The sequence below is a fragment of the Tursiops truncatus genome, chromosome 2 (genome assembly GCF_011762595.2).
Source record: "Tursiops truncatus isolate mTurTru1 chromosome 2, mTurTru1.mat.Y, whole genome shotgun sequence".
Taxonomy (NCBI): Eukaryota; Metazoa; Chordata; class Mammalia; order Artiodactyla; family Delphinidae; genus Tursiops; species Tursiops truncatus.
This window is the reverse complement of record NC_047035.1, coordinates 101,226,106-101,342,141: the sequence shown is the minus strand read 5'-3', so window position 1 is coordinate 101,342,141 and position 116,036 is coordinate 101,226,106. Positions and strand designations below refer to the sequence as shown.

The 116,036-nt window shown below is 37.2% G+C and overlaps 1 protein-coding gene, 1 non-coding gene and 1 pseudogene across 2 annotated transcripts; 2 read left to right on the top strand and 1 right to left on the bottom strand.

Annotated features, from left to right (window-relative positions):
* Positions 1-17,904: 17,904 nt before the first annotated feature.
* MINDY2 (MINDY lysine 48 deubiquitinase 2) lies at positions 17,905-92,213 on the bottom strand. Its single transcript, XM_033851741.2, is given in 10 exon segments — positions 17,905-20,334; positions 21,606-21,800; positions 24,148-24,321; positions 43,372-43,514; positions 49,620-49,722; positions 56,915-57,073; positions 66,386-66,450; positions 77,664-77,721; positions 91,124-91,297; positions 91,299-92,213. Coding segments are annotated over 10 exon segments (1,872 nt in total). The 5' UTR covers positions 91,971-92,213; the 3' UTR covers positions 17,905-20,205.
* Positions 23,664-23,770, top strand: LOC117311260 (U6 spliceosomal RNA). Its single transcript, XR_004525485.1, has one exon. It is a non-coding gene; the product is annotated as a U6 spliceosomal RNA (small nuclear RNA).
* LOC117311099 (RING finger protein 11 pseudogene) lies at positions 29,756-31,484 on the top strand (annotated as a pseudogene).
* Positions 92,214-116,036: the final 23,823 nt, after the last annotated feature.

Here is a 116,036-nt window from a genome sequence, read left to right as displayed (position 1 = left end):
CGCACAGGCTCAGCGGCCATGGCTCACGGGCCTAGCCGCTCCGTGGCACGTGGGATCTTCCCGGACCGGGGCACGAATCCGTGTCCCCTGCATCGGCAGGCGGACTCCCAACCACTGCGCCACCAGGGAAGCCCTGGGGTTACTTTTTTTATATGGTATGAGGTAAGGGTCAAATTTCATTTTTTTGCATGTGTATCATCAGTTGTTTCCACACCATTTTTCAAAAAGATAATCCTTTCCCCGTTGAATAGTCTTGGCACCTTGTCAAATTCAGCTGACCATAGACATATGGTTCTATTTCTGAACTCTAAATTCTGTTTCATTGATCAATATGTCTATCCTTATGACAGTAACATATTTATTTTCGTTGCTTTGTAGCAAGGTTTGAAATCAGAAAGTTTGAGTCTTCATTCTTTGTTCATTTGTGGTGGTTATTGTTGCTGTTAAAGATTTTTGTATTGTTTCCATGAGGAATATTAGCCTGTAGTTCTCTTTTCTTATAATGCTTATGAAGGTATTACTGGCCTCATAAATGTAATAGAGAAATGTTCCCTCCTTTGCCTTTTTCTGAAGGAGTTTGTGTAAGATTGGTGTTATTTTGTTCTTAAATGTTTGATAGAATTTACCAGTGATGACATTTGGGCATGGACTTTTCTTTTGAGGAGGTATTAAACGTATAGACTCAATTTTCTAAATAGACATAAGGCTACTAAGATTTTCTATTTCATCTTGAAACTGATTTTGGTAACTTGTGTCTTTCAAGGAATTTATCCATTTTATGTAAGTGATCACACTTATTGGCAGAAAATTATTAATACATTCCCTATTGTCCTTTTAATGGCTGTAGGATTTCTAGTGATGTCTCCTCTTTCATTCTTGGCATTTGTGTCTTCTCTCTTTTTCTCTAGGTCAGCCTGGCTAAAGTAATTTACAATTTTTTCTACCCTCAAAGAACCAGCTTTTTGTTTCATTATTTTCTTTATCATTTGTCTATTTTCTATCCATTTTTTCCTTCTCTTATCATTCATTATTTCTGTCTGCTTACTTGGGTTCGATTTGCTCTTTCTCTCCTCTTAAGGTAGAAGCTTAGATCATTTTTTATAGCCCGTTTTCTAATTGTTTATAACATTTAAAGATTCTTTTGATGGTGGGATACAATGATACTTGGGATAGATGAAAGGCAAAACTCTGTTACTTACAGCGCTGAACAAGAAAAAGCTACCATGCAGTACCACGAGAGATTGCACCCAGGGACAGGGTAACAACAAATTAGAGCTGTAGGGGGCATCCTATGTATGGTAAATGAGGTGTGGTCAGTTAGGTTTCATGACTCTTCTGTGGATTGGCTAATTTGAATGATTTAACTAGGGGCATAGGGACTGTCTTACTTGTCTGGTACCTTGTCCCATGGCAGTTAGGTTGGGTGCATAGTGGCCTGGAGTGTGAGAGCCCAGTAAGGGAAGTGGTTGGGTGTGGATTTAGCCACTCAAGAAGGGAAACTGACTTGCCACTAGCCAGGGGCTTAAAATTGATCAAGATAGTGTTTTTAACTTCTCGATATATATTTTAAAGAAATGAAGTCTGAATCTTGAGGAGATATCTGCACTCCTATGTTTACTGTAGCCTGGAAACAACCTAAATGTTCACTGATGGGTGAATGGATAAAGAAGATGTGTGTGTGTGTGTGTGTGTGTGTGTGTGTGTATACACATATATACAATAAAATATTATTCAGCCTTGTAAAAGGATATCCTGCCATTTGGTACAACATGGATGAGCCTGAAAGACATTATGCTAAGTGAAATAAGTCAGACACTTAAAGACAAATACTGCATGATCTTACTTATATATGGAATCTAAAATAGTCAATTTCATAGAAGCAGAGAATATGACGGTTGCCAGGGACAGAAGGAAGGGGAAAATAGGGAAATGTTGGTCAAAGGGGACAAAGTTTCAGTTATACACGATGAATGAGTTCTGAACGTCTCATGTACAGCATGGTGACTATAGTTAACAATACTGTATTGTGTACTTGAAATTTCCTGAGAGAGATGTTAAGTGTTTTCACTACAAAGGAAGGAAAAGAAAAGAAAAATGGTAGCTATGTGAGGTGACGGATATGTTAATCAGTTGGTTGTGGTGATCATTTCACAATGTCAGAACGTCAAGCTGTACACCTTAAGTATGTACAGTTCCTATCTGTCAATTATACCTCAATAAAAAATATCTTAAGATAGCATTTTAAAAATATTACAGTTGACTCCTAATGTCTTATCATCAGTTTCGAGTTCAGTTATTTGGGGCATTTGAGTGGCCTGAATAGTAGAGGAGAATTTTAGAGAGTAGAGCATAAGTTGCCCTGAATGGCATAGAAAATATTTTATTATGAGAGTGAAAAGGAAGAAGACAGAAGTACAAGGAGTCCTAATGGGCTGGCCATAACTAAGTTCCCCATTTACATGGCATTAGCCATGAAAACAGATCTGAAATTTCTGAGGTCTCTAACAATATCTTGGAGTTGTCAGGTATGATAAAAGTCTAAGTTATATTTTTCATGACAATGTCTTAGTGTATTTCTTGGGTCATGGTGGTAGGTTCTGCAGTTATATTGTTGGAGAGAATGAACTGAGCGTTCAATAAGGTATATATAAATGTCAGTAGTATTTGTAACCAAGGGGCAAGGGTAGTGTGGTAGCCATGGTCAGACATGCAAGGTGAGAAGTGACAAGCCAGAGGGGGGAGTAGGAGAATGCAGTGGGTAGTGGGCTCATATGAGGTAGTTGCCTCCTGGGGAAAGCAATCATTTTCATTAATTTTTAGAATGACACAGATCGTAGTGCTATTTGGGAAACAGGGTTTCCCATTAGACATGAGAGTATAAAGGTATATATTTTGGCAGAGAGCAAGGAGTATACTAGGATCGTGGGCCACATAAACAGCAAGCATAATAGGACCCCTCATAGCAAAAGAGGAGAAGCAATAAGTGACCTGTGTCTAATTTGTCGGTGGCTTAGGAGAGGCCATCCATGGGCGTAGCTTGGGCAGTGGTCTCAGCGTTTGGTGCGCAGCTCTTGGACAGGAGAGATGGTGTCTGAGGCGATGTCATCTAGTGGTGAACTCCTGGACCACAGCAGTGGCATCTGGGATGTGGGACTGGTGCGTCCTTCGTAAGTGGATACCCGCTCAGGTTGATAGGGCTCACGTTTTTCTGACTTTATGGTATAAGAAGAATAAGCCGCTTGTGGAATTTGAAGGCAATGTTGGGCCTGGGAGCTTTACTTGCAAGCTTAAGTCAAGAAGCTTTGTGGGTACACAGCTAGCAAAAGGGATGCTGGCATCCATGATACTGCCATAATTGGGCCAAAGTACCAGAACCCAGTTGGCACATTTAAACTCCCATATAGGGCTGGCCAAATCTAAAAACTCCCAACAGTCCTAGGTTTTCCCCAGATGGGGGATGAAGGGAATGCTGCAACAAATAGGTTTTAAATCTTATGGCCTGATTTAGGTGCATGTTATTAACAGTCAAGTTGTTTATTTAAATATCCATGGCTGAGGTAGTTAGAGATCTAGAATTAAGCAGCAGGCAGGTCCTCCAACTAAGCCAATTATTATGGGCCTTTTGCTTTATGAGTTGGTTTGATTGTTGGCAGGCAAGCTGGCAGGACCTTTGGGCTGCAGAGCTTGTATTATTCACACTTGATGGTATGCAGGCCTCAACATTTGCTGTGTTTGGTTGAAACAGTGACTTACTTGGAGGGTTTGGGCCTCCAGACTGCAAACCAACAAAAGCACACAGACCAAAAGTAACAAAACAAATAGCCAATGGAATGGTGCACAGCTGCACTTGGCAGGCTTCTGTTGCCTGATATGATTTTGATTTCATCATTATGGGATATGGTGATTTTAGTATTCTCTCTGAATGTAATTTTCATTCACTAAGTGGGATTTTCTATTTCCCTTCTTGGTAGTCCACAGTGTCTATGGAAATGACCCTGGACAAATCATTTTTATTTCCTTGAGGGGATTGGAGTGAGAGCTCAGAAGAATTACCCACCCCTTTATTGAAGAAGATTTCAGGTAGTGGAAGTTCGAGCTCAAAAGGGTCCCCTATCCGATGGGCAGGTGCCTAGCCTGACAGATAATCCACAGTTAATGGGTCCAAAAGGACTATGCATCCTTGATCTAGCTTCCTACCCTTACGCGGTGGGGGGCAGGATTAAAAATCCATAAAGATACAGGGAGACATTATTAAAAGGGCCTCATATATAATGAGTCTTCATATACATAGAGGAAAGACATAGCCTCTAAAGATAGGAACAAGCATTGGAAAGTTGTTTTAAGTTGCTATAAGGTGTAAGTTACCCAAGGAGACTTAAGAGAGATTAAGGCCTGGGGCAAGATAGAGACCCATTTAGGCATCTATTTGCAGACTAGAGTAAAATTCCATTATTTGAAGAGACCATTATGTCTCTCATTAAACTGGCTGTCCCTCCCTTTTCCCCTCCCTTCTTCCCTCCTTCTCTCCTTTCCTTCCTTCCTTTGACACTGCATATACTGGGGGGAGGTCCTTTATTCTGCTCATATTGTTTTCCTCCAGAGAGCCTTAAATCAGTATTGTTAGGGTTAGGGACCTCTCTCGTGGCAATGGTTGTCTGGTTTAAGGACGCTTGGCTTAAGTTAGGTTTAAACTAATCCCTTTGCTGTGCTGCAGAAATACCATGGTATTTTTGAAAGATGGAAACTACTGTGCTACAGATCTGCCTTTTGCTTCATTGGGGAAGCCACAGCTTTCACTTTGTATCTCTGCCTGATGACTCATAGTGCCAACCTTTTAGGTGGTTATGGGAAAAGGAAGGGAAGGGGCATGGTCTACTCCTAGGTGGCTGTCTTTCCAAAGGATCTGGGTTGGGACTTAGCACCAAAGGAATCTCTCTCCTTGGTACAACGCAGTGAGCCCTTTGTCCAAAGTATCAGTCCCTTGGCATGTGTTATGTGGTGACAGCTACTAAGGCGCCAGCCAATGTCTAGGGGTCTTGTGTTATTGGATAACTTTAACAAGTATTCTGGGTGGGAAGGTGCAAAGATGAGATATTCCTCCCCCTCTCCTCTCCTGATTGCTTTAAGATTTTCTATTTATCACTGGTTTTTAGCAATTTGATTATGATGTGTGTTGGTGTGTGTATTTCCTATTTGTGATTTGTTGAGCTTTGTGGCTCTGTAACTTTTTTTAAAAATCAAATAAGAAAATTTTGGCCATCATTTTTGTTTTTTCTACACTCTGTACTGTTATTCTAAGACTTCATTTACATGTATTTTCTAAGATGATGTTGCTTCAAGGGTCACTGAACTTCTGTTTATTTTTTTATTCATTTAATCTTCTTGCTTTTGTTTACCAGTCTTTTCATCTGCAATGTCTAATCCACTGTAAATCTTATCCTGTGAAAATTTTATTTCACATATTTTTTTAAATCTCTAAATGCTTTATTTGGTTTTTTAAGAATATTTTTGATTTCTCTCTTCATTATGTTCATGTTTGCCTTTAAATACATAAATATACAATAGTATTTAAGGTCCTTGTCTGCTAATTTAACATCTCTTACAATCCCTTTCATTTGAGGTTTCTTCCTGGTTAGGGGTCACATTTTCTTGGTTTCTGGCAAGTCTAATAATTTTTGACTGGATGCTGAATATTATGAATGCTATATTGTTGAATGTATGGATTTTGTTGTCTTCCTTCAAGGAATATAAGGCATTTAAGTTATTTGTTGATCAGTTTGATAAATATGAGCTTTGTTTTCAGGATCTGTTCATTCAAGGGGTAGTTTAATCATAATACTGTGGGGTGCTCTCTTTGTGGTCAACAATGTATGCCCTAGTTGATCACTCAGAACTCTCTGCTTTGGCTGGTTGAAGCTTGAACTTATTGCCCTGCATACCTCTGGGAACTGTTCAGTTTAAAACTATCTTTTTTTTTTTTTTTAACCCAACCTAATGAGTTTCAGTTTTTTACTCAGCCTAATGTCTATTTAGGTCTTCTGCCCATTTTTTGATTGGGTTGTTTGTTTTTTTGATATTGAGCTGCATGAGCTGCTTGTATATTTTGGAGATTAATCCTTTGTCAGTTGCTTACTTTGCAAGTATTTCCTCCCATTCTGAGGGTTGTCTTTTCAATCTTGTTTGTGGTTTCTTTTGCTGTGAAAAAGCGTTTAAGTTTAAATAGGGCCCAATTGTTTATTTTTGTTAATATATCATTATTAGTGTATAGAAACACAACAGATTTCTGTATATTAATCTTGTATCCTGCTACCTTGCTGAAATTATTTATTCTAATAGTTTTTGTGTGGAGACTTCAGGGTTTTCTATGTAAAGTATCTTGTCATCTGCAAATAGTAATGGTTTTACTTCTTTCCTTCCAATTTGGATACTTTTTATTTCTTTTTATTGTCTTATTTTTGTAGCTAGGACTTCCAATACTATGTTGAATAGAAGTGGTGACAGTGGGCATCCTTGTCTTGTTCCTGAATTTAGTAGGAAGGCTTTCAGCTTTTCACTGTTGAGTATTATGTTGGCTGTGGGTTTGTTGTAAGTGGCCTTTATTATGTTGAGATATGTTCACTCTATACACACTTTGGTGAGAGTTTCTGATCATAAATGGATGTTGAATTTTGTCAAATGCTTTTTCTGCATCTATTGAGACGATCATGCAGATTTGTCTTTTTGTTAATGTGGTGTTAACATTAATGTCAATGAACATATGTTGATTGATTTACATATCTTGAACCATTCTTGCGACCCTGGAATGAATCCAACTTGATCATGGTGTATTATCCTTTTTATGTATTGTTGGGTTTGGTTTGCTAATATTTCATTGAGAATTTTTGCAACTATATTCATGACAGATATTGGCCTGTAATTTCTTTTGTGGTGTCTTTGGTTTTGTTATCAGAGTAATGGTGGCCTTGCAGAATGAATTTGGTAGTGTTTCCTCCTCTTCAGTTTTTTGGAATTGTCTGAGAACGACAGGTGTAAGTTCTTCTTTATATGTTTGGTAGAATTCCCCAGGAAAGCCATCTGGTCCTAGACTTTTGTTTGCAGGGAGTTTTAAAATTACAGATTCTATTTTTTTTTAATTATTATTATTTTTTTGGCTGCATGCGGGCTTTCTCTAGTTGCAGCGTGAGGGGGCTACTCTGTTGCAGTGCACAGGCTTCTCATCGTGGTGGCTTCTCTTGTTGCGGAGCACGGGCTCTAGGCATGCGGGCTTCAGTAGTTGTGGCATGCGGGCTCAGTAGTTGTGGTGCACGGGCTTAGTTGCTCTGCGGCATGTGGGATCTTCCCGGACCGGGGCTCAAACCTGTGTCCCCCTGCACTGGCAGGTCGATTCTTAACCACTGTGCCACCAGGGAAGTCCTCGTTTCAGCTTTATAGACACACATAGGGTCAAAGTGAAAGGATGGATGATGATATTTCAAGCAAATTGAAATGAAAAGACGCAGGTTTAGTCATAGTTATATCAGACAAAAGAAGACTGCAAGTCATAAAGGGTAAGAAAAGACAAAGAAAGTAATTAAATAATGATAAAGGGGTCAATACATTAAGGAGATACAACAACTGTAAATATATACACTCCCAACACCCTAGCACCGAACTCTATTAAACAATAATAGATTTAAGGGAGAAATAGACAACAATACAGTAATTGTTAGGAACTTCAAAACCCCACTATCAGCAAGGGATACATTTTCCAGACAGAAAACCCACAAGGAAACATTGGAATTGAACCACATGTTAGAACAAATGAGCTTAATAGACAGAACATTCCACCAACAGGAGCAGAATACATTCTTCTCAAGTGCACATGAAACATTCTCCTGGAGAGGTCACATGATTAGCCACAAATCTTAGTAAATTTAAGGAGCTTGAAATCATACCAACTATCTTCTCTGAACACAATGGTAAAAAAAAATAGAAATCAACAATAAGAGGAAAGTGAGAAGATGTACAAATATGTAGAAACTAAACAACACACTTCATTTGATCAAAGAAGAAAAAGGGAAGTTAAAATTTATCTCAAAACAAATGAAAATGAAAACACAACATATCAAATATTGTGGAATGCAGCAAAAGCAGTTCTGAGAGGAAAGTTTATAGCAATAAACACATTTGTTAAGAAATTAGATCTCAAATAATATAACTTTACACCTCAAGGAACTAGAAAAAGAACAAATTAAGCTCAAAGTCAGCAGAAGGAAGGAAATAGTAAGGGTCAGAGGAGACATAAATGAAATAGAGACCATAAAAACAATAGAAAAATCAACAAAACTAAGAGCTGGGTCTTTGAAAAGGTAAACAAGATTGATGAACATTTAGTTAGGCTAAGAAGAAAAGAGATGACTCAAATAAAACTAGAAATGAAATGGTGAGAAATTGAAAATGTTTCTCTTAAGGTCAGGAATAAGGCAAGGATGCCCAGTCTCACCACACCTATTAAATATAGCTCTGGAAGTCCTAGCTAGAGCAATTAGTCAAGATAAAGAAATAAAAGGCATCCAAATCAGAAAGAAAGAAGTGAAACTGTCATTATTTGCTGATGATATGATCCTATATATAGAAAGTCCCAAAGAATTGGTCAAAAAACTTGGAATTAGTCAACAATTTCAGTAAAGTGGCAGGATACAAAATCAACAGACAGTGTAGTGTTGGCGGTACAGTGGCGAGCATAGCTGCCTTCCAAAATCAACATACGAAATCACTGAAGTATCTGAAAAAGAAATGAAACCATCCCATTCACATAGCATCAAAAATAATAAAATACTGAGGAATAAATTTAAGTAAATGAAAGATCTGTATAATGAAAACTACAAAACTTTACTGAAAGAAATTGAATACACAAACAAATGGCATGATATCCCATACTTATGGATCGGAAGAATTAATATTGTTAAAATGGACATACTACCCAAAGCCATTCAGAGATTCAATGCATTACCCATCAATATGCTAAAGACATTCTTCACAGAAATAGACAAAACAATCCTAAATTTGTGTTGAACCATAAAAGACCCTGAATAGTCAAAGCAATCCAGAGACAAAAGAACAAAGCTGGACGTATTACACTTCCAGATTTCAAACTATATTGCAAAGCCAAAATAATCAAAACAGTATGATACTGGCACAAAAATAGACATGTCGACCAATGGAACAGAATAGAGAGTCCAGAATTAATCCCCAACATATACAATCAACTAATATTCAACAAGGGAGCCAAGAATACTCAAAGGGAAAGGACAGTCTCTTCCACAAATGGTGCTGGGAAAACTGGAAAAATGCATGCAGAAAAATGAAACTGGACCCCTATATTTCAGGCCACTCAGAAAAATTCACTCAACATGAATTTTTTGAATTTTTAAAACCTGATACCATAAAACTCCTAGAAGAAAACATGTGGAAGAATCTCATCGATATTGATCTTGGCAATAATTTTGGGGGTATGATGCCAAAGCACAAACAAAAAGAGAAAAAAAATCAACAAATGGGACTATATCAAACTCAAAAGCTGCACAGCAAAAGAAACAATTAACAAAATGAAAAGACAATGTAAAGAATGGGAGAAAATTTTTGCAAACCATGTATTGGATAAGGGGTTAATATCCAATATATACAAATAACTTGGTCACTCAGCAACAAAAAGCCCAAACAATCCAAATAAAAAATGGGCTGAACTAGACATTTATCAAAGAGGATATCAAAATGGCCAACAGACACATGAAGAGGTGTTCAACATCACTAATCGTCAGGGAAGTGCAAATCAAAACCACACTGAGATATCATTACACACCTGTTAGAATGGCTATCACCAACAAGATAAGAGACAACAGGTGCTTGTAAGGATGTGATGTAAAGGGTACCCTTATACATGGGAATGTAAACTGGTCCAACCAATATGGAAAACAATATGGAGGTTCCTAAAAAATTAAGAATAGATCTACCATAGGATCCAGCAATTCTATTTTTGGGTATATACCCCCCAAAAATCAAAACAGGATGCAGACGAAATATATGTACTCCCATGTTTATCGTGGCTTTATTCACAATAGCCAAGATATGGAAATGGCCCAAATACCCATCAACCGATAAATGGATAAAAAAGATATGTACACATTAACAACAGAATATAACTCAGCCATAAGAAAGGAAGATATTCTCTCATTTGCAACATCATGGATGGACCTTGAGCAAATTATGCTGAGATAAGTCAGACAGAGAAAGATAAGAACTGTACAATATCACTTACATGTGGAATCTAAAAAAGTTAAAACTGTAAAAGACAGTAAAATGGTGGTTACTAGGGGACGGTGATGGGTGGGGAATAAGAGTGATGGTGCTTAATGGTATAGACTTGTAACAAGTAGTAAATAAGCCATAGAGATCTAATGCACAGTGTAATAAATATAGACAATAATATTGCACTATAATTATGTAATATAAGCATATTATGAGCAATCAGCAATCATATTAAATATATAAATGTATCAAAGTAACATGCTGTGTACCTTAAACTTACACAGTGTTACACATCAAATTTATTCAATTAAAAAGAAAAAGAAAAATTAACTTGAAATGGATCATAGACCTAACTGTAAGGAGTAAAACAATGACACATCTAGAAGAGGAGCAAATCTTTAGTGATCCCAGGCTTAAAATTTTGATTGGATACCAGAAATGTAGATGAAAAATATCAGAAATATAAGAAGTGGTTTAAAAAGGAAGGAGGTCATTGGAACATATTAGGTATGCAAATTTGTGAATGCTTCCATAATTGTGAAGTAAAGAGAATGGACTATAGAGTATTAGGTTCAGTTTTAAATTTCAAGTTGCCACTAGCACTGACTTTTTGTAAGTTGCTTAATCTTCCAAGTTTCTGTTTCCTTAACTGTGATAGTATCAATCTCTTAAAATTTTTGTGAGGATTAAGTAAGGATAAGAATATAAACAGCTCAGTGTCTGATACATGATAATATTCCAATAAATAGGGAGTACTGCTGATATAATACTTATTAGTAACCAGTTAGTTCCATATTTTAAGGACTAGGACATTCAGTGGAATGCCAGGGTTCAGAGGCTACTATATTTAAAGTATCACCACTTCTTTATAGTGATTTATTTAGTAAAGTTGGCAGCCCAAAGAAAAGTCCTCAGAAGGATGAAGAATCCTTTAAATGCTATCACCTTTTGCCTGAGTTGATTGAAGGGTAGCAGAATATGCCACCCCAAAATATGCCTCTTTGCAATAAGAATTATTTGGAGAAATAGCAGATACAGAAGCTCTGAAAACAGAGTTGCTTCTTTGTAATGGAAATTTATACTTATAAAGGAAATCTTCCTTTACCAGAAAGAGGAGGACTAAATCACAAGAGAATCTAATCAATGGAGAAGGCACCAATTTAAAGACTTTAATCTGCATAACAAACCTTACTCTCCACACACTTTCTTTTGTCTTTAACTGAAATGGTATTTAAGCCAGAATTCTAAGCTACCTCTGTGAGTTACTACTTTTTCCCTGTCTCCCATGTAAACATAGTATAAATTTGTTTTTCTCTTATTAATCTGTCTTCTGTACAAGGCCCCAGCCAAGAACTTAGAAGGGTAGTAGAAGGAAAATTATTCTTTACTCCCCTACATGACCCTGACATCGTTGAAGGTGCTGACTTCAGCCTGGCTGACTTTCTTGGTCCTATGCTCTTGACTTCTACTGCACTTAATTTAAAAATTTAATGCCATAGCTTTAAAGATAGATCATTGACTGTCCAAATATGGTCCTTCCTATTAAGTCTAACTTCCTGAATCTTCCTTGATAAATGAGTAAACTAATGAATCTCCAGGGAGAACATGTCACGATTTCCAAAGTCTTATCTGGAATTTATGATTATATTATTTTATGTATTCTGAAGTTTTGTTTGTTCCATGTTTTTCACTCTCGGCCATTCTGAGTCCAGGTTGATCTCAGTTCTTATGGTAGGATCAGCATTATAATTGGGAGAGAATCAAAAAATGTTTACTTTTATAAGGATTAAGGGGCCTTCCTAATTTAAAGAGGTGTTTTTTCACGTTTAAAGTTCTTGGCTGGTAAGAAAAAAGTTATCCCTAGTCTGTTATCCACAATCTGCTATAATTTATTGGGTGTTTATTATGTATTTGACAATTTAAGTACATTAATCTTTATAACAATTTTAAGAGAGAGAAATTATTCTGTTTTACAGTTGAGAAAAGAGGCTGTGCAGAATTAACTGGCTTTAAGACTAGTGAGTACAAAGGAGGCTAATAGGCCTGATTTTGAAGATTTCTGCAGGGTTTGAAACAGATGTGTCTTAAAAAGTCAAGAGTCAGAATTTGAACACAGACCTGACCTAGATTTATCTGTCCCCTTCCAGATATATTTGTGAGCACAGTCTCTGGAGTCAGATTGCTTGGCTTCAAATCTCAGCTCCAACAAATTAATAGGTATGTACTTCATAGGATAATATAAAGTGAGGAAAGAGACCCTGTAAAAAGGGTATGAGATGGGGAAAGAACAAGGCTGCTTACTTTAGTTTTGTTGAGGCTGCTGTTTCCCAAGCAGCCTAGGAGGATACAGGATGATACCCACGGAAAATCAGGGGAGTCAGAAGGTAGGGGGAAACAGATTAAGGATTTTGGTTCCTTCTATCTATATAACTTTTATGCTAAAGGGGAAAACTGATTAAATAACTCAACTTATTTAAAGGACAGGCAAGCAATATAACTTACCACATAATATAGGTATTTAAAAAAATTCCTCTAAGTAGATATTAGGTTCATTTAAAGTGCCAATGATCATGTAATATTGCCAAGAAAATCAAGATGAATAAAACATGATCCCTGTTCTTAAAAGGCTCATAGTCTAGCTTAAGTGCTATAAATGAGGAGAAGTCGTCAAAACACTGTGTGGAATGATTAATTCTGCCTAGAAGGCTGGGGAGTCTAAGAAAGCTTTCACAGGGACTTCCCTGGTGGTCCAGTGGGTAGGACTCTGCACTCCCAGTGCAGGGGGTCCAGGTTCAATCCCTGGTCGTGGAACTAGATCCCACATGCACGCCGCAACTAAGAAGTCCGCATGCTGCAACTAAGACCTGGTGCAGCCTAAATAAATAAACAAATACTTTAAAAAGAAAGAAAGAAAGCTTTCACAGAGAAATGCCAGACATCGGCTGACAAAAACTTTGTTGGACAAAAAACTTTATATTAGGATTGGCATGGTGTAAAGAGAAAATATTCCCTCCTCAGTTCTTGCTAACTTAGTCCTCCAAGAGAATAGAAGTATCAGATATAACAAATCTACCACTGGGATCAGGTAGTTAACTATTATATAATTTAGAGTTAATTGTGTCTTTGTTCAGTGTCTCTTGAGGGAAAAGCACTGTCTTTATCAAGAGTTGGTCCAAGTATGATAAGAGTTAATCCTAAGTAAATGTGAATTAATGTCAATTCCCCATTTCCCCACTCTTAACATTTGTAAGAAGTAGTTTAATGAGATTAATATATATAGCAGAAAGACTTTTTGGTCTAAATATCAAAGTTTATTGAAATAAAATATAATCTATAATAAAAAATACTAAGGGTGTTACCACTGGTTACAGATTTAAGTATATTAACAAAAATCCAACATTTTAATCCAAGAATGACGCTATCCTTGTGGTACAATAACAAACATGAAATTAAACGTTGAATAATACTGAATAATTCTTTCAGAAATATTTTATATTTTCCCATCTGTGTTCAATATGCCTTTTTTAGGAGTATCCTCCAAAAGTGAAACTTCTGAAACTTAAGACTTACTTTTTAAAATCAAATGGTTTTAGCATAATTAGCATATCAAACAATAACTTTCTTTCATAGAAATTCAGTTCGACCCTAAGCTGGGTAGATGCTTTTAAGTGTCTTTATTCAAAAAATGTATTTAAATGCTCTTTTCTATCAATCTCTAGGGTTGCTATCATTCTACAACTAGAATTAAAGCTGGTCATAAAGCAAAACAGATGAATTATTTCAGAAGTAGAAAGGGCATTAAGATAGTAAAGAAAAGGAGGAAAAAAAAATAGGCACTCATACACAATCTATATATTTAAACTCTTTGAGAACTCTATTTCAATTGGCCATTCTTGGCCTGGCATAGAGATCTATCATAGCAACCTCCTGACCCAAATAGCTGGGCAATAAAGTGGAAGAAGAAAATTTGTTTCTTCTTGTTGTATTTCAAGATCACTTTCTCTGCAGTCATTATACCATTTCACTTGCTACTCCTCCAAATATGTGCCACAAGCCAATTATTCTGCACAATTCAAGGAAAAAAGACTCACATGCACTAACTTTAGGAAATGACTTTCAGGGTACCTCTGAAGTTTCACAAGTGAAGATTATCCCTTTTGCTGATTGTTGGGTAGCAATCATACATCAATCTCCGATCATATTGTCCTACTTGTGATATGTGGATGTGTGAAAACAATAGTTGTTATTTTACTGAGAAGATAGCATTTTAACAAAAACTACTGGAAGCTTTTCAAATCCTCATCTTTAAAAATCTGAAAAGCTTTAGGATATCCTCTATACCCTGGAAAAAAATGGTTATTTCATACAACCACGATGTAAAAAACAACAAAAACTGACAAAATTGAGAGACATACAGGACAGATTAAATGCCAGTCTTAGTCTTAAAACACATTTCATGAGTTAGAACTGCTCTTCAGGGTATTTCAGTTATAATGCTCATTTGGACAGTCACTGATTTGGGAACTTAAATGGGTATTTCAGTTTACTGAATTCCTATTAAAGTTGTGACTACTAGAGCCAAATAAGCCAGGACCACCTTCAGAAGAATTTTGCTTTGTCCACCCTCTAACCTAGGAGGCACCCCTGCCTCTCAAGATAGGATATTACAGTGAGGATAGATATAAGGTTTGTAAAGTTAATGGTGACAAATTATTAAGTGATTTGAAGGAATTCTTAGAATTAATATCAGATGAAGTAGAGACATTATAGAATAATACTACAACTTTTTGTTCTTTAAATCTACTGTGGTTTAAAGCTTAGATTTTATATGTTTCTGCCATGGTATTTCAACACCTTATCTGGGATAGTACCATGACCTAAAAAATATCTATTATAAGCAGACAAATCTAAATCTCATCCTTTCTCAGCTCAACAGGATAAAGCTAAACTTGAGGCAATAGCTGAAGACTTTTACCCTGTTTTTTGAGTTGAATTTTTTTGAGATCAGAAAAGTGAAATTAGAAACTAGAATTCTTCATGTAAAAATATATATGTGTATCGCAATTTATTAAACTCTAATTTCTAATGGCAGAAACAATGGGATTAAGTAAGACATGCATGAGTTAAAATTTAGACAGATCTTCAAAATCAGTTAAACTTATCAGGGTCCTGCAATTTCTTCCTTAGACTGCATTATCTCTATATTGCAGTATATTTTGTTCAAGAAGCCTTCAATTATAATTTTAGTTTTAAAGTGTCACTAGAGAAGAGTAACCACAATTTTTTTATGTTTTCCCAAGAGCTTTAGAAGTGTTGGACATCAGTCAAAAAGGACACTCAATTACTAGAGGACCTAAGAACTCTGTTTCTGGTTAGTTATTTTACTTTTTTTTTTTGCAGTATGCGGGCCTCTCACTGTTGTGGCCTCTCCCGTTGCGGAGCACAGGCTCCGGACACGCAGGCTCAGCGGCCATGGCTCACGGGCCCAGCCGCTCCGCGGCATGTGGGATCTTCCCAGACCGGGGCAAGAACCCATGTCCCCTGCATCGGCAGGCGGACTCTCAACCACTGTGCCACCAGGGAAGCCCGTTATTTTACTATTTTCGGTCACTTTCTAAAAGAAATTTAATTGTATATTATCAAATAACATTTTACACTTAAAAAACATAAATAATTTAAATAGCCCTAAAAAGGACAGTACTTAAGAGATCTAAATGAATTCCATCCATGCAAAAATGTTTACATATATGTATTAGTAACCTGATCCCATTGTACTTTGTTCCATGAAGAGGCAAAGAGAATCTAAATATTTAGAAATATGAAAGATATCAGAAAAAATAGATTTTTAATGCTTTTATACTCCCAAAATACTCTTGGTTTTGATCCTATAGCCCACAGAACACAAAAGCAACTGTAAAATACTACATGTGGGGAAGAGGGAATTCCCTGGCAGGGGGCACGGGTTTGATCCCTGGAGAGGGAACTAAGATCCCACATGCTGTGCAGCGTAGCAAAAAAAAAAAAAAAAAAAATAGGGGGAAGAGATGATGCCATGCTCAAAGACAAGATAATTCTACAAACTTTGACAGCATTAAAAAAAACAAAAAACTGGCTTTAGAAATATTGTCATTGGGGGAAAAATTCTACACATTCAAGAACAAAAGATGTGTGTAATATTTATGATTATTTCAATAATACCCTGTGCTTATACTATGCCCTTTATTCCAAGGTGCAAAGCACTAAAAATGAGCATCCTTTAGATACTTAGAGTAAATTGAGGCATGGTAAATTTGCCGAAGGCAAGATAAAAGCCAGGTTTTTAGACAAAATGATTCAGAATTTCACATTTCCCATACCTTAAAATACAAACTATATGCCATCTTTAATGCCTCCATCTTATTTTATCAAACATTAGTAAATTTATTATTATAGTTTAAGTTGTATGCCCAAATATTCTGTGATAGGTAAAAGCCATAAGCTTTCCATCATGTTTTACAATCAATTTGCTTTTTGCTTTTTTTAAAAAAAAAATTTAAATAAATGAGATTGTTTTAGGACAGTTCTAGAAATTCTTGCCTTGATTTTTCTCCAGCAGAATTTTACAAATATCTGCTTTATATGCCAACATTAATATGATAGTTCTTTCCTTAAATATATATTTTACTTCTAGTCCTCTTTCCTCTCAAGATCTTCTGTCTCTTTGTGAACTGAGTTGGTGATTCATTAAAAACAAAATGTTAAGGTTTTGTGAAAGTACAAAATGGTTAATGTTGGGTTCAGTCAACTAATCTCTGATAGTAACTTGCTTAATTAAGCTAAGATCAAGAAGTATGAGGAAGAATTCAAAACATAAGTAGTCAAATACTAGAAATTTTAGACAAAAAATACATACATATATTCCAAAGACTAATCTTAACCTTAAATCTATGTCTCATTCAACTACTAACTTGACATTTTGAAACATGAAATAAGTTACTTTAACTACGCACATTGAAACAGCATATTATAGGAAGCAGCCAATTCCAATTTTAGCTGCCTTAAACAGCTTGGTGATGATGATTCTTAAATCTGAGACTCCTTTGAGAATCTATTAGAAGTCATGGATCCTTGCTTCAGAAACACACACATACACACACACACGATGTATTTTTTAGTGTTGATAACATATTATAAATCACAGCGTTGTTGATTCAATGGGATTAACATGAAGAAAATTTTCATACTGTTAACAAAGACTGGTCACTAACCTTAAGGAAAAGTCTTTGAAGTATGAGACAGTTCAATGACCATATCCATTCATTCATCTGCTTCTTTTGCTAGCTCTGGTTGCAGAAGAGGTGACTGGTTGATGCAAATGTGTCTCTAATCTAGCCTATAAATCTTAAAAACAAAAATGTTTAAGTTCTAATTTCTACTAGCAGTGCACATGTAACAGTTTTCAAGCATTATAAAATACTGTGAAGGAAAGACTTTAATATACCACTATCAAATTCCAGTGCACCTAAACCAACAATGAAATGTCTGAATATGTAATTTGTTGACTTGAGCAAAATAAAGACATAATAGCTCTAAATTCTTTATAACTTTCAAGGATGGGAAACCAGTATCTCTCAGAAGTTTTTTTTTTTTTAATAGAATTGAACATTTAATTTTCCCCCACAGTATTCAAAGTAAACATTTTATCATTATTACTCTTGGTATATCAAACTGAATTCCAGGAATGTAAGAAAGCCTGACTGGGAAATATTACATAGAAAAAGGTTGAATTAACAAACACATTACATTTCTTAGTTATTTCTTATAAGTATACGTTGACATTTACTTATCTGATAGCAGCACTGCTGGTTTTGAGTGAATTTTTTTTTCTTCTAATGGGACTGCAGAATGGCAGTGTTATCTTTGGAACAAATTAAGACAGTAACAATTAACAGAAGAATACCTTCTACACATATATTTTGCAAGGGCAATAAATAGTTAAGTATATAATTATGGGAAAATATGCCTCAAATATGTTTTTTAAAATTTCTAAGGATTTATTGTTTTGCTTCTTAATAAAATATAATGCACTGTCACTACTATCTGTTCTGGGAAAAACAAACACTGAGGTTTGAGTTTCCTCCTTTAACCAACAGAGTGATATCAAGAATAAACTTGGCCTAAAAATCAACTTGTTTGAGCCAACAGAGAATTCTGTAGTACATTTGATTACTTTAGCAATATACACATATTCTGGGTTATTATTAAGAAACTAACCAAATATTTTGTATGAAAGTTTTATACCCCAAACAGGTTCTCTGATGACTTATGCTAGCATATGAAATTTGAAGGAATAACAAATGGTATAACATAAACAGACATGCAATATAGAAGGATGTAAAAGATACAGCTTGACCCTGGATATTTCCCTTAGAATAATTTCTTCCATAAATAAGACTTTACTTTTTACATATAGATTTATCTTATATCTGGTCCTGGATCACGGAGAATGTTAAGGACATAGCTTAAGAAATCAAGACCACATTTTTTGTGTAGTCTTTTGTCACCCCAGACCACAAAAAGCATTCTCCAAGTGGATGCTCAGGTTAGATTAAGATGCTCTTGAACAAACAAATTTACTGAGGCTTAGAATGTAAATCACGTAACTACTTGCAGCAGCAACAGTCTTTTCAAAAATGACTAAAACAAACTTTTAAATATAAAGCATATAAAAAGGACTATTAAGGATAGTTTTCCAAACTATAGAAATACAGGAAAATATGTGTTGCCTCATAATAAAGTTCAATAAATATTCTTTCTGAATCCTAGAAACACTATAAGATGTTATAGGTTTATTTGGTTCTCATAAGTTAGAATAATCTGATTGCTTCTACATAAATTCCTCCAGATTCTTATCCTCAGATTTTTACTAATGTTTTTCCACTACACTGAGAGAGTATCTAACATCATTTCAAAAATGTGCTTTTTTGTTGGTTTTAATAAGTATACTTAATTTTCTAGAAAATAAACATTTAAAATTTAAGGTTCAAGGTAATTTTAGAAAAAGGTAGACACTGAACTATCTCCTTTTCTATTTCTACATCTCCATATTTACAAGGCCTAGCATCCACATGGTTTCCTCTTTATACTCACTTATCACACTATCAATAAATAGTAACTGTGGTCCAAGTAACCTTTATTAAAGATTTCAAAATTCCTCAAATTTTATAACACTACAAAGTTATTAAGATTTGATTTTGATGAGTATTGGTGTTATGTAATTTTTTTTTATTGGAAAAGAAATACAAATCTTTTTTTTTTCTATCTAAATTAAATCCAAGCTCCATTATCAGTTCTCAAGATATATCTAAAATGTACATTCCTAAAGAAACATAAAGCTGTTCAAGGGCTGAACTAGTCCAATATATAATTGAGGGTTATTTATTCTTGTTATTTGTGTCTTTTCTTTTCTTTTTAAATCTATATTAAACCCCTGGTTTCTCATGGATTAGATCATAATTTAACATTGTAAAAATTAATTTCAGAAATTATTGTGCTAATATTTAGATTTGAGGAAGGAAACAATGAATACTATTCATTGTTAGAATAGAAGATGAAATAGCTTACTAACTGATATGAGTTATGAATGTCACTATGACACAAATTTGCTGTGATTTGCTTATTTGGCTACAAGTGCATTATTTTTCATGAATGACAACACACAGCATTTTCAACTTGTAACATGAAACTCCAGCTCATGAAGAGTGTACTGTGTGACTTGAAAAAGTCTGATTGTAACTAAGTAACAACCTTTCCCCTGAAAAACATGAACAAAATCCATTGGGAAATCAGGCACAGACGGTATTTATCGGTTTTTCTTCCTTTCCTCCTATGGTTTTGTTTCTGAAGACATACAGATGGTTCCAACATGACCCACACTTGTTACAAAATGACACAGCTATTTTTTTCCTTTTCTTTTTCTTTATCTTTTTCTCGAGGTTCCTTTCGTTTACGTTCACTATTCCCAGATTGTCTGCCACTCGATGGAGAGGCTTGTGCTGGCTGGCTTTGCTTTAAGAAAAATAAACAGGAAAAAATTACCACAATTTTTCCAAGATGCTTAAGCATAGTTATCTAGAAAGAAAAACTACAGGAGTGAAATGAATTATTAGTGGAAAAAGGCTATTGGTGTATAGACTTGTTATGTGATATGGTATCTGAATAACTGCCTCTATCATTCAGAATAGATATAATTAATGTATCCATTATTCTAAGTAAATGGAACTTCAAACAATAAATAACATATAGCATTATATTGCCTGAAGACTCAAATTCAAGATAACTTATGTTAAAGTTTAGGAAATGTTAAAGAAAGTGACACCTTTTGGCAAGCTACAATAGTTTTCCAAGATCTCATTAAATACTATAATAAACAGATTTTAAAAGGAGGGAAAAAAACCCCTGAGGACTCAGAGTGTGAAATGTGTATTCTGTGCAATGAGAGAACTTTTTTAGTGAAAAGCTAATCATAACATGGTAGGTTTTAAATTTTAAGCTTGGAGTAGTCAATATTTCTAGAAATAGAAATGTTATACCTATTTTATTAGAGACCTCTATATTTAAAGTTTCATCAGATCTTAAAGGGCATCAAGCTTTCTTGAATACCCAAATCAAAGGAATAGTTCTAGCATGGTACAAACATAAAAGAAGGGGAATATTTTTTTCATTTAATGAAATGAGATTTAAGAAATAGAAACCCCCTTAGTTACATTTTCAGTGCTTAAAACATTTAGCTGGGGAAAGTGGAAAGGTGCTAACCTTTGTTGAATACTTAGCACATGTCAAACATTGGATTAAATGCTAACATTATTTATTCTTAACCACAAACCTAAGGGTTAAGTATTATCTTCTTTTTTCCAGATAGGGAAAATGAAGCTAAGAGACGTAGAGGACTTTGTCCATGTTGCACCTAGTAAGGGGAGACAGAAGCAGAAAATGCAAATCCACATTTATCTGGCTCCAAAGTCTACATTCTTTCCAGCAGTACCTCATACTGCCTTCTAATTGATAGGAAAGATTTGTTCATATTGGTTTATATTGTTTGAAGCTATTAAGAACTTAATAAATTTGGAAAATCTTCCCATCAGAACCTCAGAAAAAGTAAAATTAACTAAATTAGAAATATATTAAGATAATCACAAACTTAGAACAATGTCATAAAATCCATGGATGCTAAAAATGCTAACAGAGTCAATACCTAACTTAAAAGTTTTTATCTCAGCACAAATTTCTTTATTGCTAAAGTGATCATTATATTTAAGGATCAGAACACTAGTTTTTACCTGGGCCTGTGTAGAAGCAGAAGCAGCAGCTGCTGCTGCTTGTTCCTGTTCCTGGTAATATTGAGAAGCTCGTCTATCCTCTTCTTCTTGGAGTTTCTTTGCTAGTTCCAAATCACTGATTCCTTCAGGTATTTGTTCCCAATTGATCTCTTGGCTCTGCTGTTCTTGTTGTAGAGATAATGCCATAAGATAGTCCTAAGAAATTAAATGATAACCATTTTTAGCTATGAGATTTTATCCAAGAACTAACGTGTGTGAAATATAGGGGTTATATCTACAAACCTATCAGAGTGGCTTTTAAAAAACATACCAGAGGGTAAATGTAAAAATAGAAGTTTTCTATATATTTGTTTGGGAGGTATGAAATTATTTCAGTGATGTTGCCATTGTTATAAATATTTTAAATATTCATTTGAAATTCCTTCTAGAAGCAGTATATAAGGCATTCAGAAAAGCTTAAAAAAAAACCACATGTCTGTAGAAAATTGTTACAAAGTAAAAAAGCATAAATAAGAAAGTTAAGATTACCATAATATCATTACACAGAGCCAACTACTGTTAACAATTAATATATAATTGTTATATATTAATCATTTTTTTCTATATTCACATACAAACACATCTCCCAACCCCTGAAACTATCATAATCTGCTTTCTTTTCCATTTAATGTTATAAAAGTCTTCTGTTTAAAAAAAGGTTATAAGAACTTCCCAAGATTATTTATTAAATATTCTCCCAAAAGATGATTTTTAAAGCCAACATAGCTGTCCATCATACAATCATATTCAGTTACTTAACTATGCCTTTCTCCTCCCACACACACCCCCAGATTATTTCCTATGAGAGAAAGTGATGCATCTTTGGTCAAAAGTTGTATTATCTAACAAAACATCCACTTTTATTAAGAATTAGTGCTGAATGAAACTTGACTACTCTTGTGCACCTCCCCCAATCTACCCTCAAAATAAGAGAATTTTAAATAACCACAGAGGATATGTAAAAGGTTGTTGCCTGTGAAGACCTTGTACTATCTAGCATGATTATCTTACTGACATCAAGAATTTGTCCTTCAAAGTTTTCTCCTCAATTCTTCAAACTCTGCTCTTTGCTAAGTCCCTTCATTGCTACTTCTAAAGACAGTATCATACATGTATTCTCAACACCTTACGGCTAGATTACTGTGGCAATCTATTGCTTTACTTCATTCCTGTGCCAATATTTTTTACACACAGTAGTTAGAAAAATCCTGTATATTTCTCTTAAGTAACACTTAAAAAACCATGCTCCTGTATATCTTCTGAAGGAAAATGAGTATGTTGATTATTATGGCTGTTTGTCAAAGGAAGGCCAAGAGTCCTAGAAAGATTAGTATTTGTTTGAATCAAGTATTCTTTCATCCATTCATAGCTTGCTATTCAAATTACCATTATAGAACTTAACATATGATATTAGTTGGTCAAATACCTGCCTCCCCAACTAGACTGAAGAATCTTTGAGGACAGGACTGAATGATTTATCTTTGTGTCCCCAGGATGCAGTTATAGTGCTCAGTACAACTGCTCAATGAATAATGGTTAAATGCACACAGTCTCTATGCACTTAAATTGTTATCAGCAAAACATGTGCCAACTGTTTAACATAAACATATTTCTGCCTCAGTTGAGGAAAATGTCACATCACTGTTATACTTCTAGTAATAAACACACTTGTGGCTCTAAGCCTACCAACCAATAGCAGGCAAAAATCTCATCTGTTTCAGTTCCAAATAAGAATTCTGCTCAGTAGTGCCGCTCCTGCTGTAAGTGTCTGTTCCTCCTTACCTTGGACTCTAAGGCTTAGAACACCCCCCTACTCTTTATCCAGTGTATGCTATCTTCAAGATTCCCTCTTTTCTACTTTTTCTGACTAACCAAAATAGATCTCAAATATGTACTTGTCTCTTCATCTCTACCACCAAGGCTAAGCCATCATCACCTCTTGCTTGGACTGCTAGTCTGCTTACAACCGTGTCCTTCCTATGCATTTGCCACATAGCAGGTTTTTAAAAAGGTAAAGTAGTGCTCGCTTCAGCAGCATAAATACTAAAATTGGAACGATACAGAGAAGATTAGCACAGCTCCTATGCAAGGATGACACTCAAATTTGTGAAGCATTCCATATTCTTTTACAGAAGTAGAAACATACTGTTATACACATGAAACATATAATGTTATAAACTAATGTTACCTCAATTTAAAAAAAAGGTAAAGTAGATCATGTCACTTCCATGTTTAATACTTCGCATACCTTCCCTACTACAATTAGAATAAAATTTAAACTCTTTACCATGACCTTCACAGTTCAATATAATCTGGTCTTCTGAACCAAAGTGTACAATTAATGTACATGTAGAATAATCACTTACCTATTTAGGAAGTGTCAGGAAAATTTCACAAGTATATTAATGAACAACTTTTAGTTCAAAAATTTGGATAACTAAATTCACATTTGAAAGGAATGAGCACTTTAAACAATATGAAGAAGATAAAACAACAAATTTACCTGATCTATCTGATCTTGTTGTCCTCTGTATACAGTTTCCGGATCAGAAGGAGGCCGCAGATGAAATTCTGAGTCACAGAAATTTCCATCACCATCGACATTGTGTAGGCTTTCCCAAACAACTTTTTCTTCAGTGAGAAACCCCTGGTCTGTTACCAACAAATACAGCAGACCCTTAATAAGAAATAAGAAAAAGGACTGTTAAGTTGATCAAAGCTAGTTAATATTTAAGAGAAACTGTATAATCTTTTTAAAACATATAATTATTCTTACTAGTTAGGTCTGCACAACCTACTAAATAGTTGACCAAGTAGATATCTTATTTGCTCACTGAATTATATCCACTTGGCTTTGAATATAGTTTATAAAAGGTACACTACAGTATGATGAGAAATAGGAGTTCTTGGCATGTTCAACTAATTCATAACTTATAAATAGCCCTTGGAGTTTTTTAATCTCCTTTCACAAAATAGAAAAATACTATACAAGTTCCTAAAAAATACATCAGATAACAAATAAGATATAGTCACAATAAAATTATATCATATTGCCTGTTTTTTAAAAAAATTAAGCACATATGACTAATCCATTTCATACCAATTTTTCCTTCTCTGCACCATTAGCTGCTCTTAATTTATACACCAACAGTACTTTGTACTTTTTCTATAGTAGCATTAAATCACACTGTACAATGATTATGTTTTCTTCCTCGTTCCCCAGACTGTATTTTTTAATCTATCTCTGGGCCTAGTGTAGGCTGTATCATAAAGTTGAAGCCTAATATTTATTGAATTAATCAATGAAGTCATAATGTATTTACAGTCATTACCATAGAATTTAGCATTGATCTCTAATTGCTCATATGCATTAGTTTTAACTCCAATCATATGTAAAGTGTCCCTAGTATACCATATAACATTTGTAAGCCATTTTTATTTCAGATTTGCCAAGGACAACTTTCATTTACTTGTTCAGAGTTCCCACTGGTTAATATAGTGTTTATTATTGCACAAGAATCATACTTTTCAAGTTCTCACTTATACACAATCTTAATAATTAATAATAAGAAATTCCTTTAAAGAATTTGGTGGTGAGGGTAGAGAATTACTGAATAAATTCTGAAGCTTTAAAAAAAACTAAGTAGTTGTTATTTTTGAACATTTACTATGTGTCCAGCACTATGGGACACAGCTCCTCCTGAAGTACAGTCTTTCCTGTTGTCTAGTAGCAGTTACATTCAAGAATCAGCTGTAGGTACTGATTAATTTACAAGGTCACTGAAATTACTATTGCAACATGAAAAGGATTCATAAAGAAACACATTTTGGTATAAAGTTTAAAGACATTGTTTTAAGAAAAAATTAAGTCCAGGCTCATGTTTTGTTTTGTTTTTTAAATCAGGTATGTTCCAATTTATCAAATATTGAATGCCTACCATATGCTTAGCACTATGCTAAGTGCTTGAGGATTCATATCATGGGTAGTAATGATCCCACCTTACCCTGATATTAGTGCCCCTTTTATGTGACTTCATAGAATCCTGGACTTAACAGTATTATAGCACTTTATACATTGAATTGCAGTTGTCTGTTTACTTAATCATCTCTCTTAATACATTTTAAGCTCCTTGAGGACCAGAGTCATGTTTTATTCACCCATGCAGTGAATAACCTAACATTTTATTTTTTATTTTTTTTTTTGTGGTACGCGGGCCTCTCACCATTGTGGCCTCTCCCTTTGTGGAGCACAGGCTCCGGACACTCAGGCTCAGCGGCCATGGCTCACGGGCCCAGCCGCTCCGTGGCATGTGGGATCCTCCCGGACCAGGGCACGAACCCATGTCCCCTGCATCGGCAGGTGGACTCTCAACCACTGCCCCACCAGGGAGGCCCCTTAACATATTTTTAATACCCAGTTAGGGTCTACCTTGTTCTGGGATAATTTAAGAGAAAAACTAATTTTCCACTGAATAGATTTGACCCTTCTCTTTATACTTATCACAATGCATTTCAACATATTATATAATACGTAAGTTTTACAGTTTATTTTGTATAGATCATATATTAGATTGGCTGTTTGTTGGGAAGGAACTATAATCTTATCAATAATTTTCCTCCAAATGACACTTTAGGATAGGTAAATTCTGGGAGCGTTTCTATTGAAAGCTACTATCATCCATAGCACATGAATATTTAAAAGTTTTAACTAAAAGTATCCATTTCTTGGTATAGGTGACCTGTCTTCTCATGGACCATCAGCCTCAATTTCTTCCTCTTTTAGATCTTGACATTTATCAAAAAAAGTCTGTAACTGGTCCACTGTCAACAATGCTGGTTATTACTTAAAATAACAAAGCATGTGTCAGTATAGTACTGAATACTTTAGGCCCATTTGTTCCTGAGAGTCTACAATTAAATCACCATCAAGAATATTTCTTGGGGGCTTCCCTGGTGGTGCAGTGGTTGAGAGTCAGCCTGCTGATGCAGGGGACATGGGTTCGTGCCCCAGTCTGGGAAGATCCCACATGCCGCGGAGTGGCTGGGCCCGTGAGCCATGGCCGCTGAGCCTGCGCGTCCAGAGCCTGTGTTCCGCAACGGGAGAGGCTACGACAGTGAGAGGCCCACGTACTGCAACAACAACAACAAAAAAAATATATATATATTCCTTGCTTTTGTATCCCAGCACTTTTGTTAATATTATCTAGCCAAAGCTTTCTTTTCTAAGCCTTAAATCTTCTGCCTAATCTGACTCACCAGTCTCTAAAATATTAATTTCACAAAAAAATACAGAATGCATATATTAAATTAAATTGTTTATTAATGTATAAAATGTATGTTTATTATTACATAAAAACAAATGACATTAGATAATTTTTAAAATTTTTTTTAAAATGGGCAATTAAATCACAAAAGAAGACTGAACGAAAACCTGTTCTACCTAAAATACTCTGATAATTCTATATAGAGTATATACGTTACTTTTATTAACAATATACATAATACTATCACATTTTGTAAATTGGTAAAATAGAAGAAAACCTGATAATGTAATACAAAAATAAAGTAATTCCAGGCTTTAAAATACAGAGCAAAGCACTGCCTGAATGTTTCTGGTTAACTAGCTTGGATTTGAATTATTTAAAGTCTTTGGACCTTAGTTTTCTTTTCTTATAAAGTGATATAGAATCAGTGAGATGAGAGGATTTCTAAGGAATTTTATAAATTGAAAGATGAACTTTACTCCTACTTAACAAACATCAATCTCACCTACAAGTAACTTTCTTACCCACCCAGAGAGGCAGAGCTGTTGAGAGTGTGAAGTTAAAAGTCAGACTGGAGCTGTTTACAAGCTGTGTGGTCTTGAGCAAGTTACTCAGGGCTTTAAGCCTGTTCTCTCAGATGTAAAGTGGGAAGTTGTGAAAATTAAATGAGATAATGAACGTAAAATGCTTAGTATAATGCAGGGCACGTGAACAGCCCCTAAATCTATCTGGGTTTCTTTATCTATCTCCTTTTCCTGCCTCTTATTTAAAAGGAAAAGCTGGATCTCTATGCCTGTACTGTTGGAATCACTTTTCTGTTACCACATTTCTTTCCCCTTCCTGCCTCTAAAAAATTTTTTAAAAGAAAGTGACAATTTGGAAATTCCCTGGTGGTCCATTGGTTAGTACTCCACGCTTCCATTGCAGGGGCCATGGGTTTGATCCCTGGTCGGGGAACTAAGATCCTACAAGGTGTGTGGCACGTACCAAAAAAAAAAAAAAAAAGTGACAATTTTTGATGTATTAACTACCTTTTAAAAATATCTAAATTAGGTGAATTTTTACTTAAGTGTAGCCTTCTGTGGAAAAAAAAATTCCCACCATAGTCTTAGTTGAAGAGAAAAGTGACTGGACAAACTTATTTTATTTCTTTAATATGGCTTTAGTACTTATCTTGAACTGTATCTCCTAAACTACTCTCACTTCTAATCCTTAAATGTAAAGTAAAAAAGCAAACTAATAAAAGCTAACCTTAAAAAACACCTTGGTTTCGAATATACTCCAGAGAGTTGTCAATAATTTAAAAACAAGAGGTAGAGGAAACAGTCAAGACATGCATATAAAAGTTGATATGGGAAAGGGATGATCAAGGGGGAGTCACGATGGGGAAAGAACTAGGCAGATGTCGTTATTTAACCAAAGATCTAGAAGCTAGGTGATCTAGACAGAGGCCAAGGAATCAGTAGTTTATTTTACTCAAGAGCAAGCAGGGGGGCTTCCCTGGTGGTGCGGTGGTTGGAAGTCTGCCTGCCAGTGCAGAGAACGCAGGTTCGATCCCTGGTCTGGGAGGATCCCACATGCCGCGAAGCGACTGGACTGGACCCGTGTGCCACAACTGCTGGGCCTGTGCTCTAGAGCCCTTAGGCCACAAATGCTGAGCCTGTGGGCCACGGCTACTGAGGCTCGCATGCCTGGAGCCTGTGCTCTGTGGTGGGAGAGGCCACCGTGGTGAGGGGCCCGCGTGCCGCGGCGAGGGCTGGCCCCCGCTTGCCGCGGCTGTTAAGTGCCCGCATGCAGCAGCGGGGACCCAACGCAGCCAAAAATAAATAAATTTTAAAATTTATTTTTTAAAAAAAGAGCAAGCAGGAAGTATTAGAGAAGCGGAGGAGGATCATTAAAATAAAAAGGAATAACTAGATCTTGGATATAGAGTTATATATATAAGAATCCCGAAGCAGAACAGACCAAAATAGGTCTGTTTCTAGGAAAGTGCGGATTTATTTACAGCCCATTTTTATACTTTCAAATTTCCTGTCTGGTTAAAAGTCATCTTACTATTTAGAACCACAAGAATGGCCCTGAAAGCATGTGCACTCTCACTAGCATCTCCTCCTGCTACTTTCAGATCCTAATCTTAGTTATGCTGATGAAAAGCACAGATCTTCGTAGGATCATGTACTCAATGTGGATTTGCCAAAATGATCTGCCCAGTTTAACTGTACAAGATTAAATGGAATTACATGGAGCAAGGTAACATACGAGATAGAAATTAGGGGTATATGTATTTTTGCCAATGGACAGGTGAGGGAAGAATAGTTTAATCAAGGGTTCATGGAGAGTGCTATTACAACTAATAACTAACAAGAGCTGGACTTGATTGCTTTGCTAGTAATGGAAGAGGTACTTGTCCAGAGTTTAGGAATGGTAATCCACAAAACTAGAAATAAGAGGAGTTTCCAAAAACAGGAAGTCAACTAGTATCTGCTGTCAGAGAAAATGTCAGGAGAGGCTGTGCAATCAAAACCATAGATCCGGGCTTCCCTGGTGGCGCAGTGGTTGGGAGTCCGCCTGCCGATGCAGGGGACACGGGTTCGTGCCCCGGTCTGGGAGGATCCCACGTGCCGCGGAGCGGCTGGGCCCGTGAGCCACGGCCGCTGAGCCTGCGCGTCCGGAGCCTGTGCTCCGCAGCGGGAGAGGCCGCAGCGGTGAGAGGCCCGCGTGTCGCAAAAAAAACCCACCATAGATCCATACACAGTTGAGAAGTGTGAAGTTGACTGGTAAATTATTATAAAAATCAAGAATAGGAAAAAAGTATAATAGGGCAAAAATCAACTTAATTCACACATCCTCTGTGACTCTGCGATGACAGAAGGCCTAATTAAAAAGTCTATGGAGGGGAGAAGACTGTCAAAACAGCGCACAGATCACACACCCCAGCCCCGGAAGATGGGGAACTGCCTCAAGTCCCCCACTTCGGATGACATCTCCCTGCTTCACGAGTCTCAGTCCGACCGGGCTAGCTTTGGCGAGGGGGCTGAGCAGGATCAGGAGCCGCCGCCGCCATATCAGGAACAAGTTCCAGTTCCGGTCTATCATCCAACACCTAGCCAGACTCGCCTAGCAACTCAGCTGACTGAAGAGGAACAAATTAGGATAGCTCAAAGAATAGGCCTTATACAGCATCTGCCTAAAGGAGTTTATGAACCTGGAAGAGATGGATCAGAAAAAAAGATCTGGGAGTGTGTGATCTGTATGATGGACTTTGTTCATGGGGACCCAATTCGATTTCTCCCGTGCATGCACATCTATCGTCTGGACTGTATGGACGACTGGCTGATGAGATCCTTCACATGCCCCTCCTGCATGAAGCCCGTTGATGCAGCACTGCTTTCGTCCTACGAGACTGACTGAGCCAGGGTCTCTCATCTGACTTCAAGTGAACCATCATTTTTGGTGGTTTTGATCTTTTGTCACTGAGCCCAAAAAGCCAGGGATTAGGGATTAAGATCATGCACAAAAGTTTCCTAAATATTCCTGAATGGCTGCAGCTGTTGGGGAAAAGTATGTGATATTTTAGAAACTTAGGGGGAAAAGTAGGAAGGTATTTTTATGTAAAGCCTTGACCCAGTGTTCAAGAATATAATTGTATTTAGATCTTGTTATTGCTCCAGTACATAGGAATTGTGTAAAGTGTTAAAGCAGCTGTATAAGTTTAAATTGTGTATGTCGAAGATTAGGAAAAAGATAGTGGTTGTTTTTCCTAAATGAAGTAATTTTCTTCTCCCCCCCACCCAAATTATTTTCTCAAGTTGCTGGCATTTGGGTCAAGGTTTTATTAAAAGCTCCATTTTACAACACTGGCACAAAAAAAGTAGTTTTAAGCTTGTTTGTACAGTTCTTTTATCCACTGGAAATGGAATTCATTGCCTTAGGTCTTTTTAAATAGTGTATTATTATCGTTGGGGCTGGCTCTATGCTTGAAAACCACTTTATTTATAACCTGTTATAAGTGCTATATCTGTTTGCAGTTAGGAAATGCAGAATTCAAAGTGATCTCCTAGTGTGTAAGCAAGCTGAGATGCACTATCCCTTTTCTATAAAAAAATGAGTTAATGTGTCAAGAAACCAACTCTAGTAAAGTGGGATTTAATATTACCCTTTCTTATGTGTTTCACCTAATTAGTTTGGTTGTTAATATGGTGATAACTAAAAGTCAAGGTAAATTTCAAACATTAAGAATTCTGATTTATTGAGCTTGAATTATGCCACCATGCTTATGTAAAAATGAAAGTGGCACCATGGTTAAACTGAGAAAAGTTTCTCAGTTGTAACAATTTTGATTTATTCTTTCCTGTGACCTCCTTCCCTGTATTGTAGTGCTGAGGTTATTGAAGTTATGTAAAACACATCTCTGTTTCTGTTTCTTGGAAGAACAGTCCTGCTAGTTGACGGACAATTCTAAGCAGGGAGAATTAAGATAAATGTGTTTCATGTTTTGCACACAAATGCAGAATTTGTATAACCACATGACTTCATAGTTGTGATCTCAAAAAAGAAGGAATTTCTCTTTTATCTTTTTCTTGCAGTTAATATAAGAACACTGAATCTCTAAGCTTCTGAAGTGTTAGAAGTAGAGATGGTCTAGTAAGGATGTAGTTGTAATGTTTTATCCATTTAGCATGTGTTTATTTTTCTTAATGTACTCAAAGGTGACATATTTGTTCAACTCAGTGATATTACAGCTAAAAAAATCATTCATTAGCAAAAGGAGAAGCAATCTCAACCAAACAATCAGAAATGTTTCTTATTATTTTATATTGAGTTGAATATTTGACTTTAACACTTTTCTACATATAAAACACAAGTCTCTTGAAGGGTTCTTCATAATTGCATTATAGAAGAATTTAGTATGTCATAAGCACTTAAAGATTTAACATTCAACTGTAGCAGTATCTATGTTGGTTAATTTTCTTATAAGCCCCACAATGAGTTTGAGAAAAATGGAAAGAAATTAGATTATCAGGTTCTGTTAAATTGTTACATGTATCTTGCTTAAGTTTTTGTTCATTAATTTATATCCAATTACATAAAGCAAATTTGGAGGAAACACCTGAAGTTGTGCAATATTTTCAGAGATATTACTTTTTTCTATCTTTGTGTTTTCTACTTAAACATGATGTCTGTCATCAAGTATTATAGTCACTTTCTTTTTTCTAGATTGTTAAATGAACTTTTTTTTTTAAATCATCTTCTATGTTGCTGTTAGTCTTTATTACAAGGCTTCTTTCACAGAAGTTTGGCAGTAATATTGAAAGAACCAGGATTGAGCTGAATGCTTTTTTTTTTTTTTTTTTTCGGTGCGCGGGCCTCTCACTGCTGTGGCCTCTCCCGTTGCAGAGCACAGGCTCCAGACGCGCACGCTCAGCGGCCATGGCTCACGGGACCAGCCGCTCAGCGGCATGTGGGATCTTCCTGGACCGGGGCACGAACCCGTGTCCCCTGCATTGGCAGGCGGACGCTCAACCACTGCGCCACCAGGGAAGCCCCTGAATGCTTTTTTTTTTAAGGTACTTTGTATTCTTTAATTTTGATCTCCACATACCATGTTAAGAACTATCAATTTTGGCTTTTACCAAGTGAAATAAAGTTATATTACAGTTGCAAAAAAAAAAAAAAAGTCTATGGAGGGCTTCCCTGGTGGCACAGTGGTTAAGAATCTGCCTGCCAATGCAGGGGACACGGGTTCAAGGTCTTGTCCGGGAAGATCCCACAGGCTGCGAAGCAACTAAGCCCATGCGCCACAACTACTGAGCCTGCGCTCTAGAGCCCACGAGCCACAATTACTGAGCCCACGTGCCACAACTACTGAAGCCCATGCGCCTAGAGTCCATGCTCCGCAACAAGAGAAGCCACCACAATGAGAAGCCCTCACACAGCAAGGAAGAGTAGCTCCTGCTCGCCACAACTAGAGAAAGCCTATGCACAGCAACGATGACTCAACACAACATCAAAAAGTTTAACTGAACAAGAGAATTTGCCCCTGCCTCTACCCAAAGTCTGGAGACAGGAGTTAGAACAGAGATATAGTACTAGAGAATATTAAAGGAGACACATACCTTCCCTTTGGTCAAACAAAAGTCCATGGCTCATACATCTCTAGAGTTCCAAAAGACTTTAGATGACAAAAATATTTTACACACAAGGTAGAATTTAGTAAATTGCTAAGGAAATTGGTACAACCTATAAAGAAACTAGAGATTCCCTTTCCTAGGTAATCCTTTTTGTCCCAACACAGACTTCTTCCTTGTTGGTCTTGGTCCTGAGATAATAATGGCATATGATACGATATGGGTACCAAAAAGTATAAAAACCCTTTCTGCAAATCACAGTAAAAATAAGCCCCACTAATAGAATAATACACTTATAGATACTTTTGACTGATTGCCAACTTACTATAGACTGGCAGTTTATTATTATAGGTCCCTAGTTATACACACCATTTATCTGTAGTAGAAAATATTCTATCCAGATATTAAATTTATTTTTGGTTGAAAGTATATCTAGAGGGACTTCCCTGGTAGTCCAGTCATAAAGAATCCGCCTTCCAATGCAGGGGACGCGGGTTCAATCCCTGGTCAGGGAACTAAGATCTCACGTGCCATGGGGCAACTAAAGCCCACGTGCCTCAACTAGACAGCCCATGTACTGAAACTGAAACTACAGAGCCCACGTGCTCTGGAGCCCGTGCACCACAACAAAGAGCCCATGTGCTCTAGAGCCTGTGCACCACTAGAGAAGAAAAAACATACATGCTACAACTAGAGAGAAGCCCATGCGCCGCAATGAACAGCCCACACGCCACAACTAAAGATCCCGCGGGACTTCGCTGGTGGCGCAGTGGTTAAGAATCCGCCTGCCAATGCAAGCCACATGGGTTCAGTCCCTGGTCCAGGAAGATCCCACATGCCTCAGAGCAACTAAGCCTGTGTGCCACAACTACTGAGCCTGCACTCTAGAGCCCGCAAGGCACAACTACTGAGCTCGCATGCCACACTGAAGCCTGTGCACCTAGAGTCCGTGCTCCGCAACTAGAGAAGCCACCACAATGAGGAGTCCACACACCACAATGAAGAGTAGCCCCCGCTCGCCACAGCTAGAGAAAAACCGAGCACAGCAATAAAGACCCAACACAGCCAAAAATAAATAAACAAATTTATTAAAAAAAAAAAAAAAGATCCTGCATGTCTCATCAAAGACTCCACGTGCCACAAGACCTGACACAGCCATAAAAATAAATAAAATATATTTTTTTAAAAAAAGAAAGTATATCTAGAATTCCATGGAATGAACTGTGTTTATACTCTAGTTGTTCCAAAGAGTTCACAGGGTCAGGAAGATGCAAAATAAAGTGATCATTAAATATGAATGCATAAAATGGCCCTAAAAGTCTCAGGGTCCTTCAAAAGTGAAATGTTAGAAGTCCTTATGAAGATCTAATGCAGCAGTAAAAGTAGGCATATCTTGTTGGAAAAAGCAGCTTTCTAGTTTTTCCTTACTTATATCCTTATAGATTCCTTAGGGCTCAAGTTTATAAAGAACTACAGAAACTCTAACAACCCAGGAATTAGTGGTACAGAATAATAGTTTTAATGCTGAACAGGTTTAATAGAACAAGGGCACAAGCTTCCATCTTATTTCCTTATCAAGCAAATGCAGGAACCCCTTCCTTAAATTTTAGTAAGTATTCCTTTAGGGCTTCTAGTTTTACACCAACAACTGAAGAAGTGCTAATAGATTTTGTGGTAAGTCAGTTATCAGTCACTGGGTCAATCAGGAGGGAAAGTGTCTCTGACTCTTATAAAGAATGTACTCATTGGGTACTTTGCCAGAGTAAAGCAGCGTCTAATTTAAAGACCCTCAGAACTGGAAAGAAAGTTCAACAGGAATATAGGAAATAGAACTGAGAGGATTATAATGAGGCAGATACAAATAGCCCAAAGACCCAAAAGATTCCTGGAAAACACAGGATTTCTGTCTAAAAAGGACTTCACCAAATGTAACACAAGGTCCTTGATTAGATCCTGGTTTGAACAAACCATCCATAAAACCATTTGGGGGACAAATGGGAAATTTGAATATGGACTGGGTATGAGATGATATTAAAAATTATAGATAACTTTGTTAGATGCAATAATGGTACTGTGATTTGAAAGGGAAATGTTCTTGTTTAGAGATACATATTTAAGTATAAACAAAAATATAAAAATAGATAAAAAATAATACGTCAAAACTGTTAAAAGTAGGTGATGAGTACAATAGGAACACATTAAATTAGTCTCATCATTTTTCTGTAAGTTTCCAATTTTTCATAATAAAAAGTATAAAACAGTGCTACTGTTTCAGTTTGGTGGTCACTATAGAAAATAATACCATTTCCCCCTAGTGACTGGCCACCAGGATAGTTGTTTCCATTTATCCCTTCTATAAAAATAGTACTACCAGGAATTCCCTGGTGGTCCAGTGGTTAGGACTCATTGATTTCACTGCCGAGGGCCCAGTTTCGATCCCTGATTGGGATACTAAGATCCTACAAGCCACGCAGCACAGACAAAAAAACAAAACAAAACAAAACAGGACTACCTTGTAAAGAATGGTGGTTTTTTTTTCTTCTAGGAAAATATTTATAAGTTTGGCCAATATCATCATGTACATAATAACATCATGCCCCTAAATTCCTTTGCTCTTTTATTCTTTGATGCACCCACCCACTTAACGAAGTCCCAAATCTAGGATAACTAACTACCTTCACCAGGCCTACACTCTGATGAATACTCCCACAGAAAAATGACACAAGTGGTATATTCATGTAATAATTACCATCCTTAACACTGCATAGTGATTCTTAATTTCTCTAGTTAGTCCTTTCTCCCACATGCTGTAAAGACTACTTCAAATTTTCTTTCTTCAAATCTGGAACCAAACCTTCTTACCCCTCCTCAGTCTCAGTAAATGATCTTGCCTTCCACATTACAGAAAATAGAAACATTGAAACAAAAACTTTCTCTATTTCCTGCCATCAAATCTATAAACTTACCTGTAGCTCTACTCATAGTCTATTCTTTCCCTCCTTTACAATGGAGAGGTCTCTTTTTAAACCAAAGGTCAATCCCTTTCACCTGTGAAAATGTTTATCCTTTCTCACCTTCTTGGAGGCTTCTAACATTATCTCCTCTCCTGAATTTTCAACATTTCTCTCTATTGAGTCCTTCAATATTTTAACATTGTCAAGTCTCTCATATTAAACAAAAACAACCTTCCCTGGATTCCACACTCTACTATAGCTATGAGCCATTATGTCTGTGCCTCCTCACAGACAAACTGTTGTTTGTCTGTCAAAAGTTGCCTATAATCTATTTCTAGTATCTGAGACCCCAAACATTTCCTAACCAATTCAATGAGGTTTTTTTTCTGCTTCCACCATTCTCTAAAAGATATCAATGAAATCCATATCCCTAATGAACACTTTCCCCCCAAGTGTTCTTATCTTATTCATCTTTTCAATAGCATTTAACAATTGAGATCTCCAATTCTTCTTGAAACACTCTCTCCTTGTTGGTTTACATGATACCATATTCTTTAGATTTTCCTTTTGTTCTTTTCTTTCTGTCTCCTTTGCCAGTTTATACTCCACTAGTTGATCCTTAAATGTTGGCACTCCTCAAATCTCTGTCCTAGGCCTTCTCTTTTCTTCCAATTCCACATTTTTCTTGTAAATCTCATACTCTCCCTCTCCCTATTTGTACACAAAACTTATTCCAGTCCTGAACCATTTAACCAACATTTCCACTTGGAGGGATGCCTGAGAAGCAGCTCTAACAGTTCTAAAAGTTCACATCTTTTTTCTGTTCCAGTGTTCTGCGTTTCGATAAAGAGCATCATCATTTATCCAGTTGTTCATGCTTAGAACCCAGAAATCATTCTTTCGTTTTTTAAATTAAAGAATAATAGATTTACAATACTGTATTATTTTCAGGTATACAGCAAAGTGACTCAGTTACACATGTTTTTTCAGATTCTTTTCCATTATAGGCTATGATCAGATATTGAATATAGTCCCCTGCTATACAGTAAATCTTTGTTGTTTTTCTATTTTACATAGAGTACTGTGTATCTGTTAATCCCATACTCCTAATTTTTCCCTCCTCCCCGCTTTCCCCTTTGGTGACCATAAGTTTGTTTTCTATGTCTGTGAGGCTGTTTCTGTTTTGTAAATAAACTCATTTGTGTTATTTTTTAGATTCCACATATAAGTGATATACAGTATTTGTCTTCCTCTGTCTGACTTATTTCACTCAGCATGATAATCTCTACGTCCATCCATGTTGCTTCAAATGGCAATATTTCATTCTTTTTTATGGTTAACATTCCATTGTATATATACACCACATCTTCTTTATCCATTCATCTGTTGATGGACACTTAAGCTGCTTCCATGTCTTGGCTATTGTAAACAGTGCTGCTATGAACATAGGGGTGCATGGACCTTTTCGAATTAGAGTTTTTGTTTTTTCTGGATATATGCCCAGGAGAGGAATTGCTGGATCATATGGTAGTTCTATTTTTAGTTTTTTAAGGAACCTCCATACTGTTTTCCATAGTGGCTAAACCAATTAACATTCCCATATATTAATATTTCTCCACACCCTCTCCAGCATTTATTATTTGTAGACGTTTTGATGATGGCCATTCTCACCAGTGTGAGGTGATATCTCATTGTGGTTTTGATTTGCATTTCTCTAATAATTAGCAGTGTTGAGCATCTTTTCATGTGCCTGTTGGCCAGCTGTATGTCTTTTTGGAGAAATGTTTATTTAGGTCTTCTGTCCATTTTTTGACTCGGTTGTTTGTTTTTTTGATATTAAGTTGTATGAGCTCTTTGTATATTTTGGAAATTAACCCTTTATTCATCACATCATTTGCAAATATTTTCTTCCATTCGTGGGTTGCCTTTTTGTTGATGATTTCCTACACTGTGCAAACGCTTTTAAATTTGTTTAGGTTCCATTTGGTTATTTTTACTTTTATTTATTTTGCCCTGGGAGACTGATCTAAGAAAATATTGCTGTGATTTATGTCAAAGAATGTTTCCCCCTTTGTTTTATTCTATGTAATGGTGGCCTCGTAGAATGAATTTGGTAGTGTTCCCTCCTCTTCAATCTTCTGGAATAGTTTGAGAAGGATGAGTTCTTCTTTGTATGTTTGGTAGAATTCCCCAGTAAAGCCATCTGGTCCTGGACTTTTGTTTGCAGGGAGTTTTTTTGTTTTTTGGGTGTTTTTTGTTTTGTTTTGTTTTTTACAGATTCTATTTCATTTCTAGTAATCAGTCTGTTCAAATTATCTGTTTCTTCTTGATTCAGTTTTGGCAAGCTGTATGTTTATAGAAACTATCCATTTTTTGTAGGTTGTCCCAATTTGCTGGCATAGGAGTTTTATGGTATCGTGTCTTATATTAAGTCTTTAAGGCATTTTGAGTTTATTTTTGTGCATGGTATGAGGGAATGTTCTAATTCCATTGATTTACATGCAGCTGTCCAGCTTTCCCAACATCACTTGCTAAAGAGACTGTCTTTTCTCCACTGTATATTCTTGCCTCCTTTGTCAAAGAGTAATTGACCATAGGTGTGTGGGTTTACTCCAGGGTTCTTTATTCTGGTCCCTTGATCCATATGTGTTTTTGCACCAATACCATGCTGTTTTGATAACTGTAGCTTTGCAGTATTGTCTGAAGTCTGGGAAGATTATGCCTACAGCTTTGTTCTTTTTCCTCAGAATTGCTTTGGCAATTCTGAGTCTCTTGTGGTTCCTTATAAATTTTAGGATTATTCTAATTCTGTGTAAAATGTCACAGGTAATTTGAAATGGACTGAATTAAATCTGTAGATTGCTTTGGGTAGTATGGCCATTTTAACAATATTAATTCTTCCAATCCAAGACCACAGGATATCTTTCCATTTCTTTGAATCTTCTTCAGTTTCCTTTATCAATGTTTTATAGTTCTCAGTGTATAGGTCTTTCACATTCTTGGTTAAGTTTATTTCTAGGTTGGTTTTTTTTTTGATGCAATTTTAAACACTTTTTCTTTTTACTTTCCTTTTCTGATATTTGTTAGTATAAAGAAATGTAACAGATTTCTGTATACTAATCCTGCTACCTTACTGAATTCATTTATTCTAACAGTTTTTGTGCGGAGGCTTTAGGGTTTTCTGTATAGAGTCTTGCATAGAAAGACAATTTTACCTCTTCCCTTCCAATCTGGACACATTTTATTTATTTTTCTTGTTTGACTGCTGTGGCTAGAAGTTTCAATACTATGTTGAATAGAAGTGGTGAGAGTGGGCATCGTTGTCTTGTTGCTGAATTTAGCAAGAAGGCTTTCAGCTTTTCACCATTGAGTATTATATTGGCTATGGGTTTGTCATAAATGGCTTTTATTATTTTTAAAATTTATTTACTTATTTGGCTGTGTTGGGTCTTGGTTGTGGCATGCGGGATCTTTCGTCGCAGTGCATGGGCTTCTCTCTAGTTGTGGCATGCGGGCTCTAGAGCACAGGGGCTCAGTAGTTGTGGTGCACAGGCTTAGTTGCCCTGCAGCATGTGGGATCGTAGTTCCCCAACCAGGGATTGAACCTGCCTCCCCTGCGTTGGAAGGCAGATTCTTAACCACTGGACCACCAGGGAAGTCCCATAAATGGCTTTTATTGTTGAGATGTGTTCCCTCTGTACCCATTTTGGTGTGAGTTTTTACCATGAATCGATGTTGAATTTTATCAAATGCTTTTTCTGCATCTATTGAGAAGATCATTTGGTTTTCGTCTTTTCTTTTGCTGATTTGGTACATCACATTAATTGATTTGCATGTGTTTGAAACATCCTTGAAACCCTGGAATGAATCCAACTTGATCATGGTGTATGATCTTTTTTATGTATTGTTGGATTCAGTTTGCTAATACTTTGTTGAGGATTTTTGCAACTATATTCATCAAAGATATTGGCCTGTAATTTCTTTTTGTGGTGTCTTTGTGTGATTTTGGGTATCAGGGTGATGGTGGCTTCATAGAATGACTTCGGTAGTGTTCCCTCCTCTTCAATCTTTTGGAATAGTTGGAGAACAATAAGTTCTTTGTATGTTTGGTAGAATTCCCCAGTAAAGCCATCTGGTTCTGGACTTTTGTTTGCAGGGGGTTTTTTGGGTTTTGTTTTTCGGTTTTTTTTTTTTTTAATTTACAGATTCTGTTTCACTTCTAGTGATCAGTCTGTTCAAATTATCTTTTTTAAAAAATTAATTAATTTATTTTTGGCTGCCTTGGGTCTTCATTGCTATATGCAGGCTTTCTTTAGTTGCATCAAGCAGGGGCTACTCTTCGTTGTGGTGCATGGGCCTCTCATCGCAGTGGCTTCTCTTGTTGTGGAGCACGGGCTCTAGGCGCACGGGCTTCAGTAGTTGTGGTACACAGGCTATAGAGTGCAGGCTCATCAGTTGTGGCGCATGGGCTTAGTTGCTCTGCGGCATGTGGGATCTTCCCAGACCAGGGCTCGAACCCATGTCCCCTACATTGGCAGGCAGATTCTTAACCACTGCGCCACAAGGGAAACCCCAAATTATTTTGACTCAGCTTTGGCAAGCTGTATGTTTATGGAAACTTGTCCATTTTTTTCTAGGTTGTCCCAATTTGTTGGCATATAACTATTCATAGTATTTCTTATGATTTTTTTGTATTTCTGCAGTATTGACTATTAATTCTCCTCTTTCATTTCTTATTTTGTTTACTTGGGTCTTCTCTCTTTTCTTCTTGGAGAGCCTGGCTAGAAGTTTGTCGATTTTGTTTATCCTTTCAAAAAACTGGCTCTTGGGGCTTGCCCCGAAGTCCAAAACACCTTAATGTTATACAAGGGGCAGGGAGACACACACTAGTGGTACACTGTTTAGCTACAGAATAAGGTTTACTGAGAAAAACTTAGAAGTGAGAAATAGCAGAATACACACATTCTCTCGGCTATCATTATCTCATGGAAATGCATATTCAGTCCAGAAACAGACCCAATGCAGAAAGTGCTCCAGGAGAGGCGCACCCTTCCCAACCACACAGGAAGATTGCGAATACCTAGGTGACTAGTAAAGGACTTCCAGGTCAGGGATATGGCCTTGATAAAAAAAAAAAGGGAACGTCTAAAGCTCAATTTTGGAAAGTTGTAAAACAACCACTCATGACAGCCAGAGACGTTGTTTTCTCAATTGAACTATCCTACCCCTGTGGAGAAAAAAAAAAAGAGAGAGAGAGAGAGAGAACAAAAAGAACGACTAGGCCATCAAGAGACCAAAGTCTATTTCTCTCATTCATTCATTCATTTATTTATTTATTTTTGGCCACACAGCATGGCTTGTGGGATCTCAGTTCCCTGACCAGGGACTGAACGCGGGCCCTGGCAGTGAAAGTGCCAAGTCCTAACCACTGGACTGCCAGAGAATTCCCTATTCCTCCTTTTAACTTAGGACTCTACAAGATCTGATATCTATCTCTTGAGCCTTACATCATGCCTCTTGAGCCTTACATCATGCCTCTTATTTTCTATGCTTCAGTCACATAGCCCTTCTTCGAATTCCTTAAAAAGTTAGGTTATTTCCCTCCTCAGGGCTTCTGCACACATGTTCCATTTGCTTAGTTAACCGCACCACCCCCCCTTTTTTCCTGACATCTTCGAATAGGTTATAAGTCCTAATAAAAGTACTCACAGCATGTTGTAGGTACACTTCACAGAGTGTATCTCAATAGAAATGATACCTACTTATGTAATTATTTAACATCTGTCCCTTGTCAAACTAGGAGGTCCTTAAATGGCAGGAACTATAGCTGCCTTGCTCAGGCTGCAGTCCTAATACTTAGCTAAGTAAGTACCCAGTCATAATCATGCTCAATAAATATTTGTTGAATGAATGAATAAAGTGTGGACTTAAAGAGATCAGGTAAAGTGAGATGACTTAGCAGTATTTATTATGTAGCAATAATTCTGATTTTGTGGTTCTTTGGCCTTAGATTTTTGAGGAATATGGATAAATCTGGGCCCATACCTAGCACACATCTAGCTTAAATATGGGAACAATACAAACAAACCCTTGCTATAACTAACAGGGGAGCAGGAGAGCTAGGGCTATACAGTATTCTTAAATAAGCAAACAAATCATTATTTTACACTACTTTGTGCAATTCACTGATTAAAGTGTTGAAGGAAATACAAAGTCAGATTCCTGACTTCAATAAGCTTACTTTCATTTAGAAAAATGAGACACATTTACATGGAAAGAAAATTGTTAACTAGGTACTCATCAATAAGGGCAAAGTAAGGACAATATGGCCCATAACAAGTAAAGGAGGAAGGGTAGAGTAGTGATCCAGAGCCTTAGCTGCATATTTAAATCACCTGGAAAACATTTTAAAAATACTGTTGCTCAGGTCTCACCTCTACACATTCTGATTTAATTGAGTTGGTGTTGGGCTCTGGGCATTGGTATTTTTTTAATAGCTCCGTAGGCAGCTCTAGCATACAATCTGGGTTGAGAACCACTGATTTAAGGAGAGAAGAAGTAGCTTTACTGAAGAGTTAGTATATAAAATGTTTCTTAAAAGATAGGTGAAATCTGGATAGGCAAAAAGGAGTGAGAATGTTCACATAGGGATTAGGAGTAAGAAACAAAATGGGAAAGCATAAAGTGTGTATGGGGATGGAGGACTATTAATGAGTAGACAGATCATTATGGCTGAAGCAAAGTGTTGACACAAGGGGATAGTAGAAAATACCTTGCATTTTTATCCTCTAGGTACTGGGTGCTACTAACATTTTTGCAATATTATTGACCTGATCAGAGGAGTATTCTGCCACAAAAGTCTAGAGATAAGTTGATAAACTCCTGTATTAGGTGGCAGCTGTAAAAATGGAAGCATTGAAGAGATAACAAGAGGGATGAATCAGTAAGATTTTTTTGGCAAAGCCGTAAGTGACATGATAAAAAGAATTTAAAGTCACACTGATAATAATAGAAACACTATCATAAAGACAAATCTTGATTCTTTCTCTAAACTCCTTTAGCCCTCAAATGTAAACATCCATCATTAGCAGTCATCCTAGTTCTAACATTAGGGCTTATCTTTTTTTTCCTTAGAAAGAAAATAATAAATACATTTTAATGCAGTAATCTCTGAAAATGGAGTTGAGACCTAAATAAAAAAAAAACTGATTTTAAGTAACAAATTGCTAATCCATTCCACCCTAAAGAATTAATTATTACCTTCATAATTTGATGGTTAAAGAATATTACGCTAAAATTTTTTATTTTGAAGCAGATCATAAGACATCTCTAAATCAAGCTCCTTTAGTTTAGAATAACAGTAGCTATTTCTATATCATACCTTGTATTTGGTCATGGTGCTAAAATGATTATTCCGAAAGAACACACAAAGTTCTCCTTCCTGAACCGTTGAAGTTAGTTCACATAATCCATGGTATGTCAGTTGAGTGGCTGTGTTATTTAGAAACTGCTCAGCTACAAAGCCTAGGAACCAATGCATAATATTAGATGGAAGAATAATTTCAAAATTTTAAAGTTTTTCTATTTACATTGTGTTCCAATTATGAAGAAAGGCCAATCAAAATAAGACTCCTCCTACTATAACATGATGGCCCTAAATTGCCTAAATTGGAGATTTTTTTTCTAATTCTGCGATGGAAGATGTGTCTATAGACATTTCCAGGCTAAAGAAACAGTTATCTGAAATTCTTTTTATCAATAAATGTATTTACTTATACCACACCTTCTTCCGCAAAGGATTTCATGCGCCTTGCAATAGAAGAAACACACACAATAAAACTAAAACCCAAAAAAACAATAAGAAGGTAAGGGTTAGCAAAAGTCAACAACTACTTCCCCAATGGATAGGTGTTTAGAAATTAAAAGTAGCCTCAAGAAATTGAGTTGCTTAAGATTTTGACAAAGATCCCAGATAATTTTCAGTTCACAAACTGCTCAATTCTTGCCTTAAAACTAAAAGTAGGCATAAGACTGAACAGAAAACAGTGGGGTAACTGATAACATTTTTATCCTAATCTCCTCCAACATATGCTACTCATTATGTAGATATACCAAGTTCAGAAATAGAAATCATCTCTTCTGTTTTCAAACATAATGAAATATAAAGAAACCTTCTGGGGTTTAATTTAAAAGCTATACATACAGTTGATCCTCATTATTCACACGGGTTCATATATGCTAATTTGCCTACTATCTAAAATTTATAACTCCAAAAATCAATACTTGTTGCACTTTCAGGGTCATTCCTGAATATGTGCAAAGCAGCAAAAAAATTGAGTCACCCAACACACACATTCCCCACTGAAGTCAAAATAGGCAACAGTGTGTCACCTTCTTGTTTCAGCTCTCATACTGTGAACAAATTCATTTTCACATTCTATATAATGCCACATTTATCACATTTTGTGAAATTTTTGTGCTTCTTTGGAGTGATTTTTACTGTGTAAAATGGCCCCCAAGCATAATGCTGAAGCTAGTAGTGTTCCTAAGCACACAAAGGTTGTGATGTGCCTTATAGAGACAATGCGTATTTTTGCAGCTTCAGCCGGGCATGAAGCTGTTGGATATGAGTTTAATGTTACTGAATCAATAATATATATTAAACAAGGTGTCTCTAAGTGGCATGGACTTATATATACTACCAAATGTAAAACAGATAGCTAGTGGGAAGCAGCCGCATAGCACAGGGAGATCAACTCCGTGCTTTGTGACCACCTAGGGGTGGGACAGGGAGGATAGCAGAAGATATGTGGATATATGTATATGTATATGTATAGCTGACTCACTTTGTTATAAAGCAGAAACTAACACACCATTGTAAAGCAATTATACTCCAATAAAGATGTTAAAAAAAAAATAAGGTGTCTCTCAACAGAAACACACGAAAAATAAGGTTATGTATTGGTAAGTTGATGAAAATCTTGTGACCAGAGGCTCACAGGAACCTAATGTTGTGTTTCCCCTATGAGCAGTGGTTTGGTATTCACTAATTCAGTGTTCACAGCAACTTTATGGAACATAACTATCAGTAATAATGAGAATCAGTTGTATAAATATTTTAAAAGCCTGTATTTCTTTCATTCTTCCTCTTCCTTCCTCCTTTTGCTCCCTTTCTTTAAAAAGGAATAGAGGGGAGGAGAATGCTCTAAAAAGTTTTGTAAGTGAGCAGGGAGGTGCAGATATAGGGAGTAAAGATGAATCTGTGTTAATAAACTGATGACTCAACAAAAATTTGAAAATAAACTTGGTAGAAACTTGGTAGGGCCAGAGGCAGCTGCCTGATATAGATTTATTCCACTCCCTCACTTTTAGTGTCAAGCCATAGCACTTCAAGCTGCAAAGTGGTTGTAAAAAGTTACCAATATATCACACTATTCCAAGGAATTGGTAATGTAGGATGGGAAGTACAAAAAGTTATACAGAAGGCCACAGCCAAAGGAAATTTATAGCTCATTTGCAACTTCCTGGCTTTATACATTTAGAAATAAGACCCCTCCTCAATTATTATCATTACTTTGCTAAATGCTAAGTTATTGAGTAGAATGTATTAGTTATATACTAAAGCATTTTCTCTTATATAGCATTTAAAAAGTAAGCGTTATGCCTGTGCTGAGAAGTACCTCTGCTGTCTATAATATCCATGTAACTAAACACTTCCTTCAGAAAGATGTTTCTAAATGTCCCTCCCATACCTCATTCATACAACATACTCTCTACAAAACCCTTTCAAAAAGATACAAAAATTCAGTGGAGATATAGCACAATGTTACTTTCATGTATGAAATTCAAAAATTTAATACTAGAAAAGTCTTTCTCAGCTGCTTGTTTCTAGAGAACAGGACATGGATTCAGAGAGAATAAGTGACTTGCTCAAGGACATAAAACTAGTTATGGCAAAGTGAAGACTGGAACTTAACCGGTATTAATTTATAAAATGTAGTGATTATCATAAATGCAAACTGAACTCTATTTCTCCCCAAACCATAGAGCATAGACTAATTTAGACTTAGAGAGAAAAATGTTTCCTAATTCTTCTACCAACTTGTAAACAGTGACACCTGTGTGATTTTAGTGGCATATTCAAAAGCCTAATCTAGTTTCAACTTTTCATAACTAAACAAATTATGGAGTTTCAAAACATAATATCAGAGATTACTTATTAATTACAAATGGCAAAGGGCATCTTTCCAACAACAAAAAATCTGGTAAATATCACCTTAATCCTATTTGAACATCACCAACAATGGGATAATCAGACATCACGTGCCACCTGATTTGATGCACTAGGAAAGACACAGTGTCGCCTATGTAGTATTCCCAAGGAAAATATATAACCCAAATCTACTAATGAGGAAACAATCAGATGAATCCAGATTGAGGACTATTCTATAAAACAACCAGCCTGGACTATAAAGAAAAGTAAATACCACAAAAGACCGAAAAGAAAAGAAAAGAAAAAAGGATAGGGATCTTCTGTTCTAGATTACAGGAGACTAAATTGATATGATAATTAAATGATACTTGATTGAAACTTACACTGAAAAAACTTAAAAGCTATAAGGGGCATTACTGGGACAACTGGGGAATTCTGAATATAAACAGTATATTAGATAATAGTATTGTATCAATGTTAAATTTCCTGAGATAACTGCATTGTGATTACATAGGAAAATTCTTTGTTCTTAAGAGACAAATATTGGAGAGTTAATGGATAAAGTGCTATAATATTTGCAATTAATTGTCACGATTTAGGAAAAAAATTGTGTGTGTGTGTGAATACAGAAAGTAAAAATTCAATATGCTAATAATTGGTGAATTTAGATGAAACATATATATGTACAAATATGTATATAGATACATATATTCATTGTGCTATTCCAATTTTATGGGTTTGAGTTTTTCCAAAATAAAGAGAAAAGGAAATCAATATTATTTAATCAAAAATAATATGAACTCAAACTATAATCTTCAGCGTTTATGGCACATAATAAAAGCTCAGTAAGTGAGCTCAAATAAGTGAATATGCTGGAATAATTTCCTTAAGCATATTTTTTTTTACCTAGAAACAATTGTTAAAGAAGAAATTATTCCTGAGAGATCTACTGGAATTAAATGACCAGTTAGCATGAAGTCTGGAAACTGGTACTGTGTTATTTTTTTCCTTGTTGATTTCTGCTGCCATGCCACAACCCATCGTTATAACTTGATTCAAAAAAGTATTAATATCCAAAAGAGGTAGCAAGTAATAAATATTCTATGTACATGTAAAACTTCTGTACTTTTACTTACAAGGTATTGCCACCAGAAAAAAATAAATGTTCTCTGAAAGAAGTTGAAAGAATATCTAATTCTATTTGACTATTAACTAAATAATATTTCTTTTTCATCAAAAAAGAATGATAGTAAACATATTTCTTGTATTCTGCACCTTATGGAGATGAAATATTTGAATTTTTAAAAAATCATCTCAGACCAAAGTTTAATAATTTTTAATAAAGAAAGATTAGAAATAAACCACTTTGGGATATTTTATGATTCAGGAGGAAAGTTACAGTTGTAGGCTAAACAGAAAAAGAAAGCAGACTACTTTGGTTGAACAATATACCCAAGAAAATATGATGAAGAAAATGGAAAAAAAGCTAATTGCTATATTATATAAGAAAAAATGTCCATCGTGGCCTTTTATTTCCTTAATGATTTCATAGTGCCTTATACAAGTAGCCATTGGGATTGAATACTTATTTCAAGCAGACTACATATTTGTAATTTCTTATAAACAAAAAACGAGTTTAGCTTTTTAATTGTACTGAATTTCATATATAATTTTTCCTTGACTATGTATGGAAATATGATAAGCAGAATTTCACCATTATGAAATTTATATATCAAGGAATTAATCAGCTCTGATATATATTACCTGAAAATTCTATACCACTAAAGAGGAAGATTCCTACTTGCTTTTACCAAGATATTCTTCTCAAGTTATCAATTCTATACAAATTAGCTACAGTTTTTTATTATCCCAGGGATTCAACACCAGAGAAATAATAATAATAGTTGTAAAATCACGTTGAGAAAAAGGAGAAGTGATGAAGGGACTGTTTTTTGGTTGTTGTTCATTCTGCTAGTGTAATAAGTCCTACCCCTGTTACATTGCAGCCTAGCTTGGTGAAAATGCTGTCAACATTAGTGTTTCCCATAGCTTCTTACCTTATAAATATATTCATCCAAATATCACTTATTGGCTATCATTCCATCTGTTAACACTTTCTGGACCCTACTGTTCTCTCAATTACTATTGAATAGCATACTGAAAGTTACTGAGAAAGTAGGAATCCACAGATGGATACTTTCTTTATAGCCTGCTTTCTAAGAATATTTACAGTAATGAGAGCTTGGATAAAGAATGGAAAGTTCTAGTGAGGGGAATTTTGTCAACTGAGGGAAAACATTTTTTGTAACAACTTTTGTTGCTCCTCTCTCCCCTAAAATTTAAACTTTGCTGCCTTAGGTTGTAGTGAAAGAGGCGTCACACAAATCAATGATTAATATTGCTGAATATCTGTGTGTTTACTGCAAGTAAAAGACTAGATGAGCCTCAACTAACACACTGTGTATTTTCCTGCTACTGGCCTCTTGCATAAACATGTTAAACTTCTGGATAATTGAGTAGTGTAATTAGTTGGGTTCTTATTAATCAATATAGTATGAGATTCACATACACATCTTCTTTTATATGTTCTTAGGTGCTCTTGTAGTCACTTGGTTTTAATTTTTTAAAATGTAGTGACGATAATAAATTTTTATTATACCTCATGTGAAAGAACTGTGTGTCTGCTTCTCACGATTTCTCTTTCTTTTGTTAACACTTCAAACTGAGGAGAACAGCAGTCTCAGTATTTGTGTATATTTATGAAAAAGTGAAGTGGGTGATGGTGAAGTTATACCCAAATGCTATGGTTCCTGATAGCACTCTGGTTTCAAATCTGCTCTTCCCTTCACTGACTGGAACACAGCTTAAAAAACAAACAAACACACACACAAAAAACACTTCTATGCTGATGAATTTAGCAATTTTTAATTTTAGCTAAGGATTAGGGAAACTGATGATCAAAGGTGTACTCTGATCCAGAACAGAGCTTTAATATACTATATTGTACTGAAATATAAGGTCGAGCTCTACTAAAATGAACACTTGAGTACCATAATATACATCTCAGTCAACAGAAGTGTTCAAGATGAATTATAAAGTTCCCTCAGTACTCCCAAGTAATAACCCTTTTTTAAAAGAGTAATTATCAGTAACCCCTGGGTAACTGATTATATCAAAGATAGCAAGTGATTCCAAAGACTTTTATTAGAATCCAGGAGTGATTTTACAAAACAAATAAAAAGGGTTCTAGGAAAAACCTTTCACTGGTACCTCTATGAATAATTACTTCTTTTAATTCTCATAGGTAGAATCACTTTTATTTTTTAGAAGTTGTATTTAAGACATTTAAAAGACATTAAATTTTAAGACAAGTTACTTTGCCAAGAATAAGTCAGATAATAGCAACACTCACCCACCTTCACTAACCAGCTCACTGTTGTCTGACTGCTTACAAGAGATGATCTTCTCCACTAGCTGGTTGTAGCTGCAGTTACCAACAGCTTTTACAATGTCATCAATCTACAAAACAAATGACTGTCTCACTAATCATGATAAAATTAAAAACAATAACAAAGAAACCCATATAACTCTTGAGGGTTTTATTCTAATATAATACTAAATATAAAAGTATTACTTATGAAAAAAGAAAATCAGCACTAAAATTAACACCCAACAGTTTCCAGTTTTGTTTATGGTTCACAATAACATATTATGAACAATATTGCTTAGCCATATTTCAATTATGCAATAACTAATAAAATGGAATTAGTATATGCAATTTTATTTCTTAAGATTGTAAAGCAAGGCGGGCTTCCCTGGTGGCGCAGTGGTTAAGAATCCACCTGCCAATGCAGGGGACACGGGTTCGAGCCCTGGTCCAGGAAGATCCCACATGCGGTGGAGCAACTAAGCCTGTGCGCCACAGCTACCGAGTCTGCGCTCTAGAGCCCTCGAGCCACAACTATTGAGCCCGCTGGCCTAGAGCCCATGCGTTGCAACAAGGGAAGCCACTGCAATGAGAAGCCCGTGCACCGCAACAAAGAGTAGCCCCCCGCTCACCCCAACTAGAGAAAGCTCAACACAGCCAAAAATAAATAAAATAAAAATTTTAAAAATTTATAAAAAAGATTGTAAAGCAAGGCAAATCTAAAAGATGTTAATTTATGGGATAAACAGGGTTTCCCATTTTATTTGTTACTTAGTTTCTAGCATAGTGGAGATATGAGCAGACATAACTAATGTTATTTCCCTAAACAAAAGTTAATATATATTAATAAGAGAAAATATTTGCCTCATGATTCTTATTTGATCTTTGTCTGTAAAGGTACAGTAGAAAAATAAATTCAAAGTTTTAAGGTATAAGAAAATAAAATTGGGCATCTCTACTCTCCTTCCATATACTTTGCTTTTACTATTGAAGCAAAATAGATATCTGCTGTCTAAACTTACTTTGATTGCCCTCCCATCCCTAAAATATATTTATTTGTAAATTATTTACATGTACTTTATTAATTAATATATTAATTAACACAAATTAATACAATGAAATAAAAAATAAGAGAGGCCATGTTTTTTTTCCACATCCAAATGATCTTCATGAATATCTACTCTGAATACCACAAGAATTGACAGATCTGCACAATAGTAAGGACAGTGGTTTTCAAACTGGGAGCTTTTTAAAAAGCTAAAAGAATTCAAAACTCAAGTTGTTTCTCAAGTGCCTAAGTTTTCATTCCACTGCTGCCTAGCAAAATTTAAGAACAACTTCTCTAGGTTATAATTTTTTGTTGTTCCTGCAAAATTCAAGGATGGTAAAAGCCTCTTAACCATCCAAGTGGGACTGACGGTTGGCTGAAGATCAGTTAATTGAATAAATTAAAGCAGGAAACTGTGGAAAATGTTACATACATATCTTAAACAGTTCATGTTAGCTTAAAACACACAAATGTATTCACTTGTCAACCTTCTGATACGAAGCCAAATAAGGCCGTTTCTTTGAAAGTGGATCTTTTGGCTATGATTCTAGGTAAATGACACAAAAGAATATGCCTTTCAGTTTTCATTTATTTAAAATGAAAACTTAGACCCTTAAGAAGCAGTTTGAGAGCACAATCGCTTTAAATTTTCATTATTTTTTGTAACACCTTTACTGATTACAGCAATTTTCTTTAGTGACTCAACTTCATTGTCTTTCCAAAGAACTGAATTTTCAATCCTAAGGAATCCACAAAAATACACCTAGAATAATAAATACATGATCAATATATAAAAATCAGTTGTACTACTATAGACTATCAATGAAAAATACAAAGATTTCAAATTTCATAGGCAGGATCTCTACATTAATATTTCATTCAATTAATTCATTTGGATGCCTTTTATGCACTACTATGCACCAGGTGCTGTTAGAGAAACTGAAGACTCAGCAGTGAATAAAATAGATGGTCTATGCTTTCATAAAGTTTATATTCTAGAGAAAGGACAAACAATAAACCAAATAAGCAAAAATATAACATACTAGGTAGTTGTATGCAGTGGTATGCAGCTGTTCTTTGTTTCCATTGTACTATAGCATTCCACAGTATGAATATACTATCATACATTTATTCATTCATCTTTTGATGGCTATTCAAGTTGTTTTCAGTTCGGGGCGATGACAAATAATACTGCTATGAACGTTCCTGTACATTTATCCTGTTTCACAAATCTAGTTTCTCTAGGGAATTTGCCTTGTCAAATTCTTGAGTCTTATCCTCAACTTTACTAGATAACTCCAAACTGCTTTCCAAAGGAGGTAGTCAATTTACATTATCATTAGCATGGAATGAAAATTCTCTATACTGCATATCTTCTCCAATATTTAGTATTGTCAGACTTCTAAATGTCAGCCATTCTGATGGGTGTGTAGTCGTGTCTCATTTAGGTTTTAATTTGCATTTCCCTGATGACTAGTTCATACGTTCACTGGTCATTTGGGTATCCATTTTTGTGAAGTGTCTCTTCAAGTCCTTTTTGAAGAATTTTAGCTTTGTTAATCTTCTTTATTATATATTTACTTTCTATTTTAATACTTTTGCTCTTAAGATAGATATAAAGCTCATTAATTTTCAGTCTCATTATTCCTTAATATTCGATTTTAGGGCTTTAAAAACCCCTTTAAAAACTGTTTTAGCTAAAAAAAAAAAACTGTTTCAGCTAAATCTCACAAGTTTTGATATTTAGTTGTTGTGTAGTTTAAAATATACTTTAAGTTTCATTATGAATTTTTGATCCAGACAGTCTCTACTGTTTTTTCTGCTGATTTCTAGTTTAATTGCATTGTGGTCAGAGACTATTCTGTACTTCATATATTTTAAATCCTTAAGAATTTGTTGAGGGGCTTCCCTGGTGGCGCAGTGGTTGAGAATCTGCCTGCCAATGCAGGGGACACGGGTTCGAGCCCTGGTCTAGGAAGATCCCACATGCCGCGGAGCAACTGGGCCCGTGAGCCACAATTACTGAGCCTGCGCATCTGGAGCCTGTGCTCCACAACAAGAGAGGCCACGATAGTGAGAGGCCCGCGCACCGCGATGAAGAGTGGCCCCCGCTTCCCACAACTAGAGAAAGCCCTTGCACAGACACGAAGACCCAACACAGCCATAAATTAATTAATTAAAAAAAAAAAGATCTTTAAAAAAATTATTAGTTTATTTTAGACTGAGTTGGGTCTTTGTTGCTGCACATGGGCTTTCTCTAGTTGTGGCAAGTGGGGGCTACTCTTTGTTGTGGTACCTGGGCTTCTCATTTCAGTGGCTTCTCTCGTTGCAGAGCACAGGCTCTAGGCATGCGGGCTTCAGTAGTTGTGGCTCCGCCGCATGTGGGGTCTTCCTGGACCGAGGCTTGAACCCATGTCCCCTGCATTGGCAGGCGGATTCTTAACCACTGAGCCACCAGGGAAGGCCCCAATGCTGCTCTTAAAGAGTTAATTATCAATTAATAATGGAGAAACACCTTCCCGTGGCTGAACTATGGTGCCGGCCCACCATCCAGAAAATGACTGACATTTATTTGCAAGATAATTATTTGCAGTACACATAATCATAATACAAAGAACTAGCCAGTTCTAAGAGATATTTCACAGATACCTATGGATTTCAAATTTTGCCTTGTTCTTTTTTCTTTCTCAGCATCAGAATCCTTCTGTCACAAAACAAGTAAGTAAAATAGACAAAAAGCACAGCTCTCAGGCCGAAGAGTTTGAAAACCACTGTGTAGACCAGAAAAGTCTGATGAAAATTTTCTGTCCTATATTAGAGTACCTTTTTTTCTTTAAGCATATGAATTCAACTGTTTGCCAGGCAATATGTAGCTACACATACAGTCAGAGGGATGATCTGAGTCCAGTTTTTAAAAACTCAGGCTTAAGTTCCTTAGGTCATAAGTTCATCCTCCTCAAGAATCTAGGCTACCTGGCATTGCCATCTGCCAGGATCCAACATGACGCACCTTGGAGGTTTCAGATGCTGGATATGTTTAGACTTTTCAGTGATGTTCTCAGAGACAGAGTGCCAAAAAAAATACAGATGCCCTGCTTACAGTAAGCCACCCTTTCACTGCCCAGAATACCAGTTACTTCTACCAAAGGACAGGGATGAAGAAACACTACCAAATCCTTGCTATTATGATCTCTCCTCCCCTATACATAATGCATGCATGCATGTTTCATTCCATCAGTTAATCTCTATTGAGAACCTAATATGTTCCAGGCACTGTTCTTAACAATGAGAAATAAGAGCCCAGCTCTTATAAAACATACACTCAGACTTCCCTGGTGGCGCAGTGGTTAAGAATCCGCCTGCCAGTGCAGGGGACACGGGTTCGATCCCTGGTCCGGGAAGATCCCACATGCTGCAGAGCAGCTAAGCCCGTGCACCACAACTACTAAGCCTGCGCTCTAGAGCCCATGAGCCACAACTACTGAGCCTGCATGCCACAACTACTGAAGCCCACATGCCTAGAGCCAATGCTCTGCAACAAGAGAAGCCACCACAATGAGAAGTCTGCACACCGCAACGAAGAGTAGCCCCTGCTCGCTGCAACTAGAGAAAGACCATGCACAGCAATGAAGACGCAACGCAGCCAAAAAAATAATAATAATAAATGAAATAATCAATTAAAAAAAAACAAAAACATACACTCTACTGGGAGATGAGAGTCAATCAAGTTAATAAATAAATAATAATTCTAGATAATGACTGGGGGAAAAGAGGGTAACTCATTTCAACAAGGGAAGGCCTCTCTAACAAGGTGATATCTGATCTAAGACCTGAATAATGAGGAAGTAGAAATGGGGAGATCTGGGAGAACAATGTGTTAGGGTAGTAAAACAGTGCTCCACAGTGGGCAATCAGCTAGTACAAAAACCCGAGCTAGAAATGAGCTTGGTATGTCTGAAAAATAGAAAGGCAGCTGGTGTTGTTGGAGGGTAGTAAAAAGGTGGGAGAATTATGAGGTGAAGTTTGTCAGGAGGCAGAGTCTAGATCACGCAGTATATCATAAAAACTCTAATAAAGGGGCTTCCCTGGTGGCACAATGGTTGAGAATCTGCCTGCTAATGCGGGGACACGGGTTCGAGCCCTGGTCTGGGAGGATCCCACATGCCACAGAGCAACTAGGCCCATGAGCCACAGCTACTGAGCCTGCGCGTCTGGAGCCTGTGCTCCGCAACAAGAGAGGCCGCGATAGTGAGAGGCCCGCGCACCGCGATGAAGAGTGGCCCCCGCTTGCCACAACTAGAGAAAGCCCTCGCACAGAAACGAAGACCCAACACAGCAAAAATAAATTAATTAATTAATAAACTCCTACCCCCAACACTTCTTTAAAAAAAAAAAAAACTCTAATAAATATTTTGTATCTTATTTTAAAGAACAGAATAATGCCATTTGCAGCAACATAGATGGACCCAGAGATTGTCATATTGACTGAAGTAAGTCAGATAAAGACATATATCATATGATGTCACTTATATGTAGTATCTAAAAAAATGTTACAAATGCACTTATTTACAAAATAGAAATAAAGGACTTCCCTGGTAGTGCGGTGGTTAAGAATTCGCCTGCCAATGCAGGAGACATGGGTTCGAGCCCTGATCTGGGAAGACCCCACATGCCGTGGAGCAACTAAGCCCATGCGCCACAACTACTGAGCCTGTGTTCTGGAGCCTGCAAGCCACAACTACGGAGCCCATGTGCCGCAACTACTGAAGCCTGCATGCTCTAGGGCCTGCGTGCTACTGAAGCCTGCACGCCTACAGCCTGTGCTCCGCAACAAGAGAAGCCACTGCAATGAGAAGCCCGCGTGTGGGAACAGAGAGTAGCCCCCACTTGCCACAACTAGAGAAAGCCCACTCACAGCAATGAAGACCCAACACAGCCAAAAATAAATAAATAATAAAATTTAAAATAAACAGAAATAGAGTCACAGATGGAGAAAACAGACTTATGGTTACCAGGGGACAAAGTGGGGGGAGGGTTAAATTGGGAGATTGGGATTGACATATACACACTACTATATATAAAATAGATAACTAATAAGAACCTACTGTATAGCACAGGGAACTCTACTCAGTACTCTCTAATGGCCTATATGGGAAAAGAATCTAAAAAAGAGTGGATATATGTACATGTATAACTGATTCACTTTGCTTTACACCTGAAACCAACACAACATTGTAAATCAACTATACACCAATAAAAAGTAAAAAAAAAAAAAAAAAGATTTTGTATCTTATTTTAGTTACACTGGAGGCTTTTAAGGAAAAGGGTAGGACATAATTTAGAGGGTATATTTGATGGAACAAATAAAAACCAATATATATTTATTTATTGAATCCATACTGATTCACGTTGCTTTACACCTGAAACCAACACAACATTGTAAATCAACTATACACCAATAAAAAGTAAAAAAAAAAAAAAAAAAGATTTTGTATCTTATTTTAGTTACACTGGAGGCTTTTAAGGAAAAGGGTAGGGCGCATGGATAAAGGGGAGGGTTTATTTCACAAAGATCACTGTGACTGCCAAGACAATTCACTGGGGGGAAGAATAACCTTTTCAACAAATGGGGCTGGTACAACTGAATATCCACATGCAGAAGAATAACGTTGGATCCCTTCCCCAAACCATATATACAAATCAACTCAAAATGGATCATACTCCTAAATTAAGCACTAAAACTATATACTCTATACTTACATACTTTATATAAGTATACAAAGAACTCTTAGAACCCAGTAACAAAAAGACAAATAGCCCAATTAAAAATGGGCAAGAGATCTGCAGATATTTCTCTAAAGAAGATATACAAATGGCTCATAAGCACATGAAAAGATGATCAACATCATTAGTCATTAGAGAAATGCAAACAATCCACAATGAGATACAACTTTACACCTACTAGGATGGCTGTAATCAAAAAGATAGACAATAACAAGTGTTGATGAGGATGTGGACTCAGCTTTGCAGTTGGCCTCTAACTCCATGAAATTATAGTCAGAAGTCTTGGGCAGATTTAGCAGTCTGGAGGACTGTGCTCTTAACCTCACAATGTGGCTAATTTCATGTAAAAGCACAAAAATATAAGTATCAGAAAATATAAATCTAGATTAATTTGCCAAATTAATAGATTTTTACTATATTTGTGTTCATATAATTTAAGATTTTCTACTTACCTGAGGGTCCACTAGCCATCCATGGTACAAAGGAATATCAAGAAGATCAAATACTATGCATTCTGGTGTATATTCAAACACTCGAACACCAGTGAATTTTACATTTACATCCAAGCCTGTCTGTAGTTTGTGCAGTACTGCCATAGCATCACTCATATTCTGAAAAATAGAAAGGGGAAGAGAAAAAATAAGGAAAATCAAACAACAACAAAAAAGATATTTAAATGCAGGCACATTTACTACAAATTTTCCATTTTATCCAATTTATTCATTCCTTCAATTTTTATTATTAAGTACCTACTATGTGCCAGGCACTAGTATGAGATCTAATGATAAAATAGTGGATAAAACAAAGTTCCTAATCTCATGGAACTAACATTCTACTATGAGAGACAAATACATAAATTATAAAGTCAAGTATTAGTAAGAAAAATTGAACAGGATAAGGATGTACAGAGTGAGAGGGGTGAGGGACCTATTTTTAGACCAGGAAGTCCAAAGACAAAATTTCTAGTCAAAGAGGAAGGCCTCTTCCACTTCTAGGTATATTCCTAAAAGAATTGAAGAATTTAAAGCATCGTCTTGAAGAGATATGTGTACACCCATATTCATTGCAGCATTATTCACAACAGCCAAGAGGTGGAAGCAGCTCAAATGTCCATTAACAGATAAATGGATAAAGGGAACATAGTATACATATACAATGGAATATTATTCAGCCTTAAAAAAATAAAGAAGGAAATACTATTACATGCTGCAACATGGATGAAACTTGAGGACATTATGCTGAGTGAAATAAGGTGCTGCAAAAGAACAAATACTGTATGACTCCACTTATGTGAGATATCTAGAGTAGTCAAAATCATGGAAATAGAAAGTAGAATGGTAGTTGTCAGGAGCTGGAGGGAGGGAGATCTGGAGAGTTGCTCAACGAGTATAGAATTTTAGTTTTACAAGATGAAAATGTCCTAGAGATGTTATACAAGAATATAAATACAGTTAACACGACAAAACTATACACTTAAAGATGGTTAAGAGAGTAAATTTTATATTATGTTTTTTAACCACAATTTAAAAAAAAGAAAGAAAAAGAAATGAGCTATCAAGCCATGAACAGACATGGAGAAAATTTACACGTACATTACTAAGTGAAAGAAGCCAATCTGAAATATTACTAAGTGATTACTTAGTGATTACTAATTACTAAGTGATTACTTAGTGATTACTAATATCACATTACTAAGTGAAAGAAGCCAATCTGAAATATATTGTATGATTCCAAATGACACAGTGGGAAAAGGCAAAACGATGGAGACAGTAAAAAGATCAGTGGTTGCCAGGGGTTAGGAGGAGGGAGGGATGTACTGGCAGAGCACTGAGGACTTTTACGGCAGTGAAAACTATTCTGTAGGATACTATAAAGGTGGATACATGTCATTATACATTTCTCAAAACCCAAAGAAAGTATAAACACCAAGAGTGAACCCTAATGTAAACTATGGACTTTGGGTAATAATTATGTATCAATGTAAATGGTGGGAGATGAAGTCTGAGATAAAGGCTGGATCACAAAGACTTGTTGGTCAAATTAAAGAGTCGTTCTGTCCACAACAGTTTTCTCAATAAACACGGTCATATAAGTGCGTAATGAAGACTATTTTAAAACATGTTTTTCTAAACGTTTTAATATATTAAATATGGACATAATTTAGAGGGTATATTTGATGGAACAAATAAAAACCAATATATAAAATTTGATAAAATTTTATTGAATCCCTACTGTTAATCAGACACTGTGCTACACACTAAAGATATAAAACAGGAGCAGACTATAGCCTACTGGAGGGCTTATAGTAGAAAGAGTGAACATGAAATAAATCCTTTTATATTAAAATTAGGGACTCTCACTGAAATCTCAGATGGACAAATTTAGGTCATAATAACAAAGTTCTGTTTTACCAATTAACTTATAAAATTCCATGCTAAGAGACTATACAGAGTGAAAACAAATTATTCAAATGTTTTAAATTTATGAATGAAGAATTTATAACAGGATAACACTGTTATATACTCTTTGGATTTTGTCAGTTTCACCTCTAATAACTATATTCCCCCAAAACAATATATTTTCTCAGTCTTCCTAAAAGTTGAACCCTTGAAAACAATCCGCTCACATTTTTTTCCTTTTAGTGTTTTAAAACTTTTCCTAAAGCCATAACAATGATGAATGTGAGAAAATAGTAACAATAATGAGCCACTGTAGGATTATAGTTCTACCACTGATGCTACTGATTTTTTTCTGCTATTTGTTAAATTCTTAGTTGCCAGTCATCCAGTTTCCTTCAGGGGGAAGTATAATTTCTAACAGCTCCTGGACTCAAGCTTATACCTTTATGTATCTTCTACATTTTTAATAGACTATAAAATGTTAAAATAACTAAGTTAATACAATTAATAATATCCATAAATAAAACTGATAAAAATAAACAAATTTATAAACAAAGAGTTAAAAAGAGTATTTTGCCATCTTGTTCTTGAATCCAAATGGGTGCTTACAAGAAAGGATTACTACTCCTTTAAGCCAGTAGTTCAACTGTTTCTTAGAATTTTTCTTAAAGGTACTGTTAACGTAGTGAAATTTTGAAGTTAAATATAAGATATATTTAAAATATATATTTGCAGTCATATAAAAACCTGTCATAAACACACACACACACACAGTATTTTCTTGTGTTGTCATCATTAAGCAAAACTGAAAGAAATACACTCTTTGTTTATATTATGATTTCTGGTAAAAGGGTTTTTAATTAGGAAGACTGCAGCTCTGCATTGGTCTTTCTAAAATTTAGGCTTAAGCATTTCTGCTCACACAAAACTATACAAAAAGAACATTGTTACATCACACCTGTGGAACATTAAGCACCAGCTTAGACTCAGTCTTATCAGCTTGGTACATACTATTCTCAAAACTAATGGTAATGCAATCACAATACCTTATAAATAGTTTTAGAGCTTATTTTAAATGCAGGGTACTTTCTGTCTAACATGTTTATAAGAAATGCAAGTGGTTGTTAGTGTCTGTTTCAACTTTGAAGCAAAACTTTACTTCCAATCATTTTTCAAGAGTCTAGATCACCTTAATGGAAACATACCCTGAGACTACAAAACAGACTTGAAACAAAGTGCTGATATCATTTGCAAATACTCATCGCTCAAGATTTTCTCAAAAAACAAATACCGTATGCTAACACATATATATGGAATAAAAAAAAAATGGTTCTGATGAACCTAGGAGCAGGACAGGAATAAAGAGGCAGACATAGAGAATGGACTTGAGGACATGGGGAGGGGGAAGGGTAAGCTGGGACGAAGTAAGAGAGTGGCATGGACATATATACACTACCAAATGTAAAATAGACAGCTAGTGGCAAGCAGCTGCATAGTACAGGGAGATCAGCTTGGTGCTTTGTGACCACCTAGAACGGTGGAATAGGGAGGGTGGGAGGGAGACGCAAGAGGGAGGGGATATGGGGATATATGTATACATATAGCTGATTCACTTTGTTATACAGCAGAGACTAACACAACATCGTAAAGCAATTATACTTCAAATAAAGATGTTAAAAAATGAATCAATAAATAAAAAGATTTTCTCAAGACTGTGCAACAGAAGTAAAATGAATTTTGAGGTTAATGTGAAACTGCAACTATGATCCATAATTTCTAATTTCAAGTTTTTGTATTAATCATAATAGCCTTGCTGATTTCAATAAGAAATGATACAAATTTGATAAATAAATGATATAAATTTAACCATAATACTTTATACTTATAAAATATTTACTGGTTTTATATATTGAAGGTTAGCCTAAGATTTCATTTGAAAAGAAGTTTCCATTGTGAGAAATGTTTAGAAATCCTTGCTTTAAGCTACAAATTCCAATAGAATTTAAATGATTTAGCATACCTATTTGGCTTTAGCTATGGATTTCCTACCTTACACAGTGATGCAATGCAACATACTGGCTTTTCCATTGTATTAGGACTAGATTATTTGAACATTCAAATTCAAGAAATTTTGCAATACCAAAATGAATTTTGTTTTCTTTTTGCCATTTGGATACTGGTGAAAGTATGTAGTAAGGGTTACTTTGAAAGTAAACATAAAGGTTCCAATGATATCTGTTTCTTCCCTGCCTGATACTTCTTCCACTGTAAGAACCTGATTTCTTCTTGCCTTCCATTGTCAAACAAAGGAAGAATACTGAAGAAAATGAAGCTATGCTTGCTTTCTTACAGCTCCAATAATTTTGAGCCCAGTGGTCCCCTCCTATATTACAGAATAGTATCTCTAAAGAACGTGCCAAGCAATGTAGACACATTGAAACTATGAAACAGCAGATTTAGTCCTAATGACATACCCCAGACATCATTTGCTGAACTGTTTCCTACATATAATTTAATTGTAAAATGTACACAAATGAGGAAAGATAAATCAATAACAAATTCACTTGAAAGTCAATTTTTTCAAGGAAAATACCAAGTTATCATTCTACATAGGTGTGTAGAATGATATCTATGTTTCATTCTACATTGCATATAGATTCACATAAAAGACAGATCAGCAAAGTACGGCCTATGGGTCAAATAAGGCTGTGAGCTGAGAATGGTTTTTACATTTTTAAAAGGGTGTAAAAAGAGAAAACAAAGAATATGCCCAAAAATCCACTGAGACTCCCTCTTGCGAGAGCACCGGAATCACAACCCACTGCTGAACAATCATGGACAGGAAGACACTGGAACTCACCAAAAAAGATACCCCACATCCAAAGACAAAGGAGAAGCCACAATGAGATGGTAGGAGGGGTACAATCACAATAAAATCAAATCCCATAACTGCTGGGTGGGTGACTCACAAACTGGAGAACACTTATATCACAGAAGTCCACCCACTGCAGTGAAGGTTCTGAGCCCCACGTCAGGCTTCCCAACCTGGGGGTCCAGCAACAGGAGGAGGAATTCCTAGAGAATCAGGCTTTGAAGGCTAGCGGGATTTGATTGCAGGACTTTGACAGCAGAGACTCCACTCTTGGAGGGCACACACAAAGTAGTGCGCACATCGGGACCCAAGGGAAGGAGCAGTGACCCCAGGGGAGACTGAACCAAACCTACCTGCTAGTGTTGGAGGGTCTTCTGCAGAGGCAGGGGGTGGATGTCGCTTACTGTGGGGACAGGGACACTGGAAGCAGAAGTTCTGGGAAGTACTCCTTAGTGTGAGCCCTCCCAGAGTCTGCCATTAGCCCCACCAAAGAGCCGGGTAGGCTCCAGTGCTGGGTCGCCTCAGGCCAAACAACCAACAGGGAGGGAACCCAGCCCAACCCATCAGCAGACAAGTGGATTAAAGTTTTACTGAGCTCTGCCCACCAGAGCAACACCCAGCTCTACCCACCACCAGTCCCTCCCATCAGGAAGCTTGCACAAGCCTCTTAGACAGCCTCATCCACCAGAGGGCAGACAGCAGAGCAAGAAGAACTACAATTCTGCAGCCTGTGGAAGGAAAACCACATTCACAGAAAGATAGACAAGATGAAAAGACAGAGGACTTTGTACCAGATGAAGGAACAAGATAAAACCCCAGAAAAACAACTAAATGAAGTGGAGAAAGGCAACCTTCCAGAAAAAGAATTCAGAATAATGATAGTGAAGATGATCCAGGACCTCGGGAAAAGAATGGAGGCAAAGATCAAGAAGATGCAAGAAATGTTTAACAAAAGCCTAGAAGAATTAAAGAACAAACAGAGATGAACAATACAATAACTGAAACGAAAAATACACTAGATGGAATCAATAGCAGAATAACTGAGGCAGAAGAACGGATAAGTGGGCTGGAAGACAGAATGGTGGAATTCACTGCCGTGGAACAGAGTAAACAAAAAAGAATGAAAAGAAATGAAGACAGCCTAAGGGACCTCTGGGACAACACTGAATGCAACAACATTTGCATTATAGGGGTCCCAGAAGGAGAAGAGAGAGAGAAAGGACCCAAGAAAATATGTGAAGAGATTATAGTCAAAAACTTCCCTAACATGGGAAAGGAAATAGCCATCCAAGTACAGGAAGTGCAGACAGTCCCAGGCAGGATAAACCCAAGGAGAAACCCGCCGACACACACAGTAATCAAATTGACAAAAATTAAAGACAAAGAAAAATTATTGAAAGCAACGAGGGAAAAAGGACAAATAACATACAAGGGAACTCCCATAAGGTTAACAGCTGATTTCTCAGCAGAAACTCCACAAGCCAGAAGGGAGTGGCACAATATATTTAAAGTGGTGAAAGGGAAGAACATACAACCAAGATTATTCTATTTGGCAAGGATCACATCCAGAATCAGTGGAGAAATCAAAAGCTTTACAGACAAGCAAAAGCTAGGAGAATTCAGCACCACCAAACCAGCTCTACAACAAATGCTAAAGGAACTTCTCTAAGTGGGAAATACAAGAGAAGAAAAGGACCTACAAAAACAAACCCAAAGCAATTAAGAAAATGGTAAAGGAGCATAGATATCAATAATTACCTTAAACATGAATGGATTAAATGCTCCAACCAAAAGACACAGGCTCGCTGAATATATACAAAAACAAGGCCCATATATATGCTGTCTACAAGAGACGCACTTCAGACCTAGGGACACATACAGACTGAAAGTGAGGGGATGGAAAAAGATATTCCATGCAAATGGAAATCAAAAGAAAGCTGGAGTAGCAATACTTATATCAGATAAAATAGACTTTAAAATAAAGAATGTTACAAGAGACAAGGAAGGATACTACATAATGATCAAGGGATCAATCCAAGAAGAAGATATAACAGTTGTAAATATATATGCACCCAACACAGGAGCACCTCAATATGTAAGGCAACTGCTAACAGCTATAAAAGAGGAAACTGACAGTAACACAATAATAGTGGGGGACTTTTAACACCTCACTTACACCAATGGACAGATCATCCCAACAGAAAATTAATAAGGAAACACAAGCTTTAAATGACACAATGGACCATATAGATTTAATTGATATTTATAGGACATTCCTTCCAAAAATAGCAGATTACACTCTCTTATCAAGTGCACATGGAACATTCTCCAGGATTGATCACATTGTGGGTCACAAATCAAGCCTTGGTAAATTTAAGAAAATTGAAATCATATCAAGCATCTTTTCCGACCACAACGCTATGAGATTAGAAATCAATTACAGCAAAAGAAACCATAAAAAACACAAAGACATGGAGGGTAAACAATACGTTACTAAATAACTAACAGATCACTGAAGAAATTAAAGAGGAAATCAAAAAATATCTACAGACAAATTACAATGAAAACATGATGATCCAAAACCTATGGGATGCAGCAAAAGCAGGTGGGATTAACATATATACACTAATATGTATAAAATGGATAACCAATAAGAACCTGATATATAAAAAAAAATTTTTTTTAAAAAGATGACACAAACAGAGAGATATACCATGTTCTTGGACTGGAAGAATCAATATTGTTAAAATAACTATACTACCCAAAGCAATCTACAGATTCAATGCAATCCCTATGAAATCACCAATGGCACTTTTTACAGAACTAGAACAAAAAGTCTTAAAATTTTATGCAGACACAAGACCCCGAATAGCCAAAGCAGTCTTGAGGGAAAAAAGTGGAGCTGGAGGAATCAGACTCCCTGAATTCAGACTATACTACAAAGCTACAATAATCAAGACAATATGGTACAGGCACGAAAACAGAAATATAGATCAATGGAACAGGATAGAAAGTCCAAAGATAAACCCACGTACCTATGGTCAACTAATCTATGACAAAGCAAGCCAGGATGTACAATGGAGAAAAGACAGTCTCTTCAATAAGTGGTGTTGGGAAAACTGGACAGCTACATGTAAAAGAATGAAATTAGAACACTCCCTAACACCATACACAAAAATAAACTCAAAATGGATTAAAGACCTAAATGTAAGGCCAGACACTATAAAAGTCTTAGAGGAAAACATAGGAAGAACACTCTTTGACATAAATCACAGCAAGGTCTTTTTTGATCCACCTCCTAGAGTAATGGAAATAAAAATAAACAAATGGGACCTAATAAGACTTAAGAGCTTTGTAAAGCAAAGCAAACTACAAACAAGACAAAAAGACAACCTTCAGCATGGGAGAAAATATTTGCAAACGAATCAACGGACAAAGGATTAATCTCCAAAATATATAAACAGCTCATGTAGCTCAATAGTAAAAAAACAAACAACCCAATCAAAAAATGGGCAGGGCTTCCCTGGTGGTGCAGTGGTTGAGAGTCCGCCTGCCGATGCAGGGGACGTGGGTTCGTGCCCCGGTCTGGGAAGATCCCACATGCCGCAGAGCGGCTGGGCTCGTGAGCCATGGCCACTGAGCCTGCGCGTCTGGAGCCTGTGCTCCGCAACGGGAGAGGCCACAATAGTGAGAGGCCCGCGTACATAAAAAAAAAAAAAAAAAAAAAAAAAAAAATGGGCAGAAGACCTAAATAGACATTTCTCCAAAGAAGACATACAGATGGCCAAGAAGCACATAAAAAGCTGCTCAACATCACTAATTATTAGAGAAATGCAAATTAAAACTACAATGAGGTATCACCTCACACCAATTAGAATGGGCATCAACAGAAAATCTACAAACAACAAATGCTGGAGAGGGTGTGGAGAAAAGGGAACCCTCTTGCAATGTTGGTGGGAATGTAAATTGATACAGCCCCTTTGGAGAACAGTATGGAGGTTCCTTAAAAAACTAAAAATAGAATTACCATATGACCCAGCAATCCCACTACTGGGCATATACCCAGAGAAAACCATAATTCAAAAGACACATGCACCCCAATGTTCACTGCAGCACTATTTACAATAGCCAGGTCATGGAAGCAACCTAAATGCCCATCGACAGACGAATGGATAAAGAAGATGTGGTGTATATATATACAATGGAATATTACTCAGCCATAAAAAGGAACAAAATTGGGTCATTTGTAGAGACGTGGATGGATCTAGAGATTGTCATACAGAGTCAAGTAAGTCGGAAAGAGAAAAACAAATATCGTATATTAATGCATATATGTGGAACCTATAAAAATGGTACAGATGAACTGGTTTACAAGGCAGAAATAGAGACACAGATGTAGAGAACAAACATATGGACACCAAGGGGGGAAAGTGGTGGGGGTGGTGGTGGGGGTGGTGTGATGAATTGGGAGATTGGGATTGACATATATACACTAATATGTATAAAATAGATAACTAATAAGAACCTGCTGTATAAAAAAATAAATAAAATTCAAAAATTAAAAAAAAAAGGAAAGCCACTGATAGAGACCAATGAATATATCCGTAAGTAAAAATTAACTATCTTAATATAACAAAAATTGTATCTATTACCTGCTCATAGTTTAAACGTTGAATTTCTGAAATTTCTTTTGGTTTTGTATCAAGCATGTAGTCTCCTGTAAAAAGAAACGGTAAAGTTGCCTTTTAAAAATATTACGTTTTATCTAATTACAAAGGTAATATATTTTAATTATAAATTGTAGCAATAGGTAACATAAAATATTTACCCCCCCATTCAGAGAAAATCAATGTTAACTGTTAGCTAAGGTCTCACATATTTTTTTCAGTGTACATCCTATGTTTTGAACTTTCTTTTTCCTCCTCTTTATATTTAAGCATCTTTCCATGTCACTACAATAAAGCTCTAAAAGGTTTTTACCAAGTTTCACTGCTATCAGCAAGATAACTATTACCCCAATACCTTTCCAAGAATGGGTGTCATCAGTCTTCTAAATGTTTGTCATTCTTAGAAGTAAGCAAACATTTTTTTTTGCATTTAAAAAATTTGTATCTTAGTGGTTACCGGTGAGGAGAGGGGAGAGAGAGAGGCAAGAAAGGGGTATGGAATTGAGATACAAACTACTACGTATAAAATAGATAAGCAACAAGAATATATTGTATAGCACAGGGAATTATAGCCATTATCTTGTAATAGCTTTTAATGGAGTATAATCTGTAAAAATACTGAATCACTATGCTGTACACCTGAAACTAATATAATATTGTAAAGCAACTATACTTCCCCCAAACTGATACATTTTTATACAGGTATTTTCACTTGGTATCACCATTTTAATATATAAATGACTTTAAAAAATAAATTTATTTACTTATTTATTTTTGGCTGCATTGGGTCTTTGTTGCTGCACACGGGCTTCCTCTAGTTGCAGCAAGCAGGGGCTACTCTTCGTAGCGGTGCGCGGTCTCCTTATTGCGGTGGCTTCTCTTGTTGCAGAGCACAGGCTCTAGGCGTGCAGGCTTCATTAGTTGTGGCACACGGGCTCAGTAGTTGTGACTCGCGGCCTCTAGAGTGCAGGCTCAGTAGTTGTGGCACGTGGGCTTAGTTACTCCGCGGCATGTGGGATCTTCCCAGCCCAGGGCTCGAACCCGTGTTCCCTGGAACCCGTGTTCCCTGCATTGGCAGGCGGATTCTTAACCGCTGTGCTACCAGGGAAGCCCCTATAAATGACTTTTAGTATACGTGATACCTTTTAAATATATGTAGCATCATTTTAATATATGCAGTAACTTTTTATCCATGTTTTGCCTTTTTAACTATGTATTAATTATATATACTTTTCTTTGAATTGCCTGCCTATACAACTATCATTTTTTTTTTTTTACTGAACCACATAAAAGCTCTTTTTCAGTTAGAGAAATTAGAACATTTCCTGTTATACATGGTAAATTTTTTTTTCCCATAATGGCTTCTGACTTTATGGTGATGTTTTTTGCCTACTTTTCACCATACAGAAATATTTAATTTCAGTATAGTCAAATTCTTCTATTATAGCTTCTGGGTTTGATGGGTTTGATGTCATGTTAGAAAGATTTTCACCTCTTCAGAGTATACAAACATTCACATATACTTTCTTCATGTAATTTTATGTTTGTCTTTTTTTACGTTTAAATTTTTAATTTATCTGGAATTAATTTGATATAAACAGTGATACATGGAACTAACTTCTCAGCCAGCCTCCCAAATCACTAAGTTGATAAATTGTTTTATTAACTTTTATTTTCAAATTCAAAATAAACTTCTAAAGACTGCATCAAGTATTCTTTTAGGGACTTCCCTGGTGGCACAGTGGTTAAGAATCCACCTGCCAGTGCAGGGGACATGGGTTCGAGCCCTGGTCCGGGAAGACCCCACATGCCAAGGAGCAACTAAGCCCATGCGCCACAATTACTGAGCCTGCGCTCTAGAGCCCGTGAGCCACAACTACTAAGCCGATGAGCCACAACTACTGAAGCCCATGCGCTTAGAGCCTGTGCTCTGCAACAAGAGAAGCCACCACAAATCAGAAGCCCATGCACCACAACAAAGATTAGCCCCTGCTTGCTACAACTAGCGAAAGCTGCATGCAGCAACGAAGACCCAACGCAGCCAAAGATAAATACATAAATAAGTTTTTAAAAAAGTATTCTTTTGGGCTTCCCTGGTGGCGCAGTGGTTGAGGGTCCGCCTGTTGATGCGGGGGACACGGGTTCGTGCCCCGGTCCGGGAGGATGCCACGTGCCGCGGAGCGGCTGGCTGGGCCTGTGAGCCGTGGCCGCTGGGCCTGCGCGTCCGGAGCCTGTGCTCCGCGGCGGGAGGGGCCACAGCAGTGAGAGGCCCGCGTACGGCAAAAACAAAACAAGACCAAAAAAAAAAAAAAGTATTCTTTTAATCTCTCCAACTCTGATAATAAAGGAATTCCTACGAACATCAATATATTATTATTTTTGCTTTTATTTAGAACTTTAAGATGGCAAAATCTAACTGATAACAATTTTATTCCACCATAGGTACAGGAATTCTAAATCACTAAATTAATTCATTCACAGAAATATATAAGCAAGTGTATTTAACAAATATTTTTGAATCCTTATTATACATGGCACATTGTATATTTACATGTTGAGGTTTTAATATAGCATTTAACTGAAAACTACGCTTTGAGTAAATTTTATACATTATTTATTCAAATAATAGAGAACATATTTGCTATACTGGTATCCTATATCTCATTTAAGCTCTGTATTTATCCTGATAAAAGACTGTAGTGTATGCTTTCCTACAACTTTAATAGGGTCAGGATGCAGAACATTACATAATTCAATACTAAATGACCCTAGATATGCTATCATGGATTAAAGCTTAGGTGCTAAGAATAGAATAATTATTGGGAAAGACTCAGATAAGCAACTCCTCTTTTCCTGAGGTCAGAAAAGATCTTCAGACAAGAGAAGAATGGCCTAACTAAGGGAGGCAGCCTCTGTGATGGACCTCAATGAGCCCTATAGCCTGGCATTCATACCTTTGTATAATCACCTTCCCTTGAGTGTGGACTAGATTCACTTCTAGTGAATCAAATACAACAGAATTAATGAAATGTCACTTACAAAATTATAAAAGAAAATATTGTGTCGTTTGTCATGGTGCTTTCTCATTTGCTCACTCTGAGGAATGCCACCTGCCATGTTCTGAGCTGCCTTTTGGAGATGCCCACGGCAAGGAATTGAAGGAAGCCTCTACAGAGAGAGCCACAGAGAGCCACAGTCAATGAGGAACTGAGAACCTCAGTCCAACAACCTGTGAGGAACTGAATCCTGCCAACAACCAAGTGAGTAAGCTTGGAAGCAGATCTTCCTCAGTTGGGCCTGGAGATAAGACTGCAGCCCCAACTGACACACTGACTGCAACCTCATGAGAGACCTTAAGCCGGAGTCACTTAGCCACACCCAGATTCCTGACCTACAGATACTGTGTGATAATAAACGTTCATTGTTCTGACTAAATTTTGGGGTGATATAAAGCAATAGACATCTGTATTTTTAGGAAAGTCTGTAATAGAGAATTAGATATTTTTAAAAGACTGATTTTGAGTTTTTAAGGGAGCATCTTTCAGTTTTAGATATCTAAATAAATCATCTCTTAAGAATTCTGTCTAGCTTATCTAACCTTTATAACAAAATTGGTCAACAATACTACTTCAATCAAAACTATTTATTGAGGGACTTCCCTGGTGGTCCAGTGGTTAAGAATCTGCCTTCCAATGAAGGGGATGCAGGTTCAATCCCTGGTCGGGGAACTAAGATCCCACATGCTGTGGGGCAACTAAAACCACACGCCGCGACTACTGAGCCTGCACACTCTAGAGTCCACGCACCACAACTAGAGAGCGCTCATGCTGCAACTACTGAGCCCATGGGCTCTGGAGCCCACGTGCCACAACTAGAGAGCTCACACGCTGCCAACTACTGAACCTGCGTGCCCTGGAGCCCGCACGCCGCAGTGAAGAGCCCGTGCGCTGCAAAAAAAAGATCCCACATGCCACAACGAAGATCCTGCGTGCTGCAACTAAGACCTGACGCAGCCAAATAAATAAAACATTTTTTAAAAAACAGTATTTATTGAAAGTCTATTCCGTGTTTAGCAACAGGTTAACGTGTTTGGAAATGAGCGTTTCCCTTAAAAAACGAATAATTTGGTTGGGCAAAGAACATACAGGAAACAGAATAAAATAACAATAAGGTATAATAGAGTGTAAAATGTAATAAAGGCCTTAAGTACCAAGTGATTTTGAAAAGAAATATTCATAAAGCCTTTAGCACTTAGAAATATCCTTTGTAGGGGGTAGTATCTAAAGCAGATTCAGAAAAATCGGCAGAACCTGCCAAGGCAGTGAGGGGAAAAAGCATTCTTTGAGGGAGAAAGAATGATGGGAAAAGCAAATATAAGAAACATCTTGCTATATGGGCAGTTTATAAGGAGGTTTATACATAAGATTTATGTTGCAGAGTGGTGGGAAATATGGCTGGATGGGTAAGCTTGATCAGATTATAGAAAATCATAAATAATACATCAGTAAGTTTGGCTGCTTGTGAAAGATCATAAGGGAATCTTTCTGTTTTTAAGTAGACAAGTGAAGGATGAAACTGGTGCTTTAAGAAGATAACACTGATATGTAGGCTAATTTGGAGAGTAGAGGAAACAAAAGAGCTTGCAATAAATCACATTCCGAAGTACCAGTATACAGAGAGAGGAAAGAATTTCAAAGAAAGAATCCATAAGACTTTGCTATTAATGGGATATTTCAGACAAACAGAAATTAAGAAACAAAAACCTGACAGCCACATTAGGCCAAAAAAGGAAGAGAGGGTTTGGCAGTAGGTAGTAGGTAACTTATCCCAGGTGAGCATTTGGAAAAGAGAAGACACAGTCAACTGTGGGCAAAATTAAAATGCTTCAACATTGACCTCCTTTTATAGTATTTATGTTCAAAAGATAAAATAAATTACCTTTTAAAAAGTCAGACAGCACCATCATCCTAACAACCATTTTCCTTACTATAATACGATGCTAGTCTCACCATCATACAAACTGTCTTGGATGGTTAAAATCATAGTGTGTATTCTAGTTTGTGTTGTGCTTTTTTAACCTTATCTTCCTAACCATTTTCTGCCTTCCACCTACACTTCTTCCCCACTTAGACCTCCTAGCACTCACTAGGAGCTTTCATGTTGCTTTCTTGAGGCCAAAGCCCTCCAACAAGCCATGTCCATGTTTGACCCTGTTCTAATACTCCAGTAACAGAAATTTCCAAATTAAAATTCCCTCCTCCTCTAACCTTTGAAAAACCTAGGAAAACCTTTAATGGTTTCTTTACAATCTTTCTACTAGTGTTTGCTTATTAATGAAAAAGTATCTCTGGTTCCCCCAGAGAACTGGAGTAATCTCAAGAGAACAAAATCCAAATAGCTTAGAAAATTAAACAATTTGTTTTGGCAGGATTGGCTTTAAATAAAGTTTACTTTTGGTGAGGCAGAGTTTTCAGAATCTCTCTTCTCACATTATTCTTGCTCACTTCTCTCCCACCTCCCATTAGGATCATATTACTTTCATGCTGTCCCTGTAGATGAGTCTCCTCGCCCAGGACTTCCAAACCTCTTTAGCTACCTAAATCTAAATATTACTTTGTCAATTTTTCCTTTTCCCTATAATTTAAAAAATTCTCTACTCTATGTCCTGCTCTCTCAGGGATTTTTAAAATCTAACAGTTAGATAAATTTAAGATACCAAGATGCACTAATTATTTTCTTTCCAAGAAAAATACCATGTTAACATTTTCTTAGTACATTTATGCAAGCCACATTGACTGTATTGTTGACACCTCCAAATAACTTGTCCACAGTACATAATCAGTAAATATTTGCTGGATAAGAAAAAGAAAAAAAAAAGGAAGAGACCAGTAGTAGGAATTTAAAATACTCTATCAAAAACACTTGAGTGGTGCAAAGGGAGAAGGGATATACTTTTGAGAATACTAGCCTTTCAGCACTTTAAAAATCATATTAGAAGGTGCCTAGATGGAGAGAACACATAATTTAATCTTTCTGAGCTTTGGTTACCTCATCTGTAAAATGAAGAGATATTATAATTTATGATGCTTTTATTTCCACTCCAATCTTACCCTTTTATACTATTAGTACCTCCATTCACAGGCCCTCTGCCTCTGCTCATGGGTCTCTGCCATTACAAATGCATTCTTTAGCTATGGGAACTGACAGCAAAAGAGCTCATTTTGTCTCAGAAGGTAGAACAGAAAAAGGCAAGTAGAGTGATGGTAATAACTAGCAGGCAAGAGGTTAGGTAAATGGCATCGGTCTATGATAGCACAGACAGCAGAGCCAGGATGACATAAGAAGCTGTGGAGTGGCAGCACAGTTTAAGGTTAGCACTGTCCAACAGAAATATAATGCAAGCCACAAATGCAAGCCCATATGTAACTTTAAATTTTTAGTAGCCACATTAAAAAAAGTAAAAAGAAGTAAAATTAATTTTAATAATATCTTTTATTTAGCCCAGTATATTAAACGTCGCCCCTGCTGAAACTTCCCCCCACCCTGTGGAAAAATTGTCTTCTACAAAAGCAGTCCCTGGTGCCAAAAAGTTTGGGGACCGCTGCTCTAACCCATGCATTTCAGCAGGGGCGATGTTACTGCCAAGGGGGCAAAAACTGATTCTTGGAGGGTAGGGACAAAAGTATCTTAGATATTATAATGGTTTGTGGCCTTCAAAGGGCCACAGAACATGAACAGACATACAGTATATCTGTGGTATTAAAATTTCCTGGAGTGAGTGATTAGGACAAAGATGTCCACAAAGGCTCCTTAGGGGGGCAATACTGAAAAAAAGGTGGAGAAACACTGCTCTACCCAATCTGTGCATGCTGGGAAACTTTAGGGGATGATCCTGGACCCACGTCTCTTCTCTCTTTATACTTTCTCTCTTAATGATCTCATCAATTTCCACAGATTTAAATACCATTTTTATTATACTAACGACTCCTAAATTCCTATCTTGAATTTCAGTGTCCTCTGGAACTCATGGTCTCTCAAATCTTCTAAGTATTTTCTTTTCTTAAGGTTTCCTTCATCTTCTGCCTAAATGAAATTTGGCTCTGCCTTGATGACACTGCAGCCCTCTCAAGTGATGTCTTTTCTCTCTCATGCTTCTTTACCGGTGAGGCTGAAGGTGGATCTACTTGCTCCTTAGGGTCATTCTTTCTCTCCCTCCTCCCTAAAACTCCTCAGTTTTAAAACTCATGCTATCATATAATACTACCCATTATCCACCCACCTGGTTATAGTTCTCTACCAACTTTCAGGTCAATCTGCCTCATTCCTAGCTCACTACCTCTCTATGACACAAATCCTGCCATAATTTTTGATAATTTCAGTACTCATAGAGATGACCCATCTAATACCCTGGACTTTCTGTTCCTTGCCTCTTTTCCAACAAGAATCTTATATTCCACCTTATCTCAGAAACTCATTCCCTATGATCATACAGCTTTGTTATCACCAGGCTCCAAAAATTCTTCAGCTGTATCAGGGCCTACAATCCACTAAATCCCGTCACATTTTTCTTCAACATATTTATATCCTCATTTCCTCTTTATGCAACTTAACTATTATAGCTCATCATTATAACCGCTCTCTACACATACCTTCAGTTTCCTAGACTCTTTCTTCAACATACTCACTTGGCAAAAACCCAGCTCTGGTTAAATCCTGCTCCTCCACTATTCAGGCCTATACTCATACAGCTGAGTGTGACTGAAGAAATCATACTGCCAATGTTGGCTGGTCTCACTAACCCCAGTGGTAATGCCCAGGAATCATACTTCATCTCCCCATTCACTTCCAACTTGTCTAGGCAACTATTTTATACCTTCCTTCTCATCTTCAACAACTCCTCCTTCATCTTCACTCTCAGCTGATAACCTGGTTTCCCGTTTCACTGAGAAAATAGAAGCACTCAAAAGACCTTCTATAAGTTACCACACCCACATCTGTCCACCTACCTGCATCTATTTTTAATACATTCTATCTTCCCTCCTATTGCTAAGGATAAAGTATCTGTACTGCCTAAGACTAATACTTCTATTTGTCTAAAATACTCTTTTCAATTCCTTTCCTTCAATTTTCTTTTTTTAAAAACAGCTTTATAGAAATGTAATTCACATACCATATAATTAACCCATTTAAAGTATACAATTCAATGTTTTTAAAGTATATTAATAGGATTGTGAAATTATCATCATGATCTAATTTTAGAACATTTTGGTCTCCCCTTAAAGAAACTCTATACCCATTAGCAGTCAATCTCTATTTCCCCCCTATATTCCCAAGTCCTAAGCAACCACTAATCTACTTTCTGTCTCTAAATTTGCCTATTCTGGACATTTGATATAAATGGAATCATATAATAAGTGGTATTTTGTGACTTGGCTTCTTTGACTTAGCAAAATGTCTTTAAGGTTTATCCATATTACAGCATGTATCAATACATTCCTTTTTATGGCTGAATAATGTTTCACTATATGGATATAACACAGTTTGTTTATCCACTCATCAGTTTATGGCTATCTGGGTTGTTTCCACTTTTAGGCTATTATTATAATGCTGCTATGAACATTCCTGTACAAGTTTTTGTGTGAACATGTATTTTTACTTCTCTTGGGTAAAGTTGTAGGATCATAGGTAATTCTATATTTAGCTTTCTAAGGAACTGACAAACTGTTTTCCACAGTAGCTTCATTATGTTACATTCCTACTGGCTATGTACAATATATAACGGCTTCTAATTTTCCCCTGTGCCCACTCCAGTCAGGTTTTTATCCTGTGGACGCGCTGAAGTTACCAATTACCTCCTTATGGCTCAATCAATGGTCAATTTTCAGTTTTCATCCTGCGTGGCCTATTAGCAGCATTTGATTCAACTAATCTCTAACTCTTCATTGAAACTCTTCATTTAGATTCTAGGAAATTAGTCTTTGGTTTTTCTTCTATATAGTTGAGCTTCTACCCATTCTTCCTCTTCCTCAGCTTCTAATCACTGGCACATCCAAGATTCAGTCTACTGATCTCTTCCCTTCTCTATCTACATTCATATTATTTGTGACTCAGTATAACTGTCATTTATATATGTTATCTGTTCCCAAATGTGTATTTACAGGCTAGATCTGTGCTGTCCAATACAATAACTAGTAGTGACATGTGGCTACATAAATTTAAATTTAATTAATTAATTAAAATTTAATTTAAAATTAATTTAATATTCAGTTCCTCAGTCACATCAGCTATATTTTAAGATATCAAGAGCCACATGTGCCTAGTGGCTATGAAACTAGACAGCACAGATATAGAACATTTCCATTGACACAGAAAGTTTTACTGTACAGCACTGATTGAGACCTCTCCTCTAGACTCTACATTTATATATCCCACTGCCTCCCTGATATCTCCACTTGAATGCCAATAAACATCCCAAAACCAAAATCCTGATATTCCTCCCTAAACATGTTCCTTCCATTTTTTCCTGTTTCAGTTGATGTTAACTCTGTCCTTCCAGTTGTTCAAACCAAAAATCATGGGGTAACCCCTGACTTCACTCTCACTCCACATTCAACTGATCGGCAAATTCAGTCAGCTCTATATTCAGAATCTGACCATATTTTATAATCTCCACTTCTACTACCCTGCTTGAAGCCACCACCATCTTTTGCCAGTTTTAACAGCTTGCTAACCAATCTCCCTGCTTCTGCCTTTACACTACTAAGTTCTATTTTCAACATAACAGCCAGAGAATTCTTGTTAAACTCAAAGTCAGATCATTAGTCCTCTGTTCAAAATCCTTTAATGGCTTCCCAATCACCCACAGCAAAAGTCAAAGTTGCTATAATAGCCTAGGATACTGTACGATATGATCCCATTACCTCTAATCTCATCTCCTAATACTTCCCCTTTGCACAGTCCTTGGCAGTCATACTGGTTGTTCATCAAAAGCACTAAGCATATTTCAGCCTTTTCCATGAAATATAATTTAGAAACCACAAAGTTTAAGAATCACCAAGCTAGAGTAAAAGACGTTTAAATAGAAATTCTATTTCCAGACATCTAGATATTGAAAGTAATCTACACTTAACTATGAGGTTCCCTAGCCAGTGAGTGGGATTAAATGACATTAATTACATAAAGAAAAAGGTCTTCGAGGGCTTCCCTGGTGGCGCAGTGGTTGAGAGTCCACCTGCCGATGCAGGGGACAAGGGTTCGCGCCCCAGCCCGGGAAGATCCCACATGCCGCGGAGCGGCTAGGCCCGTGAGCCATGGCCACTGAGCCTGCGCGTCCAGAGCCTGTGCTCCTCAACGGGAGAGGCCACAACAGTGAGAGGCCCGTGTACCGCAAAAAAAAAAAAAAAAGAAAGAAAAAGGTCTTCCAAAAGCTCTAATCTCAATTACTTCACTAAACCTACACCTCACAAAAAAAAAATCAGTTAGCTAGTTGTCTGGAATGGCATAAATAAACTAATCAGCTAATAAAATTTTTTAAAATAAAAATTTAATTACTAAACAACTGTAAGAATATGGATTAAGATTTCCGATTTGGTAATAGTATAAATATATAAATTCTTATTTGCTAAATTGTAAAAGACCGCAGGGTGATATACAACAACCTACTCTGTAAACAAGTTCTACTCAATGCAACTGGTCTGCAAACTGTGTAGTATGGTCTGTTTTGAAATAAGAATCTTGCATAAGAATGCAATTCAATACACTGCTTCCTTCATCAAGAAAAATTGGCCATCAAAAAATTTCAGATGGACTAAAATGTTTTACACTCTAGTATAAGCCTCTATTTCATTGCAGACCGGTAACTAACATTTTAAAGACTGACAGAGGTCCATGAATCATATTTTGGGTAGCACTGCTCCAAATCACCTCCTGGGTTTTAATTCAAGTCTACTCAATATTTTAAAACACTACCTACATTCAATGTTAGAGTTTTTGTGCCATTTCCCACTCTGTAGTTTATTGGAATTAATATGTACCTTGTTTTCTAGATGTCACTAGTCTCTTTATTTATATTAAAGAATTTTAATGCTGGTCAGAAAGAAGGCATCCAATAACAGAAACATACTGATAAAATTTTTTAATTAAGAGATTAAAAATTATAACTTAAAAATAGCCTCAAAAAGGTGAAATTTGGTAATATATTAGCTTTGAAAACTTTGGTTTATTTTGAAAGAAATATAAAAATCATTCACTTTTCAACACTAACCTAAATATTCCATCAGCTGTTCAGCAGTTATGATTTCCATCATCGGTGGAAGTTTCACCTGAAAAACAAAGTATTTTTCTATAAAATCAAATGTTTTAGATAATTAAAGTGTTTCTTCAGTCAGAAACACAAGTATGTATGTGTATTATATGTATCTACTATAGGTATACAACACTCACATTTAAAAATCTTTGTAACTAATCTTTAATACAACAAAGCCAATCCTATCACCATAAAATTTACAGGGTGATACAAGATCTCAGAGAGTCAATGAGAAATCTATTTTCAAAGCCAAGTGCTATGCCTTTCGTCACCCATCCTGATTGTCATTATGTACCTGCAGCAGTGTCCTGCATGATAGAAAATACAGTTTAAGGGCAGGAAGAGGCACCGAACATGTTTTGACAGGTCACCCATGCAGCAGTTTTACTGAAGACAGGCTTAACACAGGTCAGTATTCTATTACTTCAGTCTACCCGGGCCATTTTTTTTTGTTGAGTAGCTAAAATGAATACAGTATAAAGGATGGTCATAAACTGAAGGATTCATACTATATGAGTCAACCTGTAAAATTTAAAAACAGGCAAAATTAAACTTTACTGTTTAGAGCTGTATATGTATAAAGAAAAGAAAATGGGTACTATAAAAATTAGGACTGTGATTAACCCTAGGGATAAGAGAAGGAGTTATAGTCATAACAGGACACGTAAGAGGCCTCTGGGGTGCTGGCAATGCTCTATATCTTGACTTGCATGGTAGTTCCACTGTTTGCTTTATGATAACTTGTTAAACTGGACATCTCTGTTTTATGTACTTTTCTGTATGCGTTATATGTCACAATAAAAAGGTTAAAAGTAGATATATACGTTATAGTCATATTTAAGTTTCAAAAGTCATGTCAGCTGCAACACAGTCTAAATGAATTTTTCAAATGAATTATCAGATGATTTACACAGATATTACAGCCAATGATTGTAAATATTTTAGATGACTTATTGAAAAGCATACTCCTTGGTATATTCATGGAAGAAAAATAAGTACTGTAAGATGAAAACTCGAACAAAATAATTAACATAGCAATGACAGAACAGCAGCATAATTAAAAATTCCTCAGGAATTACTATTTCAGGATCTTTTAAATCAGCAATTTCTCCAACAACAAGTATTGAAGAAGGTGCTCTGGATCTTTATGTTACCAAATGTAGTAACAGTATGTCACAATTTTTTGTTTTAATCAATGAATAAAGTAAGTGCTAAAAAAGATCCCTGTAAAACAGAACAGTTTTAGACCCTCTGAAAGCATACATGACAGTTGGTACTTATGAGTTAGTCATCCAGTGGCTTTATCACTCAGTGAAAACCAAGAGTTGCCATGGAGGTTTTGATCATTACTTGTTTCTAAATTATTCTTATTTTCTAGGACACTTTTTAAAATTGTAATAGACTTTTTTTTTTTTTTTTTTTTTTGGCTGCGCCGCATGGCATGCGGGATCTCAGTTCCCCGACCAGGGATAGAATCCATGCCCCCTGCAGTGGAAGCACAGAGTCTTAACAACTGGACCACCAGGGAAGTCCCAGAAATTGTAATAGACATTTTTTTTGGAGCAGTTTTAGGTTTACAGAAAAATTCAGCAGGAAGTACAGAGAGTTCCCATAAAGAGCATATTTTTCAAATTGAAACTCATTGGCAAATTATAGTCCCCTGCTTGTTTTTCTAAATAAAGTTGTATTGGGTGTCACTCTCATTTGTTTATGTACTGTCTTTGGCTGCTTTTGCCCTATAATAACAGAGCTGAATCTGCAACAGAGACGATATGGCCCACAAAGCCTAAAATATTTACTATCTGGTCCTTTACAGGAAAAGTATGTTGATCCCTGCTTTAGATGATCTTAACTGCTTTTAGATAATATTTTATCAAGGTGTTTCAATACCACTTTGAAGGTCTGATATTTAAACCAGTAGTTTATATACACTGTGAATATTTACATTCTGAATAACTGTCAGACCACTCTGAAAGTCCAGTTTTCACCTAACAATGCTTCTTAAATGAGACCTATATATTCTTTTATTCCAGACAAATTCAGTGCAGAAATATATTCACCAGAAAATCCCATAAACAAATAGCTTATCCTCTTTTGGTCAATGTAGTAATCCCACTATAAAACTGTCAATAAGAAACCAAGGCACTAACAAGTGTATGTATTTGGGAAATACATTCTACAATCCTAGATTTCTACAAATAGATGATTTCAGGGTTTAGTCTTGAAATTTCCAAATAATAACAACTGCCTATCATGTCTTGCTTCAAACATTTGAAATAGGAAATGACAACCTTTACAGAGATTTTAGAAGTGGGACAACAAATACGCAAATATTTTAACTATTCCCAAGCATACTGAGCGGTATATTCATTTCCCGAATCTTAGCCAACAAAATATTATGGATGTTCACTAAAGCTAGGGACAAAAGAGTATAATAGTGAAGAAATGTCTGCCTCCCTCCCACTAATACTTTGGAGCCATCAACAGATCTTAATTTTTTTTAACCACAAAATGATCTTCCTGAATGCTTGCTTCTCTTTTTCCTTCCCTCTACCACCATCACCACAAAAGCAAATGCTGAAGATTTTGTTAATGATCGTAAGACTTTCTTTCCTTTGTCTCTTTAGAGTCTATTAAAGAAAAAACAGGTTATGGGAAAGTTAGCTAAGGATACAGAATTTTAAATTGTGGCATTCTGTCTGAATCTCTAAATTTTAAACCTTATGATGAAAAACAGACAAACAAATGAAGTATGACCTAGGTTCTCAGATGGTCCTCTTTTAGTAATAATCTATAACATATTGTTTACAAGTAAATTAATGTATTCAAGGACATCTGGAAGGTACTCTAAGTAGTTTAAATATTCTTCCTAAAATTTGACCAAAACTTCTCAGTACATATTCACACACAGTTTCAAATTAATAGAGTCCAAATAAAATGAAGCTTTTATTATCTAGGAAAATAAATTATGTCCTATCCTATAAATATTTTATTATTCTAACTAGATTTCTATTAAAATATTTAAATAAAATATTTAATACTAAACACTTAAATTAACAAAAGAATATTTAAATTAACAAAAGAAAATAGCTACTACAACTCTATATATTCAACTATAGGATAAAACATCATTAATCCAGCCCAATTATTCTGTAATTCTTAGTCATTCGAAGAGTGAAGTGTACTTGAGAATAGACTCAAGAGAGACCAAAAATAAAAATAACAAAACCTGCTTAAAGTGTTAATATCCTGAACAGAAATGTAAAACATCTCAAAAGTGATATGCCAAGATTTTGATACCTATAATTATGATATAGGGGAGAGGTGGGAAAAAAATGCAGGGGACCCAGTAATAACAAAGAAATAAGGAACAGTCTATATAGCTAATGGTAAGTATGAAAATGACCAGCCAAAGAACATTGTTAAATGTTTAATTAGAATACCAATTAATAAGTACTCAAGAAATACAGTTTGGGGCTTCCCTGGTGGCGCAGTGGTTAAGAATCCGCCTGCCAATGCAGGGAACACAGGTTCGAGCCCTGGTCCGGGAAGATCCCACATGCTGCGGAGCAACTAAGCCCGTGTGCCACAACTACTGAGCCTGTGCTCTGGAGCCCGCGTGTCACAACTACTGAAGACAGCACACCCTAGAGCCCGTGCTCTGCAACAATCAATCAATGTGATACACCACATTAACAAACTGACAAAAAATCATATGATCATCTCAATAGATGAAAAAAAAGCTTTTGATAAAATTCAACATCGATTTATGATAAAAACTCTCAACAAAGTGGGTATAGAGGAAACATACCTCACCATAATAGAGACCATTTATGACAGGGCCACAGCTAACATCATACTCAATGGTGAAAAGCATTTCACCATTTCCTCTCAGATCAGGAACAAGACAAGGATGCTCAACCATTTTTTTTTTTTTTTTTTTTTTGGCCATCCAGTGTGGCTTGTAGGATCTTAGTTTCCGGACCAGGGATTGAACCTGTGCCCCCTGCAGTGGAAGTGCGGATTCCTAACCCCTGGACCACCAGGAAATTCCCATTACCACTTTTAATCAACATAGTATTGGAAGTCCTAACCACAGCAACCAGAGAAGAAAAAGAAATAAAAGGAATCCAAACTGGAAAAGAAGTAAAACTGTCACTGTTTGCAGATGACATGCTATACATAGAAAATCCTAAAGACACCACCAAAAAGCTACCAGAACTCATCAATGAATTTGGTAAAACTGCAAGATACAAAATTAATATACAGACTTCTAAAAACAGCAACACCTTCTTTCAATGAAATCTTATATAAAACGTTATCTGAAATATATGTATATATATATGTGTGTGCGTGTGTATTTTTTTTTGGCTGTGCCGCACAGCATGTGGGATCTTAGTTCCCCAGCCAGGGATCAAACCTGTGCCCCCTGCACTGGAAGCACAGAGTCTTAACCACTGGACCTCCAAGGAAGTCCCGTGAAATATATTTTAAATGAAGAACTGACAGAACTTTGTGACCAGTGAAAAGTGAAGGATGATGGGAAAAGAAAAACTGAAGTTGACTCTAAGGCTCAGGGAACTCTAAAACTTAAGATCCATATATTTAATAAAAATAAGACATTTGGTAAGGGAAGGTAAGTTTGTAGAAGAAAATGATGTCTGCTTCATAACTGTGAAATTTAGTTTGACATTCAAACAGAAAGCTGAGCTGGAACTCAGGAGACAAAAATTTTTTTTTTTAATATTTAGTTAGTTGCACCAGGTGGGCTCCTTAGTTGCGGCTCGCATGCTCCTTAGTTGCAGCATGCAGGCTTCTTAGTTGTGGCATGCATGTGGGATCTAGTTCCCTGACCAGAGATCGAACCTGGGCCTCCTGCATTGGGAGCATGGAGTCTTAACCACTGTGCCATGCAGGGAAGTCCCAGGAGACAAATATTTTTAATTTGTCCGTGAATTATTTGATTCCTGTGCTGTAGTCTGTTTTTGCATTACTTATGGTAAAAAGGATCACTAAATCATACAATTTCTTGGGAATTCCCTGGTGGTCCAATGGTTAGGGCTCTGCACTTCCACTGCAGGGGGTGTGGGTTCAATCCCTGGTTGGGGAACTAAGATCCTGCAAGCAGCACAGCACGTCCAAAAAAAAAAAATTTCTTCTCAGTTCAAGTTTCACTGATTTTGAATATGTGGCAAATCATATAGTATTCGTAATTTTTTTAAGTTGAAATTGTGAAGAAATTATAATATAAGTATTATTAATGGGAATCAAAGAGACGAAATGCAGCCTTTTTCAAAATAAGGGCTAAAAAACTTAAGGATCCTTTCAACATGCCTTTAATTCTGGCTCCAGCAAATAAACATGTATTATAAGCTATTATACATCATACTTTATATTCTAATTTCTTAGAGGTAATATTCATTTATTATTAAGAATAATTACTGTACTTAAAAATACTAAAAATCTAACTGACTTTCTACATGCCATCAGTATTTCAAATCAGGAAAATTTAATAAGAGACAACTTTCAACTTCGGCCAATTTGAAACACCTTTACCCTCAATGTTTATCAGAACTTAGATCCCATTCTCAGAGTAATATCGAGGCCTATTTAAAACTATTTAAAACCATCAGAAACTGCAGATATATTCACATGTATTAGATTTTCAAGAATGTCCTATTTTATATGCAATTCAAAGGTTTTAGAACAATGAAGAATGTTTTTCCAGTGAAATTTTCCCAGTAAAAGATGTATAATAAAAGAAGACATCTTGGTGCTTCCCTGGTGGTGCAGTGGTTAAGAATCCGCCTGCCAATGCAGGGGACACGGGTTCCAGCCCTGGTCTGGGAAGATCCCACATGCTGTGGAGCAACTAAACCCATGCGCCACAACTAAGCTTGCGCTCTAGAGCCAGCGAGTCACAACTACTGAAGCCAGTGTGCCTAGAGCCCATGCTCTGCAACAAGAGAAGCCACCACAATAAGAAGCCCGCGCACCAGAACTAGAGAAAGCCCACGTGCAGCAACGAAGACCCAAGGCAGCCAAAAATAAATAAATAAATAAATAAGTTTATAAAAATAAATAAATATAAATAAATACAACTTTTTTTTAAAAAGGCATATTTAGTTCAAATTTCACTGGACTTATATTTAAGCAGCTCAGCAAGCTTACCATGCTGAAAATATACCCAAAGAAAAAGTGACAGTGAAACATTTATATTAATTGCTTGAAAGACAGATGAGAATAAGATAAGACAAGAGAACAGTTAAAAGGCTACTGAAGTAGTCCAGAAGAGAGATGAAAGTGGCCTGAACTAGGGTAGTGGCAGGAGAGAGAAAACTTAACTACTGAAAATATCAAAGAAAATACTTAATAAACTTTGATGGTAAAGGCAAGCTCATTCACCACAGAACTCAAGAAAGGCTCTGAAATTGGAAGTGTCAGATAATTGAGAGGACATGGGATAAAACACAGGGAGCTAAAAACAGAAGGAATCTGTACAAAGAACAGATCCCCAGGATTTGTTCTAAGGAATCGTGAAGTCTATTTCTGCTTCTCTGACTTTATCACTAGCTCTTCTTCCACCCTGGTTTGTCCCAGGCCTATTGTCCACCAGGCTTACTGTTACCTTGAATTTCAACTTTCCAACCAAATATCTGAAGTAAGAGCTCAGGTTCTGAAGTGGGTATAAACTTACCTTGGGTAAGTTATTTACATTTTATGCACCTCAATTTTCTATGTATGTAAAATAGGAACAATATCTACACAAGGATTTCCTGATGTGGTCGAGAAAATTAAAAGAGAAATTGCATAGGGGCTTCCCTGGTGGCGCAGTGGTTGAGAGTCCGCCTGCCGATGCAGGGGACATGGGTTCGTGCCCTGGTCCGGGAGGATCCCACATGCCGCAGAGCGGCTAAGCCCGTGAGCCATGGCTGCTGAACCTGCAAGTCCGGAGCCTGTGCTCCGCAATGGGAAAGGCCACAACGGTGAGAGGCCCGCGTACCACAAAAAAAAAAAAAAAGAGAAATTGCATATAATACATGTAGAATACTTAGCATAGTATCTGGACATAAAAATAATTGAGTACTTACTGTTATTATTCAAAGCCCTAGGATTACTGATACCACCTGTGCTCAAATGTCCTTCACCTGGGACTTAACAGCGACAACGATGGAAGGAGAATGGGAAGGTTTTCCACTGAAGGACTACTCATAGCAAAGGGAGAGGAGAAAATGAGGACATCACTAATAGGACAACTAACACAGGGAGTATTCATAATCTCATCTGCCCATATCCACTTTATCTCACAAACCCAGAGATATTACACCAATCCTAATTCTTAGGAGAGACTGGAAATGAAAGCCTCGGAAGTGTTGCTTGCACCTTTTGTGTAAACAAAACTCTACCACTGTGTGAAGTTTTTAATCTCTTCTTACAGGATCTATATTAAAAAACAAACAGGGTGGGCACAGGCTAAGATGGAATCTTCAGCTCACCATCTGTTTTTCCATTTTTATAAGTAATACACTTGGAAATCCTCAAAAGAGCTTTGTGCCTACTTTAGGAAAAGGGGAATATGAGAAAATTTGTGCAATTGCAATATTCCTATCAGTCAGGAAGTAATAAAAGAAGGTAAAACCTAGTCAAAAGTAAGAAGAGGTATCTGTGAAAAGGTATGAGAAAAGAAAGTCATCAAGGAGGGAGGGAGAATTAGAGCAAAAGCTTTCTGGTAAGAAGCTCACCCTCTGCAGGTGATAATGAGACAGAAGATATGTCCGCTGGAACTTCACTGAATTTTCTGCTAATGGCCTTTTGCTCATTTTGCTCTTGGGTCACTCATCTTTTTCTTTCTAATTTATAAGGGCTCTCTGTAAATTAAGAAATTAGCCCTTAGACACATACAGTAATCTAGCAGATAATTCCCTTAGTTTGTAGTGTGTGTTTTGACTTGACTTAGTTCCTGGTGAAGTTTTTTTGGGGAAGGGGTATCTTTTTGTCCTTTTTCTTTTTTTTAACCTTAAGTTTTTTGTTTTTTACTGAATCAAATGTATCAATTTTTATTTTATATTGATAGTTTCTAGGTTTAATGTCTGGAACAACAAGCCTAAGGTAAACAAACTTGCTTAAGAATCCTGCTGTTCCTCCCTTGATGTGGAGTAGGAGATCGTCTCAGCACCTGCTAAGCAAAGAAAGAAGAGGAAGAATTTCCCACCCAAAGGATTAGGGAGGAGAGGGGATGTGCTTCCAGCATCTTAAATCAGAATAGTGCATTCAGTCTTCCACTAAAATGCTACATAATAATTAGATACATAATGATTAGATATTACAATGCTATATGTCTTCTATTATAATGTACAGTATAAGTTATATATATATATGTGTATATATATATATATTTTTTTGAGTATGTGGGCCTTAGAACCTATATTCTTTCTATAAGAAAACAAAAGTGTGACAAAGCAGGGACTCCCTCTATTATTAAAGTAATACCTTCATAAACATAAAAATATTAAGGCAGAAGCTTTTAAAAATGTTTCATAATGCAAAATTTGAATCATATGGAAAAGCCAAAAAGTAACAGCATAATGAACTTCCAAGTACCCATCACTCTGCTTCAGTATTTATAACATAGGCCAATAACATCAGAAAGTAAATTTTATATTTTATATATCTTCTGACTTGATTTTTATAAACACAACTGATTAATTGGGCCACAGCCCTCAAATAAAAAATGGCATTATTTTATGAAAGATTAAAGAAAAACTATTAAAAAAACACCAAAAAAAAGTCTAAAATAAAGAAGCAAAATGAAAATGTATTCTAAGACTTCAATTTGGGTCAATTTACCTGGTGTCGGCTAAAGAGAATTAGAAATTTGAGCTTGAATTAAATTTAATGAACAGATTTCCTTCTTTCTTGATTTGTTGGATTATCACAGCTCAACTATTTTACAGATGAGTGATGATCACCTACTTTCCATCAGTCCTAAACCAACACTTTTCATTAAAACTCCAACATTTCCAACTCAGTACTTACCATGTTTGATCATTTTAACTGTCATCTCTCACCCAGAATCATCATGGCACTTACTTCCTTTGAATCACTCAAATCTTCCTAATGTATTCAGTTTATTGATTTTTTTGTTTTTTTAGTTCCTCAACCAGGGACCGAACCCGTGCCCCCTGCAGTGGAAGCGCAGAGCCTTAACCACTGGACTGCTAGGAAATTCCTTACTGATTTTTCTCATTACTTCATTCTCCCCCAAAAAAGATGAGCAGCTGTTTTACTTTCAATTCTTAATTCCATTGACTCTCCATGAATCAACCCTTGAAAAGCCCAATACATGATAATCCTAACCAGACATTCTTCCTGCTCCTATTTCCAGAGATGAGAGAACTATTTTGGGGGGGGTGGAAGCAAAATTGACATACTAGAAGTTTTAAAAGAATACCCCAATTTATCCATGGCCACTGAGTACTTTCTGCTTATGCCTCAAATTCCTAGGCATAATCTTCAATGAAATGAGAACTTCTTTAAAACACAACATAATTTTCTCACAAAATTCACCCTTCGATGCTTTACAACTTCTCTCCTTAATTACTGGCAAGTTCAATAGCTATTACTGATGAGATCATCTGTTATTCTGCCAAAATGGAGAATGAGTCCTCAATTTTCATGTCTCTCTATCTTAACATGACCTTGTCTTTGTATCTTCCTTCCATTACTTCAGAAAAAAAGATTGTTGTTGTTTTCCTCTGAAGAGAATTTTACCACCTATTCTGAGGACTCCATGTTATCCTGACTTTTTAGCGACCTTGTTCTCATATCTGTCCTTTTTGGCAAAATCTTTCCTACTCCACCAGTTCCTTGATGCTGCTGCATTTAACAATGATAACTGACCTTTTTTTTTTTTTTAAATTAGAGTCTCTCTCCCACACTACTATCATGACTTTGTCCTATCTCTAGTTCTCATTTACATCTCAAACTGTGCCTATACTGATTTCTTTTACACTCTCTCATCTTTACTGCTTAGCATTCCCTTCTCCCCACCAACTTTATTCCTCTGTTTTCCTCTTTATTCCTCTGTTTTCTCTATGTCTACTGGAGAACTGGATGGAAGAGGGAGCGAGAAAATAGAGGGAGGATGTTTATAATGGCAATTTGCAGTTCCTCACATATACTGGGATGACAAATAGTTGAGAACTATTCACCACTCTCTTTGGAGAATTCATGTATTCTCACTGATACCATACTTATATCTATGCAATAATTCTCCAGTTCAATTTTTCTCATAATTTTTACGTCTTTCCTGAGGCCCATTCTATGTTTCTGGAGGCATAATGAACATTTATATTTTTATGTCCCACTAACAGACAATTCCAACCTGACACAGCCAAACTCTGACATCAACTTTCCCATCTAAAACACATTCTCTACCTTTTGAATGATCCAACCAATCCTTATTACCCAATTAGAAAAAGTGTCACATCCTTCATTTCCTATATCCAGATAGCAATCAATTCATCATTTAGGCTGTGACATTATCCTCAACAGAGAGAAGGGGCAGAGAATTTCCCATCCAAAAGAGCTATCCTCATCAATTCTTCCTGCTACACTCACTACAATCTCACCTCCAGTCAAATCTCAAATGAAAAGACCCCTTTCTTTATGTCATTCCTCTATCCAGTAATTTATAGTAGCTTCCTATTATCAGCTGTATATAAAGTCTAAACATGTCTAATGATGGGTCCTCTGAAATCTGACAACTACCTTCATACCCTATTTACTATTTTTCTCTACTACGGCATTTCTCAAACTTTTTGGTCTCAAGACCCTCTTCAGTCCTAAAAATTATTTAGGATCACAAAGAGCTCTTGTTTAAGTGGATTATATCTATCAAGATTTACCATACTAGAAATAAAAATTGAGAAAAATTTTAAACACAAGAATGCACGAGCACAGATTCTGTTAACTGTCAGAGCAATTATGTCATCACACATCATACAGCCTGAAAAACTCTACTGACACTGAGAGAATGAGAGCGAAAAAGGCAAAAAAAAAACTGAGTACTATTATGAACAGTACTGACCTCAGAAGCCCTGGCTCACTTTGAGAACACTGCTCTATCCAAACTTGCTTCTCTTAATCGATCTCCCCATCAATCACTGATGATTACTGATGAGTAGTTTTTGTGTGCATCAATAGCCTTGAGGCAGAAAAAAGGCTAAGAGCCAAAGATTTATAAAACAATCTCGAAGTACCTTAGCATGCCTGCTCATTCAGAGTCTAACCCACCTATCAATTTTATTTCCTGCTACTGCCATTTCCTTCTCCTCCTCCACTGCACTCCAAGCAAGGTTGGAGTCTCCAAATAGAAAATACCTTTTTCTGCTTCAGCATCTTTGAACACACTATTCCCTCTGCCTCGAAGGAACTTCTCTTACTCATCCATCAGACCCAGTACACAGGTTACCTCTTCTGTGAAGCTTTCCCTTGACATGTTCCACTCCCAATTACACTTTTCTCTGTAATTCCATAGCATATTTAGAACTTCTACATTGCAATGTGGTTATTGTTTATATGTCTGTCTCCCCATTACCAATGAGCTACATGAGGGCACACGTGCATCTTACTTATCTCTGTATTTCTAGTACCTCACATATAGTGGGAACGCAAATGTATGCTGTCTTTCAAAGACCAATTCAATGCTCATCTATCCCCAAATATTTGAGACCATGGTACTTGCTCTTTCCTCTGAACTTCTGCAGTACTATGTAGAAACTAGGAAGTGAGAAAAGCCTAAAGGAAACTGTTACTCCTTCTGACAGAAAGGCTGGGGACTTTGGCTCATAGGATGAAATTTAACTCCCTAGTCTGACATTCAAGGGCTTTCATCAAGGGGCTCTTCACCTTTTCAATCTTATTTTCTATTATCCTGCAATATGAACTTACCGCTCCTGTCATCCAAAACATACACACACACACACACACACACACACACACACACACACACACATTATCCATTTTATTTTCATCCCTTTTATTTATACCCTTCCCTCTCCCAGGAATTCCATTTTCCTGTTATTTTAAATCCTACTTTTCCTTAAAAGCTTCCTTCAAGATCTAAAAATTCCATGAAGCTCTCTGGGACTATGCCAGACCAAAGGAAAACTTCCCCTTTGGGGATGTCTAATGCATTTCAATCTGCTTCCTATAACCTAGCATTTATAGTGTATTGTCTTGCATTGTTCTTTAGTAATTTCAAGTAAGTCGATGCTGCAACTCCAAATAGCTCAACAGCTCTTCAAGAGCAGGCAGTTTTCACTCAACACATTTGAGTGCCATTATGTACTAGATACTGGTAAGATATAATCTTATTTCTTTTGCATTAGCCCTTGCTAGAAAGGAAGATGAAGGGACTTAATAAACACTATTTCCTTTACTTGATTTTCTTCCTAACTAGTCACAATAATCCAGATTATTTTTTTCTAGGGAACATTTTATCTATAGATACAATTCTCAATTTAAAAGTAAAATATGTACTCTAAGATGCATGTTCTCAGCACTCTAAAACTGCAAGCTTAAATAAGACACTTCATTTACAGGTCCCCAATATATTGAGTCCTCAATATACTTCCTTTTGAAGGGCCCTTCCCTCTTTTGCTCCTTTAACTTGAATATATCTTTTCTTATTTTAGTTGTTATAATTTTAGCTCCCTTAACACATTCTGATGTGTGGTTACTGGTAATAATGCCAGACTCTTTAAGTAGAGTCAAAAAAATGAGGCAAGTAAAAATCATGCATAAAATAAAAACAATCTTTGAAAACCAATAAGTTATGGTAATTAGGTCTCAGGCCACTGCTTTTCCTTAAATGGAATTTGTCTAAGGGGCCACATCTTCCCCAGCACCATGTCCTTAAGTATCCACACCCAAATGGAGCAAGCAGGAGTTGGAAAATAGACTAAACGTAACCATCAAACTTGCTCCCTGATATCACGGATTGATGGTAACTTCTGAAGATGACCTTCCCCATTTCTCCACTCTTTTGCATATGTGATAAAGTCAGTAAGAAGGAATAACACAGAAAAATATAGATTAAAAAAAATAAATCAAAGGGTTTAGGATGCTCCTAGTCCCGGCTGTTTCCAAGTATATCAGCCATAGCTGAATGCTGAACGTTCATCACTAAACACTGCGAGAGAGACCTGAGGTTGCCGGCAATTCTTTCTGACATACATATGAGAACACTCTTCCAACAAGAGAGTCTCAGAACGAGTTTCATGTAAGAAGAAAAAGGGACGGATTGATGAATGAGGGAAAAAAAGGAAGAAGCCATCAGCTGACAGGCAGCAGCTCCCTCGCCCCGTGTTCCCCCTCCCCGAAAGCTGTAAGAAATAGAAAGCTGCGGAGTGTACCTTCCAGGCCAGAAGCAAAACATTGAGGATGGCCAGTAAAGGGCAGGGGCCATTCTCATTCTGCGTGATGATGGGTGTGTTCTCTTCCTTCCACTGGATCCACTTGATATGATAAACAGATTGTCCCGGGAAGCGTTCCTTGGAGGCCGCCAGCACCTGGGCTGCCTCCCCCCCCCTCCTCCTCCTCCTCTCGGCACAGAGGCACAGCCCGGGGCAACACCGCCGCTCCCTCCTCCTCCTCGGGGACCCTGTTCTCAGCTCCTTCCTCACTATTGAACTCGGAGCTACTCGGGAAAGAATGCAGGTTAGAGAACGACTCCAGGGAGTCCAGGCTCGGCGATTCCCCGGGAGGGCTCGGGTCGCTGCAACTGCTGCTGAGGCCGCCGCCGCTGCTGGGTTCCTCGGAGCCCGCGGCCGCCGACTCTGCCCGGCAGGTGCCGGCGGGATCCGCGAGGGCGCCCGCCTCTCCGGCCGGAACCAACTCATGGTCGGCTCCGGCCTCAGCTGCCTCCGGGGAGGCGGTCACCTTGTGCTGCCCTGTCAGAGGCGCCTTCTGGGCAGCAGGACTCTCCAAATCGCTCCCCTTCAAGTCCAAGTCCGGGAGGGAGCTGCAGGGTACGAGAACCCGAGGCGAGCCGGCGGGAGAAGCCGAGTCCGAGAGGCTCCTCCCGGCGGCTGCCGCCCCCTGCCCCTTCCCGCCGCTGCTCTCCGCCGCCCATACTCCAGGACCATCCCCAGCGGCGAGCCTGGTCTCCTGTCGCCCTTCCTGCGGAGAACCTGTCCCTGGCGCCGGCCCGGCGGCCACTCCGTGTTCTAGCGGCTGCAGGCTCTCAGGGCCGCTCTCCATACCCAGCCGCCCGCCCCTCGCTCTAAAGAGACCGCGGCGGGTTCTCCTCAGACAGCGCCTCAGACGCCATGACAGCGGCACTGGCAGCTACAGCGCCCTTGCGCGGCCTGGGCCAGGCACGTCACGGAGTAGGGCACCGGGAGCGAGCGCGCGCGCCGCCGCGCTGTCCGTGGGCCCGGGGCATTCCTGCGCGCCGCGGAGGGAGGGCGAAACTCGCTGCGGCCGCCTATGCGGCCCCGCCCCTCCCGCGCGCCCGCGCGCTCTTGCGCGGGGCGTGGAGGGCGAGGCTAGGAGGGTGTGGCCAGGAGGAAAACATCCTCTTATTTTGTGGCCGGAAGTTGGACTTCGGAGCTGCTCGACCGCGCGCGGCTTCTTTAAAGGCCAGCTGGGAGGCGGTCAGCTAGATGTGACCCTTCAGAACTGGGTCGTGTGTGGTTCAACCTTGGACTGAGGGATGGGGAGGTGGCAGTGGTTGTAGTATTTGGAAAAGAGCTCATCCCTGAAGAGCTCCGGAGATTTGTTTACCCAGCTTGTAATATGGAAAATGGAAGGAATTTCATACGAGATATAGATTTTAAAGACTGAGATCCACTCGAGGTGTTTGGATTACTGCACTGCACAATTTCCAGTCTCCCTCGGTTTTGGCTGAGAAACACCGTGCTCCTCACCAGCTACTGGTGAAAACGTTCGCCCTACATGAGGCATCAGTGCGGTTGTGGATATTGGCCTGCGCGGCAAAAAAAAGTGGGTAATTTGGGCCAATCATAATAAATTAGCTTGTGCTTGCATTAGCCAAGTCTTTGCTGTTTTGTTGACTTGGCCTCATTTTGCATGGAGTCGGAAGTGCCTGTTCCTGAAAAAGTGACTTTTCTATTGAGAATCTACTCCTCTTAAGGCCATTCAGTTTTAAGAGAGGGCAGACAGAGTAGGCTGGAAGTTTTGTTGGTGACAAAAGGGGATTTGGGTGCTAGTCTAACCCACTGCGATCTGTTCCCGACAAGGACTTTTTTTTTTTTTTTCTTTCCATATTTTCTAGGTTCTGGGGATCCAAAACTTGACAAGATGGGTCTTCCTTCGTAGTCAGATATATAAATTCCTGATACCTAATAGAATGTGGTCTTTTTGTATCTCTTTTGATTAGGGAAGATAGACGAAATTAGTAAGCAGTGTTGCATTCACTCATTTAACATATTTCAATACCCATTATATTGCTGGATACTATGTTTGGCACTGGGGATGCCATGGTGAGTAAGAGGAAGGGCTCATATCTTCTTGCGGTTTACTGTCTAGAGGTTTTTTCTTATTGCTACATTTTAAATATTTGCTTGGGCAGTACAATTTCCTGACAATGTAGGAAAAAGGTGCAACACTGTAAAAAGGTGGAATGCCTTTCCTTCCACCTTTTTACAGTGACACAATGTTATGATATTTAGCCAACTCTTGGCAAGGAGGAAAATTAGAAGAGATAATAGAAAGCTTGTTCAAAATATTGAGTTTAGGTCTCCATGTCAATCTGTAAACAATAAATACTATTGTTCCAATTAGAATTTTTCCCTGAAAAATAATTGCAAATGTTAACAGATTTAGATATATGTTGCTAGATTAAGCACTTTACAGTATTTAAGATGATTAAGTACAAGTGAGAATATTATAGATTTCAGGAAATTCAGAACTTAGCAAGGTGCCTTGACTATAAAAAAGAAATTTGTAAAGGTGTATTACATGAAAAAAAATTGAATGACTGAATCATTTATAGGCCAGAAACCATAGAAGAGCTAAAAATCATGAAACAAGCATCTCAAATAATGACCTTTCACCATTTTTCAAAGATGCTACTTAGATAAGCCTTCTTGCTCTGGTAGTTTTTATTAGTATATGTTTCAAATGTTCACATGCATAATTTAATAACTTATTTATAACAAAGAAACAGAACCAGTTTTTCTTTTCATATGTTGTCAGCAATTATGTAAGTCAAGATGACCAAATATATGTATTTAAGTTTGTGAAAATGAACATAGTATTTTTCTAAGGGAGGTGGGGAGTGGCATTTAGGGACAAATGTCAGAAGATAATAAACTAGAAAATGTTTCATTCTTTTTTGCTTATTTGCATCTTTAGTTAATTGTGAGGTAAAATATACCATTTTAAAATAAGCTGGTTACTATCCAAAATTCTTAAATTATTTGTCAGAGTTACAGATGTAATAGTGTTAAAAGTTAAAAGAGTTACAGATGTAATAGTGTTAAAAGTCAAATAGTTTATGTACAAACAAAGCAGTTCTCTGCTCTATGCCTCCAACAATGAAGCAGTCCCATTCAACTCCTAGATATTTTTAGCTCCTTATCTCCATATTTCTGAGTAACATGATTCCACTCTGATTTCTTTGTTTAAAAATTGTAGATATTGTTTATTGATTTATTCCCATGAAAGATGGGGATTTGGTTCTTTTCTCTCACACCATTCTTCCTTCTCTTGCTCCAACCTCCCAATTATTTCAAATTTTTGATCAAAGTACTCAAAATTTAAAGCACTAGAGTTATATATATGTTATTCACCACTAAATCAGGTATTTTACTGCGACTGTGATTACTTTTTTTGTTAAAGTTTTGTTTTCCCTGGAATTAACAATTGCCTCATTATTTTGTTTGTTTGCTTTACTCTTCACCTACCACTAACTCAGGCAGACTTACCAGTAAGGTCAACCATATCAAGTTACTTCTCACACCCATTTTAATCTTGGGTACATCTCTCCTGGAACACTCCTCTTGCTCTGATCTGGACTTGTTTTATAGGCCTGCTGCACAGCTGTCATCCTGGGATTTCTCTTTACTGTTGTTTTAGGAATTCCTTCTTCCTCTCTTACATGTTGATTACTTTCTGTCTTGGATCTCCTGTCTCCCTGTTTCCTTGATTTGGTGAAACATATTCTCAGCTTCCTGAGGAAGAGTGCATAGGAAGCCCATTTTTGTAGGTCATGTTTGTTTGAAAATAGCTAGACCTTTACTCTACCTTTACATTTTATAGTTTGGCTGGATATACATCTCAACATTGGATACTTTTTCTTCATTTTAGTCATTGATCAACTGTCTTCTAGCTTCTAGGTGATTGTAGAGTAGTCTGATACTATTGGACTCTGGATCCTTTGTATATAACCTATTTCTTTGACATTTATTTGATCTTCTCTTTCTTCTTGGTGTTCTGACATTTCAGTATTTGATATACCTTTGGGTGGGTCTTGCTTTATTCATTGGGCTGGGTATTTGGTGATCACATTCAATGTAGAAACATGTCCTTCGGTTCTGGGAAATCTCTTTTTTCATTTCTTTTATTAATCTTATCTTTTCTCTAATTTTATTTATCTTTTCTTTCTAAGAGATTTCCTCAAATTTGTCTTTCAGTTATTTTTTTTTTTTAACATCTTTATTGGGATATAATTACTTTACAATGGTGTGTTAGTTTCTGCTTTATAACAAAGTGAATCAGTTATACATATACATATGTTCCCATATCTCTTCCCTCTTGCGTCTCCCTCCCTCCCACCCTCCCTATCCCACCCCTCCAGGCTGTCACAGAGCACCGAGCCAATATCCCTGTGCCATGCGGCTGCTTCCCACTAGCTATCTACCTTATTTCAGTTATTTTAAATGCATTGTTTATTGACACTATTGTATATTAAATTTACAAGAGTTCTTTCTAGTTCCTTTATATTGTTTGATGGCATCCTGACCTTTCATCTCAGAATATTGAACATAATTTTTTATATATCCTTTATATTTTTCAAAGAATATCTGAACCATGTGCTATAAAATAGTATTACTTAGTCAGTATGGAGTTACAGTGCCAGAGTATGAGATGTGGGGGATACAAGTGTAAAACATTGGTTTTATTCTTTGGGAGAGCAAAATCTGCTTTGGGAAGTAAGACATTCACATGAATTGGTCATTGAGAATACAAGTTAATTAATAATTAATACTAAAGGAGTAGTACAAGCAGTAACTTAAAAAGATTCAGATGAGAAAAGATCTTTAGTGTGAGGTAATTAAAGAGGAATTAAGCTATACTCCCCTAATTAAAATCACAGATTGATTATTACCTCAGGCTTAAGAAATCCAAAAAAAATCTCTAACTCTCAAAATGATAATTCTTTTAAAATTCTATTTTTCATAGTTGGATCATAGCTTTTCTAGCTACCATGACAGAAAAATTGATGCTATATTTGACTTTTACCCTAATTTATTTACTATTATCTCATCTATCAAGTCTTGCTGATATTGTACACCTCTTTACTATTTCATTCATCTATAGCCACTTCATAGCTGAGTCCTTACCACCTTCCTAGTAGAGTGTAATAGCATTCTAGTTATTCCCCAGCCTATGGTTTTGTGTTCCTCATTTTATCCTGCATAAACCTATTAGAGCTATGGTTCAAATATCTTGCTTTTATTTTTTGATGGTTCTCCTAAAACTGTGATGGTTCTTTATTGTTAGCTGAATCAAAATTGGCTCTGAGCAGATTATTGCACAGGTACAGGGCATATATACCTTTACTCCTCTTCTCTTAGCTTTCTACCCAAGAGAGAGTGATAAAATTCTGAGTTAAAATCAAGGGTTTCACACATGAAAGGCTGCTCAACATCACTAATCATTAGAGAAATTCAGATCAAAACTACAGTGAGGTATCACCTCATACCAGTCAGAATGGCCATAAGCAAAAAATCTACAAACAATAAATGCTGGAGAGGGTGTAGAGAAAAGGGAACCCTCTTGCACTGTTGGTGGGAATGTAAATTGATACAGCCACTATGGAGAACAGTATGGAGGTTCCTTAAAAAACTAGAAATAGCACTACCATATGACGCAGCAATCCCACTACTGGGCATATACCCTGAGAAAACCATAATTCAAAAAGAGTCATGTACCACAATGGTCATGGCAGCTCTATTTACAATAGCCAGGACATGGCAGCAACCTAAGTGTCCATTGACAGATGAATGGGTAAAGAAGATGTGGCATATATATACAATGGAATATTACTCAGCTGTAAAAAGAAATGAAATTGAGTTATCTGTAGTGAGGTGGAAGGACCTAGAGTCTGTCATACAGAGTGAAGTAAGTCAGAAAGAGAAAAACAAATACGGTATGTTAACACATATATATGGAATCTAAAAAAAAAATGGATATGAAGAACCTAGGGGCAGGATAGGAATAAAGACGCAGACGTAGAAAATGGACTTGAGGGCACAGGGGGAGAAGGGGAAGCTGGGATGAAGTGAGAGAGTGGCATGGACATATATACACTACCAAATGTAAAATAGATAGCTAGTGGGAAGCAGCCACATAGCACAGGGAGATCAGCTTGGTGCTTTGTGACCACCTAGAATGGTGGGATAGGGAGGGTGGGAGGGAGATGCAAGAGGGAGGAGATATGGGGATATATGTATACATATAGCTGATTCACTTTGTTATAAAGCAGAAACTAACACACAATTGTAAAGCGATTATACTCAAAGATGTTAAAAAATAAATAAGATTAAAAAAAAAAAATCAAGGTTTCCATGTAACTCAAATTGCCCTGGCTCTGGCCCTCAACTGACTATGCAGAAACTCCAGCCTCCTGTAAAGTACATCCCCTATTTAATTATTTCTGAGAGCCCCCATGAGGAGTCTCACACCTGTTCAGAAACAAATTCAATCCTATGATATTCTACCAGGTGCTGCTTCTACTACATGCTGTTTCACCAGATGCTAGTCTGTTCTGGTGGTGTTAAAGATGTGTGATGGTGACTGGAGGGAAATGACCTTCTTTTCCCTTTTATTGTAGCTCTAAAATGCTACAGTATTAATAAAACAGTTTTCTCAATTTTACTTATGTAGTCTTTTTTAAAAGTAGGACCTAAATATGGGTCCAGATGGGTTTCACCAGGAATGAATTAAAGGAATATGGTCCATCACCTTCAACTCAGAATCCTTGCTCCCCTGGTATTCTACCAGCTATTAAGGTTTGTTTCTGTTTTTGTTTTTTTTAATTCCCCACACTCCAGCTCTTTCTCACTGTACCATCCCAACCCAGTTCCCTTCCCTAGAGCCTCCTTGCTCCTCCATGATCAGGGCTCTTCTGCCTTGTGAGAAAGAGGCTCTGGAAGTGGCTCTGCTCATCTGGTTCAGGTTTTCTCATTGAATCAAGTACATCTCATGCCTTAGGACTTCTCTCCTCAAACAAATTTCTCCCCTGTCAACCTACCAATTTACCAGATTTCTCTCAACTCTAGTATGAGTGCCTTCAAAATGTGGTTTTGGAATTAGCAGTATCAACATCACCTAGGTTCTTGTTAAAAATGTAAATTCTCTAGTCCCACCGAGATTACAGAATCAGGAACTGTGGGTGTAAAGCCCAGCAACAAGAGGTCTGTGTTTTAACAAGACCTCTAGGTGATTCAGATACACGATAAAGTTTGAGAATTACTATTCTAGCATTAAGCGAAGCCTGTCCTCCTCATTCCTACTGCCAATAAATAAACCTTAGCAAGAGAAAAAGGTTTCTAAGTTCATCTTCTATAGCCAGTGTTATTTTTCATTACTCTCCCAGAACGCCATACTGCTCCAAAGTTAGTCTTTTGGCCATTTTTCTATACACTCTCCCTTGAGATATGTATATAATCCTGATCTCAAAATGCTTTTCTGTTCTTGGCCTTCCCATATTTTTCCATATTAGTATCAGTCTCCATCACCCAGGCTTAAAATATTCAAGTAGTTTTGTTTTAGTTTCCTCATGGTCAACAAGTCCTATTTTTTAATATAAAATGCTTAATGTAAAGAGATAATTAATTTTGTTTTTTTAGTAGAAAACCAAAACATATTCATTTTAGAAAAATTAGAAAACAAGATAAGCAAAAAGAGGAAAATAAAAAACACCCTTCGTTGCACTATGTAGAATGAAGTATTAGAAATAACACTAGTGATACTTCATTGTATGTCTATCCTTCCCAAACTTTTCTAGGCATCTGAACACATACATATTTTTGTAAACAAGAATCAGACCATTCTAAACACATTTGTTTCAGTTATCAATATATCGTGAACATTTTTATGCATTAATATCCATTCATCTACAACATTCCTAGTGAATTAATAATATTCCACTATGTGGCTGAACCAATCCGTTTCTTAAATATTTAGATCATTTCCATTGTTTAACTATTATGAACTTCACCGCAATCAATGTCCTTGGAACTGAATCTTTTTTTTTTTTTAATATTTATTTATTTGGCTGTGCCAGGGCTTAGCTGCAGCACGCAGCATCTTCGTTGTGGCGTGCGGGATCTTTCTTTAGTTACGACCTGCGGGATTTTTAGTTGTGGCATATGCGATCTATTTCTCTGACCAGGGATCGAACCCGGGACCCCTGCATTGGGAACGTGGATTCTTAACTGCTGGACCACCAGGGAAGTCCCTGGAACTGAATCTTTATATCTGTACTTATAATTGTATTCCTCAGATATATTTCCAGAAGTGCAAGTCAAGTCAGGATTTGACTTTCTTCAATGGTTTATCCAAGCCTTGCTTTCCATTCTCTCTGGTGCTATTCTAGGTTAGTGAGCGTGTTAGTGTAAACCTGCTAACTGATTTCTCTACAATTTCTTTTCCTTTGAGTACCTTGTGGATGTTGCTAGATTAAACAGTGCTTTCTTTAGTTCCACCTACTGCTGAAAAACCTTTAAAGGCACTTCCTTAACTACTGAATATCATGAGTTGACCTGGCAGTAAAAGCTTTTCTTAATCTGTCCTTATTCTTTTTAACCACCCTTACCAGCTACTAAAATGTAATAGCAACCTTCTTTCTATAAGATTTGGTTTGGTCACTCCACTAATTATACCTATCCAAATCATTAGCTCATTTTGTTTCCCTAACTTAAAGTGTCCTCTCTCTTCTTAGCTTTCAAAGTCTACTCAGACCATGTCCAACTTCCCACCTCCAAACTCCTCTGTTTTTACTACACCATTTAAAATATAAGTACCGAATTTCCTCAGGTCTAAGTTTCACTTTCTTAATATTTAAAATCTTCTAGGTTTGGAATTAAACATTTTTTGAGGATTTAATGCTCTTTTCTTCAAAAACTCTTATTGAATCAATGGTGTATCTTACAATTGAGGTTATCTTAGAATCAAGGAAATGTATCCTCTTCTTTATTGTTTTTATATGTTGAAATATATATATTTTTGTAAATTGACATTGCTTTTCCTAGAGAACCTGGTATTTTATATTCACTCTATCCCTCATTATGTTTATTTGGAACAGTGATTGTCAAACTTCAGCATGATTAACTCTTAGGTGGAAAACCTGTTAATAGGCATATTTCTGGACTCCATCCCCAGGAAGTTTCATTCAACAAAACTGGAGAAAAACCCAGGAATCTGCCGTTTTGACAGGCATCCTAAGTGACTCTGATGCTGATATGCCACTGGCCATGTGTTGAGAAATACTCATCTAGAACAATATCAGATAATAACCATTTGCATTATTGAGACATACAGTTGATATGTTAAGATACAAATAATAAGAACCATGACTCACTGGCTTATAATTACAATAAAAAACCTCTGTGATTATTTATTCAATATTTACAATGTGGTGTTCTGGGGCTCAGAAGAGAATATTAAGCATGGTCATGCAGAAGCAGCCTAATGTATTGGGTTGGCCAAAAAGTTCATTTGGGTTTTTCCGTAAGATGTTACAGAACTTTTTGGCCAACGAACCAATAGTAGAACACGTGATGAACAGAGACTACAGGAACTGGGACTAGAACCTGGTCTTGCCATTGACTAATTTTATAAGCTTGGGTAGGTCAATTTACTTCTGCTAACTTCAGTTTTCACCTTTTGTAAAAGAAAAAAAAAGCAGGGGAAAAATATTAGCATGAATGATTTTGCTATGTGGTTTTGTGAATAAAATGGGAACAGATAGTAAAGCTCTTCAAATATATTATTGTTGTCACTGCCCTCAAATTGGTTACAATCCGGTTAGGAAGACAAAACATAAACATTTGCAAATGAAATAAAAATGGGAACCTGAAGCAGTGCGTAAGGGCTACTATAAGTTGCTTCCCAGAAAAGTGAGAATTAAAAAACCAAATCAGTCTAAAATGAATCAGTTTAGCTATTTGTCATAGTTCCCTTAGAAAACAGAATTCTTTCCAAGTCCAAAAGAAGCGAAAGTAAGGCCTGGAAATTAAGTCAAAGTCTGAATAGGCATAAGAAGTTGTGGCCTAATCAATTATATTATAACTGAAGAAAGCAAATAATAATAACAGAAAGGGAGATGGTAGTCTGTGTGGAGTCTAGAGAAGATCCCAAAACACAAGGGTTCGTCACAATATGCTTCAATCACCATCTAAGGTTGGGGGGCACCTGAACAGGTGGATGGCCTGGTACCTGTCTGGTACCTTGATAGATTCTTGTGTGGCATAGTCAGTTGGATATTTGGATGAACTAGTCAGTAAAATCATTCAATTACTTTATTCTGCACTGATGCCTTGCTTACCTAAGCCACTTTCAGTTGTGACTTCCCTTCTGAAGCATCGAAGATTTAAAAAAAAGAATGTATTGACTTGCTACCATGAATGTCTCACTTATAAAACAATAAGGTGACATTTTGATCAAGACGTAAGTCCCTTGAGAGTTTAGTTCCTATGAGTTAGTCTTTGTCAGCTGATCATCTCAGGTTGCAGTGAGAGAAATCAAGCTTCTTGACCTTTGAAGCCAAGAAGTAGATTCTGGACCATGGCAGTGATAATAAGGATGAATTTATCCAGTAATTCAAAAGACTAGACAAGATTCGGAGTCAAACATACTTGGTTTAGATGTCTGGTCTGCCCCTGCTTCCTCATATGTAAAATGGGAATCTACTTCATAGCATTGTTGCAAAGAGTTAAATGGGATCATGTATGGGAATTGCTTATCTTGGTGCCTGGCACTGCATCAGGAATATTGTCTTGGTGGTCTGGAAAACCCCAAACCAGGAGCAGAACAAATATTTGTTGAATGAATAACCAATAATTATCATTGTCACCCTGTAAAGTTTTTTGAGTGCCCGCTGCTTTGCCTCAAAGCCTCTTTATCTAAGCCCTCTGTAACATCAAAATAATAATGAGAGTTTCTATAAAGTAACATGTGATTAATTGCAGATGAAGGATATAAATAATAGGTGTTTTGAACTAAAATGTGATTGAGATTAGGGGGCCCCGGGGGTCTAGGAAAACAGGACTATTTGGAACTTGGTCTAATTCTTAAATCAAGCATCAGAAGGTCAAATACTGACAGTGGTAGTGCAGACTGGGGTGACATTAGACCAGCCCCATCCAAGGAGAGCAGCCTCTACTCAGTTTTAGCCAACTTCTGTTTTGCGACAACTTAAGTCTGCTTAACCTTTTAGCTTTCACAGAAAGTCTGGCATCTAGGTTTTAACATGAAAGCTCCTAACTGTTGAATAGTGACATATAATTAAGAAAAACTTTTTTAACTACAAATGAAACTGAACTTGTCTGTGAGTCTAATTTGGTTTATGAGCTACCAGGTTGTAACCAGCACTTAAAGACTATATATGAAATACATGTTAAAAGGTAAACTGAAGCATATTAAACATTTTAAGAGTTTATTTGAACAAAATTTGATTTGAATCAGAAAGCATCCAATCTAGCAGATAGAAAGGAGCTCTGAAGAGCTCTACAAAATGAAAGGCTTTTACAGGCAGAAGAGAGTGAAAACAAGGAAGTGATACTAGGCAAAAAAAGGTGTTGGTTATTGCAAAGTTACTTTCGTTTACAGGATAGCAGGAGACTAATGGGCACATTACCTAAGAAGTGCTGATCGGGTGCTTCCTGATTTACTGGTTAAAGGTTCCATTTCTGGGAGAACTGAAACAATTAAGAATCTTGGTTTGTTGACATGGGGCTTAGCATAAGTGACTCCATTTTTGGTCCATTGTCTTTTTTTTTTTTTTTTTTTAATATACTGTATGAGCAGAAAGGAAACCGAGGTGACAAAAAGCATAGAAGGGGGAAAGTTGAAGATAGTTTGGAGTTCCCAAGTGTAGTTTGATAGTGTGGAGTAGAAGTTTCATTGAAAGGAGAAGAGAGAAAAGTTTGGACAAATGAATTTTGTGGAGCATCTTGAATGTTAGAATAAGATATCAGGATTTTAGGAAGTGGGGAGGGGGTCACTCCTAGGTTTTGAATAAATTAGTAAAATGGATCCTATTCTGGCATTAAGATTCAATAAACATTTGTTGAATATATATTTGCTTAACTCTCTGAGGTTCTGTTTTCAAAACCCCTATAACATGTGATTCATTATTATCTTTAAGAATTAGGGAAGATTTAAAGTAAACAAATACAATACAGTTTGATATAGCTACTTTATAAGTATAGACATGGTATATATTAATTTTGTCTAGTGGTGAAGTTAGTGAAGATTTTACAAAGGAGAAACAACCGTATGTTTAACAATATCTATTCCTTTACATTTGAAAGGAAAGTGACACTTATTACATGCCTTCTAAATGCCTTAACTTTTAAATACTATTTTCCACTGTTCTCTTTTCCCCAAAAGTGGATTTTCTAAGTGCTTTTCCTCTCTGATTCCTCTTTTATACAGAAAGCAAAATCCTAACCCAAAAAAAGTGTCTTAAAATGAATTATTGAAATTCCACATGGAGAGAATAAAATATGCAAAGATATCGAATTTAGTGTGGCCATGTAAAGACAGGAAGGCATTGACTAGTATAAGTTAGATATGTAACAACACCTAAAATTTTACAGTGCTTGCTATATGCCTTTCAATATTCTCAGTGCCTTACCTCTATTAATTTATATAACTCTCAAACTTCTGAGGTAGGTATTACTACTCTCCCCATTGTAAACATTAGGAAACTGTGGTACAGGTGCTTTAACTCACTCAAGGTTGCACAGCTGGCACATGATGCAACTAGGATATAGGGCTGGTGCTTGGGGCACAGGGTGCAGGAAAAGTGTGGACTATGTGCTAGGCAGTGGGGTAGAATTCAGAACAAGACAGACCCAGGCTTTGTTTTCATGGATTTACAGCCTAGTGAGTCATAGACATTTGGAGGTAGTAAAAAATAATCATGCAAGTGAAGAATGAGAAGATAAAGCCAAAGATGAAGTCCTGAGGAACACCAATATCTAAAGGATAAAGAGAAGAAAAAGACCCAGGGAAGAGATGCAGAAGTACAGTTAAAAGTAAGGAGGAAGAGACCTTCAAGAGGCGGAGGAGTAAGTCGTGGAGATCACCTTCCTCCCCACAAATACATCAGAACTACATCTACATGTGGAACAACTCCTACAGAACACCTTCTGAACGCTGGCAGAAGACCTCAGGCCGCCCAAAAGGCAAGAAACTCCCCACGTACCTGGGTAGGGCAAAAGAAAAAAGAAAAAACAGAGACAAAAGAATAAGGACAGGACCAGCACCTCTGGGAGGGAGCTGTGAAGGAGGAAATGTTTCCACACACTAGGAAGGCCCTTCGCGGGCAGAGACAGCAGGTGGCGGAGGGGGGAAGCTTCGGAGCCACGGGGGAGAGCACAGCAACAGGGGTGCGGAGGGCAAAGCGGAGAGATTTCCGCACAGAGGATCGGCGCTGACCAGCATGAGAGGCTTGTCTGCTCACCTGCCGCGGCGGGCGGGGCTGGGAGCTGAGGCTCGACTTCGGTCAGAGCACAGGGAGAGGACTGGTGGCGTGAACACAGCCTGACGGGGCTAGTGTGCCACAGGTAGCCTGGAGGGAGTACGGGAAAAAGTCTGGACCTGACTAAGAGGCAAGAGACCGTTGCTTCAGGGTGCGTGAGGAGAGGGGATTCAGAGCACTGCCTAAACGAGCTCCAGAGACGGGTGCGAGCCACGGCTATCAGTGCAGACACCAGAGAGGGGCATGAGACGCTAAGGCTGCTGCTGCAGCCACCAAGAATCCTGTGTGCAAGCACAGGTCACTCTCCACACCTCCCCTCCCGGGAGCCTATGCAGCCCGCCACTGCCAGGGTCCCGTGATCCAGGGACAACTTCCCCGGGAGAACACATGGCACGCCTCAGACTGGTGCCACGTCACGCTGGCCTCTGCCGCCGCAGGCTCGCCACGCATTCTGTACCCCTCCCTTCCCCGCCACGGCCTGAGTGAGCCAGAGCCCCCTAATCAGCTGCTCCTTTAACCCCGTCCTGTCTGAGCGAAGAACAGACGCCCTCAGGTGACCTACGCCCTCAGACGCCCTCAGGTGACCGCAGAGGCGGGGCCAAATCCAAAGCTGAGCCCCAGGAGCTGTGCGAACAAAGAAGAGAGAGGGAAATTTCTCCCAGCAGCCTCAGGAGCAGTGGATTAAATCTCCACAATCAACTTGATGTACCCTGCATCTGTGGAATACATGAATAGACAACGAATCATCCCAAAATTGAGGCAGTGGACTTTGGGAGAAACAGGACACTTGGGGTTTGCTTTCTAAATCATATTTGTTTCTAGTTTATGTTTATCTTAGTTTAGTATTTAGAGTTTATTATCATTGGTAGATTCGTTTATTGATTTGGTTGCTCGCTTTTTTAAAAATATATTTATATATATTTTATATATTTTTCTCTTTTTGTGAGTATGTATGTGTATGCTTCTTCGTGTGATTTTGTCTGTATAGATTTACTTTTACCATTTGTCCTAGGGTTCTGTCTATTTTTCTTTCTTTTTTTTTTTTTTTAGTATAATTTTTAGCGTTTGTTTTCATTTGGTGGATTTGTTTTTTGGTTTGGTTGCTCTCTTCTGTCTTTTTTTATTGTACCACTTTTCAATTTTTTAATTTGTAATAATTTACTTTTATTTTTTATTTTAATAACTTTCTTTTCTTTCTTTCTTTCTTTCTTTCGCTTTCTTTCTTCCTTTCTTTCTTTCTTTTTTTCTCCCTTTTCTTCTGAGCCGTGTGGTTGACAGGGTCTTGGTGCTCCGGCTGGTTGTCAAGCCTGTGCCTCTGAGGTGGGAGAGCCGAGTTCAGGACACTGGTCCACCAGAGACCACGTAATATCCACCACTGGCTCCACATAATATCAAACGGTGAAAGCTCTCCCAGAGATCTCCATCTCAACACTAAGACCCAGCTCCACTCAACGACCAGCAAGCTACAGTGCTGGACACCCTAGAGAAACAACTAACAAGATAGGAACACAACCACACCCATTAGCAGAGAGGCTGCCTAAAATCATAATAAGGTCACAGACACCCCAAAACACACAACCGGATGCAGTCCTGCCCACCAGAAAGACAAGATCCAGCCTCATCCACCAGAACACAGGCACCAGTCCCCTCCACCAGGAAGCCTACATAACCCACTGAACCAACCGTAGCCACTGGGGGCAGACACCAAAAACAACGGGAACCACGAACTTGCAGCCTGTGAAAAGGAGACCCCAAACACAGTAAGTTAAACAAAATGAGAAGACAGAGACACACACAGCAGATGAAGGAGCAAGGCAAAAACCCACCAGATGAAACAAATAAAGAGGAAATAGGCAGTCTACCTGAAAAAGAATTCAGAGTAATGATAGTAAAGATGATCCAAAATCTTAGAAATAGAATGGAGAAAATACAAGAAACGTTTAACAAGGACATAGAAGATCTAAAGAGCAAACAAACAGTGATGAACAACACAATAAATGAAATTTAAAATTCTCTAGAAGGAATCAACAGAAGAATAACTGAGGCAGAAGAACAGATAAGTGACCTGGAAGATAAAATAGTGGAAATAACTACCACAGAGCAGAAAAAAGAATGAAAAGAATTGAGGACAGTCTCAGAGACTCCTGGGACAACATTAAACTCACCAACATTTGAATTATACGGGTCCCAAAAGAAGAAGAGAAAAAGAAAGGGATGGAAAAAATATTTCAAGAGATTATAGTTGAAAACTTCCCTAATATGGGAAAGGAAATAATCAATCAAGTCCAGGAAGCATAGAGAGTCCCATACAGGATAAATACAAGGAGAAACATGCCAAGACACATATTAATCAAACTATCAGAAATTAAATACAAAGAAAAATATTAAAAGTAGCAAGGGAAAAACAACAAATAACATACAAGGGAGTTCCCCATAAGGTTAACAGCTGATCTTTCAGCAGAAACTCTGCAAGCCAGAAGGGAGTAGCAGGACATATTTAAAGTGATGAAAGGGAAAAACCTACAACCAAGATTACTCTACCCAGCAAGGATCTCATTCAGATTCGATGGAGAAATTAAAACCTTTACAGACAAGCAAAAGCTAGGAGGATTCAGCACCACCAAACCAGCTTTACAACAAATGCTAAACGAACTTCTCTAGGTATGAAACACAAGAAAAGGAAAAGACCGACAAAAACAAAAGCAAAACAATTAAGAAAATGGTGATAGAAACATATATATTGATAACTACCATAAATATAAATGGATTAAATGCTCCAACCAAAAGACATAGACTGGCTGAATGGATACAAAAACAAGACCCATACATACGCTGCCTACAAGAGACCCACTTCAGACCTAGGGACACATACAGACTGAAAGTGAGGGAATGGAAAAAGATATTCCATGCAAATGGAAATCAAAAGAAAGCTGGAGTAGCAATTCTCATATCAGACAAAATAGACTTTAAAATAAAGACTATTACAAGAGACAAAGGAGGACACTACATAATGATCAAGGGATCAATCCAAGAAGAGAGAACAATTGTAAATATGTATGCACCCAACCGAGGAGCACCTCAATACATAAGGCAAATGCTAACAGCCATAAAAGGGGAAATCGACAGTAACACAGTCATAGTAGGGGACTTTAACAACCCACTTTCACCCATGGACAGATGATCCAAAATGAAAATAAATAAGGAAACACAAGCTTTAAATGATACATTAAACAAGATGGACTTAATTGAAATTTATAGGACGTTCCATCCAAAAACAACAGAATACACTTTCTTCTCAAGTGCTCATGGAACATTCTCCAGGATAGATCATATCTTGAGTCACAAGTCAAGCTTTGGTAAATTTAAGAAAATTGAAATCGTATCAAGTATCTTTTCTGACCACAATGCTATGAGAGTAGATATCAATTACAGGAAAAAGTCTAAAAAATACAAACACATGGAGGCTAAACAATATGCTACTAAATAACCAAGAGATCACTGAAGAAATCAAAGAGGAAATCAAAAAATACCTAGAAACAAATGACAATGAAAACATGATGACCCAAAACCTATGGGATGCAGCGAAAGCAGTTCTAAGAGGGAAGCTTATAGCAATACAATCCTACCTCAAGAAACAAGAAACATCTCAAATAAACAACCTAACATTACACCTAAAGGAACTAGAGAAAGAAGAACCAAAAAAACCCAAAGTTAGCAGAAGAAAAGAAATTATAAAGAACAGATCAGAAATAAATGAAAAAGAAATGAAGGAAACCATAGCAAAGATAACTAAAACTAAAAGTTGTTTCTTTGAGAAGATAAACAAAATTGATAAACCATTAGCCAGACTTATCAAGAAAAAAAGAGCGAAGACTCAAATCAATAGAATTAGAAATGAAAAAAGAGAAGTAACAACTGACACTGCAGAAATACAAAGGATCATGAGAGATTACTACAAGCAACTCTAGGCCAATAAAATGGACAACCTGGAAGAAATGGAAAAATTCTTAGAAAAGCACAACCTTCCAAGACTGAACCAGGAAGAAATAGAAAATATAAACATGCCAATCACAAGCACTGTAATTGAGACTGTGATTACACATCTTCCAACAAATAAAAGCCCGGGACCAGATGGCTTCACAGGTGAATTCTATCAAACATTTAGAGAAGAGCTAACACCTATCCTTCTCAAACTCTTCCAAAATATAGCAGAAGGAGGAACACTCCCAAACTCATTCTACAAGGCCACCATCACCCTGATACCAAAACCAGACAAAGATGTCACAAAAAAAGAAAAGTACAGGCTAATATCACTGATGAACATAGATGCAAAAATCCTCAACAGAATACTAGCAAACAGAATCCAGAAGCACATTAAAAGGATCATATACCATGATCAAGTGGGGTTTATCCCAGGAATGCAAGGATTCTTCAATATACACAAATCATTGTGATAAACCATATTAACAAATTGAAGGAGAAAAACCATATGATCATCTAAATAGATGCAGAAAAAGCTTTTGACAAAATGCAACACCCATTCATGATAAAAACCCTCCAGAAAGTAGGCATAGAGGGAACTTACCTCAACATAATAAAAGCCATATATGACAAACCCACAGCCAACATTGTTCTTAATGGTGAAAAACTGAAACCATTTCCTCTAAAATCAGGAACAAGACAAAGTTGTCCACTCTCATCACTATTATTCAACATAGTTTTGGAAGTTTTAGCCACAGCAATCAGAGCAGAAAAAGAAATAAAAGGAATCCAAATCGGAAAAAGGAAGTAAAGCTGTCACTGTTTGCAGATGACATAATACTATACATAGAGAATCCTGAAGATGCTACCAGAAAACTACTAGAGCTAATCAATGAATTTGGTAAAGTAGCAGGATACAAAATTAATGCACAGAAATCTCTTACATTCCTATACACTAATGATGAAAAATCTGAAAGTGAAATTAAGGAAACACTCCCATTTACCATTGCAACAAAAAGAATAAAATATCTAGGAATAAACCTACCTAAGGATACAAAAGACCTGTATGCAGAAAACTATAAGACACTGATGAAAGAAATTAAAGATGATACAAACAGACGGAGAGATATACCATGTTCTTGGATTGGAAGAATCAACATTGTGAAAATGACTATACTACCCAAAGCAATCTACAGATTCAATGCAATCCCTATCAAACTACCACTGGCATTTTTCACGGAGCTAGAACAAAAAGTTCACAATTTGTATGGAAACACAAAAGACCCTGAATAGCCAAAGCAATCCTAAGAACGAAAAACAGAGATGGAGGAAAGAGGCTCCTGGACTTCAGACTATACTACAAAGCTAAAGTAATCAAGACAGTATGGTACTGGCCCCAAAAGAGAAATATAGATCAATGGAACAGGATAGAAAGCTCAGAGATAAAGCCACGCACATGTTGTCACCTTTTTCTTGATAAAGGAGGCAAGAATATACAATGGATAAAAGACAGTCTCTTCAATAAGTGGTGCTGGGAAAACTGGACAGCTACCTGTAAAAGAATGAAATTAGCACTCCCTAACACCATACACAAAAATAAACACAAAATGGATTAAAGACCTAATTGTCTTTAAGGTCTTTAAGGCCAGACACTATCAAACTCTTAGAGGAAAACATAGGCAGAATACTCTATGACATAAATCACAGTAAGATCCTTTTTGACCCATCTGCTAGAGAAATGAAAATAAAAACAAAAATAAGCAAATGGGATCTCATGAAACTTAAAAGCTTTTGCACAGCAAAGGAAACCATAAACAAGCCAAAAGGGCAACCCTCAGAATGGGAGAAAATATTTGCAAATGAAGCAACTGACAAAGGATTAAGCTCCAAAAGTTACAAGCAGCTCATGCAGCTCAATATCAAAAAAACAAACAACCCACTCCAAAAATGGGCAGAAGGCCTAAATAGACATTTCTCCAAAGAAGATATACAGATTGCCAACAAACATATGAAAGGATGTTCAACATCACTAATCATTAGAGAAATGCAAATCAAAACTTCAGTGAGGTATCACCCCACACCAGTCAGAATGGCCGTCATCAAAAAATCTACAAACAATAAATGCTGGAGAGGGTGTGGAGAAAAGGGAACCCTCTTGCAGTAACGAAGACACAATGCAGCCAAAAATTAAATCTAAAAAAAAAAAAAAGATCTGTTAGTTATTGATGCCACTACACACTTTCACTCCTTATCTAACATGTAAATTGATACAGCCACTATGGAGAACAGTATGGAGGTTCCTTATAAAACTAAAAGTAGAACTACAGTATGACCTAGCAATTCCACTGCTGGGCATATACCCTGAGAAAACCATAATTCAAAAAGAGTCATGTACCACAATGTTAATTGCAGCTCTGTTTACAATAGCCAGGACATGGAAGCAACCTAAGTGTCCATTGACAGATGAATGGATAAAGAAGATGTGGCACATATATACGATGGAATATTACTCAGCTGTAAAAAGAAATGAAATTGAGTTATTTGTAGTTAAGTGGATGGACCTAGAGTCTGTTATATAGAGTGAAGTAAGTCAAAAAGAGAAAAACAAATACCAAATGCTAACACATATATATGGAGTCTGAAGAAAAAAAAAAAGGTTCTGCAGAACCTAGGGGCAGGACAGGAATAGAGACGCAGACATACAGAATGGACTTGAGGACACGGGGAGGGGGAAGTGTAAGCTGGGACGAGGTGAGAGAGTGCCATGGACATATATACACTACCAAATGTGAAATAGATAACTAGTGGGAAGCAGCTGCATAGCAGAGGGAGATCAGTTTGGTGCTTTTTGACCTCCTAGAGGGGTGGGATAGGGAGGGCTGGAGGGAGACGCAAGAGGGAGGAGATATGGGGACATATGTATATGTATAGCTGATTCACTTTGTTATACAGCAGAAAGTAATACACCATTGTAAAGCAATTATACTCTAATAAAGATGTTAAAAAATAATGTTAAAAAAAAAAGTAAGGCGGGGGCTTCCCTGGTGGCGCAGTGGTTGAGAGTTCGCCTGCAGATGCAGGGGACACGAGTTTGTGCCCCAGTCCAGGAATATCCCACATGCTGTGGAGCGGCTGGGCCCGTGAGCCATGGCCGCTGAGCCTCCGCGTCCAGAGCTTGTGTTCCGCAACGGGAGAGGCCACAACAAGATCAGGAGAGAGCAGTCTTGGGAAACACTGGAGGAGGGAATTTTGAGGAGAGAACGTTAATTGACCAAGAGGTCTAGTTAGATAAGGAGTGAGAGTGTGTAGTGGCATCGGTAACTAACAGATCTTTTTGTTTTTGTTTTTTTTAATTTTTGGCTGCGTTGTGTCTTCGTTACTGCATGCATGCTTTCTCTAGTTGCAGCGATCAGGGGCCTCTCTTTATTTCAATGCGTGGGTTTCTCATTGCGGTGGCTTCTCTTGTTGCGCAGCACGGGCTCTAGGCGCGCGGGCTTCAGTAGTTGTGGCTCGTGAGCTCAGTATTTGTGGCTCGTGACTGCAGAGCACAGGCTCAGTAGTTGTGGCGTGCAGGCTTAGTTGCTCTGCGGCATGTGGGATCTTCCCGGACCAGGGTTCAAACTCGTGTCCCCTGCATTGTCAGGCTGATTCTTAACCGCTGTGCCACCAGGGAAGCCCCTAACAGATCTTTGATGGCCCCAGGAAGAGTAGCTCCTTGAGAGTGATGGTGTTGGAAGAAAACTTCAGTGGACTGAGGTGAGGTTTGAAAGCAGCACCAGAAGTGAGAGAGACTGGAGTGAGATGGATTAGAAGTCCACCAAGCAAGAGAAAATAATTGTGCAAATTGGAGTGACAGTAATGGGTAGGGATGGATTAAAGGCAGAAGAAAAATATTTTTAGGGAAGAATCAATTCTTGGTGACTGTTTATGAGTAGACAAGGGAAGAAGAATATGAGATGATTCCACTCTCCATCCCAGGTTACTGAGAGGGTGGTGGTGCCATTATCAGAGATAAGTTACACATATTGAGTTTGGCATGACAGTGAGACATGCAGCAGGCAGTTTATTAGGAGCTGGAAAATTTAAAATGTTTACCAGGATTGGTTTTAAGTTGTGCAAGAAACATTTTCGTACAGTATTACTTGTATAATATACTGTATACGGCCATATACTTCCTAGCTGAATTTCTCACTATTAAAACTTGAGGGTAACTTTCTTTTATACTGGTAGTATCAAAGCTGTGTATTATAGCTAAGGAAATAATGCTATTAATCACTGCTTTCAAATGGACGAGTGTTCATGGAAGAACCATAATATTTATATATTTTTAATTAAACACTTATATAGCAATTATTTAAACACTTATGTAGCAACAGCCAGACACTGTTATAATCACTTTACAAATATTAAATAATTTAAATTTAATCATCAGAACAGTCTCATGAGGGACATATTTTATCATTCTCATTTAAGAAAAGAAACACTGAGGTTAGAAAGGTGAAATAACTTGGCCAAAGCCACACAGCTTATAAATGGTAAAGCTGGGAGTCCAACCCAGACTGTCTATGATGGTATAAATGCAGACCTTATATTTCCACATTTCATCAGTTTCCCATACATTTACAAAATACCAAAAATGTAGTAAGTTAAAATGTCAAAAAAAAAATAGTGTTTCAAACTTGTAACATTGGAATACCATTCATTATGATGCTGGTATGCAATGGATGTATGTTTTTAAATAAAAAGAGATACAATCTTAAATGTAATTTTTGGTGATCACCTTGGCAATGTAAAACACGATTTTGGTTTTTTTCCAGTTGAAATTAAAGAGAAGGTGCCATTTGCCTCTAACCACTGGAATTAACTATAAAAAATACTGTGGGGCTTCCCTGGTGGCACAGTGGTTGAGGGTCCGCCTGCCGATGCAGGGGACTCGGGTTCGTGCCCCGGTCCGGGAGGATCCCAAGTGCCGCGGAGCGGCTGGGCCCATGAGCCATGGCCGCTGAGCCTGCGCGGCCGTAACCTGTGCTCCGCGGCGGGAGGGGCCACAGCAGTGAGAGGTCCGCGTACCGCAATAAATAAATAAATAAATAAATAAATAAATAAATAAATAAATAAAATAAATTACAAAAAACTATAATAATTCATTTTTCAAAATGAGAATTAAAGAAGCATATGGTGATAAACTGTAAAAAATACACAGCAAAAAGAAGTAGGAATTCCAAATTATTATTAGTATTAATACTTATATTTTTAATTCAGCCTCCTGAAGCAGGATGCCAAATAGATGAAGACTAATTAGATGTCATTGAAACGTTCTAATTCATGAAATACAAGTTTTTTTTTTCTTATTTGTCATATGAATATGTCTTGGAAGTAGATGGTGGTAATAGTTGCACAGCACTGTGAATTTACTAAAATGCCACTGAATTGTTTACTTTTATTTATTTAGTTTTAAATATTTTCCAGCTTTATTGAACTATAACCAACATATAACATTGTGTAAGTTTAAGGTGTATACATGTTGATTTGATACACTTATATATTGCAAAATGCTTACCAGTATTATTAACTATAGTTGGCATGTTGTACATCAGATCCCCAGAACTTGTTCATCTTACAACTGGAAGTTTGTACTGTTTGACCAACATCTCCCCATTTCCCCCACTTCCCAGCCCATGGTAACCACCATTTTACTCTGTTTCTTTAAGTTTGGCTTTTTTAGATTCCACATATAAACGAGATCACACAGTATTTGTCTTCTCTGTTTGACTTATTTCTCTTAGCATAATGCCTTCCAGGTTCATCCCTGATGGCAAGATTTCCTTCTTTCTCATGGCTGAGTAATATTCCACAGTATCTACATATGACATCTTTAGCCATTCATCCATAGAGGGACGCTTAGGTTGTTTCCATATCGTAGCTATTGTGAATAATGTTGCAATGAGTATGGGAGTACAGATTTCTCTTAAAGATCTTGATTTCACTTCGTTTGGTTTTATACCCAGAAGTGGGGTTGCTGGATCATATTGTAGTTCTTCTTCTTCTTTTAAAAAGATTTATTTATTTATTTGGCTGTGCTGGGTCTTAGTTGCGGCACATGGGATCTTCCTTGCTGCATGTGGGATCTTCACTGCAGCATGTGAGATCTTTAGTTGGCATGTGGGATCTAGTTCCCTGACCAGGGATTGAACCAGGGCCCCCTGCATTGGGAGCATGGAGTCTTAGCCACTGGACCACCAGGGAAGTCCCTCATATGGTAGTACTATTTTTAATTTTTTGAGGAACCTCCATGCTGTTTTCTGTAATGCTGCACCAATTTACATTCCCACCAGCAATGAACAAGGGTTTCCCTTTCTCCACATCCTTGTCAACACGTATCTCTTGTCTTTTTGACAATAACCTTTCTAACAGTGTGGCAATATCTCACTGTGGTTTTGATTCACATTTCCTTGATGATTAGTGGTACTGAGCATCTGTTCATGTACCTATTGGCCATTTGGATGTCCTCTTTGAAAAAATGTCTTTTAAGTTCCTCTGCCCATTTTCAAATTGGATTGTCTGCTTTTTAGCCATTGAGTTGTAAGGGTTCCTTATATATTTTAGTTATTAACCCTTTCTCAGAGACACAATTTGCAAATATTTTCTCTCATTCTGAAGGTTGCCTTTCCATTTTGTTGATTCTTTCTTCTGCCATGCCAAAGCTTTTTAGTTTGAGGTAGGCCCACTTATTTATTTTTGCTTTTGTTGCTTGTGTTTTTGGTGTCGCATCCAAAAATTATTGCCAAGACCAACATCAAGCTTTCCCCTGTTTCCTTCTAGGAGTCTTATGGTTTCAGGTCTTATGTTTAAGTCTTTAATCCATGGAATACTAGTTTAAAGAGTCAAAGGGAGTTACTGATAAATCAAATAGGAGCTTCAAAGAAGTTGGGGTGAAGGAGATTCCACAGTTCTGTTCAGAGATGGAACAGAGAGAGTGGTAAATAGGACATTTTTCGGGCTAGAGATTCCGTACCCTGTGGTTGAGGCGGCATGCTTTCAGAATGGCTAAGGCCTGATCTGTGCCACAAATTTGTAAAGCGATCAGAAAGATATGACAGGCTGTGTTTCTGCTGCTGGAAGGTCTTTACATTTAGGTTCTGATTGTTGGCGGCTGTCTCCTTTGTAATTACCGCTTGTTCGCACTTGGCTTTTTTGGTGGGGGACTTTGCTTTTGTTTACTTAGTAGACGTCGTGCACTCTGAGAGGCAAAAAAAGAAGTAACCAAAATCTCCATTCCCTGTGAAGTTAAGAAGTGGACAGCTGCCCCTTGACTCTCCCATTTTAACCCAAGAGACAATTCTCAACAGCTCTAAGAATCAGCCCTACGCGGTCCGCAGATTTGC